Source organism: Bos indicus, chromosome 3 (assembly GCF_029378745.1).
Source record: "Bos indicus isolate NIAB-ARS_2022 breed Sahiwal x Tharparkar chromosome 3, NIAB-ARS_B.indTharparkar_mat_pri_1.0, whole genome shotgun sequence".
Classification (NCBI taxonomy): Eukaryota; Metazoa; Chordata; class Mammalia; order Artiodactyla; family Bovidae; genus Bos; species Bos indicus.
In genome coordinates, this window is record NC_091762.1 from 13504687 (window position 1) to 13648865 (window position 144179).

Below are 144179 nucleotides of genomic sequence, written 5' to 3' on the forward strand. Positions count from 1 at the left end.
TTCCCAGGTGGTGCTAGTGCTAAAGAACCCACCTGCTAGTATATGAGATGTAAGAGACACAGGTTTGATCCCTGGGCTGGGAAGATCCCCTGGAGAAGGGCTTGTCATCCTACTCCAGTATTCTTGCCTGGAGAATTGTATGGACAGAGGAGAATGGAGGGCTATAGTCCACAGGGTTGCAAAAAGTTAGACACGACTGAAGCAAGTTAGCACGTGGTAGTTTTATTTATTTATTTTCTTGAGGAACATTAGCTTTTTTTCCCATTGAGTTGTATGAGTTATTTATAAAGGTTGTATATTAACCCTTTATCAGATATATGTTTTGAATTTTTTAAAAATCAATTCCTTTCAGTAGGTTGTGTTTTCATTTTGTTGGTGGTCTCCTTTATTGTGCACAAGCTTTTAGGTGTTATGTGGTCCCACTTATTTATTTTTTCTTTTATTGCTTTTAGAATCAGATTAAAGAAATCATCACCAAGACCTAGTTCAAAGGAATTGCTGTCTATGTTTTCTTCTAGAAGTTTTATGATTTCAGGTTTTATGTTTAAGTCTTTAACTCATTTTGAGTTATTTTTTGTGTATAGTGTGAAATCACGGTCATTTCATTTTTTGACATATGGCTGTGCAGTTTTCCCAACACCGTTTATTGAAGAGACTGTCCTTTCCCCATTGTATATTCTTGGGTCCCTTGTTAATAATTACTTGTATATGCATGAGTTTAGTTTTTGGCTCTCAGTTCTGATTATTGATATGTGTCTGTCTTTATGTCAACACCATACTGTTTTAATTCTTACAGTTTTATAATACATTATGAAATCATGCAATGTGATGCCTCCCAGTTTGTTCTTCTTTCTCAATATTGCTTTTGCTCTTTGAGTGTATGTGTGTTTCCATAAATTTTAGGGTTATCTGTTCTATTTCTTTGAAAAATATCACAGGTATTTTGGTAGGGATGGCACTGAATCTATAGATTGCTTTGGGTAGTGTAGACATTTTAGCAATATTGATTCATCCAATACTGGAGCACTGAATATTATTCATTTATTTGTGTCTTCTTCAATTTCTTTCATCAATATCTTATAGTTTGCAATATACAGGTCTTTCATCTCTATTGTTAAATTTATCTCTAGGTGTTTTATTCTTTTTGATGAAGTTATATGTAGGATTCTTTTCTTAATTTCTCTTTGATAAGTGTTATTATTGCATAGGCATACATCATTTTTGTGTATTGATTTTTAATCCTGCAACTTTACTGAAATTATTAATTCTAACAGTTTCTTGATGGAGTCTTTAGAGTTTTCTATATATAATATTCTGTCTTCTGCAAATAGTGACATTTTTACTTCTTCTTTTCTAATTTTGATGATGTTTACTTCTTTTTATTTCCCAGTTGCTCTAGCCAGAACTCCCAACACTATGTTGAAAAAAAGTGATGAGAGTGGGCATCCTTGTTTTTTTCTTGATTTTAGACTGAAAGCTTTAAGCTTTTCACTGTTAAGTATAATGTCAGCTGTGGGCTTGTCATATATATATAGCCTGTATTATATTGAGGTATATTCCATCTATATTTAATTTGTTAAGAGTTTTAAAAATCATAAATGAATATAACTTTTATCAAAAGCTTCCTCTGTATCTATTGAGATGATTCTATAAATATTATTCTTCAATTTGGTAAAGTGATATATCACATTGATTGATTTGTGAATATTGAACCATCCTTGAAATCTTGGGATAAATCCTACTTTTAATGTATTGTTGAATTCAGTTTGCTAATATTTTGTTGAGGCTTTTTGCATCTGTGTTCATCAGTGATATTGACTCACAATTTTTTTTTTTTTTTTTTTTTGCAATATCTTTGTCTGGTTTTGATGTCAGGGTGACGCTTACTTTGTAGAATGAGTTCAAAAGCTTTTCTCAGTCTTCAACTTTTTGGAATAATTTGAGAAGGATAGTTGTTAACTTGTCTTTAAATATTTGGTAGAAGTCACTTGTGAAGTTTTTTGGTCTTGGAATTTTGCTTTTTGGGCGTTTTAGTTTCATTACTGATACAATTTTGTTACTGGTAGTTGGTCTGTTCATACTTTCTATTTCTTCCTGATTCAGTCTTGAGAGATTGTACATTTGTAGGAATTTGTTCATTTTTTTCTAGACTGTCCATTCTATTGGTGTAAAGTTGTTTGCATTACACTTTTATGATCCTTGCTATTTCTGTGGTTTCAGTTGTAACTTTTTTTTAAATTCTTATTTTATTTATTTGTGTTTACTCTTTTTTTCTTGATGAATCTGGCTAAGAATTTAACAACTTTGCTTGTCTTTTCAAAGAACAAAGCTCTTATTTCATTGAACTTTTATATTGTCTTTTTAGTCTCTATTTTCTCCTCTGATCTTTATTATTCTTTCATTCTACTAACTTTGGGCTTGGTATTTTTCTTTTAAGTTCCTTTAGTTATAAAGTTTGGTTGTTTATTTGAGCATTTCCATATTTCCTGTAGTAGGCTTGTATTGCTATAAACTTTCTTCTTAGAACTGGTTTTGCTGCACCCCATAAAATAAGAATCATGTATTTTCATTTGTCTCCAAGTAGTTTTTGATTTCTTTTTAAATTTCTTCAATGACTCTTATTCATTAGTAGCATACTGTTTAGTCTCCACAACAGTCCACTTCAGTTCAGTTGTCAGCTGTCTCCGACTCTTTGCAACCCCATGGACTGCAACACGCCAGGCCTCCCTGTCCATCACTAACTCCCAGAGTTTACTCAAACTCATGTTTGTTTAGTCAGTAATGCTATCCAACCATCTCATCCTCTGCTGTCCGCTTCTCTTCCCACCTTCAATCTTTCCCATCATCAAGGTCTTTTCAAATGAGTTAGTTCTTCACATTAGGTGGCCAAAGTATCAGAATTTCAACTTCAGCATCAGTCCTTCCAATGAATATTCAGGACTGATTTCTTTTAGGATTGACTGGTTGCATATCCTTGCAGTCCAAGGGACTCTGAAGAGTCTTCTCCAACACCACAGTTCAGAGGCTTCAATTCTTCAGTGCTCAGCTTTCTTTATAGTCCAACTCTCACATTCATATATGACTACTGGAAAAACCACAGCTTTGACTAGACAGACTTTTGTTGGCAAAGTATGTCTCTGCTTTTTAATATGCTGTCTAGGTTGGTCATAACTTTCCTTCCAAGGAGTAAGTGTCTTTTAATTTCATGGCTGCAGTCACCATCTGCAGTGATTTTGGAGCCCAGAAAATAAAGTCTGTTACTGTTTCCATTGTATCCCCATATTTTACCATGAAGTGATGGGACCAGATGCCAATGATCTTAGTTTTCTGAATGGTGAGTTTTATGCCAACTTTTTCACTCTCCTCTTTCACTTTCATCAAGAGGCTCTTTAGTTCTTCTTCACCTTCTGCCATAAGGGTGGTGTTATCTACATATCTGAGGTTATTGATATTTCTCCTGGCAATCTCGATTCCAGCTTGTGCTTCATCCAGCCCAGCATTTCTCATGATGTACTCTCCATATGACTTAAATAAGCAGAATGACAATATACAGCCTTTATGTACTCCTTTTCCTATTTGGAACCAGTCTGTTGCTCCATGTCCAGTTCTAACTGTTGCTTCCTTACCAGCACACAAATTTCTCAAGAGACAGGTCAGGTGTTCTGGTATTCCCATCTCTTTCAGAATTTTCCAAAGTTTATTGTGATCCATGCAGTCAAAGGATTTGGCATAGTCAATAAAGCAGAAAGAGATGTTTTTCTGGAACTCTCTTGCTTTTTCAATGATCCAACAGATGTTGGCAATTTGATCTCTAGTTCCTCTGCCTTTTCTAAATCCAGCTTGAGCATCTGGCAGTTCCTGGCTCATGTACTGTTGAAGACTGGCTTGGAGAATTTTGAGCATTATTTTACTAGAGATGAGTGCAGTTGTGCCGTAGTTAGAGCATTCTTTGGGATTGGAATGAAAACTGACCTTTTCCAGCCCTGTGGCCACTGCTGAATTTCCAAATTTGCTGGCATATTGAGTGCAGCACTTTCACAGCATCATCTTTTAAGATTTGAAATAGCTCAACTGGAATTCCATCACTTCCACTAGCTTTGTTCGTAGTGATGCTTCCTAAGGGCCACTTGAGTTCACATTTCAGGATGTCTGGCTCTAGGCGAGTGATCATACCATCGTGATTACCTGGGTCATGAAGATCTTTTTTGTATAGTTCTTCTGTGTATTCTTGCCACCTCTTCTTAATATCTTCTACTTCTGTTAGGTCCATACCATTTCTGTTCTTTATTGTTCTCATTTTTGCATGAAGTTTTCCCTTGGTATCTCTAATTTTCTTGAAGAGATCTCTAGTCTTTCCCATTCTATTGTTTTCCTCTATATCTTTGCACTGATCACTGAGGAAGGATTTCTTATCTCTTCTTGCTATTCTATGGAACTCTGCCTTCAAATGGGTATATCTTTCCTTTTCTCCTTTGCTTTTGGCTTCTCTTCTTTTCATAGCTATTTGTAAAGCCTCCTCAGACAGCCATTTTGCTTTTTTGCATTTCTTTTTCTGGGAGATGGTCTTGATCCTTGTCTCCTGTACAATGTCAGGAATCTCTGTCCATAGTTGTTCAGGCACTCTATCAGATCTAATCCCTTGAATCTATTTGTCTCTTCCACTGTATAATCGTAAGAGATTTGAGTTAGGTCATACCTGAATGGTCTAGAGGCTTCCCCTACTTTCTTCAATTTAAGTCTGAATTTGGCAATAAGGAGTTCATGATCTAGCCATAGTCAGCTCCTGGTCTTGTTTTTGCTGACTGTATAGAGCTTCTCCATCTTCATCTACAAAGAGTATAATCAATCTGATTTTGATGTTGACCATCTGGTGATGTCCATGCATGCAGTCCTCTCTTATGTTGTTCAAAGAAAGTGTTTGCTATGACCAAACATAGAGTTTTTGCTATGGCAAAACTCTATTAGCCTTTGTGCTGTTTCATTCTGTACTCCAAGGCCAAATTTGCCTGTTATTCCAGGTGTTTCTTGACTTCCTACTTTTGCATTCCAGTCCCCTATAATGAAAAGGACACCTTTTTTGGATGTTAGTTCTAGAAGGTCTTGTAGGTTTTCTTTAGTTCAATTCAGTTCCGTAGCTCAGTCGTGTCCGACTCTTTGTGACCCCATGAATCGCAGCACACCAGGCCTCCCTGTCCATCACCAACTCCCGGAGATCACTCAGACTCACGTCCATTGAGTCTGTGATGCCATCCAGCCATCTCATCCTCTGTCATCCCCTTCTCCTCCTGCTCCCAATCCCCCCCAGCAGCAGAGTCTTTTCCAGTGAGTCAACTCTTCACATGAGGTGGCCAAAGTACTGGAGTTTCAGCTTCAGCATCATTCCCTCCAAAGAAATCCCAGGGCTGATCTCCTTCAGAATGGACTGGTTGGATCTCCGTGCAGTCCAAGGGACTCTCAAGAGTCTTCTCCAACACCACAGTTCAAAAGCATCAATTCTTCGGCACTCAGCCTTCTTCACAGTCCAACTCTCACATCCATACATGACCACTGGAAAAACCACAGCCTTGACTAGACAGACCTTTGTTGGCAAAGTAATGTCTCTGCTTTTGAATATGCTATCTAGGTTGGTCATAACTTTCCTTCCAAGGAGTAAGCGTCTTTTAATTTCATGGCTGCAGTCACCATCTGCAGTGATTTTGGAGCCCAGAAAAATTAAGTCTGACACTGTTTCCACTGTTTCCCCAACTATTTCCCATGAAGTGATGGACCGGATGCCACGATCTTAGTTTTCTGAATGTTGAGCTTTAAGACAACTTTTTCACTCTCCACTTTCACTTTCATCACGAGGCTTTTTGGTTCCTCTTCACTTTCTGCCATAAGGGTGGTGTCATCTGCATATCTGAGGTTATTGATATTTCTCCCGGCAATCTTGATTCCAGGGTGTGCTTCTTCCAGCCCAGCGTTTCTCATGATGTACTCTGCATAGAAGTTAAATAAGCAGGGTGACAATATACAGCCTTGACATACTCCTTTTCCTATTTGGAACCAGTCTGTTGTTCCATGTCCAGTTCTAACTGTTGCTTCCTGACCTGCATACAGATTTCTCAAGAGGCAGGTCAGGTGCTCTGGTATTCCCATCTCTTTCAGAATTTTCCACAGTTTATTGTGATCCACACAGTCAAAGGCTATAGAATTATTTAATTTCAGCTTCTTCAGCATTACTGGTCAGGGCATAGACTTGGATTACCATGATATTGAATGGTTTGCCTTGGAAACGAACAGAGATCATTCTGTCGTTTTTGAGATTGCATCCAAGTACTGCATTTCAGATTCTTTTGTTGACTGTGATGGCTACTTCATTTCTTCTAAGGGATTCCTGCCCACAGTAGTAGATATAATGGTCATCTAAGGAGTAGGTCAAGGCTGCATATTGTCACTCTGCTTATTTAACTTATATGCCGAGTACATCATGAGAAACGCTGGGCTGGAAGAAGCACACCCTGGAATCAAGATTCCCGGGAGAAATATCAATAACCTCAGATATGCAGATGACACCACCCTTATGGCAGAAAGTGAAGAGAAACTCAAAAGCCTCTTGACGAAAGTGAAAGAGGAGAGTGAAAAAGATGGCTTGAAGCTCAACATTCAGAAAACTAAGATCATGGCATCTGGTCCCATCACTTCATGGCAAATACATGGGGAAACAGTGGAAACAGTGTCAGACTTCATTTTTTGGGGCTCCAGAATCACTGCAGATGGTGACTGCAGCCATGAAATTAAAAGACGCTTACTCCTTGGAAGGAAAGTTATGACCAACCTAGACAGTATATTCAAAAGCAGAGACCTTTGCCAACAAAGGTCTGTCTCGTCAAGGCTATGGTTTTTCTAGTAGCCATGGATGTGAGAGTTGGACTGTGAAGAAAGCTGAGCACTGAAGAATTGATGCTTTTGAACTGTGGTGTTGGAGAAGACTCTTGAGAGTCCCTTGGACTGCAAGGAGATCCAACCAGTCCATTCTGAAGGAGATCAGTCCTGGGTGTTCCTTGGAAGAAATGATGCTGAAGCTGAGACTCCAGTACTTTGACCACCTCATGCAAAGAGTTGACTCATTGGAAAAGACTCTGCTGCTGGGGGGGATTGGGGGCAGGAGGAGAAGGGGACGACAGAGGATGAGATGGCTGGATGGCATCACCGACTCGATGGACATGAGTTTGAGTGAACTCCAGGAGTTGGTGATGGACAGGGAGGCCTGGCATGCTGCAGTTCATGGGGTCGCAAAGAGTCAGACATGACTGAGCGACTGAACTTAACTGAATTGAAGTTCAATTCACCCATTCCAGTCCATTTTAGTTCGCTGATTCCTAAAACGTTGGTGTTCACTCTTGTCATCTGCTGTTTGATCACTTCCAGTTTGCCTTCATTCATGGACCTAACATTCCAGGTTCTTATGCAATATTGCTCTTTACAGCATCAAACCTTGCTTCTATCACCTGTCCCACCCACAACTGGGTGTTGTTTTTGCTTTGGTTCTGTCTCTTCATTCTTTCTGGAGTTATTTCTACACTGATCTCTAGTAGCATACTGGGCACCCACTGATCTGGGGAGTTCATCTTTAAGTGTTCTATCTTTTTGCCTTTTCCACTGTTCATGGAATTCTTAAGGCAAGAATACTGAAGTGGTTTGCCACTCCGTTCTCCAGTGGACCACATTTTGTCAGAACTTTCCACCATGACACATCCATATTGGGTGGGCCCACACGGCATGCCTCATAGTTTCATAGAGTTAGACAAGGCTGTGGTCCATGTGATCAGATTCATTAGTTTTCTATGATTGTGGTTTTCAGTCTGTCTGCCCTCTGATGGAGAAGTATAAGAGGCTTAAGGACAAGAGTCTCCACATGTTTGTGGGTTTCTTTTTTTTTTTTTTTTTTTTTTTGGTAGTTGTTCTCATGGCATTGTAGTCAGAATACTATGAGCATAGTAGTCTCAAAGCATTGTGGTCAGAAAATATGCTTAATATGATTTCAGTTTTCTCAAATTTACTGAGACTTGTTTTGTAGCTGGAATATGATCTGTCTTGGAGAATGCTCCATGCACAGTTGAAAAGAATATGTATTCTTCTACTTTGAGATGGAATGTTCTATGTAGATCTATAAGTCCATCTGACCTAATGTGTCATTTAAGGTCAATGTATCATTTAAGGTCAATGTATCCTTATTGATTTTCCGCCTGGATGATTTTTCCATTGATGTAAGTGTGGTGTCAGAGTCCCCTACTATTACTGTATTACTGTTAGTTTCTACTTTCATGTGTGTTAATATTTGCTTTAGGTTCTCTTGTTTTGGGGCAAATACAGTTATTAATACAATTGTCATATCTTTTCCTAAAATTAATGCTTTTATCATTATATAATGTCCTTCTTTGTCTCTTGTTACAGTCTTTGCTTTAAAGTATATGATGTCTTATGTAAGTATTGCTACCCTAGCTTATTCTTGTTTCCATTTGCATGGAAAACCTTTTTCCTTCTCCTCATTTTGATTCAGTGTGTATTTAGAGCTGAAGTGAGCTTCTTGCAGACATCATACATATGGATCCTTTTGAGGGGGATATCCATCTGGTCACTCTATGTCTTTTGATTGACACATTTAGTCCATTTAAATTTACAGTAATTATTGAAAATTATGTACTCATTGCCATTTTGTTCATTGTTTTTGTAGTTCCTGTTTATTTATTTCTTGTTCTTTAGCTCTCTTCTCTTTTGGTTTGATAACTATCTTTAGTATTATGATTTGATTCTTTTCTCTTTCTGTGTGAGAATCTGTTATAGATTTTGACTTGTGATTACTATGAGGCTTAAATGTATATGAGGCATATATATTGGCATAAGTGTGTGTGTGTATATATATATATATATATATATATATATATATAATTTTAAGTTACTGATCTCTTAAGTTCAAATGCATTTTAACAATCCTGCATTTGTACTCTCCTCCCTTAATTATTACTGTTTTTGATATCACATTTTACATCTGGTTTGTGCATCCCCTAACTGCTTATTGTAAATGTAGATAATTTTTACTACTTTTCTCTTTTAACCTTCTTCCCAGCTTTGTGTATGGATGATTTCTTATCTTTACAATATATCTGCCTTTACTATTAACCTTTGTAATTTTTATATTTCTAGTTGTGGTATTTTCTTTTTTTGCTTAGAAAAGTTCCTTTAACATTTGTTATGAAGCTGGTTTGTTGGTGCTGAACTCTTTTAGAATTTGCTTGCCTGTAAAATTTTGATTTCTCCATCAACTTTGAGTGAGAGCCTTGCCAGGTGAGTGCTCTTGGTTGAAGGCTTTTCCCTTTCATCACTGTATCATGCCACACCTTCTGACCAACAATTTCTGCTGAAAAATCAGCTGATAGTCTTATGTCTATGGGGTCGCACAGAGTCGGACACGACTGAAGCGACTTAGCAGCAGCAGCAGTCTTATGTGATTTTTCTCTGCACATAACTTGTTGCTTTTAATATTTTCTTTTTATCTTAATTTTTCCAATTTTAATTACATTGTGTCTTGGTGTAATTCTATTTGGGTTGATCATCCTCGGGACTCTGTTCTTTCTGGAGCTGGATGCCTGTGTCCTCTTTCAGATTAGGGAACTTTTCAGCTATTATGTCTTCAAATATGTTCTGTACTCATTTCTCTTTCTTTTATTCTTTTGGGACCCCCTGTCCTATGAATGCTAGTATGCTTGATGTTGTCTTAAAAGTCTCTTAAATGGTCATAATTTAAATTTTTTCTTTTGTCTATTAAGCTTGAGTTATTTCCACTCTTCTCTTTTCCAGTTTGATGATCTTTTTTTCTGTAGCACCTAATCTATTATTAACTCCTTATAGTGTAATTTTTAGTTCAGTTATTGTGTTCCTCACTTCTATTTGGTACTTTTTTTAGAAAAAAATGTTTGTTCAACATCTCACTGTTCATGCATTTTTTTATTCTGAACTAAAAACTGCACTATAAGGAATCAACAATAGATTAGAACATTTAATATTCATAGACACTTGGCAGTTTGAATATATAAAGATGTATTTCATTATTTTTAATCCTAAATAGTATCCCTTCATATAATTTATTCAATCAACATAATGTGGTCAAGATCAGAAACTTGATGCTGACTCAAACATTTAAATCATAGCTCTGCCAACTTATTAGCTATATAACCTGGAGCAAGTTCATTCACTTATCAGTGTTGCAATTTCCTGGGGATAATAATGATATTTGTATACTAGCATTTGCAGGTTACTGTTTGAGAACTGATTTGCATATTTGTCTTAGAGGACAGCCTAGATTAAGTACATCCTTATTATGAGTGCTGTAGATAAAACAAATCAGGGAGGAGTGAGGAGGTGTCAGAAGAAGGGTGCAGTATTAAATAGTGGGGTGAAGAAGACAAAATTTGTTCAATGACCTGAAGAAGGTGAGAAGGTAAGAATGAGACATATAAATGCCTGGAATAAGAGTATTCTAGGCAGAACCAAAGACTCTGAGGCAGGAGCATGACTGTTATGTTAAAGGTATAGCAAAAAGCCCCAGTGTCCTAGAGTGGACTAAGAAAAAAAGGGAGTGTGGAAGATGGGGTCAGATGGTGTAGGGCCTTGCAGGAAAAGTGGGAGTGAAGGAAGAATATTCGTCTTAGGAGTAGTGAAATGAAACGTTTGAAGGGGTCACTTTTGATGGTATTTTGTGAACAGTTTTTAAGAGACCAAGAGCAGAAACGGAAAGACTGTGAGACTATTGCAGTAGTGCAGATGAGAGATGATGATCATATTGGATCAAATAGGTAGTGACAGTTATATTATATGTATGTGTTTATATATATATAATAAAAAAATAATTAGTATTTGCTGAGAGAGTTTGGAGTATAAATAAAGAATTAAGGATGACACCAAGGTTTGGTAGCCAGAACAAAAGGAAGGACAGAGGTAACATTTATTTAATGGATGTATATGGAAAGAACATTTAGGGAGTTCAAATTTAGACATGCTAGACATCCAAACGGAGAAGGCAATGGCACCCCACTCCAGTACTCTTGCCTGGAAAATCCCATGGGTGGAGGAGCCCGGTAGGCTGCAGTCCATGGGGTCGCAAAGAGTCGGACACGACTGAGCGACTTCACTTTCACTTTTCACTTTCATCCATTGGAGAAGGAAATGGCAACCCACTCCAGTGTTCTTGCCTGGAGAATCCCAGGGACGGGGGAGCCTGGTGGGCTGCCGTCTATGGGGTCGCACAGAGTCGGACACGACTGAAGCGACTTAGTAGTAGTAGTAGACATCCAAATGAAGGTGTCATGTAAGTAGTAGATCTTTTAGGTAGACAATGGGGTTAAAAGAATAAGAGAATGGAATACAAGAAACTTAATGAGGATTATCTCAATGGCACATGGTGATTGGTTGGGTGTCTGGGATGGGGGAGAAGGAGTCAAAATGAATGAAATTATGACTGCCTGTGACCCAAATCATTTACACTCATGAGACTTTATGGAAGTACCTAATATCTGTGGGTTATATGTCTTCATCTATATAATGGGGATCTTTGCTCACAGAATTGTTAAAGGCAAACATAGACTTATGGAAGGAAATGGCAACCCACTCCAGTTTTCTTGCCTGGAGAATCCCAGGGATGGGGGAGCCTGGTAGTCTGCCGTCTATGGGGTCGCACAGAGTTGGACACGACTGAAGTGACTTAGCAGCAGACTTATGGAAAGCCTATTGAATGTTGAATGATTTTATGAATAACATTGCAAAGAGGAAGCTGGTTTGAAGATGAGGTGATGACATCCACACACACCTTGCATGGAAAGAGACGCAAGAGGGAGAAACATCTCTTAAAATGTTTCATTTGCATCAGAAGTCAAGATGGCTCATTCTATGGTTTCCCACCCACCAAGGCCACATTGTCCACTTCAGGAGTAATCCTTTTTAACCCACCAGCTGCTCCGTATCAATTAGGATATTGAGGCACCTCAGTCAGAGTCCAAGATCCTTGGGAGAGGAAAAATTGGATAGTCCCAACTGAATACTCTAGAATTCCAAGGTCTCCAGTGACTAATGGTAAAGGGGTAAGCTGTGAACTTTGTTAGATTAAGGTTTTGCTCTACCAACAAACTAGTCTGAGATATCAGTTTCCTGTTATTCAAATGAGAATAATTATACCGACCTTAGAGTGTCCTTATAAAGATTAGAAGAATACTATTTCTAAAGTGCATAGAACAAACCCTGATTGACTATAGGTTTGGAAAAACCCATGTCCCTTAATTTTATTTTTTTCTACTTTTGGTGGAGTGGGAATGGCTACTGGATGGTCCCATCTTACAATGCTCTTGAGCTTATGGGCACTGATGCCCAGCAAGACCAGTTACATGGGAAGTCTGTGAAGAAATGGTGTCTATCTCTCCCTCAGGTTTCTGCTCCACCTGAGAGATAGGACATCAGAAAAGGTGACTTACTGCAGATCCCCTACCTCCCCCTCTCACCTGATTATATATATCCAATAGGTTCATGGCATTGCTTCATGATGCTCAAGCCCTCAGCAGGAACCATGTTTAGACAGTCTGAAGGCAGATATGAAGCAGCTGAACCGAGCTGAGCAAGGAGGAGAACCAAGTGACTCAAGAATCTGGGGCAGTTAAGAAACCACAGCAGCTCACTATTAGATTGAGCCCACTTCTTACACAACAGCTGGGACCCAAGGCAGGAATCAGGAGCTTTGAGGAGGTGAGGACCCCCAGAGAAAGGAGAAGTTCTCACACACCACAGTGCAGCTGAAACAGGTCTTCAGGCCATGTGAGGCTGGAGCTGGTTTGAGGATATCCCCACCTCCAACCTCTGGGACAGGTGGGGTTGCTGGAGGTCATCACATCCATCTTTGCTTCCTTGTGGACCCACTGCCAGAAAAACCTTCAACAGCCTCTGCTCTTGGTCTCAGTCTGCTGAGTCCCCCAGGAGTTGGAAAGAAGGGTTGCCCAGATCTTTCACAGACAGAGGTGCTTGTCTCCTTGGCGCTGGCTTCTTGTGGCTCCAACACCCTCTTGAGGGAGCCCGAGGTGAGTCCAGCAGGAAAGACTCATGACCAATCCAGGGAAGACTGTTTCAGGACCTCCAAAGTGTTTGAAAAGGTCAGATATAGGAGAGACCATTTCTAAACCTTTGGGAACCAGATAGGCTTCATGGAACATGTGGTTTGGAAGAGGGCTTTGGGCAGGATGATAGGATTCCAGTAGGCAGAGGTGGGAGCAAGGAGCAGGGAAAGGGAGCCATCTTTCTGGACAAAGAGATGTAAGTGAGCAAAGAGGAGGCTGACATTTAGATTGAAGCCAGAAAGACTCTTCAATAGAAAAGACCAGAAAGGGCTGGTTCAGATCTTCCTACAAACTTCACTCTTCCTATCCCCTGGAAGCCTCATCGAGGATGGTCAGAGGATACTGCACATTCATCATCATGACCAAGTACCCCTATCCCAGAAAGGGACAGGCCGAAGCTATTTTCCTAAGAATGCAATTCCTGACTTCTAGGTTCTAGGATTATTTTCTGAGAAAATTAAGTCCTGGAAGGGGTGAAGAGTTACAAATTCCTCTTCCCACTTTACAAAAAGGTGGATTTGGGGCCCATGGGCCAAGTTGAGGCCAAAGTCCAGGTTAACACAAGTAACCAAGAAGAAGGTTATAAGATACACTAGACATTCTTCCCAGTACAAGTGTACTGCTTGACACACATGCTTTGCTCTATGTAAGGTGCAACAGAATCCTCAGGCCAGTCCTTTACAGATTCATACCTACCCAGGCTCCTTCCATTGACCCCCAACTCAGCATTCAACACCAAGGTCATAACTCCCTCCTCTGTGGCATGGCCATCTTCACACAGTCCCCATGCCTGGGCTCATGCTCTTAAGGAAAGACACACACCAACCAAACAGCAGAGGCTGTGGGGATTAACACAGTCAGAAAAGTCTTCTTTGGAAAGCTTCAGAAGGTGAGGGGTCAGGAGCTGAGTCAATGGCAGAGGAGGAGTGCTCATCCTGTGACTGTGAGGATCCTGAACAGAAGGGCAGTTTGGAGAGGTGTCAGAGGAAGTAATAAGGCTACATAGGCCCAAGTAACGGACAAAGGGCAGATGGAACTGGACCAGAGGCGGAGCAGGCGGGTGCCTTCAGGGGTCAAACTCCTGGCAGAGGTGTCCTGGGAGTGCCAATTCTTCTGTTTCCTCCAATTAAATTATCTTCATGGCATGACATGACTTACAGACCTCACTGTAGATAGTAGTGGAAGGTCACTTTTCTTTCTGTGACCTGATAACCTGGATGCTGTTCCCTGATAACCTGGAAATGCAAGACAAAAGGTTCCTGAAATAGCTGAGTGTTAGAGGAGCCCTAGAAGAACCAGAAAAGAATCAGTGCTATTGACATGTAATACTTATGAATTCCCCTAAGTGCCCAGAGGTATATTTTTCCCAAAAGTAAATTTTCTTATAAAACACTTTCGATTGTCTGGAAAGAGTTAAAGAGGAAGTAGGAAAAGAATCATCAGTGACTAGATAGGACAAACCCAGGCCAGGCAGTGAGAGACCTGGAAAAGCACAGTGCCCAGGTCTCACCTTGTCCATGTGCTCTAGAGATTCCTGCTGGCTGCATACTGAATGCTGTCATCATCATCCTCTTGTGATCTTGCACCTGAGAGATAGGCAGAGTGGCTTGAATCTGAGCCTTGGAAATCTGTACCCTCTTCCACTGCTATGGACACAGACCATGGCCACACCCACTAATCCCTCTGCAGGGACATTTTGTAGGAGAAAGGATGTCAAGAATCCAGTGAAGAAAGAGAGGTATGTGGGCCTGGAAGGAGAAGGGCAACCTGCCTCTTCCAGTCTTCATCTTCTTCTCATGTATCTTCCAAAGGTACAGTCCACCTCCGAGGATCAATAACACAGCTGCGACTACCCTAAGGATGTCTGGCAGGAGGTCAGCATTCGCCTGGTTGGCTGAATCTGTTTTCCTCAAACACAGAGGGCAAATAAGTTAAAGTCAAGAGAGAACTTGAGATACCCACTGCCAAAGGAAGATAGACAGTAGGTGTAGAAGTCTAAAGACTCCTGGTTCAGAAGCTGAAGAAGGAGGAGCCTGGTAGTATCATTCATTCAACCAGGTCCTGGAACTTTTGCTTGGTGCCAGGGGTACTGAGATGAGCAAGATGGAGCCTCCCAGTGTAGAGGACTGATAAAATATCAAACTTTGCTAACCAGAGGGATTGCAGTAAAACAGAGCTGTACCCCTTGCACAGAGGTCCTCAGGGAGGGTCTCCCAGAGGAGGTGATGCATAAACTGACCTTGAGGGATGAGCAGCAGTTTCCCAGATATTCAGGGAGGGCACAGCATTCCAGGAAGGAGGGATGCTGCATTTGGGAAACGGTAGTATCTAAAGCCAGCCCCTGGGAGTTGCCAGTGCTTTATTGCAGCAGGCAGGACTGGGCAGGGAATGAGATGTAGGTGAGGGGAATTAGTGAGGGCTTGTGGGTAATGCTGAGTATTGAAAATTACCTGATACTCTAGCCTTGGAGTAGAGAGGTCCAATTAACAGATGTTTTAAGAGATCCTGGCATTTCAGATCCCTGCACCAGCTCATGGAGGATGGTTTACAGAGGGTGAGACCGCACACAGGATAAGGTTATTCATTCATTCAATGCAACTTTGATTACATAAACTTTGGCCAGGAGCTTGTGCTTCCACAGGGTTTCAAAGGAGAACAAAACATGGCTCCTGCCTTCATAGTGTTCCTGTCCATGCAGGAGACAAATCCATAAACAGATAATCAGCACTCAGTGTAGGGGTGGCCACAGACACCCCAAGGGAGTCGATGCCTGAAGGCAGGATGGCTACATTATTGCAGGGCTCTGTGCAAAATGAAAAGGCAGACTCCTTGTTAAAAATTTATTAAAATTTTAAGACATCAGTAGAATTTAGACAAATTAGCAGATTTTTAGACCAATCATGGGGCCTATCTTAGGGCAGGGCCATGTGTGAATGCATTTTCACAGCCCACATATCTGCAGTGGCTGAGGAGAATCCTCCATGAAGAATGAGACAGGAAGTCAAGGACACAGGATGAAGAAGGGCTGATGGTCAAGGAAACAACATGTCCAGAGGTGCAAAAACTTGCAAAAGCAGGGCACATTCTGGAATGACAAACAAGGAATTCAGTGGTAAGTGTATAAATAAGGTCAGAAATGTGGACAGAGGAGCGTCTGAGCCCGTCCATGACATCCCACAGGAAGTCATGGAGGTCAGACTTGAAGAAAAGCCACAATGACCCATTATGATTACTTTCCTGAAGACCATGCTGAATGCACAATGGATGTTGGATAGTGGTGGAGAGAAGCACTGAAAAATGACTACCTGGGCTAGCAGGGGCAAGCAGTTTAGAGCAGGTCATGGATGTGAGACACACTGAAAAGCAAAGGTAAGTTGAATGTTTTTCCTAGACTCTTGTATGAAGTGGTCAGAAAGCAGTGCTAAGAAAATGGTGGGAAGAAAAGCCCTGAACCCCCAGACCTCAGTGCCATCTGAGCTCGGAAAGTGCTCCTCCCCTCTGGCAGATTGCACTCACCAGGGACGCAGACTCCACCAAGGTCGAAGGAAGCAGTTTTATATTCCACCGGGTTGCTGACCACACAGATGAGGATGGCATGGGGCTGGCCTCTCGGCACGCTCACAGCCAGAATGTATGAGTTGCAGGCTGCTTCTAATGTCCTTCTCTGCTCCCATTCTTTGGGGAGGCCTTTCTTCTCCCAGGTCACATTCAGGTCTTCTGTGGCCCCAGAGGCTCTGCACTCCAGGGTGACGTTGCACCAGTCTGGTGTGATGGATGTTGATCCCACCAGAATCTGGGGAGAGGGCAAAGGCTCTGGGGTAGGAGGCAACAAAAGAATTAAACTTCACATATGTGGAAAACTTTACATGCCACAGTTTAATATCTATTACCTCACTGAAGCCAAGGCATATGAGGAAGCCTTATAAAGAAAGTAAGGGATTGAGTGATAGTTGCTCAGTCATGTCTGACTCTCTGCAATCCCATGGACTGTAGCCTGCCAGTCACCTCTGTACATGGAATTTTCCAGGCAAGAACATTGGAGTGGGTTGCCATTTCCTTCTCCTATAAAGAAAGTGGGTGCATTTTACACTTAAAACATAATTTTCCTAAAGCTAAATATTCACCAAGAGACTAGGAATGGGGCCATTGTGTTAGGCCCTATGCAACGTCACTAGATTTCACAAGCCTTAAAAATCAGCCACAAGAAAATAAAATTTAGATTTAATTTTCTTAAGGCCTATTATTTTGTTAAAAAATTGGGATTTTTTTTCCCAGAAGAGAAAGAAGCTTGGGACAGAAGGGCTTGTCTTGGTTCATGGCCCTTACCCTGTGTCTCCAGCTGAGTTAAAGCTTGGGACAGCACAACTCTTATGGGGAAGGACATCTGGTTAGTTTTGGGAGGCCAGAGAAAGGCACTAGCTTCCTAAAGTAGAGACATTTGTGGGAAATGCAGTGGTTACAACTAGGAATGACAATTCCAAGTGTGGTTAGAACATGCCACTGAACTTGTGGTATAGACAGGAAGAAAAGTGACAGATTTACAAGCTGCCTTGAAATCCCATGGGGACTTATGAGTTGTCTTCTCCATAGGATACTTCCCTATGCAGGGAGGATTTTTAGAGAAAGACAGTGTTTGCTAAATGGGTTCCTTAATAAGCATTGCAGTGTAAACTTTCTCCTATGCTCATATAGCATTTAAGAGGTAAATTGTGGTGTCTTTTCTGAGTGAGGCCATTAACAGATAGGCTCTGAGCAAGAAGACAGTGTTCATTGGGTACTGACTACACTTGGATTTTCAAATCATGGTAGAATAATGGCCCCTCAAAGATATCCATGTCTTAATCCTTGGAATCTGTGGATATGTTACATTACATGAAAAGGTGAATCAAGGTAACAGATAGGATGAAAGCTGCTAATAAGTTAACCATACAATAATGAGATTATTCTGGATTATCTGGGCAAAATGCAATCCTAAGTTTCCTTAAAAGAGAAAGAAGTCACTGATGCCAGCAAGACACCAGGATTTATGATTTTAACAACTATCCATGGTCAGAAATAGCCCTAAGAGATCTTCAGAGTTCATTTGGGGGATTCCGGCCCTTTGATGGACCAAAAATCCTAGTTCAGCCGTAGGGAAAGGGTAAGAACAGTTTTGCTTTACCTCATCACCTTGATCCCAGACCAGCATGACTCAGTGCTGAGAGAGATACCTCTAGACTGTGACTTTTCCCACAGGAGGAAGAGGGAATAAAGTGACAGTCTAGCTTCCCCATAATTTGTGAGGCATTGCCTGGGAAGCTGGCTTCTGTCTCACGGCACCCAGAACAGTGAGGACATTATCTGAGGTTTCATGCACACGTGCTAAGTCACTTAAGTTGTGTCCAACTCTTTGTAGATCTATGGACTGTAGCCCACCAGGCTCCTCTGTTGACGGGATTCTCCAGGCAATAATACTGGACTGGATTGCCATGCCCTTCTCCAGGGGATCTTCCCAACCCAGGGGTTGAACCTGAGTCTCATGTCTCCTGCATTGGCAGGTGGGTTCTTTTCCAAACAAGTATAAGTGGAAGGAGATCGCAGCAACTGGGACACATGGCACTGAAAACCATTTCTCACATATACCCACAGATGGTGGTCAATTCAACCCTATATCCAGAACCTCACATACTCCTGCAACCAACATCCCACATGCCTCTACAGCTGAAGCCTCAAACTTTGTTGAGCTTTACAGTGACTGTCTTTTTTCCCCTTAAAGCCAGCCCTAAAAGACTGGAAGAAGAGACTGCTTATTCAAATACACAGACACCAATGCAAGGCTACAAGAATGGAGAATCAGGAAAACATGACAATACCAAAGGAGCAAAACTAACTCCAATAACCAATCAGAAAGAAATAGAGATCTATGAATTGCCTAACAATTCAACATCATCATATTAAATAAGCTCAGCAAACTACCAAAGAACACAGACAGATCACTAAGTAAAATTTGGAAAACAATTTGTGAACAAAATGAGAAGTTCAGCAAGAGATAGAAAACATTCAGAAGAACCAAACAAAAATTCTGGTTCTAAAAATACAACGACTGCATTAAAAATTGAATAGTGTCTCATTAGCAGATTTGACCAAACAGAAGAAATGAACAAGAAATTCAAAGACAGAGTATTTTAAATTATCCAGTTAGAGTAGGAAAAGGAAAAAGAATTTTAAAAGTCTATGGGATACTATAGGAAAATCAATACACACATTATGGGAGTTCCAAAGAGAATACAAAGAAAAAGTGTTGATAATTTATTTAAAGAAATTATGGCTGAAAATTTCCCAAGTCTGGGCAAGTAAATGGATATTCAGATTCATGAAGCCCAAAGGTCTCATGATGGTAGAATCAAAGAAGTATAAATCAAGACACATAGTAACTGAATATTCAAAATTCAAAGACAAAGACAGAATTTTGAAAATAGCAAGAGAAGAACATCATATACAAGGGAATCTCTATAAGAATATCATCAGATTTCTCAGCAGAGACCTTATAGACCAAGAGAGAATGGAATGATGTATTCAAAGTACTGAAAAAACCCCATTGGTAACCAAGATTATTATACCTGGTAAGAATGTTCTTTAAAAAAGAAGAAGAGATAAAAACTCTCCATGACAAGCAAAAACTGAGAGAGTTTTCCTCATTAAACCTGCCTTATAAGCTATGCCAAAGGGAGCTCTTAAAGTTGAAATAAAAAGATGCTAAAAATACACAAAATCAAGGGAGGAGCTAAGATGACGGAGGAGTAGGACAGGGAGAACACTTTCTCCCCCACAAATTCATCAAAAGAACATTTAAACGCCGAGTAAATTCCACAAAACAACTTCTGAATACCAGCAGAGGACATCAGGCACCCAGAAAAGCAACCCAAGTCTTCGAAAGGACGTAGAAAAAAATATAAAATACAAAAAAAAGAGACAAAAGAGGGAGGGACGGAATTCCATCCCAGGAAGGGAGTCTTAAAAAGAGAGAAGTTTCCAAACACCAGGAAACCTTCTCACTGCTGAATCTGTGCCGAGCCTTGGAAGCACAGAGGGCAACATAACAGGGAGGAAAAATAAATAAACAATTAAAACCCACAGATTACGAGCCTTACGGTAACTCCCCCAGCGGAGAAGCAGCACAGACGCCTGCACACGCCACTAGCAAGCGGGGGCTGGGCAGGGAGGCGCCACACGGGCTGCATCACTTAGAGTAAGGATCTGGCCTGAATACCCCGAGCACTATCTGAGGGAAATAATTTGGGCTAGCAAACCAGACTGTAGGATATCTACCACGTGAAAAGCCAGCCCTAACCTAAGACACCGCCAGGCCCGCGCACGGAACAAAGGACTGAACAGAGATAGCCAGCTGCAGACCATCATCCTCTGGTGACAGGCAGCCAGAGCTGGAAAGGGGCAATCGCAGCCCCAGAGAGACATTATCTATAAAACTGTAAGCAGGCTTCTATGCTAACTAAAACTTCTTGGGGGTCTGGATGGTCAGCATCCGCCTGAGAAGGTCTGCTGGTTGTACACCCAGAAAACCAAGCGGCGGGGATGCAATAAGTCGCAGCAACCATGCTCACCAAACACCTCATCACCTGAGCTGCTCAGACCTAGGAAGGGCACAAAACGCAGGCCCAACCAAGTCTGCGCCTCTGAGGACTACCCGAGTGCCTGAACCTGAGTGGCTTGGACCTGGGAGGTGCAAGCAGCCCAGGGCCGGCCACGGATGGTTCCTGGCAGAGCAACCTAGAGCCTGAGTAGTGTGGGCAGGGAGGCTACACGCACCATGAGCGGGGTCAGACCCAGTGTGGCTGAGGCACTGCAAGCACACGCCAGTGTTATTTGTTTGCAGCATCCCTCCCTCCCCACAGCGCTACTGAACAAGTGAGCCTAAAAAAAAAAAAAAAAAAAAGTGTCCACCACCGTCCCCTTTGTGTCAGGGCGGAAACCAGACACTGAAGAGACCAGCAAACAGAAGCTATAACAGAGGGAATCGCCTTGGAAGCTACAGGCAATAGATTAAACCCTGTGGTTAGTACCGACTACATAGGAAGGGGCCTATAGATCTTGAGAAATATAAGTCGGACCAAGGAACTAGCCGAAAATGAACTGAGCCCACAATACCCACAACAAAACCAGAAAAAGTCCTAGATATATTTTTACTATTTTTACGATTATTCTTTCTTTTTTTTTTTTAATTTTTAAAAAAATTTTAAGTCCTCTATTATTCCTTTAATTTTCACTTTTATAACCTACTATTAATTTGCAAAAAAAAAAAGACCCTATTTTTTTTAAAACAAACTTCATATATACATTTTTTATAATTTTTGTGACCTTGGTTTTTTTTTCTTCTTCTTCTTTTCTTTAACATTGTATTTTTGAAATTCCAAACTCTACCCTAGATTTTTAATTTTAGCTTTTTGGTATTTGTTATCAATTTTGTACCTATATTTTTTTTTTTATAATTTTTGTCACTTTTTCTTTCTCTCTTTCTTTCTCTTCTTCTTTTATATAACATTGTATATCTGAAATCCCAAACTCTAGTCTAGATTTTTTATTTTATGCTTTTTGGTATTTGTTATCAATTTTGTACCTATATTTTCTTTATAATTTTGCGACTTTGCCTTTGTTTTGTTTTGTTTTTTCTCTCTCTCTTTCTTTTCCTTCTTTTCTTTAACATTATATTTTTGAAATTCCAAACTCTACTCTGGATTTTTAATTTTTGCTTTTATGTATTTGTTACCACTTTTGTACCTTTAAGAACCCAATCTTCAGTACCCATTTTTCACTAGGGAGACAGATTACTGGCTTGACTGCTCTCTCTCCCTTTGGACTCTCCTTTTTCTCCACCAGGTCGCCTGTGTCTCCTCCCTAACCCCTCTCTACTCTACCCAACTCTGTGAATTTCTGTGTCTTCCAGATGGTGGAGAACACTTAGGGAACTGATTACTGGCTGGATCTGTCTTCCTCCTTTTCATTCCCCCCTTTTATCCTCCTGGCCACCTCAGTCTCCTTCCTCCTTCTTCTCTTCTCTGTATAACTCTGTGAACATCTCTGAGCGGTCCAGTTGTGGAATGCACATAAGAAAGTGATTACTGGCTAGCCCACTCTCGATCTTTCAATAGAAACTCTTCAAGCCAGGAGGGAATGGCAAGACATACTTAAAGTGATGAAAGAAAATAACCTACAGCTCAGATCATTGTACCCAGCAAGGATCTCATTCAAATATGAAGGAGAAATCAAAAGCTTTACAGACAAGCAAAAGCTGAGAGAATTCAGCACCACCAAACCAGCTCTCCAACAAATACTAAAGGATATTCTCTAGACAGGAAACACAAAAACAGTGTATAAATTCAAACCCAAAACAGTAAAGTAAATGGCAATGGGATCATACTTATCAATAATTACCTTAAACGTAAATGGGTTGAATGCCCCAACCAAAAGACAAAGACTGGCTGAATGGATACAAAAACAAGACCCCTACATATGCTGTCTACAAGAGACCCACCTCAAAACAGGGGACACATACAGTCTGAAAGCGAAGGGCTGGAAAAAGATTTTCCATGCAAATAGAGATCAAAAGAAAGCAGGAGTAGCAATACTCATATCAGATAAAATAGACTTTAAAACAAAGGCTCTGAAAAGAGACGAAGAAGGTCACTACATAATGATCAAAGGATCAATCCGAGAAGAAGATATAACAATTATAAATATATATGCACCCAACACGGGAGCACTGCAATATGTAAGACAAATGCTAACAAGTATGAAAGGAGAAATTAACAATAACACAATAATAGTGGGAGACTTTAATACCCCACTCACACCTATGGATAGATCAACTAAACAGAAAATTAACAAGGAAACACAAACTTTAAACGATACAATAGACCAGTTAGACCTAATTGATATCTATAGGACATTTCATCCCAAAACAATGAATTTCACCTTTTTCTCAAGCGCACATGGAACCTTCTCCAGGATAGATCACATCCTGGGCCATAAAGCTAGCCTTGGTAAATTCAAAAAAATTGAAATCATTCCAAGCATCTTTTCTGACCACAATGCAGTAAGATTAGATCTCAATTACAGGAGAAAAACTATTAAAAATCCCAACATATGGACGCTGAACAACACGCTGCTGAATAACCAACAAATCACAGAAGAAATCAAAAGAGAAATCAAAATTTGCATAGAAACAAATGAAAATGAAAACACAACAACCCAAAACCTGTGGGACACGGTAAAAGCAGTCCTAAGGGGAAAGTTCATAGCAATAGAGGCACACCTCAAGAAACAAGAAAAAAGTCAAATAAATAACCCAACTCTACACCTAAAGCAACTAGAAAAGGAAGAAATGAAGAACCCTAGGGTTAGTAGAAGGAAAGAAATCTTAAAAATTAGGGCAGAAATAAATGCAAAAGAAACAAAAGAGACCATAGCAAAAATCAACAAAACCAAAAGCTGGTTCTTTGAAAGGATAAATAAAATTGACAAACCATTAGCCAGACTCATCAAGAAACAAAGGGAGAAAAATCAAATTAATAAAATTAGAAATGAAAATGGAGAGATCACAACAGACAACACAGAAATACAAAGGATCATAAGAGACTACTATCAACAATTATATGCCAATAAAATGGACAACATGGAAGAAATGGACAAATTCTTAGAAAAGTACAACTTTCCAAAACTCGACCAGGAAGAAATAGAAAATCTTAACAGACCCATCACAAGCACAGAAATTGAAACTGTAATCAAAAATCTTCCAGCAAACAAAAGCCCAGGTCCAGACGGCTTCACAGCTGAATTCTACCAAAAATTCAGAGAACAGCTAACACCTATCCTGCTCAAACTCTTCCAGAAAATTGCAGAGGAAGGTAAACTTCCAAACTCATTCTATGAGGCCACCATCACCCTAATACCAAAACCTGAAAAAGATCCCACAAAAAAAGAAAACTACAGGCCAATAACACTGATGAACATAGATGCAAAAAACCTTAACAAAATTCTAGCAATCAGAATCCAACAACACATTAAAAAGATCATACACCATGACCAAGTGGGCTTTATCCCAGGGATGCAAGGATTCTTCAATATCTGCAAATTGATCAACGTAATACACCACATTAACAAATTGAAAAATAAAAACCATATGATTGTCTCAATAGATGCAGAGAAAGCCTTTGACAAAATTCAACACCCATTTATGATAAAAACTCTCCAGAAAGCAGGAATAGAAGGAACATACCTCAACATAATAAAAGCTATATATGACAAACCCACAGCAAACATTATCCTCAATGGTGAAACATTAAAAGCATTTCCTCTAAAGTCAGGAACAAGACAAGGGTGCCCACTTTCACCACTACTACTCAACATAGTTTTGGAAGTTTTGGCCACAGCAATCAGAGCAGAAAAAGAAATAAAAGGAATCCAAATTGGAAAAGAAGAAATAAAACTCGCACTATTTGCAGATGACATGATCCTCTATGTAGAAAACCCTAAAGACTCCACCAGAAAATTACTAGAACTAATCAATGACTATAGTAAAGTTGCAGGATATAAAATCAACACACAGAAATCCCTTGCATTCCTATACACTAATAATGAGAAAACAGAAAGAGAAATTAAGGAGACAATTCCATTCACCATTGCAACGGAAAGAATAAAATACTTAGGAATATATCTACCTAAAGAAACTAAAGACCTATATATAGAAAACTATAAAACGCTGGTGAAAGAAATCAAAGAGGACACTAATAGATGGAGAAATATACCATGTTCATGGATTGGAAGAATCAATATAGTGAAAATGAGTATACTACCCAAAGCAATTTATAGATTCAATGCAATTCCTATCAAGCTACCAACAGTATTCTTCACAGAGCTAGAACAAATAATTTCACAATTTGTATGGAAATACAAAAAACCTCGAATAGCCAAAGCGATCTTGAGAAAGAAGAAAGGAACTGGAGGAATCAACCTACCTGACTTCAGGCTCTACTACAAAGCCACAGTCATCAAGACAGTATGGTACTGGCACAAAGACAGAAATATAGATCAATGGAACAAAATAGAAAGCCCAGAGATAAATCCACGCACATATGGACACCTCATCTTTGACAAAGGAGGCAAGAATATACAATGGATTAAAGACAATCTCTTTAACAAGTGGTGCTGGGAAAACTGGTCAACCACTTGTCAAAGAATGAAACTAGAACACTTTCTAACACCATACACAAAAATAAACTCAAAATGGATTAAAGATCTAAACATAAGACCAGAAACTATAAAACTCCTAGAGGAGAACATAGGCAAAACACTCTCCTACATACATCACAGCAGGATCCTCTATGACCCACCTCCCAGAATATCGGAAATAAAAGCAAAAATAAACAAATGGGACCTAAGTAACCTTTACAGCTCAACTCCAGAAAAATAAATGACCCAATCAAAAAATGGGCCAAAGAACTAAATAGACATTTCTCCAAAGAAGACATACAGATGGCTAACAAACACATGAAAAGATGCTCAACATCACTCATTATCAGAGAAATGCAAATCAAGACCACTATGAGGTACCATTTCACACCAGTCAAAATGGCTGCGATCCAAAAGTCTACAAATAATAAATGTTGGAGAGGGTGTGGAGAAAAGGGAACCCTCTTACACTGTTGGTGGGAATGCAAACTAGTACAGCCACTATGGAGAACAGTGTGGAGATTCCTTAAAAAACTGGAAATAGAACTGCCTTATGATCCAGCAATCCCACTGCTGGGCATACACACTGAGGAAACCAGAAGGGAAAGAGACACGTGTACCCCAATGTTCATCGCAGCACTGTTTATAATAGCCAGGACATGGAAGCAACCTAGATGTCCATCAACAGATGAATGGATAAGAAAGCTGTGGTACATATACACAATGCAGTATTACTCAGCCATTAAAAAGAATACATTTGAATCAGTTCTAATGAGGTGGATGAAACTGGAGCCTATTATACAGAGTGAAGTAAGCCAGAAGGAAAAACACCAATACAGTATACTAACGCATATATATGGAATTTAGAAAGATGGTAACATTAACCCTGTATACGAGACAGCAAAAGAGACACTGATGTGTAGAACAGTCTTTTGGACTCTGTGGGAGAGGGAGAGGGTGGGATGATTTGGGAGAATGACATTGAAATATGTATAATATCATATATGAAACGAGTCACCAGTCCAGGTTCGGTGCACGATACTGGATGTTTGGGGCAGGTGCACTGGGATGACCCAGAAGGATGGTATGGGGAGGGAGGATGCAGGAGGATTCAGGATGGGGAACACGTATATACCTGTAGTGGATTCATTTTGATATTTGGCAAAACCAATACAATATTGTAAAGTTTAAAAATAAAATAAAATTTTTTAAAAAAGGCATTGATAGGATTTCAAAAAAAGAAAAAATATATATATATACAAAATCATATGAAAATATAAATCTCACTGACAATATAGATAAATATAATATGCAATATTGCAATAATACTGTAATTGTGGTGCATAAACCACTTTTTAACTTTGATATGACAGTTAAAGACAAAAGTATTCAGAATAACTATAATATAAACATATGCTAATTAGTACAAAATATAAAAAATTTAAATTGTGACATAATAATATAAAATGTGTGTGTGTGAGTAAAAGTAAAAGTGTAGAGTTTTTGTATGTGACTGAAATTAAATTAGTTGTTCAAAACAGGCTGTTATAAGTATGTTTTATATAAGCTGCATGGTAACCACAAAGAGTACACCTAAAAAAGATACATGCAAGAAAAAGAGGTAAAAACCAAAGCACGTTAATACAGAAAAATCATCAAGTCACAAGGAAAGACAGTAAGGGAGAAAGAATGGAATAAAAGAACTACAAAACAGGAAACAATTAAACAAGATGACATTTATAAATAAACAAATGTGACCTAATTAAACTTAAAAGCTTTTGCACACAAAGGAAGCCATAAACAAGATGAAAAGACAACCCTCAGAATGGGAGAAAATATTTGCAAGTGAAGCAATAAAAGATTAATCTTTAAAATATACAAGCAGCTCATGCAGCTCAATAAAAAAAAAAAAAATAGGCAGAATACCTAAATACATGTTTCTCCAAAGAAGACATACACATGACCAAGAAACACATGAAAAGATAGTGAGCATTGCTCATTACCAGAGATGTGCAACTCAAAACTATAATGAGGCATCACCTCACACAGGTCAGAATGGCCATCATCAAAAAGTTTACAGACAATAAATGCTAGAGAGGGTGTGTAGAATTTGCACGGTTGGTGGGAATGTAAATTGACACAACCACTATTGAGAACAACATAGCAGTTCCCTAAAAACTGAAAATACAACTATCGTATTACCCAGAATTCCACTGCTGGACACACACCTCAGAAAACCATAATTCAAAAAGACACATGTCTTTTGGATGTGGCTTTTTTCACTTTAAAATACATTTAGGACTCATCCACCTGTTGCATGCATCAAGAATGTTACTTTTATTGCCAACTAGAATTCCATTGTATAGATATAACATAACTTTTTTAAAAATGTGTCTGTTTTTGATAGCTGTTTTTAGCAAAACATCTTGGCTGTTGCTAATTTTGAGTGATTATGAATAAAGCTACTCCAAACATTAAAAAATAATTAAACTTTAAAAAAGACACATGCACCCCAATGTTCATAGCAGCACTATTTACAATAGCCAGGACGTGGAAGCAATCTAGCTGTCCATCAATAGATGAATGGATAAAGAAGTTGTGCTACATATATACAACAGAATACTATCCAGCCATAAAAAGCAATGAACCTGAGTCAGTTGTAGTGAGGTGGATGAACTTACAGCCTGTTATACAGAGTGAAATAAGCCAGGAAACAAAAACAAAGATTGTATATTAACACATATATGTGGAATCTAGAAAAATGGTACTGTTGAACTTATTTGCAGGGCAAGACTAGAGATGCAGATGTAAAGAATGAGCTTGTGGACACAGTGGGGGAAGAAGAGTGTGGGAGGAACTGAGACAGTAGCATTGACATATATACACTGCTATGTGTAAAATAGATAGCTAGTGAGAAGCAGCTAGTGAGAACACAGGGAACTCAGCTTGTTGTTCTGTGATGACCTAGAGGGCTAGGATAGGGGGTAGGGTGGGAGGGAGGATCAAGAGGGAGGGGATATATGTATACTTATACCTGATTCACATTGTTGTATGGCAGAACCCAACACAACGATGTAAAGCAATTATACTCCAGTAATAAAAGTATCCCCCAAACCAAAAATGAACTTATAAATTCTTACAATTAACATTTACTTTAAATATAAATAGATTAAACTCCTCAATAAAAGACATAGAGTGACTGAATGAATAAAACAAGATTCAACTAGATATATTATATATATATATATATATATATATATATGTACGATATCTACAAGAGACTCACTTTAGTTTTAAGGGCACACGTAGGCTAAATGTGAGGGATGGGAAAAGATATTCCATGCAAATGGGAGTCAAAAGAGAGTGTGGGTGGCTACACTTATAGCAGACAAAATAGATGTTAAATAAAAAGCTGTCATGAAGACAAAGAAAGTCATTACATAAAGATAGAGGGTCAATTCAATAGGAAGATATAACAATGATAAATATTTATGCACTCAACATCAGAGCACCTATGATATATAGAGCAAACAGTGACAGAAGAAATAGCAATAGAATGATCGTGGACTTGAATATCTTGCTTTTAAGAGTGAATAGAAAATTCAGATAGGACATGAAGAAGGAAACAGCAGACTTGAACAATACTATAGACCAAATGGACCTAACAAGCATGTATAATTGGACCATATAGAGTTAACAAACAGAATATTATACCCAGCAGCAGTAGAATTCATATTCCTATCAAGTGCACACAGAATATTCTCCAGGATACATCGTATGTTAGGCCATGAAACAATACTTAAGATTTAAGAAATAATATAAAATATCTTTTCCAATCACAATGGAATGAAATTAGAAGACAATAAATGAAGGAAAATGGGAAAATTTACAAATACATGGAAATTACCAACACACTTTTGAACAATCACTGGGTCAAAGAAGAAATCATAAGGGAATAAGAAAATATCTTGAGTACAAGAAAAGGAAAAAATATAAAACACAGAAGGAAGCAAAAGCAGTACTAAGCCAACAAACACATGGAAAGATGCTCAAAATTGCTCATTATTAGAGCAATGCAAATCAAAACTACAATGAGGTATCACCTCACAGGTCAGAATGCTCCTGCTAAGTCACTTCAGTCATGTCCGACTCTGTGCTACCCCATAGACAGCAGCCCACCAGACTTCCCCATCCCTGGGATTCTCCAGGCAAGAACACTGGAGTGGGTTGCCATTTCCTTCTCCAATGCATGAAAGTGAAAGTGAAGTCACTCAGTTGTGTCAGACTCTGTGCGACCCCATGGACTGCCACCTACAAGGCTCCTCCATTCACGGGATTTTCCAGGCAAGAGTACTGGAGTGGGGTGCCATTGCCTTCTCCACAGAGGTCAGAATGGCCATCATCAAAAAAATCTACAGACAATAAATGCTGGAGAGGGTGTGGAGAAAAGATATATCTCCTGCACTGTTGACAGAAATGCAAACTGATATAATCACTATGGAAAACACTATGGAGATTCCTTTAAAAAACTAGGAATAAAACTACCATGTTGTTATTCAGTCACCCAGTTGGGTCTGATTCTTTGTGACCCCATGGACTGCAGCATGCCAGGCCCCCCTGTCCGTCACCATTTCCCAAAGTTTGCCCATATTCATGTCCATTGCATTGGTGATGCCATCCAACCATCTCACCCTCTGATGTCCTCTTCTCCTTCCACCCTCAATCTTTCCCAGGATCAGGGACTTTTCCAATGAGTCAGCTGTTCGCATCAGATGACCAAAACACTGGAGCGTCAGCTTCAGCATCAGTTCTTCCAATAAGTATTCAAGATTGATTTCCCTGAAGATTGATTGGTTTGATCTCCTTGCTGTCCAAAGGACTTTTAGGAGTCTTCTCTAGCACCACAGCTCAAAGGCATCAGTTATTTGGCATTCTGCCTTCTTTACAGTCCAGCTCTCATAACTGTATGTGACCACTGAGAAGACCATAGCCTTGACTATACGGACTTTTGTTGGCAGAGTAATGTCTCTGCTTTTCAAAACACTGTCTAGGTTTGTCATAGCTTTCCTGCCAAGAAGCAATTGTCTTCTGATTTCATGGCTACAGTCACCATCCACAGTGATTTTAGAGCCCAAGAAGAGGAAATCTGTCACTACTTCCACCTTTTTCCTTCTATTTGCTGTGAAGTTATTGGGCTGGATGTCATGATCTTAATTTTTTAAATGTTTAGTTTTAAGCCAGCTCTTTCACTCTCCTCCTATACCCTCATCAAGAGGCTCTTTAGTTCCTCTTCACTTTCTGCCATTAGAGTGGTATCATCTGCATATCTGAGGTTGTTTATATTTCTTCTACCTATTTTGATTCCATCTTGTAATTCATCCAGCCAAGCATGGCTCATGATGTGTTCAGTGTATAGGTTAAACAAACAGGGTGACAGCAGGCAGTGCTGTTGTATTCCTTTCTCAGAAGCTACCATACAACCCAGCAATCCCACTACTGGACATATACCTGGAGAAAACCATAATTCAAAAAGACACATGTGGGGTACTCTTTCTGCCCCCTTCTGATGCCTATGTCAGAAGCTTTCTCTATCTCCTTTATACTTTAATAAAACTTTATTACACAAAAGCTCTGAGCGATCAAGCCTCGTCTCTGGCCCCAGATTGAATTCTTCTCCTCAGGGGGCCAAGAATTCCGGTGTCTTCGCGTGATTCAACAACAATCTTTCATCTTGGGGGCTCGTCCAGGATCCTTCAGGACAAGATGGGAGCTAACAATTCCAGCCTCACTCCTTTGAACTGTATCCTGAAAAACTAGGATAGATTTGATCCCCAGGGCTTAAAGAAGACACACCTGGTCTTCCTATGTGATACTGCATGGCCACGGTATCCATTGGAGGATGGCAAACGGTGGCCAGTTGGAGGGTCTCTTAAGTATAATACTGTTCTACAATTAGACTGGTTCTGTAAGGAACAAGGGAAATGGGTAGAGGTAGCATATGTGTTGCCCTTTTTCTCTCTGCAAAATATGCCTGACTTATGTCCTAAGGGTATAGATTTGGGCGTGAAACCTTCAGCTCCCTCCTGTCCTCTTACTTTGCCCCCGTACCTGGAAATCCAAACTGAGATTCAAACTGCCCACATGGAGGTCCAAACAACTCCTGTCTCAGTACGACCTCAGACTACTCTGGTTTCAGTGGAAACTCAGACCATCGAAGTAAGAAATGAGATGGAGGACAGGAGACAAAGAGAAGAGGAAAAACAGGTTTCTCTAATCTATCCCTGGGATCATATGCGCAGAGCAGCCAGAGACTGAGGAACAGCCACACAAGCTGTTGCCTCTTTATGAAACACCCACCGGGAGAAATAATCAGACTGTGAGAGTTAATAAGCCTTTCTCTTATCAAGAAATACAAAGAATCAAGGAGGATCTGGGAGACTATTTAGAGGACCCAGAAAAATATATTAGAGCTTTTAAAGGTGTTACTCTGCTTTATGACCTCACTTGGAAGGATGTGATGTATATCTTGGGACAAACGCTGACTCCCGAGTCAAAGACTCGAGTTTTGGGAAAAGCGGTTGCTTATGGAGATGAATGGCTTGGTAATGAATCAGTAGGGAAGAGGGAGAACGAGATAGCGGCCCTCCCCACTGGGAATCAGGCGGTCCCAACTATAGAACCAGATTGGGACTACAACACAGCTAAAGGAATATGGGATCAGAGTCATTTTGTTAGATGTGTTCTTGGAGGACTTAGGCAGGCGCGTTCTAAGCCTTTAAACTATGGCAAATTGGCAGACATAGAACAGGAGGAGAAGGAAGCTCCTGGTAAATTCCTAGATAGACTGAGAGAAGGCCTTCGCAGATTCTCTGAGATTGATCATGAAAGTGAAGAGGGAAAAGTGATCTTAAAGGATAGATTTCTCACTCAGTCGGCTCCAGATAACCACTGTAAGCTATTACAATGGGCGTATGGACCAAATCAGTCTTTAGATACTCTGTTACAACTGGCTCAGACAGTCTATTATGGTAGGGAATATGAGGAAAAAGAAAGAAAGGCAAAAAAAGACAAAGGAAAAGGCGGAAGCCTTCACCATGGCTATGAAAAACATTCTTAACAGCCTGAGAAAAATGCCCAGAGGGGCCCAGGTGAAAAGGGATGGGCTTGCTATTACTGTGGAAAGGAGGGGCATCTCAAGCGGGATTGCCCTCATGCATCTAAGCCAGCCCCGGCTCCATGTCCGGTCTGCAAAAGACCACATTGGAAGAGAGACTGCCCCCAGAGGCATAGGTCTCCGGGGTTGGACTCTCAAGACAATCAGGACTGAAGGTGCCTGGGGGTCCCCACACAAGCTCCCGTCCTAATTACACCTGAGAAACCCCAGGTTTTAATAATTGTGGGGGGCCAATCCGTCGATTTCCTTTTAGATACTGGGGCAAAAGCCCCTGGCCCACTTTCTTCCTGATCCGCTTCCATAATAGGACTGTCTGGACGAGCCAAAAGGTATTATTTCAGTTATTCTTTATCTTGCAACTGGGATTCTGTGCTGTTTTCACACAAGTTTCTGATCGTGCCAGAATCTCCCTCACCCCTTTTGGGAAGGGATATACTGAGCAAGGTCCATGCCTCTGTTTTCATGAATATGGAGCCCTTCCTTTCTCTCCCTTTAGTTGAACAAAATGTAAATCCTAGAGTATGGGCTGATGGAAAATCTGTGGGTCGAGCACAAAATGCTATTCCTGTAGTTGTTAAGCTCAAAGACCCACATGTATTTCCACATAAGCAGTATCCACTGAAACCTGAAGTTAAGGAAGGGTTAAAACCCATCATCGAAAATTTAAAGGAGCAGGGACTATTAATTCCCTGTAACAGTCCTTGCAACACTCCTATTTTGTGTATAAAGAAATCGAATGGTAAATGGAGACTAGTTCAAGATTTACGAATAATAAATGAGGCTGTAGTTCCTTTACACCCCGTGGTGCCTAATCCTTATACTCTATTGTCTGAAATTCCTGAATGGGCCAAATATATATCAGTAATTGATTTAAAGGATGCCTTCTATTCAGTGCCTTTGGAGGAAGAAAGTTAATTTCTATTTGCCTTTGAAAACCCTATGCAGCCAGCTTCTCAGTTAACCTGGACAGTTTTGCCCCAGGGATTTCGTAACAGTCCTCACTTATTCAGACAAAGTTTGTCACGGGATCTACAAAACTTTAATAGCTCTGAAGCAGTGGTGCTACAATATGTAGATGATATTTTGCTCTGTGCTGAGACAGAAGAAGCTTGTTCGAAAGCCTCAGAAGATTTCTTAAACTTTCTGGCAGGCTGTGGTTAGAAGGCATCAAGAGAAAAGCCTCAGCTTTGTCAACAATCGGTTAGATATCTGGGCCTAATCATATCAGAAGGGACTAGGGCCATAGGCCCTGAGAGAATTAAACCTATACTAAATCATCCCCTACCTATGATTTTAAGACAATTGAGAGGATTTTTGGGAATCACAGGTTACTGTTGCATTTGGATTCCGGGTTATGGGGAACTTGCCTGGCCTTTTTATAAACTTATAGCTGAAACTCAGCAGGCCCAAACCAACAAACTGGTTTGATCTCTAGAATCTCAAAAGGCTTTTAAGATTCTTCAGACTGCTCTCCTGCAAGCTCCAGCTCTGAGCTTGCCCACAGGGTCAGAATTTAATTTGAAAGAAAAGGTGTGGCATTGGGAGTTTTGACACAACCCCGAGGGCCTCACCAGCAACCTATTGCTTATCTAAGCAGAGAATTAGATGTGATTTCCCGTGGGTGGCCCCACTGCCTAAGAGTAATTGGGGCAGCGGCTTTATTAGCACCTGAAGCTTTAAAAATAATTAATGGATGAAACCTTACTGTACTGACTTCTCATGATGCGAGTGGAATATTAAATTCTAAGGTTAATATTTGGATGACAGACAGGAGGCTTCTTAAGTATCAGTCATTGTTGTTAGAAGGACCAGTAACTAAGCTTAAAGTTTGTGGAAATCTAAATCCTGCCACTTTCCTTCCTGAGAAGGAAAATGAAACACCTGATCACGATTGTTCTCAATTCCTAACTTTATGCAGCTCGGGAGGATCTAAAGGATACCCCATTAGACAATCCTGACATGGAAATATTTACAGATGGCAGTTCTTTTGTTCAGGATGAAAAGCGTAAAGCAGGTTATGCTGTGGTGACTGCCGAACAGGTTTTGGAAGCAAAATCTCTCCCCCAGGGAACCAGTGCTCAGTTATCGGAGCTTGTGGCTCTGACCCAAGTTCTAGAGTTGAGCAAAGGGCAGCGGATGGGCCTGATAATCTATGTGAGTCTACTTCTGCTGACTCCAAAAATCCTGAGTCTGCTGTTTGAGCCTCAAGACAATGCCTTCCTGTCCTGGGCTCACTCCTATGCTGCATTCCACAATCGGTCTAACTGCTGGGTCTGTGGAGCACTCCCCTCTTCATCAGTGGAAGGCTTCCGGAGGTGGACATCCCCACTTCAAGGAAAAGACTTTCTCCAAGTCTGTGAATACCTTTGACAACAATCACATGCGATGCCTCTTCTTCATCTGATGACATCTACCAACCCTAAAATGGACTGGTGCAACACTTTGCACTTTAACTATGTACGTAATGTGACTTTTAATTTCGATTTTAACTTGTTTTAATGACTATGTTGCCTGCATCTGTAACTGTATAACTGGATTTGTTTCTAGCCGCATGAAAGCTTTTAAGTTACAAATGATTGTTCAGACTCCTGCTACTGCTGTAGCTTCCTCCAACTATTTGGGGTCCCTGGATCAGATATCCTCAATATGAGGATTAGGAGAATATGTTGCCTCACCAATTCAGGGACAACGTCCCTTGTCAGCTCAGAAGCAGTTATGGAATGAGAACGATGCCCCTTTTCCCTAGGCAACATAATTCTCCTAAAAGAAAAGGGGGGAATGAGAGAGTCCTTTCCTAGGCAGGTTGATAGGGAGTCTAGGGGTCCCCAAGGAGAAAGGGGTCTGGAATTCTCAAGGAGGAAGAAAGGACAAACTTTTTTTCTTTCTCCACATTCCTTAGGATTATATAACAATAATGTATCCTGCCTAAGAACACTCTTTGGATTAAACCTTCTGTTATCTTAAAATGTTAATTATGGGAGTAGACCTGGTCTTTACAAGGATGTATCTTGCCTGAGGACAGTGTTATCTTAAAATGTAAATGATGGGAGTAGGTCTGATGAGGTCTTTACAACCTCTTTGGATCATATAACCTCATTGTTAACACTAGCTAGCGGGTACTCTTTCTGCCCCCTTCTGATGCCTATGTCAGAAGCTTTCTCTATCTCCTTTATACTTTAATAAAACTTTATTACACAAAAACAAACAAACAACAACAGCAAAAAAAAAGACACATGTACCCCAATGTTCCCTGCAGCACTATTTACAATATCCAGGACATGGAAGCAACCTGGATATCTATCAGCAGATGAATGGATAAATTGTTACATATACAATGGAATATTACTCAACCATAAAAAGGAACGACTTTGAGTCAGTTGTAGTGAAGTGGATGAACCTAGAGCCTGTTATACAGAATGAAGTAAGTTAGGAGAAAAACTAATATTGCATATTAACACATATATATGAAATCTAGAAAATGGTACTGATGAACCTAATTGCAGGGAGGAATAGAGATGTAGAAGTAGAGAACAAACTTGTGGACACAGTCAGGGAAGAAGAGGGTGGGATGAATTAAGAGAGTAGCTTTGCAATAGATACATTATTATGTGCAAAATAGGTAGCTAGTGGGAAGTTAACACAGCAGGCTCAGCCCGGTATTCTGTGATGACCTAGACAGGTGGGCTAGCTGGAGTGGGAGGGAGGATCAAAGAGGGGACATATGTATACTTATGACTGATTCACGTTGTTTTAAGGCAGAAACCAACACAACACTGTAAAGCAATTATCCTTCAATTAAAAAATAAATTAAAAAAAGCAGTACTAAGAAGGAGTGTAATAGTGATAAACACAATAAAAAATAAGAAAGCTTTCAAACTACTTAAGTTTAAATCTCAAGGAACTAGAAAACAAAGAAAAACCTAAGCCAGAAGTTAGTGGAAGTAAGGAAGTGATAAGGATTACAGCAGAAATTAATAAAATAGAGACTAGAAAGACAATAAAAAATTCAGTGAACCTAAGAGTGTGTTGGAAAGATAAGCAATATTGGCTAGCCCTTAGCAAGACAAGAAAAAAAGAAGGAAGAATCAATTAAGATCAGAAAATGAGATTACTGGTGCACAGAAATAAAGAGCTCATAAGAAACTCTTATGAACAATTCTATATCATCAAATTGGACAATCCTGAAAAAAAAGTGGATAAATTCTGAGAAACATACATCCTATAAAGCTTGAATTAAGAAGAAATATACAACTCAAAAAGATTAATAACAAATAATTAGTTTTAATCAGCAATCAAAAACTTCCAAAGAAAGTTCCAAGATTGAATGGAGTCATAGGTGAATTTTATCAAATCACATACCAAAGAATTAATCTAATCCCTCTAAAACTCTTCCAAAAAAACAGTAGTATAGGGAACACATTAAAGATGTTGGCATATCCTAAGCCAAACCAACACACCACACAAAAACTTATAGGCCAATAACCCTGATGAACAAAAATGCAAAATCTCCACCAAAATACTAGCAAATGGCATTCAACAAAATATTAAATGGATCAAACACCATGAACAATTAGGGTTTAATCTAAAGATGCAAGAATGTTTCAGCGTATGCAAATCAATAATGTGATATACCATGTTAAAACAATGAAGGATAAAAATCACACAATAATTCAATAGATGTGGAAAAACCACAAAAAAACAATATTCTTTCATGATTAAAAACTCTCAAATTAAGAATTGAAGGAAGTTATTTTAACACAATAAAGGCCATATGTAAAGTCCACAGCTAACATCAAACTCAATGGTTAAGGACTAAAAGCTTTTCCTCTAACATTAGGAACAAGGCGAGTGTGTCTGTCTGCTGTTTCTATTCAACTTAGGACTGGAAGTTCTAGCAACAGCAAGCAGGCAAGCAGAAGAAATAAAAGGCACCCAAACTGGAAAGGAAGAAGTAAAATTATTTTTATTGCAAATGACATGATCTTGTATGTAGAGAAATCTAAAGATTCTACAGAAAAATCCTTTTAGAACTAATAAGTGATTTCAACAAAATTGCAGAACACAAAATCAACATATGAAAGTCTGTTGCACTTCTATACACTAACAATGAACTATCTGAAAAGGAAAACAAGAAAACAATCCCAATTACATTACAATCAAAAAGAATAAAATACCGAGGAATAATCTTAACTAAAGATTGAAATATCTGTGCACCAGAAACTATGAATACTGATGATAGAAATTTGCAAACACACAAATATATAGAAAGACATTACATGTTCATGAATCTGAGGAATTAATATTGTTGAAATGTTCACAGTACCAAAGCAACATAGATTCTATCCAAACTGTGTGAATATAATTAGGGAGTTTTACAAAAAGAGGAAAAAAATCTTGAAATTCATATGGAACCACAAAAGATCCCAAATAGCAGAAGCAACTTAGAGCATGAGGTACTGAACTGGAGGCATCACATTTCCTTATTTCAAAGTATATCACAACGCTTTTAAAGCAGTATGGTACAGACATAAAACAGACGTATAAACCAATGGAACAGAACAAAAATCCCAGAAATAAACCCATGCATATATGGTCAACTGATCTTTAACAAGGAAACCAGGAAAACACAATGGGGAAAGGGAAGTCTTCTCAGTAAATAGTGCTGGGGAAACAGGATATCCACATGAAAAGCATGAAATTAAACCTGTATACCATACACAAAATAAACTAAAAATGGATTAAAGATCTAAAAGTAATGCTGGAGAGTGTAAAACTCTTAGAAGAAAGCAAAGGGAAAAATCTTCCTCACACCGGCCTTGACAATAATTGTTTGAATATGACAACAACAGCATAGACAGTAAAGCAGAAATAGCAAATGGGATTCTATTAAACTGAAAAGGTTTTGCACAGCATGGGAAACATCAACAGAGTGAAAAGGAAACCTAAAAAATGGAAGAAAATAGCTGCAAACTATATATCTGATAAATGGTTAGTATCCCAATTTTATAAGGGAACTCAATACATAATTTTATTTTTACTTTACATAATTTTATTTTACTTAATGCTCAATTTTATAAGGGAACTCATACAACTCAATAGGAAAAAAACCTAAATAATCCAGTTAAAAATGGGGAAATGAACTGAATAGACATTTGTCAACAGAAGATATAAAAATGGCCAACAGGTATATGAAAAATCACTCAACATTATTAATCACCAGGAAAGTGAAAATCAGACCCACAGTGTGTGCAAGAATACTGGAGCAGGGTGTTATTTCCTCCTCCAGAAGATATTCCTGACTCAGGTTATCAAACCCGCATCTCCTGTGTCTCCTTCATTGCAGGCAGATTCTGTGCTGCTGAGCCACAGGGGAAGCCTAAAACCACAGTGAGTATACAAGCTTTAATGGTTACTATCAAAAGGAAAAAAAGATGTGTTGATGATGGGGGTGGAGAAAAAGGGATATTCACACACTGTTGGTGGGATTGTAAATTGGTGCAGCCGTTTTGGAAAATAGTATAGAGTTTCTCAAAAATTAAAAATATAACTGTTGTTCAGTCGCTCAGTTGTGTCCGACTTTTTGTGATGCCATGGATTGCAGCACACCAGGCTTCCCTGTCTATCACCAACTCCCCAAGCTTACTCAAACTCATGTCCATCAAGTCAGTGATGCCATCCAACTGTTTCATCCTCTGTCATCCTCTTCTCCTTCTGCCTTCAATCTTTCCCAGCATCAGAGTCTTTTTCAATGAGTCAGTGCTTTGCATCAGGTCCCAAAGTACTGGAGTTTCAGCTTAAGCATAAGTCCTTCCAATGAATTTTCAGCACTGATTTCCTTTAGGACTGACTGGTTTGATCTCCTTGCAGATCAAACTCTCAAGGACTCTCTCAAGGACTCTCAAAGGACTCTCAAGAGTCTTCTCCAACACCATAGTTCAAAAGCGTCAATTCTTCAATGCTCAGCCTTCTTATGGTCCGACTCGCCATACCTGACCACTGTTCCATGCCTGACATCCATACCTGACTACTGGAAAAACAGTAACTTTGACTATGACTTATAACTACTCTATGATTCAGCAATTATATTTTGGGTATATATTTAAAGGAATTGAAATCAGGATTTCAAAAATATATGTGCACTTTCATGTTCACTGCAACATTTTTACAATATACAAGACATGGAAGCAACCCAAATGTCTGTTGCCAGGTGAGATGATAAACATGTGGAAGTGAAGTCGCTCAGTCATGTCTGACTTATTGCGACCCCATGGACTGTAGCCTACCAGGCTCCTCCTTCCATGGGATTTTCCAGGCAAGAATACTGGAGTGGGTTTCCATTTCCTTCTCCAGGAGATTGAACCCAGGGTCTCCCGCATTGTAGGCAGATGCTTTACCTTCTGAGCTACATACAAAGCAATACTGTTGTTGGTCAGTCACTAAGTCATGTCCAACTCTTTGCAACTCCTGGATTTGCAGCATGCCAGGCTTCCCTGTCCTTCACTGTCTCCTGGGGTTTGCTCAAACTCATGTTCATTGAGTCGGTGATGCCATCCAACAAATGCCATCCTCTGTCTCCCCCTTCTCCTCCTACCCTCAATCTTTCCCAGCATCAGGTCACTCCAAAGAACTGGCTCTTTGCATCAGGTGGCCAAAGTATTGGAGCTTCAGCTTCAGCATCAGTCCTTCCAATTACTATTCAGTGTTGATTTCCTTTAGGATTGACTGGTTTGATCTCCTCGCTGTCCAAGGGACTTTTGAGACTTCTCCAGCAACATTATTTGAAAGCATCAATTCTTTGACGTTCAGCATTCTTTTTGGTACAACTCTCACATCTGTACATGATTACTATAAAAACAATAGCTTTGACTAGGTGGATGTTTGTTGGCAAAGTGATGTCTCTGCTTTTTAATACGCTGTCTAGGTTTGTCATAGTTTTTCTTCCAAGGAACAAGCATCTTTTAATTTCATGGCTGCAGTCATTGTCTGCAGTGATTTTGGAACCCCCCAAAATAAAGTCTGTCACTATTTCCACTTTTTCCCCATCCACTTGAGATGAAGTGATGGAACCAGATGCCATGATCCTAGTTTTTTGAATATAGAGTTTTAAGCCAGATTTTTCACTTTTCTTTTTCACTTTCATCTAGAAGAATATTATTCAAACTTACAGAGGAAGGAAATTTTGCCTTTTGTGACAAACATAGATGAAGCAGTAGGACATTACACTAAGTAAAGTAAGCCAGAGAGAGAAGAACAAATAAATACTACATGAAACCACTTATATGATGAGGCCAATATTATCAGTCTTATAGAAGCAGAGAGTAGAAGGGTTCTTGCACAGATCTGGGAAGGCGGTGAAATGAGTATGTATTAGTCAAAAGGTACAAAGGTTCAGTTACACAAGATGAATAAATCCTAGAGACCTACTGTATGGCATAGTGCCTAATGTTCACAATACTATATAATATAAGTAAAAGTAATTTTAATGCCTATAATTAATAACACTATAGACTACATTTAAATTTTGTGCTGTTACATAAGCAACTACAACAATCAAATAAAGAAGGCAGGAGGAAGCTTTTGGAGAGGATGAATCTGTGTTTTTGGCATAAGTTATGGTGACGGTTTCACTAGTATATGTGCATGCTCAGTTACTTCAGTCATGTCTACCTCTTCGTAACCCTGTGGACCACAGCCCGCCAGGCTCCTCTGTCCATGGGATTCTCCAGGTAAGAATATTGAAGTGGGTTACCATGCCCTCCTCCAGGCGATCTTCCCAAACCATGGATAGAACCCATGTCTTCTGCAGTCCTGCACTGCAGGAGGATTTTTTTTTTTTTTTTTTTTACTTCTGAGTCTCTGGGAAAGTACACACACACACACACACACACACACACACAGATAGATATATATTTGAAAATTACCTATAGTTCTTTTGAAAAATGATACTATACAGTTAATATAAACTTTATTATAATTTAAGAGCCCATCTGATATATCTATGTATTTTGTATCTATGTATTTGGGCAACTGCAAATACAAAATCAAGGACTTCTTAATTTTTTTAATAAAAAATTTGCTTTTTGCTATCAAGCTGTTGTTGTTGCTGTCATTGTTAACTACAATGCTGAATCTAGTTATTTGTCACAGATCACAGTAAAAGGCATACTCTATGAAAAATTAAATACTTCTCATCAAAAATAAAGTGAAAAGACAGGCAGAAGAACAAATCAGATGGGTGCAATGTGAGATGAATTTGATGATTTGAAGATGAATGAAGGGTGGACACCAGCCAAGGAAATCAGGTATCCACTTGAAGGTGCAGAAGGGAAGAAATGGATTCTCCCCTGAGTCACCAGGTAGGAATACAGGCCTGGCAATACCTTGATTTTGCCCAATGAGACCCAAGTCTGACTTATGATCTACAAATGGTAAGATAATCAATTTGAGAGGTTTTAAGGGCATAAGTTTTTCTGGTAGTTTGTTACAGTAGTAGCAGAAAACAAATAGAGAAATTAAGCAACTCAGTTTTAGAAAGAACAATTAATGTTACCGTATAAATTCCCATTTTCCTCCCTCAAAATACTGAGTGATTTTCTCCCTTTGGTGAACCTCAAGTCTGCTCTCCTTTTGTGGCTGACATGTACACATTATTGTTGGGTGAGAAGACAGAGTCTGAAGGTTGGGGTCTAAATAAAAATCTTACAAAATGGGATCTATGTGACCCTCCTAGGACAAAAGCAGGAGGGAAGACATGGTGAGGAGGGGTCACTTACCATAGACAGTGAGGAGGAAAACCTGGGTAAGTTCTAATCCTTCAGGGAAGCTGAGTCGAGCCTGGTACTGTCCACTGTCCTCACAGGTCAGGTTCTCAATCTTCAGGGACAGGATGTTGGGCACATGGACCCTCTGCTGGTACTTGTCTTGGAAGCTGACCCAGGTTGGAGTGTCTTCCCCATGGTAGACTCGCAGAAGGACACTGTAGTTTGACTCAGGGCCAAAGGCCCACGAGATCTCCTCTGGTTCAGCTTCTTGCTTCGTGGTCACGTGAAACAACACAGAACCTCCTCGGATCCCCTGCAGGGGAACACGGGCTCCAGGATCCTGAACTTCAGAACCATGTGCACCAGGACTCTTGGCCCCAGTGCTGCAGATGCCTAAAGGACTGGAAACTGGACATATGTTTTTTTCATCAATAATAAAGGAAAGAACCCACACAAACCTCTTTTTAAAGAAATCCACCCAGGATAATTCCTTGATTCTAGTAAGACAGCCAAGTACAATTAATTGAAACAACTTTTGGAATCAAGTCCTCTTTCCAATGAAGTTTAACATTGAATAGTCACATAAATTTGCTAACCTGACATTTCCTTACCGACCTCATAAGGTCAGTAGAAGTTAAATGACAACACAAGTGAAAGGCACGAGCACATTTTCAGGCACAAATTAGGTGCATAACTGTAGAAGGCGCTTAAACTGCCTCCTTACATTCCAGCCTCCTTGTGCTCGCACATTTGTTTAACCCCTTTCCCTGCAGTGTGGACTGCACCTAGTGACTTGCTCTCAGGAATGGACCACAGCAGACACGATGGATGCCACTCAGTGATTTCAGAGTACACAAGACTGCGACTTCCCTCTTGCTTACACTCACACACACTCTTTCTCTCTCACTCTCTCCCTTGCTTGCTCTGAGGAATCCAGCTGCCATATTGTCAGTTGCCCTATTGGGGTGACCCATGTAAAAATGAACTGAGGGAGCCTCCGGTCAACATCCAGGGAGGAGCTGAGGCCCTCAGTCCAACAGCCACAGGAGCTGCCTGCTAGCAGATCTTTCCCAGATGACCTGAGCTGATGTAGCCTCAGTCAAGACCTTGATTTCAGTCTGAGAGACCCTGAGCCAGAGGACCCAGCTGGGTCCTGGCCTAGAGAAAATGTGACACTCTACCTGAAGGTGTTTAAGGCATTAACTTTTGGGGTGACAGGTTACGCAACAGTAAATACCTAATACAAATATGAATGCTGTTCTCCTTTTTGCTTCTAGGCAGTGTGGTAGTCAGGAGAGGCTAGGCTGTGCTGTGTAACAAGCAGTTAATACCTCAAGGTCTTAGAACAAGAGGAGTTTATGTCCCCCACCACAGGTCCCCATGAGAGAGTGAGGGACAGTTCCCATCACACAGAGTGGAGGCTCCACCACCTCCATGGAGCCCACAGTGTCCTCACAGGCTCCCAGCCCCCAGCAGGGAAGGGAAACAGGAGAATCACATTTCTGTCCAGAAGTAGGATGCTGTCTGCTCTTGCTTTCTGGCCAGGACAGGTCACAAGGCCCTGGCTAACTTCCAGGGACTAGAATATGAGAGTGAGAAAGTGATCATTTAGTGAGCTCTGCTGTCCCTGCCACTGAGTCAGCACTTCCCTAGCCAGTCCCCAAGAGGTTGCAGTGGGCCTTCCTTGATTACTTTCCTGCGGAGCTGAGACCAGTGGGCACATTACCCCATCCTGAGCCCACCCTCCCTCTTCAGACACAGGCCCCAGGGACCGGATACTCTTTGTCCTTTTTGGGGACAGGGTAGGACAGAACAGGACCAGAGAAAGTAACGCAGAACAGCCTTATCCTGAAGGGAACAATAATTTGCTTTTTCCAGGAGGTCAGGATCCATCTGGGTTGGCCTCTGCCTGCCAGGGAAAAAAGTTCTCTCCAAGTGAGTAAGTTCTCCTCATCTCAAGCCTGCCTTCCCCTATTGTACTTATACCCATTCCTGGCTCTCATTAGAAGCAAAGAATGACTCAGGCCAGTATTCATATATATGTGTATTTCAGATATTTGTTTGTATTTATTTAATCACTGAATTAGGCATCTACTTGGGGTCAGGCCTCCATCCCAGTCCCTTCAGCTCTCCTCACAGGCCTGGAGCCTTACATTAGGCTTAATACTGCTTTACTATATTTCCAGAGCATGGTGTGCAAACGAAGTTTCCATAGACTGTGAAAGATGATGTCTTTCAGGAGGTGGTCTAAACACCCCTCTCAGGAGCAGAGGCAGAGAAAACAGGGCCAGACTGGATTCTGAAGGGGATGCTTGAAGAAGAGCATCCCTCATTCCACACAGGGCTGAGAAGTGACCACAGTAATGGTCCGGAGGCTCCTGTTTGAAGGAACCCTAAACAGGTTCACTGCTGTCAGTCCCTGTCATGACACAGGACTAGGACAACATGGGATGAAGAGACAGAGCAGAGGCCTTGATGTACACACAGGAGAGTCCTCTCTGGGGACAGAATGTCAAGCTGGGAAAGGCCTTAGGGGGGCATCTGCCCAGGCCCCTCCTGTCACAGAGGAGGAGGTCCCCCAGTGGGTGAACCTGTCCTGGGTCACATAGGGCAGAGCCACACCTGACACTGGGGCTCCCCTCTCCAGCCCAGGGCTTCTCCCCTGCAGGAGCTCCCACCAGCTCCCCACCCTGTCCCTGCCCTCCCCAGGGGCTTCTCTCCCAGCACTGCTGTCTCATCACCAGGATTTGAGCAGCTCCTGCAGGCTCATTCTTCAACCTTCTCTCCCAGGAAAAGGCAAGCAAGTATTTACAGGGGTTTAGCAGAGCAGGGGGTACCTTTCCAGGTGGCACCAGTCATAAAGAACATGTCTTTCAATGCAGGAGACATAAAAGATGCAGGTTTGATCCCAGGATCGGGGAGATTCCCTGGAGGAGGGCATGGCAACCTACTCTAATATTCTTGCCTGGAGAATCTCATGGACAACGGAGCCTGGTGGGCTACAGTCCATGGAGTTGCAGAGTCAGACATGACTGAAGCGACTTAGCATGCACACACAGCAGAGCAGAGACTTCTGGCTTGCTCTGAGTTAAACAGTAGCCCCGCCAGACCCTACATTTGCTGGAAATGAGAGAATCAGGGAGAGAGGAGGCTCAGCCCTCAGGCTGCAGGGAGGATGGACCCAGAAGCTGGTAGTGAGCACCAGCTGTGAAGAAGATGAAAGAAGACATAGAAAAAGAAGGCAGACAGTAACAGCATTGTGAACTACAAAAGGCTAATTCTGAAGAAGAAAATTAAGCCAGAAAGGCTGTGGTTATAAAGAAGAGAGTAAAGTTTATTTAAATGATATAAAATTTAAAAATCAACATAAATTTTTGTTCCCGTTTCTGACCCTTCCTTCGTCATCACACCAGGAAATCAATCACCATTTTCTCTTAACTCATAATCAAACCCACCTATGCCTTTGCACATCTCCATCTCCACAACTCTCTCTAGATGCCAGTGACAGTAGGGACCCTTTCTTCTTTGTGTTCTGCCAGTAGACACAGGGACACACTGAGGGCATGAAGCAGACTATTGCTATGGTGAGTGCATCTCCCCAACCTCTCCAGTAGCTTCTGTGTCTCTGGGAAATTCCAGTGCGAACTGAGCTCACCTTCAAGCTTCCTTTCCCACTACTTCTAAACTAATGTCCAGAAAAATGTTAAAGATGTTAAGAATGATAAAGAAAAAGATACTTCACCCACAGCATCACTTCTCACCACCCACCCCTCCAAATGTATAGAGCAATTTAACGTTCCTTCCAGTGATGCCTCTTCCAGTTCACCCAGGGTGCCCAACCTCCACTGGGAAGTGTCCATCTCATTCAGTACCGTGGAGGTGGGGGCTAAAGGGGCAACAAATTCCACTCCTTCTCAGATCCTGGGTGACCCTGAGAAACTAATTTTCCTTCTCTGTGTGTAGATTGTCTCATCTCTAACATGAGAAATTCAAACCATTTCTCTTTTTTTCTCCCTTTATCTCACTTTGTCTCCATCTCTTTATATTTTATTTGTGAATTTTTAGTCCCAGACTTTGGATAAGACTATAATTTTGAACATATTTTTGCAGTATGGCAAATAGATGGGGAAACAGTGGAAACAAGTGGCTGATTTTGGGGGCTCCAAAATCACTGCAGATGGAGATTGCAGCCATAAAATTAAAAGACACTTACTCCTTGGAAGGAAAGTTATGACCAACCTAGACAGCATATTAAAAAGCAGAGACATTACTTTGTCCACAAAGGTCCATCTAATCAAAGCTATGGTTTTTCCAGTGGTCATGTATGGATGTGACAGTCGGACTCTAAAGAAAGCTGAATGCTGAAGAATTGATGCTTTTGAACTGTGGTGTTGGAGAAGACTCTTGAGAGTCCCTTGGACTGCAAGGAGATCCAACCAGTCCATCCTAAAGGAGATCAGTTTTTGGTGTTCATTGGAAGGACTAATGTTGAAGCTGAAACTCCAAAACTTTGGCCACCTGATGCGTACAGCTGACTCATTTGAAAAGACCCTGATGCTGGGAAAGACTAGGGCAGGAGGAGAAGGGGATGACATAGGATGAGATGTTTGGATGGAATCACCGACTCAACAGACATGGGTTTGGGTGGACTATGAGAGTTGGTGATGGACAGGGAGGCCTGGCGTGCTGTGGTTCATGGGGTCACAAAAAGTCAGACACCACTGAGTGACAGAACTGAACACTGGGAAAATGAAGAAAGTCTACATTTTACTGTAGACGGGGGTAATCTAGTTAAATGGATATAGTCCTTATTTCAATGCCCTTTATTCATATAAGTTGGCCCATTTTTACAAATGCTCTCTAATTTGTTTAATTTTATCCAGAATTCACAATCCACCATATTTTCTTCTTTTCTTCATTCATTTGTATTTAATTTTTATATGTACAAATGCCTAATCTTTCATAAATTTATAGATGTATTCACATCATTCCTGTGAATTTTCTAAATTAATTTATTTTTCATTGAAGGATAATTGTTTGGTACACATCCTTCTTTAGGACACTCTCTTTTTCTTTCAGTTCCTCTTTTTTGCTCAACTCCTTATTCTCTCCACTTTTTCTTCTCCCACCTCCAAACTTTTCCCCCATTTTAATCCCGTTAGTCATCTATTACATTTTCTTCTGCATTTTCTCCTACTCTCATAAGTACGTGGGTGTATAGATGATTTTAAATATCAAAGATTGCCGTTTCATTTACAAGATTAAGATTTTATTATATACAGTTTTCTGCATCTTACTGATGGAAAACCGTGTATCTGATACTATCAAAAATTAGAAATACCTCCCAGATAATTGGTAGACTGTTTTTTTTTTTTTTAGAGCTTCATAATACTCCACTGTACAGAAACTTCCCATCTTGTTCAATCATTTCCAAATTGATGTAAAGATTCATTGTTTCTAGGGTTTTGCCCTAAAACAGTGCTTTGCATTATAGAGGGCATCCTCCCAGAGAACTTGTTTTATTGGGAGGTAATTTTTCAACTTTTCAAAATGAAAACTAACACTGAGGTGGAATGCAAAATATATAAACTCTTGTGAGATAAACCAGAGACTGAAAGGACCCTCTCCTTTGTGAAGATCTTCTAGGATCTGCACCCCAAACCCTGGTGGAGAATGCGTGTTCACTATCCCTTTCTAGTAGAGAAGCCCAAGGAGCCTGACTAGAGTTGCTTTCTCTGGCTCAGGCCTGGGGCTCTAGTTGGCCTCCTCCTCTACAATGTCTTGTATAAGCTTCCAGGGCCTCTCTGAGTCTAGACCAGGAGAACCTCATTCCCTTGCCCTCTGCCCCAAGGAGCCATGTTCTTTCTCTCCCTCTCTCTCCCCAGGACCCTGGGCAGGCTCTCTTGGCTTCCCTGTTACCGCAGCAGAAGCAACCTTACCTTCTTGGAAATGGTTCTCTTAATGCAGACAAGGCTGCCTGAGCTCAGGGGTCCCAGACTTGCAGCAACCAAAAAGGCCATATTATTCTTTCCTTGCACTCTGAGGCTCTAAACCAAGTACACTGCATTTGAAAACTTATAGCAGAGTTGTTTTCCCTTTTTGTTCAAAGAAGACGTCAAAACCTAAAGGGCACTCCAAGTGGTAGGGTCCTGCTTTACTGGCTTTATCGGACATCCCTCCCTCCCCAGGAGCCCAGGCCACTCACTGAGAAGGAGACTGATGAATCCCAGGAGCCAGGAGGCCCAGCAGAGGTGGGCGTCTTCTGAGCAGGGCCTCATTGCAGGTTGCGTGCCAGCCCGTTCAGCTGTAGAGGAAAAATTAATGAAGGTAGCTGTAAGAGAAAAGAAAAGCTTGGGCCCCAGCTTCCCACCCTCAGGGTGGAGCTAACAAATTTGTTTCTAGTTGACCCCTGGCCAGCATGTTAGTTCTCTGGCAGTCTGTCTCCTGCATTGGCAGGCGGGTTCTTTACCACTAGCGCCACCTGGGAAGCCTGAGCTCTGTCAGTCTAGAGAAACCCCTTTAATCTTATCCCCAGCATATACAGTACACACTCAATAAGTAATTTTAAAACGAATGGATAAATAATCTCACTCTGTGATGTGCCTGGCATACTGTTAGACAGACCCCACTCAGTGAAGTCACAGCCAGCTTGGAGCATACTCTTCCATGATTCCCTGGGGTAGCAGCTCTGCTCCGGGCAGCCCAGCTCACCAGTGCCAGGCTATGGTCGGGCACAGAAGTCATGCTCCACCAAAAGGCTAGTCTAGCCCCATCTTGAGCTTCCCAGGTGCTCAGGGGTAAAGAATCCGCCTACCAATGCAGGAGATGTAGGAGATGCAAGTTCAGTTCTCAGGTTGGGAAGATTCCCCTGAGAAGCAAATGGCAGGCCACTCAGTATTCTTGCCTAAAATATTCCACGGAGAGAGGAGGCTGGCAGGTTACAGTCCATGGGGTCGGAAAAGAGTTAGATATGATTTAGACTAAACAACAACAAAGCCCCATCTTGGCTTGGTGGCTGCTCTGTCTCTTTTCCATTTAATGAGTCAAATTTTCTAATTTTTCAGAAACTTCAGCTCTCAGTTGCCTATGTAAGAAGCTGTGGTCAAGGAAAAAAATTCGTTGGGGGAAGTGTGAACTTCCCACATCCCAACACAAATATTGGTATTTACCTGTAGCTTGCATCTGTATTGGGCTTCCCTGGTGGCTCAGAGGATAAAGCATCTGCCTGCAATGCAGGAGACCCGGGTTCGATCCCTGGATTAGGAAGATCCCCTGGAGAAGGAAATGGCAACCTACTCCAGTATTCTTGCCTGGAGAATCCCATGGACAGAGGAGCCTGGCAGGCTACAGTCCATGGGGTGGCAAAGAGTCGGACACGACTGAGCGACTTTATGTCACTTCACTTGCATCTGTACGGCCTTCCCAGCTGTCACCAGTGCTCCCTGTATACACAAGGCAAAGACAGACCCCTCCCCACAGAAATTGTATCACAATCAACCATTTCCCTTCAGTCTCCACCAGGTCCATTCCTGCTCTCACAGAGGGGAAGAGATAGACATCTACACACTCCTCCTGACCACAGCCTCAGTTGCTTCAAAATCTGCACAACTGGCTGAGGGTCAGGCCCTGGCTTCTTCTCCCCATACTAGATATCCCACATTATCCCATACTCTCACCTCTCATATTCTGGAGGAGCAGCACCATCCTCTTAATGTACCTCCTTTTCCTTCCCATTGAGGCTTTTCCCTTAGCTGCTCAGGCAGAAAGCCCCAAAGCTGGGTCCACAGGACTGGCCCCATGACCATGCACTTAAGGTAGTCAGGTACTTCATATTAAATCTTTTATGGATGTAACCTGTAAAAGGTCACAGAGCTAAACAAAGGGCAAGACCTTGACTCTTGACAGCAAGCTGAAGACACATCCCCTCAATCACAGCCCCTTTCTCTGTCCATCTTAATGGCTTCAAGCAAGTTTCTGAACCCTAGTCTGCTCCTTCCAAAATCTTCTCTGTGATATCCCAGACAGGAGAGTGTTCAAACTAGTTTTATTTTCTCCCTACTCCAACTAATAGCAGATGAATCAGCATCAATGTGGTTTGTGCATCCTGTGGTTAGAAACTATTTTTATTGAATTAAAATACTGGCTGCTCATCACTGGTTGCCTTTAGGGCACTGGAGAGCAAGTTGCAATCCCCTCCTCCAATTTGTCCTCACAACTGTCATGAGAGAAATCCTAGTGTGAGAACATTTTAGTTATGAAAACCATTTGGGTGATGGGCTGTGGGAAGGAAGACCCTGGAGAGGGGAAACCAGCAATGTCACTGGAGACCAGGGACACCGGGAGGAGAGTCAGGCAACAGTTAATCCATGCTGGTAAAATGTCAGGGACTTTAAAATTATCCAGAAGTCTATCTCATTTTCGCCCTCCCAGCCTTCCTGTGCTAAGGCATAGCACATACACATGCACACATTGCCTTACAGAACCTTTGGTAAGAGCTTACTGCATGAACTACCTGATACTGATACTGTTTTGGGGAATTAAAGGAAGGCATGCTTGAATCTGTTGCAGCCAAGTATATAGATGTGTATGTATGGGGTATAGGATAAGAAAGAAATGTAGAGCTGAATGAGATGCGGAGCCCAGGAGAACCAGTCGCTCAGTCGTGTCTGACTCTTTGTGACCCAGTGGACTGTAGCCCGCCAGGCTCCTCTGTCCGTGGGATTCTCCAGGCAAGAATACTGGAGTGGGTTGCCATTTCCTTCTCCAGGAGAGAAATAACAATGAGAGTCAAAATTCCTAGGAAATGACAGAACTTATAGGAAGGCTCTGGACTTTTAGAAAACATCATGAGTGATGATGTCTATCTAATTTGAATTGCACAGGACAGGACACCCTGCTTAAGGACTGGATTACATGAAGAATTTGTGGTTTTCAGTCACTAGGTCATATCCAGCTCTTTGTGACCCCATGGACTGCAGCACACCAGGCTTCCCTGAGCTTCAGTATCTCCCAGAGTTTGCTCAAACTCATGTCCTCCTGTCCTTTGAGTCATGATGCCATCTTACCATCTTGTCCTCTGTTGTCCCCCTCTCCTCCTGCCCTCAATCTTTCCCAGCATCAGGGTCTTTTCTAATGAGTCAGCTCTTCACATCAGGTGGCCAAAATTTTGATTCAATACCTACACTCTACCAGAAGATTTATACATGTCTTTTCAGCTAATTGACATTATTTGCTGAATCAAATCCTCAAAACAACTCTCTTATCTAATCATTAGAAAGTGAAAGTGAAGTCACTCAGTTGTGTCCAATTCTCTGCAATCCCATGGACTGTAGTCTATGAGGCTTCTCTGTCCATGGGATTTTCCAGGCAAGAGTACTGGAGTGGGTTGCCATTTCCTTCTCCCGGGGATCTTCCTGACCCAGGGATCCAACCTAGGTATTCTGCATTTCAGGCAGACGCTTTACCCTCTGATCCACCAGGGAAGCATACATCTTATAGAAGAGTGTCCAGAATGTCCAAAGAGATTAAATAACTTGTCCAAGATTATATTTTAAGTAAGCAGCAAGGTATTCACATGCTGTTAACATCAGTTGAGCCATGGACTTGACCAGGAGGGAGAGAAGAGTGTAGATTTTGAGAAACTCAAGCTTTAACTGAGAGAGAAATGACCTCAGTATGGAAAGGATGACTGCTGCCTGATGTATAAGGAAACTTAAGCTCCAAGACTAAGGAGAGCTAGGTACTTAGATAAAAGATGTTGGTAGAGAGGATCTGAGTTATGATCTTCTCCCTGACCATTCTGCCTGGCTTGAGAGAGAAAAGCCACCATTCCAGCCTGTAGCATTTGTAACAGAGCACCAGGGCATTTCAGAACTGGGCGGTGGAGGGGAACAGATGGCAGCAGTTGCAGGGTGACAACTTGCCTTCAGTGTCCATTTTCTCCTCCTTATCTCCTGCTCTATAATCAGGTATTTATTTGTTGTTAAAAGTTAACAGATAAAACCAATGAAAATATATAGCAAAGCAGAAACAGACTCACAGATATAGAAAAAAAACTATTGGTTACCAGTGGGGAGAAGGAAGGGAGGAGGGGCAAAATGGGGGAATGACTAAGAGATACAAACTACTATATAAAATAGATAAGCAGCAAAGATATATTGCACGACACATGAAATCATAACCTTTATTTTGCAGTAACTTTTTTGTTTTGGCTGTGCATGGGCTTTCTCTCTAGTTGTGGTGAGTGGAGCCTACCCTTTAGTTGTGGTGGGGAGGCTTCTCAATTCTTTTGTTGCAGAGCATGGGCTCTAGACTGTGCAGGCTTTAGTTTGTTGCACATTGGTTTAGTTGCCCTGCAGCACGTGGAATCTTACCAGACCACGAATGGAACCCATGACCCCTGCACTGGCAGGCAGATTCTTAACCACTGGATTAACAGGGAAGTCCTGTAACAACTTTTAAAGGAGTATAAAGTATCAACATAGTAAATTACTATGCTGCAAGGAGATCAATGGCACCCCACTCCAGTACTCTTGCCTGGAAAATCCCATGGTGGAGGGGCCTGGTGGGCTGCAGTCCATGGGGTCGCTAGGAGTCTGACACGACTGAGCAACTTCACTTTCACTTTTCACTTTCATGCATTGGAGAAGGAAATGGCAACCCACTCCAGTGTTCTTGCCTGGAGAATCCCAGGGACGGGGGAGCCTGGTGGGCTGCCGTCTATGGGGTCGCACAGAGTCGGACATGACTGAAGCAACTTAGTAGCAGCAGCAGCAGCAAGGAGATCCAACCAGTCCATTCTGAAGGAGATCAGCCCTGGGATTTCTTTGGAAGGAATGATGATAAAACTGAAACTCCAGTACTTTGGCCACCTCATTCGAAGAGTTGACTCATTGGAAAAGACTTTGATGCTGGGAGGTATTGGGGGCAGGAGGAGAAGGGGACGACAGAGGATGAGATGGCTGGATGGCATCACTGACTCCATGGATGTGAGTCTGAGTGAACTCCGGGAGTTGGTAATGGACAGGGAGGCCTGGCGTGCTGCGATTCATGGGGTCGCAAAGAGTCGGACAGGACTGAGCGACTGAACTGAACTGAACTGACACCTGAAACTAACATAACATTGTATATCAACTATACATCAATAAAAATTATAATAAAAAATTATAAACAGGATGAAAGATGGTTTCAATGAGCCAAACATTCATTGGATCATGGAGAAAGCAAGGGAATTTTAGAAAAACATCTACTTTTGCTTCATTGACTACACTAAAGACTTTTGACTGGTTGGATCACAACAAACTGGAAAACTCTTCAACTTATGGGAGTACCAGACTTCCTTACCTGTTTCCTGAGAAACTTGTATTCAGGTCAAGCAGCAACAGTTAGAACTGGACATGGAACAACATACTGGTTCCAAATCAGGAAAGGAGTATGACAAGGCCATATATTGTCACCCTGCTTATTTAACTTATATGCAGAGTACATTATGAGAAATGCTGGAATAGATTAATCACACGCTGGAATCAACATTGCTGGGTGAAATATCAACAACCTCAGATATGCAGATGACACCACCCTTATGGCAAAAGTGAAGAGGAATTAAAGGAGTCTCTTGATGAGGGTGAAAGAGGAGAGTGAAAAAGCTGGCTTGAAACTGAACATTCAAAAAATTAAGATCATGGCATCTAGTACCATCACTTCATGGGAAATATATGGATAAAAAGTAGAAGCAGTGACAGATTTTATTTTCTTGGGCTCCAAAATCACTGTGGACTGTGATACAACCATGAAATTAAAAGGTGCTTGCTCCTTGGAAGGAACACTATGACAAACCTAGACAGAGTATTTAAAAGCAGAGACATCAGTTTACTGACAAAGGTCCATCTAGTCAAGGCTATGGTTTTTCCAGTAGTCATGTATGGATGTGAGAGTTGTGAAGAAGGCTGTGCATTGAAGAATTGATGCTTTCAAAATGTGGTGCTTGAGAAGACTATTGAGAGTCCCTTGGACTGCAAGGAGATCAAACCAGTCAATCCTATAGGAAATCAATCCTGGATATTCATTGGAAAGACTGATGCTCAAGCTGAAGCTCTAATACTTTGGCCACCTGATGTAAAGAGCTGACTCAGGAAAGATCCTGATGCTAGGAAAAACTGAAGGCAAAAGGGGAAGGGGATGGCAGAAGATAAAATGGTTAGATAGCATCACAGACTCAATGGACACGAATTTGAGCAAAGTCTGGGAGATAGTGGAAGACAGAGGAACCTGGCCTGCTGCATTCCATGGGGTTGTAAAAAGTCAGACGTGACTTAGTGACTGAACACATAACACACACAGCACACACTGAAAAACTTCAAATGTGATTAGAAAACAATGAATAATTTAACATATGTATTAAAATGTGGAAGGTAGAAAATTTGGGAGCATACAAAACTCTCTTCTTAAAAGATGTAAGAAAACCATCTACACTTTTGGAGACCTTTTTCAAAATGCTAGAAATTATCCAATGGTTTGTGGCAACTGGAGGAGCATCTATCAAAAAAAAAAATTGCTGAATCACATTCATAACAGCATTATGAACCAAATGTTTGTTTTCCCCGAAAATTTTTATGTTGAGTCACTAACCTCCAATACGATGTTATCTGGAGATGGGGCATTTGGGAGGCAACTGGAATTGGATGAGGTCAAGAAGGTGAGGCCCTCATGATGAGATTATTGTCTTTACAAGAAAGGATCCTAGAGAGCTCTTTCTGTCTCTTCTTTGTGAGATACAGCAAGAACTGACCATCTGCAAGCGAAGAGGAGGGCCCTCACCAGGAACTGATTCAGTCAGCACCTTAATTTTTTTTTTTTCTTACTAGTGTAGAAGCACTTTATTTTTTTCTTCTTGTTTTCTTTTATTTTATTTTTTACCTTTACAATATTGTATTGGTTTTGCCATATATCAACATGAATCCGCGACAGGTATACACGTGTTCCCCATCATGAACCCTCCTCCCTCCTCCCTCCCCATACCATCCCTCTGGGTCGTCCCAGTGCACCAGCTTTAAGCATCCAGTATCGTGCATCGAACCTGGATTGGTGACTCGTTTCATATATGATATTATACATGTTATTGTTCATTTCCCCTTTCATACTTGTTAGCATTTGTCTTACATATTGCGGTGCTCCTATGTTGGGTGCATATATATTTATAATTGTTATATCTTCTTCTTGGATTGATCCTTTGATCATTATGTAGTGCCCTTCTTTGTCTCTTTTCACAGCCTTTGTTTTAAAGTCTATTTTATCTGATATGAGTATTGCTACTCCTGCTTTCTTTTGGTCCCTATTTGCATGGAAAATCTTTTTCCAGCCCTTCACTTTCAGTCTGTATGTGTCCCCTGTTTTGAGGTGGGTCTCTTGTAGACAACATATGTAGGGGTCTTATTTTTGTATCCATTCAGCCAGTCTTTGTCTTTTGGTTGGGGCTTTCAATCCATTTACGTTTAAGGTAATTATTGATAAGTATGATCCCGTTGCCATTTACTTTATTGTTTTGGGTTTGAGTTTATACACCATTTTTGTGTTTCCTGTCTAGAGAATATCCTTTAGTATTTGTTGGAGAGCTGGTTTGGTGGTGCTAAATTCTCTCAGCTTTTGCTTGTCTGTAAAGCTTCTGATTTCTCCTTCATATTTGAATGAGATCCTTGTTGGGTACAGTAATCTGGGCTGTAGGTTATATTTTTTTTCATCACTTTAAGCATGCCTTGCCATTCCTTCATGGCCTGAAGAGTTTCTATTGAAAGATCAGCTGTTATCCTTATGGGAATCCCCTTGTGTGTTATTTGTTGTTTTTCCCTTGCTGCTTTTAATATTTGTTCTTTGTGTTTGATCTTTGTTAATTTGATTAATATGTGTCTTGGGGTGTTTCACCTTGGTTTTATCCTGTTTAAGACTCTCTGGGTTTCTTGAACTTGGATGATTATGTCCTTCCCCTTTTTAGGGAAGTTTTCAACTATTATCTCCTGAATATTGTGGTGTTTAATATTGTCCTGGAGGTCTCTGAGATTGTCCTCATCTCTTTTAATTCGTTTTTCTTTTTTCCTCTCTGATTCATTAATTTCTACCATTCTATCTTCTACTTCACTAATCCTATCTTCTGCCTCCACTATTCCTTATTTGTTGCCTCCAGAGTGTTTTTTATCTCATTTATTGCATTATTCATTATATATTGACTCTTTTTTATTTCTTCTAGGTCCTTGTTAAACCTTTCTTGCATCTTCTCAATCCTTGTCCCCAGGCTATTTATCTGTAATTCCATTTTGATTTCAAGATTTTGGATTATTTTCACTATTATTATTTGGAGTTCTTTATCAGGTAGATTCCCTATCTCTTCCTCTTTTGTTTGGTTTGGTGGACATTTATCCTGTTCCTTTACCTGCTGGGTATTCCTCTGTCTCTTCATCTTGTTTAAATTGCTGAGTTTGGGGTGGCCTTTCTGAATTCTGACAGTTTGTGGAGTTTTCTTTATTGTGGAGTTTCCTCGCTGTGGGTGAGGTTGTACGGGAGGCTTGTCAAGGTTTCTTGGTTAGGGAAGCTTGTGTCGGTGGGAATTTCTGGTGGGTGGAGCTGTATTTTTTCTCTCTGGAGTGCAATGAAGTGTCCAGTAATGAGTTATGAGACGTCAGTGGGTTTGGAGTAACTTTGGGCAGCCTGTAAATTGAAGCTCAGGGCTGTTTTCCTGTGTTGCTGGAGAATTTGTGTGGTATGTCTTGCTCTGGAACGTGTTGGTCCTTGGTTGGTGCTTGGTTTCAGCATAGGTATGGAAGCGTTTGATGAGCTCCTGTCAACTAATGTTCCCTGGAGTCAGGAGTTCTCTGGTATTCTCAGGATTTGGATTTAAGCCTCCTGCTTCTGGTTTTCAGTCTTATTTTTACAGTTGTCGCAAGACTTCTCCTTCTATACAGCACCATTGATAAAACATCTAGGTTAAAAATGAAAAGTTTCTCCACAGTGAGGGACACCCAGAGAGGTTCACAGAGTTACATGGAGAAGAGAAGAGGGAGGAGGGAGTTAGAGGTGACCCGAATGAGATGAGGTGGAATCAAAAGAGGAGAGAGCAAGCTGGCCAGTTATCACTTCCTTATGTGCACTCCACAACTGGACCGCTCAGAGATGTTCACGAAGTTATACAGAGAAGAGAAGAGGGAGGAAGGAGACAGAGGTGGCCAGGAGGATAAAAGGGGGGAATGAAAAGGAGAGAGACAGATCCCACCAGTAATCAGTTCCCTAAGTGTTCTCCACCATCTGGAACACACAGAGATTCACAGAATTGGGTAGAGAAGAGAAGGGGGAGGAAGGAGACAGAGGCAACCTGGTGGAGAAAAAGGAGAGTCCAAAGGGGGAGAGAGCAGTCAAGCCAGTAATCTCACTCCCAAGTAAAAATGGGTACTGAAGATTGGGTTCTTAAAGGTACAAAATTGATAACAAATACCAAAAAGCGAAAATTACAAAACTAGAGTAGAGGTTGGTTTCAAAAATACAATATTAAACAAAAGAAGGAAAAAAAAGTCACAAAAATTATTTTTAAAAATATGTACATGAAGTTTGCTTTAAAAATAGAGTATTTTTTTGCAAAGTAATAGTAGGTTATAAAAATGAAAATTAAAGGAGTAATAGAGGACTTAAAAAAATTTTTTTAATTAAAAAAAGAAAAGAATGATCGTAAAAATAGTAAAAATATATCTAGGACTTTCTCTGGTGTTGTTGTGGGCAGTGTGGGGTCAGTTCCTTTCTGGATAGTTTCTTGGTCCGGCCTATGTTTCTCAAGATCTATAGGCCCCTTCCTATGTAGTCGATACTAACTACAGGGTTTTAACCTATTGCACCTGTCACTTCCAAGGCGGTTCCGTCTGTTTTTTCTTCTTCTGTTTGCTGGTCTCTTCAGTGTCTGATTTCCACCCTGACACAGGGGGGCAGTGGTGGACACTTTTTTAGGTTCACTTGTTCAGGCGTGGTGGGGGGATGGAGGGATGCTGCAAACAAATAACACTGGCATGTGCTGGCAGTGTCTCAGGCGCACTGGGCCTGCCCCCGCTCACGGAGCATGTGCCCTCCCTGCCCAGACTGCTCAGGCTCTAGGTTGCTCCACCATGAACCGTCCGAGGCCTGCCCTGGGCTGCATGCACCTCCCAGGTCTAAGCCACTCAGGTTCAGGCACTCAGGTAGTCCTCAGAGACGCAGACTTGGTTGGGCCTGCGTTTTGTGCCCTTCCCAGGTCCGAGCAGCTCAGGTGATGAGGTGTTTGGTGAGCGCAGTCACTGCAACTTTATCACCTCCCCCGTCCCTGCTGCTCGGTTCTCTGGGTGTACAACCGGCGCACCTTCTCAGGCAGATGTTGACTGTCCAGAACCCAAAGACATCTGAGTTAGCAAAAAAGCCTGCTTGCAGTTTGGTAGATAATGCCTCTCTGGGGCTGCGATTGCCCCCTTCCGACTCTGGCTGCCTGTCACCGGAGGGGGATGGTCTGCAGCCAGCTAGTTCTGTTCAGTCCTTTGTTCTGTGCGCGGGCTTGGCGGTGTCTTAGGGTTTTTCATGTGGTAGCTATCCACAGTCTGGTTTACTAGCCCAAGTTAGTTCCTCAGATTGCCCTCAGGGCACCTAGGCCCCAGTCCTTACTCTAAGCAATGCAGCCCGCGCCTCCCTGACCAGCCCCCGCTTGCTAGTGGTGAGTGCAGGTGTCTGGGCTGCTTCTCCACTGCGGGAGTTACTGTTGGGCTCGTAATCTGTGGGTTTTAATTATTTACTTATTTTTCCTCCCTGTTATGTTGCCCTCTGTGCTTGCAAGGCTCGCCACAGACTTGGCAGTGAGAGTATTTCCTAGTGTTTGGAAACTTCTCTCTTTTTAAGACTCCCTTCCCAGGAAGGAGCTCTGTCCCTACCTCTTTTGTCTCTTTTTTTGTCTTTTATATTTTTTCCTACCTCCTTTTGAAGACAATGGGCTGCTTTTCTGGGTGCCTGATGTCCTCTTCCAGCATTCAGAAGTTGTTTTGTGGAATTTACTCAGCGTTTAAATGTTCTTTTGATGAATTTGTGGGGGAGAAAGTGGTCTCCCCATCTTATTCCTCTGCCATCTTAGTACTGCCCCCTGAAAATTTACCTTTATATTCCTGTGGCCACTGTTGAATTTTCCAGATTTGCTGGCATATTAAGTGCAGCACTTTAACAGCATCATCTTTAGGACTTGAAATAATTCAGCTGAAATTTTATCACCTCCACTTGTTTTGTTCATAGTAATGTTTCCTAAGGCCCACTTGACTTCACATTCCGGGAATACTGGCCTATAACTCTGTTTGTATGTGTGAATGTGTATGTGTTAGGGCACTTGCTCTAACTTTGTCTAGCTTTGGTATCAGAGTATGACAACGTCATTAAATGAATTTGATGGTGTTCCCTCTCCTATTTTATGGGAGAGTTCAACAAAAATTAGTATTAATTCTTCTTTAACTGTTTGTTAGAGTTCACTTCTGACTCCATCTGGTTTTAGGCTTTTCTTTGCTTGGAGGTTTTTGATTGCTGATTCAATCTCCTTATTGGTTATTTTAAGCTGCTCAAGTTTTCTATAGTTTGTATGTTTCTAGGAAGTTATGCCTTTTTTTCAGACTGTCCAATGAATGTGTATAATTGCTCATAATAGTCCCTTACGACCTGTTGCATTTCTATGGCATAAGTTGTAATATCTCCACTTTCTTTTCTGAATTTGTCTTCTTTTTTTCTTTTTGTCATTTTTTGTTTATCTTTTCAAAAAACCTCTTAGTTTCATTGAATTTTTCTTTTTTTTCTTTTTAGTTTCTAGTTTATATAATTATCTTTCTAGTTTTTGTTTTATGTAATTCAGCTCTAGTTCTCATTGCTTCTTTCTTCCTGCTAACTTTTGGTTTGTTCTTTGTTTCCTAACTTTTTTGACATGTAGAGTCAGGTTGTTTATTTGGGATCTTTCTTATTTTTGATGTGTTTATTGCTATACTTTTTCTTTTAGCACTGTTTTTGCTACCTTCCATAAGTTTAATGGATTTTTTCCATGTCTTTTGATTCAAGATAATTTTTTACTCGCCTTTTGATTTCCTCCCTGACCCAATGATTGTTCAAGAGTCTGTTACTTAATTTTCATATATTTGATAATTGTTCTATTTTCTTTCATTTATTTTTCTAGTTTCAATCCATTGGGGTTGAAAAGACACTTGATATAATCTCAGTCTTGTCAGCTCTTAAGACTTGTTTTGTGGCCTAACATATGATATATCCTGGAAAATATTCTGTGCCTGCTTCAGAAGACTATGTATTCTATTCTACTTCTGTTGTGTATATGTTCTGAATATAATCGTTAGGTTCATTTGATCTATAGTGTTGTTCAAGTCTGCTGTTTCTTGGTTTTCTGTCTGCTTATTCTATCCATTATTGAAAATAGGATATTCAATTATAATATGATAGAACTGCTATTCCTTCCTTCTGTCAATGTTTGCTATACATATTTTGGGGCTCTAATGTTGGGTTGTTGTTGGTATTTAGTCATGTCTGACTCTTTCTACCCATGGACTGTAGCCCACTAGGCTCCTGTGTCCATGGGATCCTAGGCAAGCAGGCTGGAGTGGGTTACCATTCCCTTCTCTAGGTCTTCCCACCACGAGATCAAACCCACATCTCCTGTGTTGCAGATGACAGATTCTTTACCACTGAGCCATCTGAGAAGCCCTGCTAATGTTAGGTGCATAAATTGTTATATCATCCTGTTGGATAAACTATGCAACTTTGTCTCTTGTGACAGTTTTTGCTTTAAAGTCTATTTTCTCTAAGTATAGCTACCTCTGCTCTCTTTTTGTTCCCTTTTGAATAGGCTGAGTTTTTGCACCCCTCACTTTCAACCTCTATGTATACTCTTACATCTATAATACTCTTACATCTATAATACTCTTACATCTATAATGAATCTCTTTTAGACTCTATATAGTTCCCTCTTGCTCTTTTATCTATTCAGCCTCTCTGTGTTTTTATTGGGGAGTTTAATCATTTAAATTTAAAATAATTACTTATAGGTGAAGGCTTACAGTTCTCATTTTGCTAATTTTTTCCCATTTTATTGGTTTTCTTATTGTTGTTGTTACATCTTTTGCCCTTACTTTCATTGTAATTTGATGATTTTTTATTGATATGTTTTGTTTCCTTTCTCTTTCCCTTCTTTTTGAGGTGTCTACATTGCGGTTACAATGACACACATACAACATCTTATAACAGTTCAAAGCAAAGAACTTAACTTCAATTACATACAAAATCTCTACATTTCTATCAATTACCCCAAACATAATTGACATCACAATTTACATCTTTCATAGTGTGCACCCATTAACAATTTTCTCTTAAAGCTATTCTTAATACTTTTGTCTTTTAACTTTTATATCGGAGTTAAAAGTGATGCATATAGCATAATTATAATGATATCATTACAGTATCAGATTTTGTATTTGTCTCCTATTGATTTCAAAATTCTTTCTTTGAGTTTTAAGTACTCTGTCTTGATTTAGATTTCTTTAGATTCTACCTATATGGAACCTTTTGGGATTCATGAATCTGGGTGTGTATTTACTTCCACAGACTTGGGAAATTTTCAGGCATTGTTTCTTTAAATAAGTTTTCTTCTTCTTTCTCTTTGTTTTCTCTTTCTTGCCATAATGTGGATATTGATTTCCTATGGTGTCCCATAAGCTTTCTTCACTCTTTTTCCCTTTCTGCTTTTCTGACTATATAATGTTAAATGAGTATCTTTGAGTTGGCCAATTTGTTTCTCCTGTTTGATCAACTCCGCTGTTGAGGCCCTCTGTTGAATTGTTCAATGCAGTCTTTGTATTCTTCAGCTCCAGAATTTTCTGTTTCTTTTTTATGCTTTCTGTCTCTGTATTGAACATCTCATTTGTTCAGTAATGTTTTTCAAATTTCATTGCTTTGTCTGTGTTATCTTGCACTTCACTGAGCTTCTTTAAGATAATTATACTAAAATTTTTTTCTAGGCAATTGAAAGATCTCTGTTTCTTTGAGGTTGGTGATTAGAGATTTATTTTGTTCCTTTGGTAGTCTCACATTTTCATGATCCTTCATGACCCTAATAGCCTTGAACTAATTTATGTACATTTAAATAAGCAATATCTCTTCCATTCTTTAAGAACTGGCTTTGGTAGCAAAGATATTGATTAGAAAATCCAAAAAGACCTTCAAGGGCATCAACTTAATAAGCATTTGGGACACTGGTTTCAGGGGCATGTAGGGTGTTTACTATAGGGTAGCACTGATCAACATCAGTGGGGATGTGCAAGACATGTTCTTCAGGGCCATGTGGGCCAGTTGCTGTGAGGTGCTACCATACATGCTTATTCCTAACTACCCACACATCATCCATCCCAGCTGATTTACTCACTGTTCTGAGTGCAGAAGCAGATCTCCCATGCAGTGTCCTAAAAGCATGAGGAAGCTGGGTTCTCACTTCATTCTTTCTTTCACCTGTGGGAGAAGTCACAGGCCAAGGTATTTTTTGCAGCCCTGAACCATGCTGGCATGTGGTTAAGGTGTCAACATAAAGAAAAAGTACTCTCACCCTTTCACTGCTGCTAATTTAGGGTTTTGCACTTAACTATCATGCCAGAATGTTCCATATGGACTTTAGAGTTCTCATAAAGATATTATTGATTGTGTATAGTTTTCAAATGTCATATCCCGCCATCTTGCTGGCATAATTGCCTTTTTTCAGTTTTAAAGACCCTTGTGACTACATCACATCCATCCAGATAATCAGAAATATCTTCCTGTTTTGTCAACTTGTCAGCAACTTTAATTCTATCCACCATCATAATTTCCCCTTTCATACAACCTAACAAATTCACAGCTTCCAAGGATTAAAACATGGACATCTTTGAGGGTCCATTATTCTACCTACCACAATTTGGAAATCCGAGTGTAGTTAGTTTTCTCTGTTTCTGTGCTTTCACTCAGAACTAACCCAGTACCAGCCTCACTCAGAAAAGACACAATAAGTCCAGCTGCTAAAACCTATACAGATATAGGAGAAAATTTACACTGCAACACTTATAAATAAATCCACTTAGCAAACTCTTTCTTTCCATAAATTTCCTCCCTACAAAGGGAAACATACTCTTATGAGTAAAGCAGTTTTGGGGTTGCCTCATGATTGCAAAGGCTAGATTGTACATCTGTCATTTCTCTTCTTGTATATACCACAAAATCACTGATATGTTCTAACCACACTTGGAGTTGTCATTACTAGTTGCTACCATTGCATCTCACAAAAATATTTCTACTTTTGGAAGCATAGAGCCCTTCTCTGGCCTCACAGAGTTATCCAGACCATTCTCCTGAGGGCTATGCTGCCTCAGACATCATCTCAACTGGAGATGCAAAGAAAGGGCTTGGACCAGGACAAGACCTTCTGCCCCAGGTTCTATCATTTCTGGGACAAACTCCAGGTTTTTATAAATAGTAGGCTTTGAGAAAACAGAATCTAGCTATTTTTTTCTTCTGAATGATTTCTAAGTCTTGTTCAATAAATAAAGTGCTTTACAGTTTAACTCAGTGGGTCCTTACTTTACTGTCTCTTGGTGAATGTTTATCTTTAGGAAATTTGTGTTTTGTATATAAAATGCACCCTCTTCTCTTACAGGCCCCCTTATGAGCCTGGGCGTCAGTGACGTAATAGACGTTTAACAGTGACATGCTATGTTTTCCACATAAGTGAAGCTCAATAGTTTTGTTGCCTCCAATCCCAGAGCCTGTGCCCCTTACCCAGATCCTGATGAAGTCTGGTGCAATGTCACCCTGGAGTGCAGAGCCTCTGCGGCCACAGAAGGCCTGAATGTGACCTGAGAGATCAAGGGACTCCCCAAGGAATGGGAGCAGAGAAGGACATTGAACTAGCCTCCAACTCTTGCACCCTGACTGTGAGCCTGCCCCTAAGCCACCCCCATGCCAGCCTCATTTGTGTGGTCAGCAACCAGGTGGACAAGAAAACTGTCTCCTTAGACCTTGGGAAAATCTGTGCCAGTGGTGAGTGCAACTTGCCAGAGGGGAGGAGCACTTTCAGAGCTCAGATAGCACTGAAGTCTGGGGGTTCAGAGCTTTACTCCCCACCATGTTATTAGCACTACTTTCCATCTAGTCACCTTACACAGGAATCTAGAACACACATCCAATATATTTATGCCTTTAAATGTCTCACATACAAGCTTACCTCTAAATCCCTTGCCCCTGAAGTCAAGGTAGTAACTTTCTAATAACTCTCTCCATCCCCTATTGTTGCTCATTCATGAGCTTCAGGAAAATAAATCATATTGGGTCATTTCTCTGAGCTCTTTCTCTGAGTCTGACTTCCATGATTCTCTTTACAATTTGGGGCTCACATTGTCCTCTGCACGTATTTCTGGTCTCACTTACCAGCTTCTTACTCACCTAAATTCCTTGCTTGTAGTTCCAGAATGTGTCCTGCTACCGCAAGCTATTGTACCTCTGAAAATGCTGCTTCCCCATCACTAGCCCTTCTTCACCAAGTGTCCTTGACTTCCTGTCTTATTCTCTATGAAGAATACTTCTCGATCACTGCTAGATTCATGGGGATATCAACGTGCATACACATATATGACTCTGCCCTTAAAAGAGCCCAATGATTGGTTTAAAATCTGTGCTGTTAACTTGAAACTTTAATATATTTTTAACAAGCAGTCTATTTTTAATTTCTGCACAGAGCTCTACACTGATGTATTCACCCTCCCCTCCAGCATCACCTCCTTTAAGGAGCTGTCGAGCCACCCCCACAATGAGTGATAATGTTCTGTTGTAGATTTGTCTCTTCCACAGACAGGAATACCTTGATGACAAGAGCCACGTTTTGTCCTCCTTGGAATCCATGGGCCAAGTACAACTTCCAGCCAAATTCTGATTGTAATCAGTATTTTATTGAATTAATGAATGACCTTGTAATCCTGTGTGCAGCCTCATCCTCTAAACCGTCCTCAATAGTCTAGTGTCTAGAGATACCTGATGTGTCAGTCTCGCTTAAAAGGTCTGTTACTTAGCTTCACTTCTAAATAAAGGCAGAAGTGTCAGATAAATTTCAACAGTCCCTTGACCAGCTCTAGCCCTCTAACCCACCTTGACCACATATCCTCCCTGTCCTATCATCCTACCTGCCTCAGTTGGGCACTGGCAACTCCCAGGGACTGACCTTTTGACACATTTTCTGAATGTGGTACTCCTCCTATCTGGAATGCAAAGGCCTACCAGAATGGCAAACTCCTACTCCTTAAGTCTCATGTTACACATTACTTTGTCTGAGAAGAAGCCAGAAAGTCCTGTGTACAAACTATAAAGCTCTACTGCACTGCAGTTTCACTGGCTGGCAGACTTTGGCTGGTATCTTCTCAGTCTTCCCCATGGGTGACCACATCTTGTTCATTTCAGTATCTCTGGCATCAAGCAGCAGTTCAGGGCCTGCTTGAGTGAATGCCATGTCCTCCCATTCAGCTTCTGAACCAGGCCCTTCAACCTCTCCACCTGCGATCTCCCCTCAGCAATAGGTATCTCAGGTTCTTTCCTGTCTTAACATTCGTCATTCTCTCTGTGTGAGAAAAACAGGTTTGCATCAAGAGACCAGTGCTGTGCCCCTGCGAGGCATCCTAGGTGCTGTCCTGGTCATGCTGTTGATCCTCGGAGGTGGACTGTACCTTTGGAAGACATGTGGTAGTTCAGTTCAGTTCATTTCAGTCGCTCAGTCATGTCCGAAGTTGAAGCCAGATTCAAAAATCACTGATCTTGACCACTACATTATACTGATTTATAATGTATAGTCTATCTACATGATGGGATACTAGACAATTTTAAAAAAAATAGTAAAGGCCATTTTATATATTTAAATTGGAAGATGTACATGAAATACTGAATATACTTTAGAACAATGTGTAGTATTTCCCTACATTGTATATATAAATATAAATAAGTATGTTTATATGTATTTTGTGTTATAAAGAACATCTAAATATTGATGTGTCAGAAGTCAGCAGTAGTTGCCTTCTGGGTGTGTCTCTTTCTTTATAAGATTTTTATAACATGTATCAGATAAAACATCAGCTATCAAAAGTTTTAAGCAGAGCAGTAATATTATTAGAGCTATTTCAAATAAATAAATCTACATATATGTCCACAGGATGCTAATCATCTTGGAATCTAGTTAAAGTGCTTTTCTCAGACTCCACCTTTCACTTCCTATTGTGTTCGATATTGGTATCATCATTAAAAGATTGTTCAGAGTAATCTCTAGTATCTTTATTGAAATTAACCTAAATATCTCTATACCTGTGTAGACAATACAGGAAACATGAAAATTTGACTTAATCACTGCAAATAGAAAATCCCTATGAATTGTTCATAACCACCAATAGAGCTTGCAAAACCCAAAGATGCCAGGACCCTTTGAGCACACTTGGCATCATGTATCCACCATTACATAGTTTCCTGGATCACATGTAAAAGTTATTGTCTCTGTGTCTTCCCACAACCAATATTGGCATCATATTTCCTGGGATGGAGAGCACTAACACACCACATCCCCAGTCTCCTAAGGGAGAAAGTATCTCAGGAGCTGTACACACTCACCTCACTGAGCTCTCTCTGCATCCCAACAGACTTCAAGATCTCAGGTGACAGTTTTCTATTCCATCTGATTGCTGACTAAACAGGTGAGGTTAGAGTTGGGACAACTTGAAGGCCAGCTCACAAGGAGATTCCAGGAGGGGGCTGGTCCCAGTGTCACTTAAGATTTACTCTCACAGCAGCTTTCAAGTATCTTGCAACTAAAAGTTTGTACCTTTGCAGTCAGGTATTGATATTTTATGGAATGTCCCACAACTGTGATTTATCTGTGGGTTCTCCCACAATTAAACTTCAGTTAAGAGATTTTTGGAGGAAGACCACAGAGGGAAAGCGTTGTTTTCATTATTTCAAGGGTACTATCAACATGACATGACTTGAATTTGACCTTGATCTTCTGCATGAAGTAGTACCTTGTAGCAATTTTTTCTTGTTTCTTTGAGTTCTTATCCCCATTTCTGAGGTCTGTCTCAGTTTTCACATTATTTCTTTCTTGTGCTGTTGGGCAAGTGTGTGTATTTTTCTTAGGAAGGTATTCCTCTGTTTCCATCAGAACCTCCAAAGGGAAGGAGCTTGAACTAAGTCCCAAGACCAAGAAGCAGGTTGTAATCGAGTCTGCTGTTATTTGGGGATCAGAGGATGGAAGGGATGGTTCTGCAGGTCAAGAACCCCACACACAGTGCTTTCTATATATAATATTTTTGAAATTGGGATGCAAATCAATGTTACTTAGTAGTAAATAAAAATATTGATGTGTCTTAGTTCAGTTCAGTTCAGTTCATTCACTCAGTTGTGTCTGACTCTTTGCAACTCCATGAACCACAGCACGCCAGGTCCCCCTGTCCATCACCAACTCCCGGAGTTACAAACCCATGTTCATCGAGTTGGTGATGCCATCCAACCATCTCAGCCTCTGTCGTCCCCTTCTCCTCCTGCCCTCAATCTTTTCCAGCATCAGGGTCTTTTCAAATGAGTCAGCTCTTCGCATCAGGTGGCCAAAGTATTGGAGTTTCAGCTTCAAAATCAGTCCTACCAATGAACACCCAGGACTGATCTCCTTTAGGATGAACTGGTTGGATCTTCTTGCAGTCCAAGGGACTCCCAAGAGTCTCCTCCAACACCACAGTTCAAAATCATCAATTCTTTAGTGCTCAGCTTTCTTTATAGTCCAACTCTCACATCCATACATTATGACTGGAAAAACCATAGCCTTGACTAGACGGACCTTTGTTGGCAAAGTAATGTCTCTGCTTTTTAATATGCTGATATGTCTTAATATACACACAATTATAGACTTGATAAAAGATACTAATTACTATTAATTGTAAGAAGCAAGAGAGGCTACCCTTGAGGAGAATTGCTGTGGGAAATAAAGGTGCTACAGATACTCTCTTTTTCTGTAAACATTGGATTGACCATTTAATCATACGTGTATTATCACATGATCTTTGTCATCACAAAATATATTCCAGAGAGAACATGACACAATTTGTTTTCCTGTGTCACTTTTAAAATTAAACTAATAAACATTAGATTGTTTTAAGTATTGTGTTAGCCACCCAGTCATGTCCGACTCTTTGTGATCCATGGACTGTAGTCTGCCAGGCTTCTCTGTCCATGAAATTCTCCAGGCAAGAATACTAGAGTGGGTTGCCATCTCCTTCTCCATAAGTAAATATTATTTGTTGAGTATTTATGTTAGGCACTAACTAATACATTATTTAGTTAATTCTTACAATAATTGGATGATGTCTGTCATGTTAATATCCTCAGTGGGATCATGAGAAATCTGCGTGCATAGAGGTTGAGTAAGGTGCTCAGGGTCACACAGTGGGGAAGAAGGTCAGACTTCCAGCCCCAGCAGGCAGGTGCTCAGTTGTGAGTGCTCAGGATGAGAATGAGGCAAGAAATGTCCTACAGGTTCCAAAGCACTGCCCATCATTCATCTCAGGCTGTCTCCAAACTGACCTGTGAGGCAATGGTGACTAATCTTCACTCTACAGAAAAGAAAACCAGCTCTCAGAGAGAAGGAAGTGATCATAGAAAAAGTAACAGAGATCTGATATGGGAGCTGGACTTGCTGTTGATGTTGGATCTTCTCTTAGTCTTTCAAATCAGCCGACCTTCCAGGGACCAAAATAGTTTCTCAGGGTTGTGCATTTCCCCATGAATTAATTCTACTTCATGGAAAACCCTGTGAAGTCTTTTCCACTTGTGTCCTTAGGCTTCCTGCAGGCCCTTCAGAGAGTGGGTGCTGAATAAACATTTGCTAGATGTTAGGTTGACTCAACTTCCACCTGAAACAGAGAATTCCTATACTACATATCACTGAAGATAAGGGCCTTCCTTGGTCTCTGAGCTAATCTTTTCCCAGAAGATATTCCAGACTCCAGTCAGTGCTCAAAGTTGCAAGCCTGATTGAATTCCGCTCCTTAGCCTGCCAACCACTCAGTTCCCAGTGGCCCTTATATCCAAGGCTGCCTCCTCCCACTACCCCTGACCTAAGCCGGTGAGTACCAACTTCCCCCTGAACCAGTACAGCTGAGACACAGGACCTGTGTAGTTTCAGGATGGGGGACAGTGACTGTTGGTGACATGCCAGGAGTTTCTCACAAACATTCCATGGACTTAGTGAGCATTGGTTGACTGTTGCTCACACCTTCTAGACAGCCAGGAACAGAACTGAACAAAAACGGCCCTGGAGCTCAGACTAGACATTAGGTGTTTCTCCTCCCAGAAGAGTCTGTAGCCAAACTCAACTTCCCATGAGATCCTTAGCTCTATCCCTGGACCAGAGGACTTACAAACGTCCCACTTCCTCATGTGCCTGGTGCTGGGATGCCTGCAACCAGAAAACCCTTAAAAATTGTTGACACCTGACCTGTCCCCTCACTGTCAAGGCTACTCTCACCCCTTGTCCTGTAAGCAGTGAGAATACCCCAGGAGCAGGATCCTTCTTCTGAGCACAGCCCCACTCTGTGCGTCCAGCAAATGGTTGAGGTCTGGCCACTCCTTTCGATGGATGTTGAGAGAGCCAGGATCACATTCCCCTTTTCTTCTTGCCAACCTTTCTTGGCAACTTTTCTCCATAAAGCCTGTTCCTTAACCATATGAGTTTTCAGGAATTTGACTGGTATACAGTCATGATAATAACAAAAGACCCACCTTGCAAACCAGCACAAGACTCTGGAACTCAGCAGTGGGATAATAAAGTGATTTTTTTTAAAGAAATCAAAGACACCAGGGCTGTTTCTCCAGGCCCTACACTGCCTGCAGTGCCCCTACCCAGCCAGGGAGCATCCCTGCTTCCCAACAACACCTGCTGCCCATCACTATACATTCCACTTTCCAGCTTTCTTTCTCTTGCCTCAATATCTTTGGGGAAAAAATGTCCAAAAAGCCTAAGTATTCTCTTCCTCTGAAATATATATTAAATCATTCCCATTTGTAGTGTAAAGACCCACCTACTGAAAAGTGAAGCAGCACCCTCTTATCAATGAAGGATGTTAGTGAAGAGTGAGGAGTGGGAGACAGAGGGATGGGTTCTGCCTGGGGAACCTTTGTCCTGTTCCTGGAGGAAAATCCTAAGGCACTCTCAGGCTGGGAGTTGTGTGAATAGCAGCGAATAAAATGCTAAGACTGCTCCGGTGGCCAGGAGGACAAAACTCAATTTCAGGATGCTGGTAAGAAGTGCTGATGGCAGAATGTGAAGCATATCAGTACTGAGAGTGGGGGCAAGGAGAATCCTGCTTCAACATACAGTTGGGCCCATGTCAAAGAGGGAGGGTAAGAATGAAACTGTAGTAAGTTCCCACCGTGTTCAGAGCACTATGCCAGGAGCTTATATACATTGTCCCATGTTATCCCTATAACTAATTCTTCTCCTGGTCTACACAAATGCATGCCCCTGGATCAAAGGGACATGAGAAAAAAAACTCCTATAATGTTGAGTGAAGCCAGAGGAGAAAACACAAACTCTGCACCTTCAATGATGTGAGCCCCCACAGGCAATATAAGTCACCATGTTCACGAATGCCAACTGAGGTGGTCAAACTCTGGAGAAAAACAAGTGCTTATCTCTGGGGATGGGGACCTTGTCATTGGTAAGGGACACACAGAGATTCCTGAGATGCAAGGGTGTTTCTTCTAGTGACCTGTGGTGTTCTTGTTGGCTGTTTCTTTATAATTCATTAAGCTATATATTAATCATTAAGTTTTGCCTCTGTGTTTTCCACAATTAAGAAAGCCTTTAGCAAAGAATACTATGAACAACTTTGAAGCATAAAATGCTCCCAATATTTTTTAGCATTTCCATTAGAATTTATTCCCAGATAGGAGTAATGAAGCAAATGGCATGAAAAATTTATAGTTTTTGATACACATTACATTTGCATTTCTACCACTGCAAGTAAGTTCAAACACATACCAAAATGTTTATTAACTGTTTATATTTTCTGAATTCTCTATAGAATCTTTGGATATTATCCATTTGGGAGGTCTAGTCATGTTTTGGATGCTGACTTACAGTGATTTGAGGGCAATGAGGTGTCCATGAAGAGGAAGATCCTAAAGACATCAAGACAGTTTGTATACCTGGAAGGACCATCTGTTGTCCCTTCCCCAGGATGCAGACACATAGCCAGGAGAATCCTTTCTGTTTGGCTCCACCCATCCTATGTCCACTGAAGCCACTCATCGGACAGGCCCTGGAGATGCAGAGTGAGCTGACTTCATACATTCCTGGGAGGAGCAGGTCCAGAGGGCTAGCAGACAAGTCAAAACAAGACAACTGAGACACAGGACTGGTAGGAACACACACAGTGATGGAGGGTAGACAAAATGAACAGGCAGGGTGGGGAAATGAGCCCTTGAAATGTCTGAGGAAAGATTTTGGACATGGGGTAGTGGGGGTTGGGGGAATAAGAAATGCAAGCAGATACAGAACTGCAAGGAACATTCAGTATGTTTGAAACTGGTCTGGGGAGACTAAGAGAGACCATGAAGGCCCTGGATGCCATGCTTGGAGTCAAAATTTATCTTGCAAGGTTGGATTTCCAAAGTACTGATTTAGTAAAATCTCAGATGTAAATTTAAAAGCTCAGGAAGGTTTTTGCTTGAAAAAATTAGAAGGAACATGGAATCCTATGGTCACATATGTTGTGAAATACCAGATTAAAGAACTAAAACTGATGTTCCCACTGGAATAGGAGACTGTGAAATCTCTCAGAAGGGATCAGTCTGTATATTTTGCAAAATTATCTGACCTAAGTGCCCCACCATCTTTTTGAGGAATAGTCTTAGAACTGATGGACCATGGAGCTCCTTGAGAATTTCCCATGTAGGTAAATGGAGTGTCATCTTGCAGTACAGTGTGTGCAGGAGCCAAGCTATGTTTTGTTCTCTTCAAGAGCCCTCACCTTCCTCTTCATCTCCCCCACCTATGGTAGATCATCAGTAATGTGATCTTTTTAATGAACCCCCATTTTATTGTCAGTAGCACAACCACATCTCTGCATTAAGCATGAGCTGTTTGAGGTAGACCTGTCTGCCCCAAGCCCAGATCCTCTTAAGTGGTATCCTCGTTTCTTCCACAAATATTAATGAGAAACTACTATGTGCCAGTCTCTGCTCCATGTGCTTAGGATACATCCACTAATGAATCCAACAAGACTTCTATCTTCATCATTCTATTAGGAGGAGAAAGACACTATACAATAATCATAATATATAAGGAAATGGAATAGTATTAATATGTTAGAAGGAAAAGGTTAGGGAAAGCAAGATTCGGACCTTAGAAAATAGTTTCAATTTTACATCAGGAGGTAAGAACAGGCTTCATCAAGGTGGAAACCTTTGAGAAAAGAGTGGGAGGAGGTGATGGAGTGGACACCTTAAGGAATGTTTCCCTGGTCGAGGTGACAATTCTTGCAAAGGCCCTCAGCTGGGAGTGTGCCTGATATGTCCCAGGAACAGGAGGTCAATGTAATTGAGGCAAATTTGAGTATAGGTGAGAGGGAAAGAAAATTCTGAGATCAAAGGAGTAATGGGGTCAGATCACATCCTACTTGACCTGGAATCTTGGGATGGCAGAGCCAGAATGGTCCCCAAAAACTGTGTGATAACCCACCACTTGCTGGACAGATGAGAAAATGAGGTAGATAGCATGGGAGCTCTCCCCAAGTGGTGCTAGGGTAGAATCTGGTTCCTGGACAGTTTCTCAAATCCAACTCATGCTAGTGTAGACCTCACCTGGTCCAGGAAGATCAACATCAGGCAGGGACACCCAGCTCTGGGTGGCTGCCACTACAACATTCTCCACCAAGGTTGCTGGCTCAGAGTTCAGTTTCTCCCTCCATCCCTGGAAACTCCCTGACCTTGGCTCCTGCGCTATCCCAGCCTGATTCTGATCATGACATTAGCCCATCCACTGCTGCCTTTCAACTGGTGCTTGCTCCCTTTGCTTCAATATCTCTCTTTCCTAGGTTACGAGGTTAAGTAAAACTGTTAGTCACTCAGTCGTGTCCAACCTTTTGTGACTCCATAGACTGTAGCCTGCCATTTTCTTCTGTACATGGAATTCTTCAGACAAGAATATGGGAGTGGGCTGCCACGTCCTTCTCAGGGAATCTTTCTGACCCAGGGATCAAACCCAGGTCCCCTGCATTGCAAGAATATGCTTCATCATCTGAGCCACAAAACCCCCAAGAAGAGCCCTGAAAAATGAGCCTCAACTTGGGTTTCAAGAAACAGACAAGGGAGATGAGGAAACTGAGGAGGGGGATGAAGGGGAGCAAGTGTGGAAATTACAGAGTCATGCTGCCAGTCCCCACACAGACATACTCTCCAACCCAGGTCAGCCTGCAGGACAAAATAGAAGCAGAGAGTCCATGGCTTCACATGAGGTGCTGAAGATTGAAAATCTGACTTATGAAATCAGAAGGCAGTACTAGACTAGAACAAGCTTAACCATAAAAAGAAATATAGCCCCACACTTTTTATCCAATTCCAAACCTCCCTTCCCCAGTTCTAACATGACTAGACTTTCCAGGAGTGAGTGGATCTCAGTGGGTTCCTACTCTTGCTACCGCCTCTTCCTTTTCTTTCTCATTGTATCATGATGAGCTCAGCCAACACAATTTCTCTCTCTCTCTCTCTCTTTCTTTCTCTCCCCTCACTCCCACATTTAGGCTTGCTGCAATATCCTCTGTTGCTATTTTTGCCTCCTAGAAGTTGATTATCCCCTTTTCTTCTTCTTTGCATTTCTTCTCAATCAAATCCTTTCAAGGTACATGTTTGGTTCCATCCTGCTAGGTAAAGGCTATGTATTCAATATATTCAGACAACCAAAATAATAAAAAACTATCAGTAACCTTTAAGGCATTGCTTCATTAATATTAAAAATAGAGCTAGAACAAATAATTTCACAACTTGTATGGAAATACAAAAAAAAAAAAAACTCAAATAGCCAAAGCAATCTTGAGAAAGAAGAATGGAACTGGAGGAATCAACCTGCCTGACTTCAGGCTCTACTACAAAGCCACAGTCATCAAGACAGTATGGTACTGGCACAAAGACAGAAATATAGATCAATGGAACAAAATAGAAAGCCCAGAGATAAATCCACTCACCTATGGACACCTTACCTTTGACAAAGGAGGCAAGAATATACAATGGATTAAAGACAATCTCTTTAACAAGTGGTGCTGGGAAATCTGGTCAACCACTTGTAAAAGAATGAAACTAGACCACTTTCTAACACCATACACAAAAATAAACTCAAAATGGATTAAAGATCTAAATGTAAGACCAGAAACTATTAAACTCCTAGAGGAGAACATAGGCAAAACACCCTCTGACATAAATCACAGCAGGATCCTCTATGACCCACCTCCCAGAATATTGGAAATAAAAGCAAAAATAAACAAATGGGACAAATTAAAATTAAAAGCTTCTGCACAACAAAGGAAACTGTAAGCAAGGTGAAAAGATAGCCTTCAGAATGGGAGAAAATAATAGCAAATGAAGCAACTGACAAACAACTAATCTCAAAAATATACAAGCAACTCCTGCAGCTCAATTCCAGAAAAATAAACGACTCAATAAAAAAATGGGCCAAAGAACTAAATAGACATTTCTCCAAAGAAGACATACAGATGGCTAACAAACACATGAAAAGAAACTCAACATCACTCATCATCAGATAAATACAAATCAAAACCACTATGAAGTACCATTTCACACCAGTCAGAATGGCTGCGATCCAAAAGTCTACAAGCAATAAATGCTGGAGGGCGTGTGGAGAAAAGGGAACCCTCTTACACTGTTGGTGGGAATGCAAACTAGTACAGCCACTATGGAGAACAGTGTGGAGATTCCTTAAAAAACTGGAAATAGAACTGCCTTATGACCCAGCAATCCCACTGCTGGGCATACACACCAAGGAAACCAGAATTGAAAGAGACACGTGTACCCCAATGTTCATCGCAGCACTGTTTATAATAGCCAGGACATGGAAGCTATCCTTCCATCAGCAGATGAAAGGATAAGAAAGCAGTGGTACATATACACAATGGAGTATTAGCCATTAAAAAGAATACATTTGAATCAGTTCTAATGAGGTGGATGAAACTGGAGCCTATTATACACAATGAAATAAGCCAGAAAGAAAAACACCAATACAATATACTAACGCATATATATGGAATTTAGAAAGATGGTAATGATAACCCTGTATGCGAGACAGCAAAAGAAACAGAGACGTATAGAACAGTCTTTTGAACTATGTGGGAGAGGGAGAGGGTGGGATGATTTGGGAGAATGGCATTGAAGCATGTATAATATCATATATGAAACAAATCACCAGTCCAAGTTCGATGCATGGTACTGGTTGCTTGGGGCTGGTGCATTGAGATGGGATGTACCAGAGGGATGGTACAAGGAGGGAGGTGGGAGCGGGGTTCAGGATGGGGAACACGTGTACACCCATGGCAGATTCATGTTGATGTATGGCAAAACCAATACAATATTGTAAAGTAATTAATCTCCAATTAAAATAAATAAATTTATATTTAAAGAAAGAAAAAGAATGCAAAACAGGAATACAAAATTAAGGATGAAAGTCAAATGACAAATTAAAAGGTGTCAAATACCATAAATATAACCAAACAGTGAAAAATTACATAGCCTATTTCTATTAATATCTTCCCTATTTTTTTGGTTGTATACTCCATATGATCATCTCTTCAAATGACAATTCTGTAATATCATTTTCAAGGAAAGAAGGTAAAGCAATTCAAATGCTTTTTGAAATACCATTATATTGGATTGAGATACATAATTGCTTAATCAAATTACCTTTAAACTACCTACAATAACTTATAGGTGAATATGCATAGCAGTTTAGTCATGGGAACACATAGGTTGCTTTGCTGTGATTTTAGGGCTTTTGAATGTCATTTTTTTTTCTCTCTCTGAAATTGCCAGGCTTCATCAGGACAAGGCATCTCAGATATGCTAAGATTGGCCCCATGGGAATTGGTTGGGTTCCTCCTCAGTTTTTATGTTGGGAGGCATAAAAATTCAATTTGGCATGCACAAAACTCCTACTTTGCAGTTTGTAGTAGTGTTACTGTTTTGTGCCCTACTAACACAAGAAAGTGAAAGGAATGCTAGTCGCTCAGTTGTGTCTGATTCTTGTGACCCCACGGACTGTAACCTGCCAGGCTCCTCTGTCCATGGAATTCTCCAGGCAAGAATACTGATGCAATTGGAGAAAGGTGGGAGGGGGGTTCAGGATGGGGGACACATGTATATCTGTGGCTGATTCATGTGTGGCAATGTATGGCAAAACCACCACAATATTGTAAAGTAATTAGCCTCCTATTAAAAAAATATATTAATTTTTAAAAAAAGAAAAAAAAAGAATGTTTGTGTCTATGTTCATCAGGGATATAATTTTATTTTTTATCTGGTCTTTTATCTGTGTCTTTATCTGGTTTAGGCATCATGATATGTCCAGGTGTGAGTTTATAGGGGTTCATTTGTTTGAATCTTTCTGTAATCCCTGTACCTGGATTTCTGTTTCCTGCTTCAGACTCAGGAAATTTTCAGCCATAATTTCATCAAATACATTTTCGCCTCCTACCTGTCTCTTTTCTCTTTATGAGACCTATGATGTGAATGTGAGTGTGTTGAATGCTGTCCCAGAGGTCCCTTAAACTATCTTTTTGCTGTTCTGATTGAGTGATTTCTATTATTCTATCTTCCAGATTAATTATATATTCTTCTATGTCACCTCATCCTATATTAATACACTCCAGTGTAGTTTTATTTCATTATTTTATTTTCCAGTCTGACCAGTTCTTTGCTATATTTTCTTGTTGCTGTTCAGTCACTCTGTCACGTAGGACTCTTTGTGACACCATGGACTGCAGCACGCCAGGCTTCTCTGTCCTTCACAGTCTCCCAGGAATTCTCACTATGTTCACGTGTTATTTTTCCCAGTTCCATTAGAATTCTCTTACTATTGCTTTGAACTCTTTATCAGACAAATTGTGTCTGTCTTATTAAGGTCTTTTCAAGGTCCTTTTGTTGTTGTTGTTGTTCTTTCACTTGAAACACATTCCTCTGTGTCCTTGTTTTGTTTAATTCCCTGTGTCTCTATGAAATTAGGCAAAACAATTGCCTATCCCAGTCTTGAAGGCATATCCTTGCGTGGGAGTGTCCCTATGCAATCTGCATCTAGCCAATGGCTTTGGTGGGAGAGCTGGATCTTAAGTGAGAGCAGGCTGCGTCTTTCTCTGGGGTATGCTGGCAGCCACCACTTTAGTGGGAGCTAGGCTGGAGGTGTAGGAGCTATAAACAGAGCCAGGTAAAGCTCCTATGCCCTAATGGCTGCCACCACCCTACTGGGGGCAGAGGGGGGCTCAAGGGGCTAGAGCAGGAACCCAGAAGGAGTTGAGTTTCTCTCAGTGTGATGGCACTGTCTTCTTTGGTTTGGGACATGGTCAGGAAGCCTTGGGCTCCTGACAGCTTGGGGATGTACTTCTGTGTTGGTGCCATTTTTCCCTGATGTGTGTGCCTTGGAGAGTTGCTCAGTCAGGGCCAGAGGGGTAGATGCTACATCACTGAGCTGGCCCAGCCACCTCCTAAATGTGCACAATGACACACACTCTGGTGATGGTTATTTCTGCCCTAGAGATAGCTTTCTCACTCTGGAGTGTATGCAGGGATACATGAGTTGACAATGGCTGCCTCTACCCTGTTAAAAGACAAGTTCAGGGTCCAAGCTGGCTCCATTCTTTCCAAGTGTGCACAATGACACACACTCTGGTGATGGTTATCTCTGCCCTAGAGATAGCTTTCTCACTCTGGAGTGTATGCAGGGATACATGAGTTGACAATGGCTGCCTCTACCCTGTTAAAAGACAAGTTCAGGGTCCAAGCTGGCTCCATTCTTTCCAAGTGTGCACACTTTCATTCACAGCCTCTGAATTAGTGGGGAGCAGAACTGGAACTAGAGGGACTGAATCAGGAACCCACTGTGTGCCCAGTGGGGAAGGCTGGGTAGTCTTGTCAAGCTAGCAAGAGTCACAGGCAGTTTTCCATCTGCTGCCTCCAAATGGTGACTGAGAGTAAGCATATATGTGTGAATGCTCTTCAAAATTTCGGTCTTTCTTCATTAAAGCACTCTAATAAGCACATGGGTATTCAAACCAGCTAAGGAGGTTTATCTTCCCAGTGTCAGAGCCAGGGCAGCGTGTTTAATATATGTCTCATACTCCCCTCATCCCCAAGGGGGATTCTTGAGCCTCTGCTACCCCTTCTCCTCTCTGTGCCCCCTAATAGTGCCATAAGACATGACCAAAACACTTCTTCTTTCCTATCAGACTTCATGTATCCTTTCTCTACAATCTTGGTTATAGACGAGCTATTAGGAAGCTGGAGCCATGTATGTTTCAGGATCTCTAGGGGTACAGATGGGAATTTCCTTGGCCTGGTCCCTGTCTAGCAAGTAGTCCATGGATGGCAGTTGAAAGAGAGAAAATGGCTAATATGGAACCCTTTAGGTAGCCCCAGAGATGCAGATGCAGGGTATCTGTATCATCAAGAATATTCTTGGTCTGCGACTGGGACAGAAGGGGCACATTTACATGGCCCTTTCAGAATCTAGTCAGACCAAGTTTGGTAGGCTTACCACAAAGTTTCCCTACCACAGAGGGCATGCACCACTTTCACAGGCAATATCAGGGTCCACAGCCAGGGCAAAGGTCTGTATATCTATTACCTGATGCACAGGTGGACATGATTTTTCCTGGGTCTTCTGCCTATGTTGGTGACAGGCCCACAGCCAAAAGGGGTTCTAACTGACTTCTCAGAGGTAGAGAGCTGATTCTATTTCTGAGGCCAGGACCACAGTTAATCAGTCAGCTTCTTCCTTGGAAGTTTATGCTTCATTTCTATTCATTTGGAGATTTGACTTAACATTATGACATGCATACTTAATTCAAACCCTACATCAATACCTCTGTCCACCTCCTGAAACTGAAAAGAACCTTACAACACTTTCATTCTTCTCTCTCTAGTCCTAAATGCCTCTTTTATCCAATGTTTGTGTTCTGTATTTTCACTATGACACTTATAAATTCTTCACACCCAAGTTCATTCTATGGGTCACTGTTATCCTGATACCAAAACCAGACAAAGATATCACAAAAAAAGGCCAATATCACTGATGAATATAGATGTGAAAATCCTCAATAAAATACTAACAAACTGAATCCAAAGACACATTAAAAGGATCATATACCATGTTTAAGTAGGACTGATCCCAGGGATACAAGGATTCTTCAGTCTATGCAAATCAATCAATGTGATAGGCCATATTGCCAAATTAAAGAATAAAAATAATACACTCATCTCAACTGATGCAAAAAAGCTTTGATGAAGTTCAGCAAAAACCATACAATCACCTAAATTAATGCAGAAAATGCTTTGACAGAGTTCAACACCAATGTATGATAACAACTCTCCAGAAAGTGGGCATAGAGGGAAACTACCTCAACATAATAAAGGCCGTATACAACAAACTCACATCATTCTCAGGCTCACCTGTGGCTCAGCTGGTAAAGAAGCCACCTGCAATGCAGGAGACCTGGGTTTGATCCCTGGGTTAGGAAGATACCCTGGAGAAGGGAAAGGCTACCCACTCCAATATTCTGGGCTAGAGAAGTCCATGGGGCCTAAGAGTCAGACACGACTGAGCGACTTTCACTTTCACATCATCCTCAATGCTGAAAAACTGAGAACATTTCCTCTAAGATTACAAACAGGAAAAGGATGTCCACTCTCACCACTATTAAACATAATTTTGAAAGTTCTAGCCATGGCAATCAGAGAAGAAAAAGAAATAAAAGAATACCAATTGGAAAAGAAGTAAGACTGTCACTATTTGCAGATGGCCTACTATACATAGAACATCCTAAAGATGATACTAAATAAAATTACTAGACCTAATCAATGAACTCGGCAAAGTTGCAGTATAAAAAAATTAATACACAGAAATCTCTTACATTCCTAGATACCAACAATGAAAGAGCAGAAAAAGAAACGAAAGAAGCAATGTCATTTACCATTGCATCAAAAAGAATCAGTCTTCTAGAAATAAACCTACCTATGGAGGAAAAAGATCTGTACTCAGAAAACTGTGAGATACTGAAGAAAGAGAACAAAGAAACAAACAGATGGAAAGATATATCATGTTCTTGGATTGGAAGAGTCAGATCAGATCAGAACAGATCAGTCGTTCAGTCGTGTCCGACTCTTTGAGACCCCATAAATCGCAGCACGCCAGGCCTCCCTGTCCATCACCAACTCCCAGAGTTCACCCAGACTCATATCCATCGAGTCAGTGATGCCATCCAGCCATCTCATCCTCTGTCGTCCCCTTCTCCTCCTGCCCCCAATCCCTCCCAGCATCAGAGTCTTTTCCAATGAGTCAACTCTTCGCATGAGCTGGCCAAAGTATTTGAGTTTCAGCTTTAGCATCATTCCTTCCAAAGAAATTCCAGGGCTGATCTTCTTTAGAATGGACTGCTTGGATCTCCGTGCAGTCCAAAAGACTCTCAAGAGTCTTCTCCAACACCACAGTTCAAAAGCATCAATTCTTCGGCGCTCAGCCTTCTTCACAGTCCAACTCTCACATCCATACATGACCACAGGAAAAACCATAGCCTTGACTAGATGAACCTTTGTTGGCAAAGTAATATCTCTGCTTGTGAATATGCTATCTAGGTTGGTCATAACTTTCCTCCCAAGGAGTAAGCGTCTTTTAATTTCATGGCTGCAGTCACCATCTGCAGTGATTTTGGAGCCCTCAAAAATAAAGTGTGACACTGTTTCCACTGTTTCCCCATCTATTTCCCATGAAGTGATGGGACCAGATGCCATGATCTTCGTTTTCTGAATGTTGAGCTTTAAGCCAACTTTTTCACTCTCCACTTTCACTTTCATCAAGAGGCTTTTGAGTTCCTCTTCACTTTCTGCCATAAGGGTGGTGTCATCTGCATATCTGAGGTTATTGATGTTTCTCCCGGCAATCTTTATTCCAGTTTGTGTTTCTTCCAGTCCAGCATTTCTCATGATGTACTCTGCACATAAGTTAAATAAGCAGGGTGACAATATACAGCCTTGACGTACTCCTTTTCCTATTTAGAACCAGTCTGTTGTTCCATGTCCAGTTCTAACTGTTGCTTCCTGACTTGCATATAGGTTTCTCAAGAGGCAGATCAGGTGGTCTGGTATTCTCATCTCTTTCAGAATTTTCCACGGTTTATTGTGATCCACACAGTCAAAGGCTTTGGCATAGTCAATAAAGCAGAAATAGATGTTTTTCTGGAACTCTCTTGCTTTTTCCATGATCCAGCAGATGTTGGCAATTTGATCTCTAATTCCTCTGCCTTTTCTAAAACCAGCTTGAACATCCGGAAGTTCACGGTTCACATATTGCTGAAGCCTGGCTTGAAGAATTTTGAGCATTCCTTTACTAGCATGTAAGATGAGTGCAATTGTGCGGTAATTTGAGCATTCTTTGGCATTGCCTTTCTTTGGGATTGGAATGAAAACTGACCTTTTCCAGTCCTGTGGCCACTGCTGAGTTTTCCAAATTTGCTGGCATATTGAGTGCAGCACTTTCACAGCATCATCTTTCAGGATTTGAAAGAGCTCAACTGGAATTCCATCACCTCCACTAGCTTTGTTCGTAGTAATGCTTTCTAAGGCCCACTTGACTTCACATTCCAGGATGTCTGGCTCTAGGTTAGTGATCACACCATCGTGATTATCTGGGTCATGAAGATCTTTTTTGTACAGTTCTTCTGTGTATTCTTGCCATCTCTTCTTAATATCTTCTGCTTCTGTTAGGTCCATACCATTTCTGTCCTTTATCGAGCCCATCTTTGCATGAAATGTTCCCTTGGTATCTCTAATTTTCTTGAAGAGATCTCTAGTGTTTCCCATTCTGTTGTTTTCCTCTATTTCTTTGCATTGATCGCTGAAGAAGGCTTTCTTATCTCTTCTTGCTATTCTTTGGACTCTGCATTCAGATGTTTATATCTTTCCTTTTCTCCTTTTCTTTTTGCTTCTCTTCTTTTCACAGCTATTTGTAAGGCCTCCGCAGACAGCCATTTTGCTTTTTTGCATTTCTTTTCCATGGGGATGGTCTTGATCCTTGTCTGCTGTGCAATGTCACAAATCTCATTCCATAGTTCATCAGGCACTCTATCAGATCTAGGCCCTTAAATCTATTTCTCACTTCCACTGTATAATCATAAGGGATTTGATTGAGGTCATACCTGAATGGTCTAGTGGTTTTCCCTACTTTCTTCAATTTAAGTCTGAATTTGGCAATAAGGAGTTCATGATCTGAGCCACAGTCAGCTCCTGGTCTTGTTTTTGCTGACTGTATAGAGCTTCTCCATCTTTGGCTGCAAATAATATAATCAATCTGATTTCGGTGTTGACTATCTGGTGATGTCCATGTGTAGAGTCTTCTCTTGTGTTGTTGGAAGAGGATATTTACTATGACCAGTGCATTTTCTTTGCAAAACTCTATTAGCCTTTGCCCTGCTTCATTCCGTATTCCAAGGCCAAATTTGCCTGTTACTCCAGGTGTTTCTTGACTTCCTACTTTTGCATTCCAGTCTCCTATAATGAAAAGGACATCTTTTTTGGGCGTTAGTTCTAAAAGTTCTTGTAGGTCTTCATAGAACCATTCAACTTCAGCTTCTTCAGAGTTACTCGTTGGGGCATAGACTTGGATTATTGTGATATTGAATGGTTTGCCTTGGAAATGAACAGAGATCATTCTGTCGTTTTTGAGATTGCATCCAAGTACTGCATTTTGGACTCTTTTGTTGACCATGATGGCTACTCCATTTCTTCTGAGGGATTCCTGCCCACAGTAGTAGATATAATGGTCATCTGAGTTAAATTCACCCATTCCAGTCCATTTCAGTTCACTGATTCCTAGAATGTCGACATTCACTCTTGCCATCTCTTGTTTGACCACTTCCAATTTGCCTTGATTCATGGACCTGACATTCCAGGTTCCTATGCAATATTGCTCCTTACAGCATCGGACCTTGCTTCTATCACCAGTCACATCCACAACTGGGTATTCTTTTTGCTTTGGCTCCATCCCTTCATTCTTTCTGGAGTTATTTCTCCACTGATCTCCAGTAGCATATTGGGCACCTACTGACCTGGGGAGTTCCTCTTTCAGTATCCTATCATTTTGTCTTTTCATACCGTTCATGGGGTTCTCAAGGCAAGAATACTGAAGTGGTTTGCCATTCCCTTCTCCAGTGGACCACATTCCGTCAGACCTGTCCATCATGACCAGCCTGTCTTGGGTATCCCCACTGGGCATGGCTTAATTTCATTGAGTTAGACAAGGCTGTGGTCCTAGTGTGATTAGATTGGAAGAGTCAATATTGTGAAAATGACTATATTACCCAAAGCTATCTGCAGATACAGTGTGATTTCTTTCAAATCACTCATGGCATTTTTCACAGAATCAGAACAGAAATTTTACAAGTTGTATGGAAACACAAAAGACCTCGAATAGCCAAAGTAATCTTCTGGAAGAAAAATTGAGCTGGAGGAATTAGGTCTCCTGGCTTTAGATCATATTACAAAGCTACAGTCATCAAGACAGTAGGGCACAGGCACAAAAACAAAAATATAGATCAATAGAACAGGACAGAAAGCCCACAGATAAACCCACACATCTGTTGTCACTTAATCTATGACAAAGGAGGCAAGAATATACAAGAAGAAAATACAGTTTCTTCAACAAGTGGTTCTGGGGAAATTGGACAGCTCCATGTAAATGAATGAAATTAGAAAACTCCCTAACACCATACACAAAAATAAACTCAAAATGGATTAAAGACCTAAATGTAAGGCCAGACACTATAAAACTCTTAGGGGAAAACATAGGCAGAATACTCTTTGACACAAATTGCAGCAAAAAATTTTTTTCAATCCACCTCTTAGAGCAATGAAAATATTAATAAAAACAAAATAAACAAACATAACCAAATTAAACTGAAAAGATTTTGCACAGAACAAAATGAAAAGACAACCTTCAGAATAGGAGAAAAATACTTGCAAATGAAGCAACCAACAAGGGATTAATCTCCAAAGTGTACAACAGCTTATGCAGCTCAATATTAAAAAGCAAATCCCACTGCTGGGCATACACACTGAGGAAACCAGAAGGGAAAGAGACACATGTACCCCAATGTTCATCGCAGCACTGTTTATAATAGCCAGGACATGGAAGCAACCTAGATGTCCATCAGCAGATGAATGGATAAGAAAGCTGTGGTACATATACACAATGGAGTATTACTCAGCCATTAAAAAGAATACATTTGAATCAGTTCTAATGAGGTGGATGAAACTGGAGCCTATTATACAGAGTAAAGTAAGCCAGAAGGAAAAACACCAATACAGTATACTAACGCATATATATGGAATTTAGAAACATGGTAACGATAACCCTGTATACAAGACAGCAAAAGAGACACTGATGTATAGAACAGGCTTATGGACTCTGTGGGAGAGGGAGAGGGTGGGAAGATTTGGGAGAATGGCATTGAAACATGTGAAATGTCATGTATGAAACGAGATGCCAGTCCAGGTTCAATGCACGATGCTGGATGCTTGGGGCTGGTGCGCTGGGACGACCCGGAAGGATGGTGTGGGGAGGGGGGAGGGAGGAGGATTCGGGATGGGGAGCACATGTGTGCCTGTGGTGGATTCATTTTGATGTTTGGCAAAATTAATACAATTATGTAAGGTTTAAAAATAAAAAATTTTAAAAAAAAAAAGCAAATCAAAAAATGAGCTGGAGATATAAATGAATCTATTTTCAAAGAAGACACGTGTGCCAGAAATCCATAAAAAGTTGCTCAACATCACTAATAACTACATTATCAAACAAATCAAAAATAAAAATAAAAAGTGTGATGGAGGGAGGGGAAAGAGGCTCAATGGGGAAGGGACATATATATAATTATGACTGATTCATGTTTTTCTGTAGCAGAAACCAACACAACATTATAGAGCAATTTTCCTCCAATTAAAAAATAAATTCAAATTTTTTAAATCTATAAACAATAAATGCTGTTGAGGGTGTGGCGAAAATGGAACCATTCTAAATTATTAGTGGGAATGTAAATTTGTACAGCCACTATTGAGGACAGTATGACGGTTCCTTAAGAAACTAAAAATACAGCTACTATAGTATCCAGCAACCCCAATTCTGGTCATATATTCAGAAAAAATCATAATTTGAGAGGATATATGCATCCCAATGTTCATTGTACCACTATTTACAATGACCAGGACATGGACACAACATAAATGTTCATCAACAGAAGAATAAATAAAGAAGAGGTGGTACATATATACAATAGAACATTACTCAGCCATAAAAAAGAATGAAATATTGCCATTTGCAGCAACATGATGGGCCTAGTGATTATATAGAATGAAGCAAGTTAGACAATGACATATATCATAATATCACTTAAATGTGAAATCATAAAAAGTGGTAAAAATGAACTTATTTACAAAACAGAGACTGAGTCACAGATGTTGAAAAGAAACTTAGAGTTATCAAGGGAAAAGTATTGTTGTTCAGTTGCTCAGTCGTGTCCAACTCTTTGTTACCCCATGAACTGCAGCACGCCAGGTTTCCCTGTCCTTCACCATCTCCTGGAGTTTGCTCAACTCATGTCCATTGAGTTGGTGATCCCATCTAACTGCCTCATCCTTTGTCATCCCCTTTGCCTCCTGCTTTCACTCTTTCCCAGTGTCAGGTTCTTCTCCAATGAGTCAGCTGTTTGCAGCAGGTGGCCAAAGTATTGGAACTTCAGCTTCAGCATCAGTCCTTTCAATGAATATTCAGGACTGATTTCCATTAGGATTGACTGGTTTGATCACCTTGCAGTTCAAGGGATTCTCAAGATTCTCTTCTCCAGCACCACAGTTCAAAGGCATCAATTCTTTGGCTCTCAGCCTTTTTTATTTTCCAGTTCTAATATCCATACATGACTACTGAAAAAAACATAGCTTTGACTATAATGCTATGTAAGCAAAGCAGTGTCTCTGATTTTTAATATGCTGTCTAGTTTTGTCATTGCTTTTCTTCCAAGGAGCAAGCACCTTTTAATTTCATGGCTGAGGTCACCATCCACAGTGATATTGCAGACCAAGAAAATAAAGTCTGTCACTGTTTCCATTGTTCCCCCATCTATTTGCCATGAAGCCATGGGACCAGATGCCATGATCTTCATTTTTTGAATGTTGAGTTTTAAGCCAGTTTTTTAATTCTCATTTTTCACTTTTATCAAGAGGCTCTAGTTCCTCTTTGCTTTCTGCCATAATGGTGGTTTCACCTGCATATCTGAGGTTATTGTTAATTCACCCCACAATCTTGATTCCAGCTTGTGCTTCATTCAGTCTGGCATTTTGCATGATATACTCTGCATATAAATTAAATAAACAGACTGACAATATACAGCCTTGATGGACTCCTTTCCCAACTTGGAACCAGTCCATTGTTCCATGTCCAGTTCTAACTGCCGCTTTTTAACCTGACTACAGGTTTTTCAGGAGGCAGGTAAGGTGGTCTGGTATTCCTGTCTTTTTGAGAATTTTCTAGTTTGTTGTGATCTATACAGTCAAAGACTGTAATGTAGGCAATGAATCAGAAGTAGATATTTTTCTGGAAATCCCTATCATTTTCTATGATCCTACAGATATTGGCAATTTGATCTCTGGTTCCTCTGCCTTTTCTAAATTCAAGTTGTACATCTAGAAGTTCTTGGTTCACATACTGTTGAAGCCTGGCTTGGAGAATTTTGAGCATTATATTGTGAGCATGTGGAATCAGTGCAATTGTGCACTGGTCTGACCATTCTTTGGCATTCCCCTTCTTTGGGATTGGAATGAAAACTGACTTTTTCCAGTCCTGTGGTCACTGCTGTGTTTTCCAAATTTGCTAGAATATTGATTGCAGCAATTTCACAGCATAATCTTTTAGGATTTGAAACAACTGAGCTGGAATTCCATCACCTCTACTAGCTTTGTTCATAGTGATGCTTTCTAAGGCTCACTTGACTTCATACTTCAGAATGTCTGGCTCTAGGTTAGTGATCACACCATCGTGGTTATCTGGGTCATTAAGACCTTTATTTGTATAGTTCTTCTGTGCATTGTTGCCACCTCTTCTTAATATCTTCTGCTTCTGTTAGGTTCATACCATCTTTGTCCTTTGTTGTGCCTATCTTTGCATGAAATGTTCCCTTGGTATCTCTAATTTTCTTGAGGAGACCTCTAATCTTTCCCACTCTATTGTTTTCCTCTATTTGCATTCTTCACTTAAAAAGGCTTTCTTATCTCTCCTTGCTAGTCTCTGGAACTCTGCATTCAGATGGGCATATATGAATGGGAAAGGAGAGGAAGAGGTAAATTGGGAGATTGGGATTGACATATACATTCTACTATATATAAAAATAGATAACTAATAAGAACATATTTATAGCACAGGGAACTCAATACTCTGTAATGACCTATATAGGAAAAGAATCTTTTAAAAAGTGAATTTATGGATATCTATAACTGATTCACTGCTGTGCAACAGAAACTAGCACAACATTAACACAAGATTGCCAGGAGAAATATCAATAACCTCAGATATGTAGATGACACCACCCTCATGGCAGAAAGCAAACAGAAACTAAAGAACCTCTTGATGAAAGTGAAAGAGGAGAGTGAAAAATCTGGCTTAAAACTCAACATTAAAAAAATGAAGATTATGGCATCCAGTCCCATGACTTCATGGCAAATAGATGGGGAAACAGTGGAAACAGTGACAGATTTTATTTTCTTGGGCTCCAAAATCACTGCAGATGGTGACTGCAGCCATGATATTAACAGGCACTTCCTCCTTAGAAGAAAAGCTATGACCAACCTAGACAGTATATTAAAAAGCAGAGACATTACTTTGCTAACAAATGTCCATCTAGTCAAAGCTATGATTTTTCCATGGATGAGAGAGTTTGACCATAAAGAAAGCTGAGTGCTGAAGAATTGATGTTTTTGAACTTTGGTGTTGAAGAGGACTCTTGAGAGTCCCTTGGACTGCAAGGAGATCAAGAGAATCAATCCTAAAGAAATACAGTCCTAAATATTCATTGCAAAGACTGATGCTGAAGCTAAATCTCCAATACTTTGGCCATGTGATGCAAAGAATTGACTCATTTGTAAGACCCTGATGCTGGGAAAGATTGAAGGCAGGAGGAGAAGGGGACGATGGAGGATGAGATTGTTGGATGACATCACCAACTTGATGGACATGAGTTTGAGCAAGGTCCTGGAGTTGGTGATGGACAGGGAAGCGTGGTATGTTACAGCCCATGGCATCACAAAGAGTCAGACATGATTTACAATGGAACTGAACTTAACACAACATTGTAAATAACTTTATTCCAACAAAAAATAACATTTTAAGATTGTAAATTTTTGTTATTTTTATATAGTCAGTGCTAAGTTCTACTCCTTGTTTAAGCTTTCCTCACTTTTTCCACTCACTATTTCTTTATGTTTTCAAACTTCCCTATGGGTGGTTTTCTAATGAAGTTATGTTTTGTGATTAACTATTGGTGGTAACATTCTCAGTTTTAATTTGACTGGAAATATCTTTATTTTAACTTTTCCTGAACGACAGGGGCAGACCTTGTCTAGAGTAAGATATCTGGCACCCTGCTTCCACCACTTGTCAAAGAAACACCACAGGACCACTGGTGGAGACAGGCATACTCTTATCCCAGTGAACTAGGGACCATGTCCTCCTGCACTAAGTGGTCCTTAGTGTAACACTCAGTCAAGAAGGTCACTGCAAACAGGCACAAGCTCCCAAGGTTATGACTTGGGTTGGTTTTCTCTTCAGGTCACTCCCAACAGGCACAAACTTTGAAGGTCATGACTTGGATTGGTTTTGTCTTGGACTCCAAGAGTAATGAACCTGGACTGACTCACAAAGACACTTCCCTGGAATGCAGTCTGCAGATAAATTAAATCTTATTATAATACCATTTGATTTTACATATGTGATGTCAATCTTATCAATACAAACTTAGATTCACCAATCTCTTTTACCTGTTATTTTGCCCTAATTTTCTCCTTAATCCATTCCTCTCTGTTCTTGCTTCAAATATTTTTCATTTTGTACTCTAGGCTTAATTCCTTTCTATATGTTTTGAAAAGTATAAACATAGTTCTCTGAAGTTTCCTTGCAGCTTTTTATAGTTAACTGTAAAAAGTGGTTTTTAGACTGCGGTTTCCTGTTAGTGGCCTCTGCTGACTCTGTCTCAGAGAGATATGCATTTCCTAACAAGCTAGTAATTTTCTGCTATTATCATACATACAGTAGCAATTGTTCTCTACAAAAATCCATACACATGATCTGATATGGAAGTTTCCTTACTGGTCTGTTTACTGTGTGCTCCTACCAAAGCCCTATAGGCTCTATTTTAAAGTATTTTTTGAGTTTTAGTCCATAGTGAGAAATCACACTCACAGTTATATTTAGTGCAGGCTTGAGTGCCAGTTTCTCACAAATTTATCACAGATTCCTCCCATACAGTGCGGGTGGCAGCCCTCAAGCCAATTTCCTATAAGGCAAATACTTTCTCCCCCTTTATTTACCCCAGCTGCTTATCTGGCCTTGTGCAATACCCCTAAAGGTCAAAGTCACACGTAAAATTCTATCCCTCCTTAGGCACATATAACATTGGCCTCTAAGGGACAGATAAGTTTCTGACAACTCCATGGGATATGAGAAGTTTAAATCTCATGCACCCTTTTAACCCTTAGTTCTCTCTTGTTTCTGTAACTGGAGTATCCTGAATCTAACGTACACAATTTAAACATTAAGTTTAATAAAGCACTGTAGCTACCTAATTAAACCACTTTTATTGTATAGCTATCAAGCATCACTGTATAGTCAGAGTTTGAGGAGGTTCTCCTGAGTCAGTTCATGTGTCTTCTTCTCTGGAAAATTCTAAAGTATTTTTCCACTCTTATAATCCTTGCTCCCCACAGCCGCCAACACTTGAGGCTGAAGCAGCCATGACAAGGCAGAAGCTAGAACTCAACTGAGAAGGTGAAACTCTATATTCATCTTTTAACTTCAAAATATGCCGACTATATTTTATGGATTTTAAAAAAGAGATTCGTGTTTTCCAAAACCAAGGATTGTAGATTCAGAGCAAAAATATTTTTCAAAAAGTACTGATAACAAACTAAAAAGATGCCAGGCGAGCTGTAGAGCTGAGATGTGGAACAAGCCAGGTGACAGAAACTCCAAACACATTAAGAAGGGGGCTGCAGCAGAGGCAGCAGAGACTTCCCGGGTGGTGCTAGTGGTAAAGAACCTTCCTGCCAATGCAGGAGGCGTATGAGACATGGGTTCTATCCCTAGGTCAGGAAGATCCCCTGGAGGAGGGCATGGCAACCCACTCCAGTATTCTTGCCTGGAAAAACAGAGGAGCCTGGAAGCCTACAGTCCATGGGGTTGCAAAGATTCAGACAGGACTGAAGCAACTCAGCACACACATGTGCACACTGCAGCCAAAGGAGCTTTGGTGACTCTCATAATTCATCTGGAATGTTAGTTCCATCTCCCAGAAAGTCTTCATAGATAGGAGTCAAAGCATGGTGCATCTAGGCAGAAGAAAAACCTCAAAAGTATTTCAAGTTCCCATCAACCTTTACACAATGATAGGGAGATTCAGAGGTTCTCACGGATCCTTAAAGGAGAAAGAAAGTGCTGGGAGGATCATGTGGCAGAATATGCCTGAGATGAAAAAGGAAAGATGAGAGGACATAGATCTCACTCCAGGAGGCAGTGTGGGCTGTCTCAGTGGCATTTCTCCCTTGGGTTTTCTCAGGTGTGAGTCAGTCACCTGTCCAGTGCATCCTCAAAGGACAAGAGACACATCAAACTCTCTGAGTAGTCTCATTAAAGCTCAGTCTCACCAGCTCATATTCTTCAGATTATCTTTTTCCTTGTGTCCAATTCTACTTTTTTATGCCTTCAGTATATGTGACAGATCAAGAATCTCAAACCACTTTTCATACACTCATTTGAAAATTCTGAATGTGGAGGTATTTTCCCAAGAGATTTTACTTTACTTCCCAAAGGCCATGGGTCTTGTTAAGGATCTGGTGACATGTGTGGAGGTCAACTGGTGAATTCACCTGTTTGCGTGGTATGGGCAGGGGATATGCATGGTGGGGGAAACTGAGAGAATTTAGCCACCTTTCCTTCTCTAAAACTGACACTCTGAACCCCTTTCTCACTATAAAACTTTGGGTAAAATGTTTTCTCTTTCCAAACTTCTGTTGCTTCATCTGTGAAATGTCCTGCCTTCCTAGCAGGGTTTTCTGAAACTAAATAAGATAATAGAAGAGCAATATGCTCTACAATGCAAAAACTAAGTGAGATGTTGCTGATCTAAAGAGGAAATTTGGTTGCTTCAGACATTTATAGAATTGCTGGGGAAGTAGAACCAGAAAATTCTGGGACAAGGGCAATATAGAATACAGCAGTGGGGCCCATCATGTTTTCCTATTCCTTAAAAGAGAGAAGATTCTAAGATGAGATGTAGCCTTATTCCCTATTACCAATAGGCTTAAAGGCTCAGAGTGCTACAGCAACAAAATTAATTTTTTTTAAAACTCAGCACAAATGAAGCCTTGTCTGATGTTCTTACTTTGTTTTATGATTGCTACTGTTGCTGTTAATGACAGCAAATAACTATCATCATTTATTCAAAAAACATTTTTGAAGTGCCCACTCTGTTCTGTTTTAGATACTGTATGAGACAGTTGAAATAAATTATCTAAATCCTCAGAACCACCTTGTGAAATAGTGGTTGTAGTCACTTTTTTGCTAGTTTTCTGAAAAATATATACATATATTTTCTTATGTATATATACATACATGTTTTCTAATAGTTCTTATTTATATATACTTTGTATATATTTATTTGGTAAACTTTATTTTTGAGCATTTTTAGGTTTTTAAGGTCACAGGAATTCCCAACAGAAGGTACAAACTGTTCCCATATACCTCCTGCCCCACACGTCCATAGCCTCTCCCACTACCAAAATCCCTAATCTGAGTTGTATGCTTGTTAGAGTTGACAAACCTACATTCATTATCACTGAAAGTCCATAGCTGACTCTGCTTTTCATTCTTGGTATTATATATTCTATGGGTTTAGACAAATGTAAAATGACATGAGCTTACCGTCATGTTTTTGTTGTTGCTGTTGTTCAATCCTAGAAATCTGTTAGGATCAAGAAATGTCCAGGCAAGTGATGTCATCCACTTCAGAGAACACTCCTTTCCCAGGAGATTATGGGAGAGGTGATGCTCACTGTCCCCAGGAAATGTGAAATCCAATCTCCCCAGGCTGTGGCACAACACCAAGTGGGATCCCAAAGACAGTAAAGATTGCTGTGTGCCCCAGAAAACCATGGGTAAGTAGAGATTTTAAAAAACAAGAAACAGCTGTCCTGTGCACTGTTTATGTCTGCTCAAAAACCCACTTGAAGGGCCATTGAGTTGACAAGGAATCATATTTGTATGAGAAACCTCAAGACCAAAATTATTGTCAGAGGAGGAAGATAGAGGGAGGCAGGTTTTACCTTAAATATTAGAGAAAATGATTCTATAATCAGAGTCATGCAAAAATGAAATAGATGCTTTGGGACATAGTAAGCTCCCATCACTGATAGAACACAGTCATAGGCTCAGTCAGCTGATGGGTAGTTATAAGGCACAAGATGGGATAGAACCTCGTGGTGAGATTATTTCCATTGAAGTGTTACTCACTCAATTGTGTCTGACTCTTTGCAACCCATGGTTTGTAGCCTGTCAGGCTCCTCTGTCCATGGAACTCTCCAGGCAAGAATACTGTAGTGGGCTGCCATTTCCTTCTCCAGGGGATCTTCCCAAACCAGGGATCAAATTCAGGTCTCCCACATTGCAGGAAGATTCTTTACCATCTGAGCCACTGGGGAAGCCCGGCTTTCAACGAGACATCCTTAGACTCTAAGAAACTCTCTTTACCAAAATAACAGGATAATTCAGATCCTGAAGACCCATTTTCCCCATAACCATCACGTGAAGCAGAGTTCCTGGCATTAAGCCAGCCCACTGAAGGGAGAATAGCCAGTCCAGTATCCATCATCCAGAAGCCTGTCTCACCCTCCTCTTGTTTCTACCCATTAGAGACCAGAACTCTATTCTTATTCCCATTTCTATAGAAGGTGGAAGGCTTTCTGCTCCTCGGTCTCCTTGGGGAACTGAAAGTTTAGTGCACAAGAAGAGGTTTTCATCAGAAGAAGGAAAGTAAGAGGTGCCCAAACAATCTTGAGAAATGGGTCAGGGCTTACTTATTTTGTGCTTTGTCAAGTTTTCAGAATCATAAATGAATGATTTCTATCATCTGTCAAGTTTTAAGGTCTGTTGGTATAAAAGCTAACCCCTCTTTAAAGATTTGAAGGAATTCACTGTTGATAGAATTTGACCTTTATGCTTTTAAAGGAGAAATATGTATTTATAAGTTTGTAGGTTTTTTGTTGTTTTTTAAATACAAATTTATTTTACCAATACAATATTTATAAGTTTTACAATAATTTCTGTGTTGGTTTTCTGAGGTTGATGTACACACATAAGTAAATTTTAATGATTTATACTTCTCAAGAAATTGCCCATCATGAAACTTTTTCATTTAATAGATGTTAATTATTCATTACATTCTCTTAGAGTTTTGTTGCTGTTGTGTTCTATTTTGTGGTTTTAAATATGAGAAGAATTTACTGAAAGGCTAAGGGATAAAATAGGTGAAGATTCCAACCTTGAGAGTTGCAGAGTTCATTAACCAGATCACCACATATTTGTGAGGTCTCTGCATAAAATCAGATTGGTTGTTCACCTGGTGCTATGTGGTATACTAAGAAGGTGTCCTCTCTCTCCTTCCATACTCTCTACTAAGACCTTAGAAATAACTAAATAGAGCTAGTTAGAGTTTTTAGGGCTTTTTGTTTGTTTTTCATGTTGTTCTTGCTTAAAAGTTAAGTAAAATACCAAATACCCAGATGAGAGTATTTGAGATTCTCTCAAATGACAGATACTGAGATTCCCTTTCAGACCAGAGCAAGAGTTAATCTCACATATGCACATTATGAAAGAAATAGTATATTAATCAAAGAGATGATAAACAAGAAAAAGTAGCATAAGCAGAGATCAGGGACAAAGACAAATGAAGTACGCAGTTGGGCAGGCAGGAGAATCTCATGTCCTGGGCAGTTAAGTCCTTCCATGGAGATGGAGAGCTAACATAAGAAGGCCATTGGGATCCACACCAACAGCATCTGCTCACCTGTCCTCACTCAGGGCTCCCCAGGCAGCTCTGTGGTACCTTGGTTTCCCATGTGGCCTTTTCTGAGAAGAGGATGCCCTAAGAGAAGTATCCAACCCAGTTGACAAGTATCATTTTTACTGTTATTTTATAAATAAGGAACGTGATTTTATGTATCAGCGTCTGATGACATTTGTTATCAAGATTTTTCATCTCCAAGTTAATCCGTTTTCTTGGCAAATGATGAGATGGAGTTTCTGGACTCAGCCTGAGCCTAAGGGTCAGATTCTGAACCTTGGTGAACACATGCAAATAATGCCAAGTTGAGGAGCCTCATCATTCACTCCTTCCTCCACTCAACTGATATTTGCTGCACTTTGTGCTGAGCACACATTAAGCATCATCTTGGAAAGCAAACTCTCAATCTTTCTTTGTCTTCCCATTTGAACTTTCTGAAAACACCATCTAGACCAAAGGTTTTCAGTTCTTGACACCCACTATGCTTCAGAATGATCTATTTAGATTTTTTTAAATACAAATGATTTGTAGTTTGGGTAAGGGTTTCAGGCAATTGTATTTTTGAAAACTCTGTAGGTGACCTGAAGAATAGTCAGAGTTGTGAGCAGTTAACAAGGATTTTATGTTGGCATCAATTAGAACAACAATTAGAACAAAATGTTCATCTATAGAATAAAATGTATCATCTACTTGTTTTCTATTGCTGCCTTTAGTGTCTAGACAGATATAAGTATGTTTATGGGGGATTTCAATGAAAACATATATTAGTGTTCTCTGGCTGCTTTAGTAGAATATCACAGACTGCATGACTTACATACCATAAATTTATTTTCTCGTATTTTTGAAGGTTCAAGGTCCAAGATCAAGGTGCAGTAAAGGCTGGTTTCTGGTAATACCTCCCTCCTAGGCTTGCAGACAACAGCTTCTCACTGTGACCTTATATAGCCTTTTCTCTGTCAGGGCAGAGAGAGAGCTCTTTCTCTTCTCATAAGTTCTATCAAATTAGTCTCCTCCCTGTTGACTTCAGTGAATGTTAATTACCTCCATAAAGGCTATATCTCAAATTCCAGTCACATTAAGATTTAGGGCTTCAACATGCAGATTTTGAGGGGACATAATTCAGTCCATAACAACTAGTTTACAAGATAATAAACTTCCGCTTGGTATGTATGTGGCTTTACTAAGATCAGCTCTTAGTCATGACATTAGGTCATGTCAATCTCATGCTCAAAAATTTAAATAAATGATCTTTTCTTTCTGTTAAGTCTTTTTGGAAGATATGATACAGAAGAGACAGACCCCAGAAGACAACCACTATCAACACCTTCACAACAATTTTTATATTCCTTGTGGCCCAGATAAACATATGTGAATATCTATTTATAATACCAAGATAACCCAATATCTGCTGTTAATCCCATCCTGCCTATACGATGTAACTTATTATTAGAAAGACTACTCTGAATGCTGTTTGAAAATAGACCTACAGTGCTACAGAAACAGAGAGACTGTGAGGCTAGTAAACTACTCCAGGTGAAAATTGGTGGCCATCTTGGATCAGATATGTGGTAAGAGGTAGTCATATTATGAATACAAATAGATGATTGATAAATAGATGATAGATTAGAAATTTTGATAGAAAATATAACAGTATTTGCTGATAGAATGTGGGTTGTGAGAAAATGAACAAAATCAAGGATAACAGTAAAATTATGTGATAAAAAACATGGGAGTATGAAGGTAGCATTTATTGGGATTGGAAAACTGTATAAGAACATGGTTAGGAAGCTTAAACATAGACATGTAAAGTTTGAGATATCTATTATACATCGAAGTGGAGATGTCAAGTAAACAGTTGGATATTTACAATGTGGACTCCTTTGGAGAAATCCAGACCAGAATTTTTGGAGCAGTCAAGTATTTAAAATCATCAGATGATATCTATATTGGTTTTCTATTGCTTCCATAGAAATCACTACAAATATAGTTGCTCAACACAAAATTATTATCTCACAGCTCTGAAAATCAGAAATCTGGTGTGAATCTCACTGATATTAAATTGAGGTATTCATAAGCTATGATCCTTTCTAGAGTCTCAGTAGGAGAATCCATTTTCTGCTGGTTCTTGTTATGACCTGAATTCCATTCTTGGCAGTTGTAAGACTGAAGTCTTCACGTTCACCTAGTTGTAAGCTTTCCTAGCTTCTACAGACCCCCACATGTGCTGGACTTATGGTCCTCTTACTCCATCTTCAAAGACAGCAGTAGTATGTCAAATTCTCACCTCATATCTCTCAGATCCACTTTTCTACCTCTTATTCTTCCACTTTTGTGAACTTCCATGATTAAAATAGGACCACCTAGATAATCCAGAGTAATCTCCCAATCTCAAGGACCTTAACTTTGATTACATCTGTAAGACATTTTTCCCTCATAAATTTACATAGACACAGGTTTGGGGATTAGTGCCTGGCCATAACACCAGAACGGAGAAGGCAATGGCACCCCACTCCAGTACTCTTGCCTGGAAAATCCCATGGATGGAGGAGCCTGGTAGGCTGCAGTCCATGGGGTCACAAAGAGTCGGACACGACTAAGCAACTTCACTTTCACTTTTCACTTTCATGCATTGGAGAAGGAAATGGCAACCCACTCCAGTGTTCTTGCCTGGAGAATCCCAGGGACGGGGGAGCCTGGTGGGCTGCCATCTATGGGGTTGCACAGAGTCGGACACGACTGAAGCGATTTAGCAGCAGCAGAAGCATAACACCAGAAAGTAATGTGTAGATAGTGAAGAAAGGTGATGTGGATGGTCTGTGTCTGATCCCTGGGATATTTCAGAATTGTGAGATTGAAGAGATAAGAAAGAAACTAGTCAAAGCAACAAGGAAGCTACCACTGAGTGTGAGAGAAAGAATTGTGATTGTTGAATACAAAGTGATGCAGGGATTCAAGCAAGGACAGCGCCACTGCTGCTGAGCTTCAAGGGAGATGAAACAGACTGTCTATTAGATTTAATGACATGAGGTTTCCTAGTGACTTGAACAAAAGCAGTTCTATTGGTATGGTGGAAACAAAGCATGAGGAGAGAGACTTAGAGGGAGAGATGGATTAATTCAAATAAGGTATACAAATAGTTAATACACATGAAAAAACATTCAACCTTATTCATCATCACTGTTTTTGTTCAGTCATCAAGACGTGTCCAACTGTTTGCAGCACCATGGACTGCAGCACACCAGGCTTCCTTGTCCCTCACCAACTCCCAAGTTTGCCCAAGTTCATGTCCATTGAAGCAGTGATGCCATCCAACCATCTCATCCTCTGTTGCCCTCTTCTCCTTCTGCCTTCAATTCCCAGAATCAGGGTCTTTTCCAATGAGTCAGATGTTCACATCAGGTAGCCAAACTATTGGAGCTTCAGTTTCAGCATCAAGCATTCCAATGAGTATTCCAGGTTTCCATTAAGATTGACTGGTTTGCTCTCCTTGCTTTCCATGGGATTCTCAAGAGTCTTCTACACCACCACAGTTTGAAAGCATCATTTCTTTGGCACTCAGCCTTCTCTATTGCCCAGCTCTCACAACTGTATGACTACTTGAAATACCATAGCCTTGATTATATGGACCTGTGTCACCATCATGACATCTTTGCTTTTTAACACAGTCTAGGTTTTCATAGTTTCCCTGCCAAGAAGCAATCATATTCTAATTTCATTAATTATTAGTTAAATGCAATTCAAAATGACAGTGAGATACTACATCACACACATACTAGGAAGGTTATAATCAAAAAAATTATAAGAGTTATGTGCAGGAATCCTCCTATATTGCTGGTGGAAATGTGAAAATGGTGAAACTTCAGGTAGAATATTTCTATAGGTAGAAAATAAGAATAAAAGAACGAGAGGAGGGTGGACTACAAAAATCATCTTGAAGGATAACCCAATGGAAGATAATGATTGGTTGGGTGTCTGGAATAATGGAGGATAAAAAGAGTCAAAATTAGTGAAATTGTGATCCTCTGTAAACCCAAATCAAGCATATCACTTTACTTGATATGCTTAAATGTGGTGTTTAAAATCTGCAAGTTTTAGTTTTCCACCTGTGCAGTGGAAATTTCTGCCTCACAGAATCATTGAATGTTTAAATGAAAAACTTATGTAAAATCTATTGAGTGAACTTTTGAATAACAATGTAAGTGGAGCTGGTTTGAAGACTGTGCTGCTGAAATCCACAATACATCTTGTAAAGAGAGGAAGAACTCTTACAAGACCCAAGAGTGAGAAGCATTCCTCTCAGAATGTTTCCTCTAAACTGAAGTCAAGATCCCTCTTTCCAGGCCTCCCATGCACCAAGTCCCCATTGTCCACTTAAGGGGTAATACCTCTTTAGCCACCAGATGATTTACCAATGAACTCAGTCCATATTTCAGCACCAGCATCAGAGGCTAGGTCTTTGGGAGAGGAACAAAGGAAGGATATTCCCATCCAATATTTCAGGATTCAGTGCCCATGTACAGAAAGGGTAATATGTGAAATCTGGATTCACTCAGCGTTGAATTTAAGGTTTTCATCTGCCACCAACAGCTTGGGAATAATATTTACTGTCCTATAAAATACAGAACATGATACCTACCCTAGAGGTTCCTCATGAAAATTAGAAGAGATAATATTTGTAGAGTGCCCAGGATAAAACTTGGTCCATTATAGGCTCTGAAATTCCAGCTCCATCTCTTGTTGAGCTGAGATCACAAAGGTCAGAGTAAAAGACAAGGAGCAGCCAGAGCTGAACCAGAATTCAAGCAGGTATCTGAAGGATGTCAGCATCAGAGTGGAGGTGTCCCAAGATTCCTCTGTTTCCTCCAATTATATTATCTTCATACCCTCACAGGTATGTTCTGGATCGCAGAGTAGACAGTGTTGAGAGGCAACTCTTGTTCCAGATGTTGTGCAAAGTAGACAGTGTTGAGAGGCAACTCTTGTTCCATATGTTGTGCACTGATACTCTAGGAGTGAAAGACAATGGATTCTCACAGCAGATAAAGTATAAACTAGACCAAATTTGGAAAACTCAGCAGAGTCCACAGGACTGGAAAAATCAGTTTTCATTTCAATCCCAAAGAAAGGCAATGCTAAAGAATGTTCAAATTACCATACAATTGCACTCATTTCACATGCTAACAAAGTAATGCTCAAAATCCTTCAAGCTAGGCTCCAGCAGTACATGAACCAAGAAATTTCAGATGTACAAGCTGGATTTGAGCTTCCCTGGTGGCTCAGATGGTAAAGCATCTGCCTGCAATGCGGGAGACCTGGGTTCGATCCCTGGGTTGGGAAGATCTCCTGGAGAAGGAAATGGCAACCCACTGCAGTATTCTTGCCTGGAGAATCCCACAGATGGAGGGCATGGTAGGCTACAGTCCATGGGGTCTCAAAGAGTAGGACATGACTGAGCGACTTCACTTAAGCTTGATTTAGAAAAGACAGAGGAATAAGAGATCAAGTTGCCAACATGCATTGGATCATAGAAAAGGCGAGGGAGTTCCAGAAAAATATTTACTTCTGCTTCATTAATTACACTAAAGCCTTTTACTGTGTGGATCACAAAAAACTGTGGAAAAATTCTTAAAGAGTCGAGTATACCAGACCACCTTACATGTCTCCCGAGAAACCTATATGCTGGTCAAGAAGCAACAGTTCAAACTAGACTTGGAACAATGGACTGGTTCAAAATTGGGAAAGGAGTACATCGAGGCTGTACACTGTGACCCTGCTTATTTAATTTATATGCAGAGTACATCTCACACACACACACACACACACACACACACACACACATAAAAACAGGTTGGATGAATCATAAGCTGGAATCAAGATTGCTGAGAGAAATATCAACAATCTCAGATATGAAGATGACAACACCCTTATGGCAGAAAGAGAAGAAGGACTAAAGTGCCTCTTGATGAAGGTGAAAGAGGAGCATGAAAAAAGCTGGCTTAAAACTCAGCATTCAAAAAAACAGTGATCATGGCATTGGTCCCATCATTTCAATGCAAAGAGATGAGGGGAAAGTGGAAACAGTGGCAGGTTTTATATTCTTGGGCTCCAAAATCAGCACGGGCTATGACTGCAGCCATGAAATTAAAAGATGTTTGCTTCTTGAAAGAAAAGCTATGACCAACCTAGACAGCATATTAAAAAGCAGAATTACTTTGCTGAAAAGGTATGTATAGTCAAAGCTATGGTTTTTCCAGTAGTCATGTACAAATGTGGGAGTTGACCATAAAGAAGGCTGAGTGCTCACCAAAGGATTGATGCTTTAGAACTTTGGTGCTGGAGAAGTCTCTTGAGAGTCCCTTGGGCTGCAAGGAGATCCAACTAGTCAATCCTAAGGGAAACCAGTCCTGAATATTCATAGGAAGGACTGATGCTGAAGCTGAAACTCCAATACTTTGATCACCCTATGTGAACAGCCAACTCATTGGAAAAGACCCTGATGCTAGAAAAGATTGAGGGCAGGAGGAGAAGGGAGTGAAAGAGGATGAGATAGTTGTATGGCATCACCAACTGAATGAACATGAGTTTGAACAAGCTTCATGAGATAGGGAAGGTTAGGGAAGCCTGAAGTGCTGCAGTCCATGGGGTTGCAAAGAGTTGGATGTGACTTAGTGACTAAAAAATGGACCGCAAAGAAACCCACATGCGAACAATGCTGCTGACATGCACTGTTTATGGTTCCCCCTAAGTACCCAGTACCACACGGGCCTCAGATATACATTTTCCTAGTTAATGCTGTTGGTTGTTCAGAAAGAACAGTAGGACCAGAAATAGCAATGACTAGGTTTGATAAGCACAAGTGCAGCTGCAGAGGGACCCAGTACAGCCTAGGATGAACTCAGCTTCCGCCTCTCACCTGGTACATGCCTTGTTGATACTCTTCCTGGCTCGGCTCTGCCCAATCGCCATCATCTTGGTTCCTGTGGTCCTCCTGCAATGCTGCTCCTGGGTCACACACATACACAGAGTGGAGCTTGAATCTCAGTCTCGAAAACCTGTGCCCAGATCCATGATTATGACCCCAATGCCATGATCACACACACCAGCCCCTTGGCAAGGGCAATCTCTGAGCAGCAAAATGAATAAGAAAGGGTTTCAGTGGAAGAGAGGAGTTATCTGAGGATGAAAGAGAAGTGCAACCTGCCTCTTCCAGTCTCTGTGTTCCTTTCCTTCTTATATGTCTTCCAAAAGTACAGTCCAGCTCCCAGGAAGAATAGCACAGCCACGACGCCACAGAGGATGCCTTCAAGCAGACCAGCAATGGTCTGCTCTTGTGAACCTGTTTCCCTCACACAGAGAAAATGGAGAATGGTTAAGGGAAGACAGAATTTAAAATAACCGTTGCCATAGTGAGATAGAGAACACAGGGAGAAGTCTGAAGTCCTGGTCTGGAAGTTGAAGAGTGCAGCAGGTTCATTCATAACTGAACTGAGAAAATACCAAAATCTCCCAGTCAGAGACACTGCAGTTCAATGGAGGTTTACATCTTGTACACGTATCTTCAGGGAGGGCCTTCCAGAGGAGGTGATGCATAAATTGAGTCTTGAAGGAGGAGAAGTTTCCCAGATATTCAGGGTAGGCATAGCATTTCAGGAAGGAGGAACATAATATTCATGGCATGTCTGTGTCAGATCATCAGCCATGGGGATTGCCATCACCCCACTGTGGCAGGCAAGAGAAGGACAGGGCAGGAAAGAATTGGGCAAGGAGGATAAGAGAGGGTAAGAATCTCTTTCCTAAGGGTTTGCTGAGTGTTTAATTTTATCTGAGAGTCCATGATGAGGCTGAGCCAAGAGTTATAGGGTATTTAAGGGATGCTGACATATCAGATCACCCCAGCATGTCAGGTCTCCCTTGGGGAGGACGGGTTAGAAAGGTGAACTACACACCAGGTCATTCATAATTCAATGAAACACTGAGTGTGAGGAAACATTGCCAGGATCTTTGCTTGGGGCATGAATTCAAAGAAGACCAGACATGGCCTCTGCCCTCAAGGTGTTCTAATCCGCACAGGAGACAAGTCCACAAACAGCATTGCTACTCAGTGTGGAGTGGCCATTGATCACAACTTTAAAAACATAATGTCTTCCCACCCTCTCCCTCTCCCACAGAGTCCATAAGACTGTTCTATACATCAGTGGGAGAATGGCAGTGAAACATGTAAAATATCATGTAGGAAACGAGTTGCCAGTCCAGGTTCGATGCATGATGCTGGATGCTTGGGGCTGGTGCACTGGGACGGCCCAGAGGGATGGTATGGGGAGGGAGGAGGGAGAAGGGTTCGGGATGGGGAACACATGTATACCTGTGGCGGATTCATTTTGATATTTGGCAAAACTAATACAATTATGTAAAGTTTAAAAATAAAATAAAATTGGAAGAATAAAAAAAAAATAAAATAAAATAAAAGTCAAAAAAAAAAAAAAAAAAGAAAAAAAAAAAATAAATAAAAAAAATAAAAACATAATGTCTCTGCTGGAAGCTTACAGTACCTGCAAGGCCCTCTGCCAAATGAGACTGAGGTTCCTTTTCTTCAAACATTATTAAGAGCAGAACTATAACCAGCATGGGGCCCTGTGTAACTGTATTGATCACTCAGTTAAGATCACTGGCCTTAACTGAGAGACATCCTTCAATAGCAGTAGGTAACGAAGTGAAGGACTCTTGACTTGGGAGGGCTGGTGGTAAAGGAAATAGCATTTCTAGAGGGTCAGAAGGGGCTCTAGGCAAACAATCCAGTGTGAAATACATGAGAAGAGAGACATTGAGCCCTGACTCCTACAGGGAGACACTGTGAGTCAAGTCCCTCAGATGACACAATCCAATTCACTTTTCCTAAAGATCACTCTATGACACACAATGAATGATGAATGATGTGGGGAGAGGTACTGGAAGGCTACTGCCTGGACCAACAGGGGAAAGGGGTGGAGAGGAGAGCATGGATGTGAGAGAAATTCAAAAACAGAAGCAAATTGGTTGTGCTTCCCGGGCTCCTGTATGGGGTGACCCGGTGGAAGATGGTGCTAATAACACAGTGGGGACAAAAGCCCAGAGCTCTCACCCCAGTGCACCTGAGCTCCAAGAGTGTCCCTCTCCTCTGGAAGGTTGCACTCACCAGAGAAACAGACTTGTGCAAAGTCTACAGTGGCAGTTTTCTTGTCTGCATGGTTGCTGACCACACAGGTGAGGTTGGCATTGGGCTGGCTCAGGGACAGGTTCACAGTCAGGCTCCAGGAGCTGGGGGCTGGTCCTGGTGTCCCACTCCACTCCAGCTCCCTGGGAAGGCCCTCGCTCTCCCAGGTCACCTTCAGGTCCTTTCTCTTCCCTGGGTCCCTGCACTCCAGGGTGACATTGCACAAGCCTGGTGTGATTGATGATGACTTGACCAGGATCTCAGGAAGGATCACAGGCTCTGGGGCAGGTGAGACAAAAGAACAGAGCATCACATGAGTGGAGAACACAGCAGTTCACATTTTCTCATCCATTGTCTTACTGAAGCTCTGGCAACCTCCCTCTCAGGATGGTCAATGCATTTTCCAGAAGAAACACTATTTTCCCAAATCCCAAATATACAGCAATGACAATAAGAAAGGAAACAATTGAGATAAGCCCTGTGTGAGCTCAGTAGATTAGCAAGCCTTAAAATTCTTCCCTAAAAAAAACTATATGATGGACTTCACCTTCCAGGACTCATTGTATGTAAGAAATTGGGGTGTTTCCTTCTTTCCAAGGGAAGGAGTCGGGGAAGGAAGGACTTGACCTGGTCCAGGGCCATTGCCCTGCTTCTCCTATTCAGATGATTCCTGGGACTGCACAGCCCTTGTGGAGTACTGACATATGGCCTGTGCTAAATGCCAAAAGTAAAGACATTTCTAAGAGATTCACTGGTAGTGACCAGGAACTACAACCCAAGTGTGGTTAGAACATGCCACTAAACTTGAAATCCCCACAGGTAGAGAAGTTGCTGATTAACAAGTTTGTTACAGATATCACATGGGGTCCTAAAGGGTTCAAAGTCATTCTCATAGTAGATATTTCCCTATACAACAGAAACTTTAGGGAAACAAAGAGTTGACTAAATAAGGCTCTTAGGATGCAGTGTAAATTTTCTCCTATATCTATTGAGGATTTGGGAGAGAGATTTGAGGGGTCTTAGTGAGCAATTATAGCTCTGGCTGGTAAAAAGAGAGAGGACAGGGAGGACTACCTACCTATGGATTTCCAAATTGTGGTAGATGTGTAATGCCCTAATCCCCAGAACCTCTGTTTATGTTAGGCTATTTGACAAAGAGGAATGAAGGTAACAGATGGATTAAGGATGTTTATTAACTGACCTTCAAATAGGGATTTATTCCAGAATACCTGGTTGGAACCAAGGCAATACAAGGGTCCTTAAAAGTAGAAGAAGGAAGAAGAGGAGGAGGTCAGAGGGATCAGTGTGAGAGGAAATCATCCCTCCATTGCTGGCTCTGAAGATGGACAAGTGTGACCATGAGCCAAAGAATGCCAGCAGTCATTTGTTCCTCTGGAACCTAAAGGAAGGAAGACAGTTCTGACAGCACTAAGAAATGGAGCATTTCCTGTCACATCAATAAACAAAGAAGTCACAGCCATCAGTGATTCCAGCCCCCAAATATGACTTGCTGAGCTCAGAAGGGGCCCAGGAAGAACAATGCCTGTTATCTTGCAGCCTTCAGTCATTTCCCATGGTGATCCCTGAGGAGCTGGGGTGATGGGGTGGGGAGGGAGGGAAAAAACCCCAGAGAGCTGAGATATTCGAATATGATAGGAATGACTCAGTAAGCCCAGACTTTTGCATCTTCCCATACATGGAAAAGTGCTAAATTCCTTGAGATATCTGGTTTTGCTTAATTACCAATAATCCTTTAATGTTCAGACTACCTGCCCCTTGTTGCAACTTCTATATAACCTGCCTCCTCAGAGCGGTTCTCTCAGGGTTACTTCAGATGCTGTCTCTCAGGCTGGAAGTCCTGAAAATGTCTACCAAATAAAGCGTAACACTCAACTTCTAGATTGTTACTAATTTTTTTAAGTCAACTTGATTAGCCCAGTGAGACTTTTGTCTGACTTCCGACCTCCAGAAAGATAAAATAATATTTTTGTGACTTAAGCCACTAGTTCAGTTCAGTCACTCAGTCACATCAGACTCTGCAACCCCATGGACTGCAGTATGCCAGGCTTCCCTGTCCATCACCAACTCCCAGAGCTTACTCAAACTCATGTCCATCGAATCGGTGATGCCATCCAACCATCTCATCCTCTGTCGCCTCTTTTCCTCCCGCCTCCAATGTTTCCCAACATCAGGGTCTTTTCAATGAGTCAGTTCTTTACATCAGGTGGCGAAAGCCTTGGAGTTTCAGCTTCAGCATGAGTCCTTCCAGTGAATTTTCAGGATTGATTTCCTTTAGGATGGACTGGTTGGATCTCCTTGCAGTCCAAGGGACTCTCAAGAGTCTTCCCCAACCACAGTTCAAAAGCATCAATTCTTCAGTGCTCAGCTTTCTTTATTTTTTTTTTCTTTTTTTTTAATTTTATTTTATTTTTAAACTTTACATAATTGTATTAGTTTTGCCAAATATCAAAATGAATCCGCCACAGGTATACATGTGTTCCCCATCCTGAACCCTCCTCCCTCCTCCCTCCCCATACCATCCCTCTGGGTCGTCCCAGTGCACTAGCCCCAAGCATCCACTATCGTGCATCGAACCTGGACTGGCAACTCGTTTCTTATATGATATTTTACATGTTTCAATGTCATTCTCCCAAATCTTCCCACCCTCTCCCTCTCCCACAGAGTCCATAAGACTGTTCTATACATCAGTGTCTCTTTTGCTGTCTCGTACACCGGGTTATTGTTACCATCTTTCTAAATTCCATATATATGCGTTAGTATACTGTATTGGTGTTTTTCTTTCTGGCTTACTTCACTCTGTATAATAGGCTCCAGTTTCATCCACCTTATTAGAACTGATTCAAATGTATTCTTTTTAATGGCTGAGTAATACTCCATTGTGTATATGTACCACTGCTTTCTTATCCATTCATCTGCTGATGGACATCTAGGTTGCTTCCATGTCCTGGCTATTATAAACAGTGCTGCGATGAACATTGGGGTACATGTGTCTCTTTCCCTTCTGGTTTCCTCAGTGTGTATGCCCAGCAGTGGGATTGCTGGATCATAAGGCAGTTCTATTTCCAGTTTTTTTAGGAATCTCCACACTGTTCTCCATAGTGGCTGTACTAGTTTGCATTCCCACCAACAGTGTAAGAGGGTTCCCTCTTCTCCACACCCTCTCCAGCATTTATTATTTGTAGACTTTTGGATCGCAGCCATTCTGACTGGTGTGAAATGGTACCTCATAGTGGTTTTGATTTGCATTTCTCTGATAATGAGTGATGTTGAGCATCTTTTCCTGTGTTTGTTAGCCATCTGTATGTCTTCTTTATAGTTCAACTCTCACATCCATACATGACTACTGGAAAAACCATAGCTTTGACTAGATGGACCTTTGTTGGCAAAGTAATGTCTCTGCTTTTTAAAATGCTGTCTAGGTTGGTCATAACTTTTCTTCCAAGGAGTGAGTATCTTTTAATTTCATGGCTGTAGTCACCATATGCAGTGATTTTGGAGCCCAAAAAAACAAAGCCTATCACTGTTTCCCCATCTATTTCCCATGAAGTGATGGGACCAGATGCCATGATCTTAGTTTTCTGAATGTTGAGTTTTAAGCCAACTTTTTCACTCTCCTCTTTCACTTACATCAAGAGGCTCTTTATTTCTTTTTTGCTTTCTGCCATAAGGGTGGCATCATCTGCATATCTGAGATTATTGATATTTCTCTTGGCAATATTGATTCCAGCTGTGCTTCATCCAGCCCGGCATTTATCATGATGTACTCCTGCATATAAGTTAAATGATCAGGGTGACAATATACAGCTTTGACGTACTCCTTTCCCCATTTGGAACCAGTCTGTGGTTTCATGTCCAATAATTTGTGATTTGTGATAGAAGCAATAGATAGAGTTAATACACAAATCAAATAAACTGAGTCCTATAAAGAAGAATAATTATTATAACAAATACTAATGAAGAACTATGGATGGAGGATTGTAACATCATACAGGAGATGGTGTTCAAAACCATCCCCAAGCAAAAGAAATACAAAAAAGGCAAAATGGCTGTCTGAGGAAGCCTTACAAATAGCTGAGAAAAGAAGACAAGCAAATGGCAAAGGAGAAAAGCAAAGGTATATCTGAATGCAGAGTTCCAAAGAATAGCAAGGAGAGATAAGAAAGCTTTTCTAAATGATCAATGCAAAGAAATAGAAAAAAACAATACAATGGGAAAGACTAGAGATCCCTTTGAGAAAATTAGAGATACCAAGGGAACATTTCATACAAAGATGGGCACAATAAAAGACAGAAACAGAATGGACCTAACAGAAGCAGAACTTATTAGCAAGAAGTGGAGAACTTCTTCACAGAAGAACTATACAAAAAAGATCTAAATGACCCAGATCACCACAATGGTGTGATCACTCACCTAGAGCCAGACATCATGGAGTGCAAAGTCAAGTGGGATTTAGGAAGTATCACTATGAATAAAGATAGTGGAGGTGGCAGAATTCCAACTGAGATATTTCAAGTCCTAAAACATGATCCTGTGAAACTGTTGCACTCAATATGCCAGCAAACTTGGAAAACTCAGCAGTGGCCACAGGATTGGAAAAGGTCAGTTTTCATTCCAATCCCAAAAAAAAGGCAATGCCAAAGAATATTCAGACTACCACACAATTGCACTCATCTCACATACTAGCAAAGCAGTGCTCAAAATTCTCCAAGCCAGGCTTCAGCTGTACATGAGCTGAGAACTTCTAGATGTTCAAACTGGATTTACAAAAGGCAGAGGGACCAGAGAAAATTGCCAACACCTGTTTGATCATAGAAAAAGCTAGAGAATTCAAAAAAAAAAATCATCTTCTGCTTCATTGACTACACTGAAGCCTTTGACTATGTGGATAACAACAAACTGTGGAAAATTCTTCAAGAGATTGGAATACCAGACCACCTTACCTGCCTCCTGAGAAATCTGCATGCAGGTCAAGAAGCCACAGTTAGAACCAGACATGGAAAAACAGACTGGTTCCAAATTGGGAAGGAGTACATCAAGACTGTATATTGTCACCCTACTTATTTAACTTATATGCAGAGTACATCATGCAAAATGCTCTGCTGGATGAAGCACAAGCTGGACTCAAGATTGCCAAAAGAAATATCAATAACCTCAGATATGCAGATGACACCACCCTTATGACAGAAATCGAATAAGAACTAAAGAGCCTCTTGTTGAAAGTGAAAGAGGAGAATCAAAAAGCTGGCTTAAAATTCAACATTCAAAAAATGAAGATCATGGCATCCATTCCCATGATTTCATGCAAATAGATGGGGAAACAATGGAAACAGTGACAGACTTTATTTCTTGGGCTCCACGATCATTGCAGACGGTGACTACAGTCATGAAATTAAAAGACGCTTGCTCCTTAGAAGAAAAGCTGTGACCAATCTAGACAGAATATTAATAAGCAGAGACATTACTTTGCCAGCAAAGTCCATCTAGTCAAAGCTATGGTTTTTCCAGTAGTCATGTATGGATGAGAGAGTTGGACCATAAATAAAGTTGAGCACTGAAGAATTGATGTTTTTGAATTTTGGTGTTGGAGAAGGCTCTTGAGAGTCCCATGAACTACAAGGAGGTCCAACCAGTCAATCCTTAAGGAAATCAGTCCGAAATATTCATTGGAAGGACTAATGCTGAAGCTGAAGCTCCAATACTTTGGCCACCTGATGGGGAGAACTTACTCACTGGAAAAGACCCTGATGCTGGGAAAGATTGAAGGCAGGAGGAGAAGGGGATGACAGAGGAAGAGATGGTTTGATGGCATCATCAACTCAATGGACATGAGTTTGAGCAAGCTCCTGGAGTTGGTGATGGACAGAAAACCTGGCATGCTGCAGTCCTTGGGGTCACAAGAGTCAGGCACAACTCAACGACTGAAGACAACTGAACTGAACTGAGCTAATGAGAAATACATTTACCCAAATTTTCATCCTCCTTTCCCAAAACACTGAAGTGATTTTATCCCTGGTATGAATATCAGCTCTGTACACCATTTGTGGCAAACCTATCTACCCTAATTCTGAAAGAGAAAACAGGATATGAAGGCTGGTGTCTGGAAGGGATCATGAAAAATGGGGCTTATGTGAAACTCCTAGCACAAAAGCAGGAGAGAAGCCATAGGGTGGGGTAAGGAGGTGTCACTTACCATAGACAGTGAGGAGGAAAACCTGGTTCAATTCCATTCCTCCAGTGAAGCTGGCTCGAGCCCGGTACTGCCCACTGTCCTCTGATGTCAGGTTCTCAATCTTCAAGGATGTCACATTGGGCACTTGGACCCTCTGCTGGTACTTGTCCTGGAGGCTGACCCAGGTTGGGGTGTCTGCCCCACGGTGGACTCGCAGCAGGACTCTGTAGTTTAACTCAGGGCCAAAGCCCCATGAGACCTCCTCTGGGTCAGCTTCTTGCTTCTTGACTATATGAAACAACACAGAACCTCCTTGGATCCCCTGCATGTGAACAAATCTAGAATTCTGAACTTCAGAACCATATTTTCCAGAACTCTGGACCACTGTGCTGCAGATGCCTAGGACAATGGAGATAGGAAATGTGAGTAGTTTCTCAGTTAAGAATAAAGAAGAAAACAACATGATTCACCTTTTTCATTAAATCCATCCAATATACTCTCCTGATTCTTGGAATGCAAGGACAATGAATTTAAAATAATTCTGGAATCAAGTCCTGGTTCTGGTGGTGCGTAACCTTCTACAAGTTACTTAAGCTTGCTAATCCACATTTTCCGTACTTGGTTGATAATGATGTGTGTGAATTATGTGAGATCATGGGTCTGAATCACGTTTTCAGGTATATATTAAGTGTAAGATTGTAGGAGGGGATCTAAATTGTCTCCCAAAGACCCCCCTTCCTCCTGTTCACACTCTTTTGACACCTCTTCCCCTGGAATATGGGCTGCACCTAGTGACTGGCTTCTAAGGAATAGAATACAGACACAGTTGGATGCCACTCCATGATACTAGGTTATACAAGACTGTAGGGTCCCTCTTCCTTAAACACACACACTTTCTCTCCTTCACTTTCTTTCTTTCTCACTCTGAGGAACCCAGCTATCATGTTGTCAGCTGCCCTAAGGAGGGGCCCACATGGCAAGGAACTGAGAGAGCCTCTGGCCCACAGCCAGGAAGGAATTGAGGCCTTCAACCCAATAGCCACAGAAACTGCCTCCCATCAGCAATTGTACAAGAGAGCTTAGAAGTAGATCCTTCTCAGATGACCCTAGGGCTGATGCAGCCCCAGCCAAGACCTTGATTTCACTTGGGGAGACCCTGGGCCAGAGGACCAAGCTGAAATACCCCTGGGCCCTCACTCACAGAAACTGACTGGGTGGTATTCAAGGCACTAAGTTTTGGGGTGACAGGTTATACAATAGACAACTAATCACAATAGACACCTAATACAAATACGAAAGCCGGTCTCCTTCCTGCTCTTTACAGGCAGTATAGTAGTCAGGATAAAATACACTATACTGTGTAAAAATGGTTATAATACCTCATGGTCTTAGAACAAGGGGTGTTTATATCCCCCACCACAGTTCCCATGAAAGAGTGACAGAGAGAGGTCCTATCACACATGGAAGAGGCTCCATCTCCTTGCAGCTGCACACACGGAGCTCACAGCATCCTCATGGGCTCCCAGCCCCACAGCAGGGAGGGAAGAAAGGAGAGTTACACAGGGATTTCCCTGCTTCTGTCCAGAAGTAGGGAGCTCTCTGCTCTTGATTTTGGCCAGCACTGGTCACAAGGCCCTGGCTAACTGCCAGCGACTAGAATATGAGAGGGAGCAAGTGATCAGTTAGTGAGCCCTGCTGTCCCTGCCACCAAATCAGCCAGTCCCTGAGAGGTTACAGTGGGCCTTCCTCAGACACTTTCCTGCAGAGCTGTGACCAGTGGGTACATTCCCTTCAGGATGACCTGATCCAGAGCCCATCTTCCCACTTGAAGCTTAAGTTCCAGAGACCTGATGCCCTCTGTCCTTTAGGGGACCAGGGTAGGACAGTATAGGACCAGGGAAAGTGCCACAGAATAACTTTATCCTGAAAGCAAAAACAATCTCTTTCTTCCTTCAGGTCAAGATTCACCTGATTCAATCGGGTGTGGCTCCAATTGCCAAGGACCCAGTTTTCTCTTCAAATCATCAAGTTCTCATCTCAAACCTGCCTCCCTCCTGCTGTACTAATACCTATTCCTGGTTTCACTGGAAGCAGAGAATAGCTCATGCCAGCATTCATATGCACAGGTGTTTCAGATACTTTTGTATTCACTTAAACATCAGCTCATTTAATAAGGCCTTTCCTCAGGATCAGGCCTTCACCACAGTCCTTTCAGCTTCTTTTGCAAAACCATGATCCTCACACTGAGCTTAACAACCTTTTAGTCCCAGGTCAAAAGCCTTCATGATCTGTATCAGTGGGGACAGTGGTTCATGAGAGTAAACGGTATTCACTCATCCATGCATCCTATCTGGCTCCTCACAGCCCCTCTTCTGCCCATTCATTCTACACCTCCCTCCCCTCTGAGACCCTAGAGCAAGACTAGGTCTGCTGCAAAGTACATATTACCCTGTAGAGCAGCAGTCTCCAACCTTTCAGCACCGGTGAAGGTTGGTATCATGGAAGGACAATTTTTCCACAAACGGGGGCAGAGGATGGTTTCAGGATGATTCAAGCACATTATATTTATTGTGCATTTTATTTCTATTATTATAATAATGCATTGTGATATATATGAAATAATTGTACAGCTCACCATAATGCAGAATCAGTGGAAGCCCCGAGCTTGTTTTCCTGAGCTTGGGCAGCAATTCGAGTGATAGGGAGTGGCTGTAAATACAGATGAAGCTTCACTCACTCACCTGCCACTTAGCTTCTGCTGTGTGATCTGTTAGTCTCTTCCTAACAGGCCAGGGACCAGTTCTTGTCCATGGCCTGGGAATTGGGGGCCCCACTGTAAAGCACACACCCTGGTGTGAGAATGGACTCCCCCACACAGTTCACAGAAGGTCAGCTGAGAAGAGTTGGGCAAGACTGAGTTACCAGTCCCTCTAAACAAATCAGGACACAGACACCATGGCCAGCAGGTCCCCATGATACAGAGCCCTATCCCTCTCTCACCAGAAACAGAATTGGCATGAAACCTGAGTTTAGAATATAGTCTCCTGAACTAAGGGAAAACAAATTTCTGCTGATAAGCCACCCAGTCTGTGGCATCTTGTTTTGGCAGCCCACATGGAGTAATATACCCTACAGGTTTTAGAGAGAATGTAGTCCTGCTGACACCTTGATTTTGGAATTTTGGGCTCCAGAACTGAAATAATACATTTCTGCTTTTTTATGCCATCCAGATTTGGGGTTCTCATGAAGAGATTAGTGCCTATATATGAAGAAGAAGAAGATAGAGAGGTCTCTCTCTCTCTCTTGTTCTCTCGCACTCACTCTCTCTCTGCATGTCTATTTGTCTGTCCTATCACTTCTCGGCCTTTTGGCTAAGATCGAGTGTATTTGTCTGTCCTTCTTATGTAATCTTTGAGCCCCAGGAACTACAGGAGAAAAAAAAAAACTCTAACATATCTCTCCAGTTAAACAAAATTGAGAGAGAGAATAAAAAGCTTGCATTTTACTGTTGTCACAAAGGTACCAATTAAATGGGATGTAATATCATGCAAAGTTCACTGTTATTTCAAGACACCTGTTTACAAATGCTTTCCAAGTGGCACTGGTGGTAAAGAACTGGCCTGCCAATGCAGGAGACATAAGAGTTCAATCTTATGGGTCAGGTTCAATCTAATAGGTTCAATCCCAGGGTCAGGAAGATCCCCTGGAGGAGGGCATGGCAATCCACTCCAATATTACTGCCTGGAGAATCCCATGGACAGAGAAGCCTGAAGGGCTACAGTCCATAGGGTCACAAAGAGTTTGATACGACTGAATGAACTTAGAATTTAGAACTTAGAACATTCAACTTAGAATGAGCTTTTACAAATGCTCTCTAACCCACTGAATTTTATTTAATTCCAACAAGTTCATATAATGACTTGGATGTGTGTGTGTGTCAGTCACTCAGTCGTGTCCGACTCTTTGCAACCCCATGGACTGTAGCCTACCAGGTTCCTCTGTCCATGGGGATTTCCCAGGCAAGAATACTGGTCACCATGCCCTCCTCCAGAGATTCTTCCCAGCCCAGGGGTCAAACCTGTACCTCTTACATCTCCTACATTGGCAGGTGGGTTCTTTACCCACTAAGCCACCTGGAAAGCCTCTAAAACCAAAAATTAAAGCAATAAAACCTTTCCAAACTTTCTTCAGAATTGATACTACACTTCATTATTTTCTCATCAGTTTTTATTTAACTTCATTACAAACATATGACATCCGAGGAAGTCATAAATGAGATATACAGATTTCTCAGGACAGTCTTTCTTTAAGTTCCCTTTTTGTTTAATTCCATCTTCCCTGCTTCACCCTCCTTTCTTTCTTCTCCAAGTTCACCCCATCCTGGAATCCACATAGCAGTCTACTATTCCTTCCATGATTTCTTCATTCTTTTTTTTTTTTTTCTGGTTAACTTTTATTTCTTTTTAATCTAAATTTATTTATTTTAATTGGAGGTTAATTACTTTACAATATTGTATTGGTTTTGCCATACATCAACATGAATCTGCCACGGGTGTACACGTGATCCCCATCCTGAACCCTCCTCCCTCCCCGTACCATCCCTCTGGGTCATCCCAGTGCACCAGCCCCAAGCAGCCTGTATCCTGCATCAGACCTAGACTGGCGATTCGTTTCATATATGATACTATACATATTTCAATGCCATTCTCCCAAATCATCCCACCCTCTCCCTCTCCCACAGAGTCCAAAAGACTGTTCTATACATCTGTATCTCTTTTGCTGTCTCGCATACAGGGTTATTGTTACCATCTTTCTAAATTCCATATATATGCGTTAGTATACTGTATTGGTGTTTTTCTTTCTGGCTTACTTCACTCTGTATAATAGGCTCCAGTTTCATCCACCTTATTAGAACTGATTCAAATGTGTTCTTTTTAATGGCTGAGTAATACTGCATTGTGTATATGTACAACAGCTTTCTTATCCATTCATCTGCTGATGGACATCTAGGTTGCTTCCATGTCCTGGCTATTATAAACAGCGCTGCAATGAACATTGGGGTACACATGTCTCCTTCAATTCTGGTTTCCTCAGTGTGTATGCCCAGCAGTGGAATTACAACATGTGGCTATACAGACACACTTAAATTTTGGAGGCCGCTCCTCACTTTACAAAATTAGAATTTTATTGTATTCAACATCCTGCACCAGCCCAAGAAAACTAGACTCCATTTCCTTCCTCCAGTTCAGACCCAGGGTTCTAGGTCTGCCCCTTCTCCATGGGACAGTGACAGAGGCTGGCACATCCCCTCTGCCAGGTCAGGAGGGCCTTGTTCCCACTCCCTTGGTCCCCAAGAGCTGCTTCTATAGCTCTCTCTATTCCTCTCCACATGGAGCTCCAGGCTCTCTTGGCTTCACTGTTATTGAAACAGTAGTGACTTCACCTCCCTAGTAAAAAAATCCCTTAATGCTAGCCAAGGCTGCCTCCACTCAGGGTTCCCAGCCTCAACACAACTTAAGACATCAGAGAGAGAAGGGGTCCCTGAATCTTGCCCCCCACCACAAAGAGCCCAGGCTACTCACTGAGGAGGAGGCTGGTGAGTCCCAGGAGCCGGGCAACCCAGCAGAGGTGGGGATCTTCTGAGTAGGGCTCCATCTCAGGCTGCCTGCCAGCCTATGCAGCTGCAGAGGAAACATTTAGGAGGAGCAGCAAGAGAGCGGGAAAGGCTTCACTCCTAAGAGTTCTTGGGCTTTTCCCCACCCGAAGGGTGGGGCTACCAAGTTAGCTCCGGAGGTCAGCTCACAGGGCTAGAATAAGCCATTCAGATGTTTCTTATTATCCCCAGAACCTACAACAGGACATCAATAAGCAATTTCATAATAAATATATAAACAACTCCACTTTATGATATACCTGTACTGTGTTGGCATTCCTGTGGTCATGCTAGTTTGGTGATCGCACACTCCTTACCCCTACCCCCATTATAATCGCTTTACTAGTTTTCCCCTGGTTAACAGCTCAGTCCAGGCATCCTTGGTCACTAATATCAACCTATGGTCCAGCACAGAAATGATACTATTACACTACAGCACCACACTATTACAGCCAGGGTGGGCAAGACATCTTCTTTATACCATTTAGTGAGATAAATTTCCTTTTTGATTTTCTGTGAATTCCAACTATCTGTTGCCTAAGTAAGAAGCCATAACCAAAAGAAAATAAAGATCGTTGTGAAACGTGTCACATTTCCACATGCCCAGTACAAATATTGGCATTTATCTATTGCTTGCTCTCTTCTGGTTTTCTTAGTTGTCACTAATAGCAGTTATCCTCCCTACACACAGGACAAACCAGACCCCACGGTCTCTGATAGGCTCTTGTCTGCATTACACCCACCACTTCCCTTTCATCCTTTGCCAGCACTGCTCCTGCTATCACAGAGGGGCAGGAGTAGATATCTATACTCCTTCTGGCCACAGCCTCAGCTGCCTCAGACTCACTACCACCCACTGAGGCTCACACGCTGGTGTCTTCTCCCCAGACTGAATACCTCACACCTGAGAACTGTCATGCCCCACACACCACAGGAGCAACCCCATATACCTAACTCCTGGTCCATGCCTCCTTCTCCTGCCCACTGAGGCATTCTCCTCAGCTGCCCATGCCCCAGTGCTGCATCCACAAGACTGGCCCCATAATCATGCACTCAAGGTACTCAGGGCACAGTGCTCTAAACCCACTTTCTGGATGTGAAAACTGAGATCAAGAGTGGCTGCATGACCTGCAGAAAGTCACACAGTGAATCACGGGTAAGGTCTGGATTCTTGACAACAAACTCTAGAAAAAAATTTCCCCACATCACAGTCACTGTCCCATCCCTCTCTATGGCCTCACACAACTCACAGGAGTCCATTTTCTGCTTGCTCCCTTAAACCGCTCTGCAACATCTCAGGCAAGAGAATATCCAGCACCGGCTCATTCCCTCCAACCCAATCTACTAATGAGGTAATTACTTCAAAAGGTGGTCCATGAGTCCTGTGGTCAGAAATTTCTGAATGCAGTCAAAATCCAGGCAGTTCATCTACTGGTCATTCCCAGGGTGAAGAGGAACGAGTCTGGTACATCCTCCTCCCCCAAGTCCCTACCCCTGTAGTGAGCAATCTTCGTGTGAGAAATGTCTGGTTTTGAACATCATTTGCTTAAGTGGGTTGGGGAGGAGGAGCCTAGAGAGAGAAAACCAGCAATGTGGTTCAGGCCACGGACACTGGGAGAGAGCCAGACAGTAGAATTTATATGCTGGAAAAACACCTAGAACTTTTAAAAAGTTGAGGTATCCTATCTCACATTCAACATACTTACCACCTTGTACTAGGGCATAACACATAAGCAAGCACACATACCAACTGCAGAAACTTTGTGAAGAGTTTACTAAACACAAACCCTTGGTGCCAGGAATCTTTGAGGAATTAAAGGAAATAAAACCTGCTTGCTCCTCGGAAGTAAAACTGTAGCAAAAATAGACACTATATTAAAAGGCAGAGACATCATTTTGTCGAAAAGATCAATAGTCAAAGCTATGGTTTTTCCAGTAGTCATGTACAGATGTGAGAGTTGGACCAGAAAGAAGACTGAGTGCCAAAGAATTGATGCTTTTGAACTGTGGTGCTCGAGAAGACTCTTGAAAATCAGTTGGACTCCAAAGAGATCAAACCAGTCAATCATAAAGGAAACCAGTCCCAAAGAAAGAAGAGAAAAAGAAAGGAGAGGAGGCAGGACAGGATTTGCACCCCTGGGGAGCTGGGGTGTAGAGAGGTTCCTGCACCCAGGGAAGCCCACTCACTGATGGGGAAATCAGTTGGGATGGAAGGGAAGCATCTGAAGCTATTGAAGGAGGATGAAACAGCTGATATGTGGTGGACAGAAGAGTGAGACCTACAGATGGTCTGTGCCAAAGCCCTATACACCCAAGACTTGGGGGTGTGTTTGCCAGTTCACAGTGGGGGCTGAAAGCTTGAACATGGGGATTGGAGACCAAACTCAGGAGGAAGATTGCCACTGACTGTGAGGAGACAGTCTGAGGGGATGGAAGGGAGGAAATTTACAACCAGGAATGCTTGTGGAAGATATCCAGACTGCCACAGAAGTAAGGCACCACTGTTGAGTGACATCACATGCAGGGCATGAAGCCACCATTGCAGCCCCACTCTCCCTACATGATAGCCCCCTGACCCACCAGGTACTAGTAAAAGCTCCCACCATGTCTGGCCTTCTGGTGCTGGCTGCCAGGATCTATGAGAGTCTCCCCCTAAGGCCAGATCTCTTGCACCCATGGCTGCTGGCTTTCCTGCTCACCTATTGCCACCGAGGCCCCCATGACTCAAGCAGTTATGCCACCTCTGCATCCTGTCCTCGCCAGAGCAGACTGCTCCAGGGTGGTCTTGGGAGCAGACTCCTGTGACTGGGCCCCATACACAGAGGGGGTTAAAACCAGAGCTGAGCCCCAGGGATGGAGTGACTAAGGAAGAGGAACAAAAATCTTTCTGTGAAGTGGCACAAACCACAGCTTAAATTCCCAAGATCACCTTGGTAAACCTTACATCCTTGGAATATCTGAATAGACAATGAGTGCTCCCACAAAGGAAACCAATCTAGCTCTAGCAGCTGTGGATTTTGGGCACTAGTACATGTGGGAGTAGGGCCAGGTCCAAGCTCCCCTCACAGCGTACATAGAGTCCAGAGACCTATCTAGAGGTTTTGAACGGCCTCCTAGGGAGGCAAAGTTTGGCTGTGACTCACGGTGAGGACAGAATACTGACAGCTAAGACACTAGGAAAACACTATTACTTTTTTGTGTTTTGTTTTGCTCTGTTGTTGTTTATAATTATTTGTTTTTAGTTTTAGTTTTTTTTAATTTTTAATGTATTTTTTAATGTTTTATATTTCTATTTAAATGTTACTTTTTAGTTGCTCTGTGTTTTTCCTTGTTTTTTTCCCCTCTTTTATTCTACTTTGTTTCTTTGTCCTAATTGTTCCTGTTATTGTTGTTTAGTTATTAAGTGGTATCTGACTCTTTAAGACTCCACGGACTGTAGCCCATTAGACTCATCTATCCATGGGATTTCCCAGGCAAGAATACTGGAATGAGTTGCCATTTCCCTCTCCTGGGGATCTTCCTGACCCAGGGGTCTTCTGCATTGCAGGCAGATTCTTTACTGTTGTTCCACCAAGGAAGCCCCTATCTGAGTTTGTTTTTCTGTATTATTTTTGTGTTTGTTTTGTTTTCTTTGCTTTTTTCCTTCCATTTGCATTCTGTTTGCATTTTGTTTTTTATCTTGATTTTGTTAGATTTGTTTTTAATTGTTTGATTTCATTTGGGGATTTTCATTTTTGTTTCTTATTTTGAATGTGCATCTGTTTCTTTGGGGCTCTTTTGCTTTTGTTTTCACCATTTGTCTGGGGTATTGTTTGTTTGTTTTTAATCATTGCTGTTTGCTTGTTTTTTTCTTTGCTATTTCCCTTGGGTTTTGCTTGTTTGTTTTCATCCCATCCTTTTTTAATTTTATTTTTTCTTTTTGCCAAGATGTGCAGCTTGCAGATTCTTGGTTCCTAGGCCAGGGGTCGGGCCTAAGCCTCTGGGGTGGAAGCACGGAGTCCAAAACACTGAAACACTAGAGAATTCCAAGCCACGGAGAATTTTAATCTATGAGAGCTCTCCCAGAGGTCTCCATCTCAATTCCAAGACCTGGATCCACTCAACTACCTGCAGGCACAGTGCTAAATGTCCCATGTTATCAACAAGCAAGACAGGAACACAAACACACAAATCAGCAGACAGGCTGCTTAAAGTTGTATTAAGTCCACTGCTGCTGCTGCTGCTGCTGCTAAGTCGCTTCAGTCGTGTCCGACTCTGTGCGACCCCATAGACGGCAGCCCACCAGGCTCCCCCGTCCCTGGGATTCTCCAGGCAAGAACATTGGAGTGGGTTGCCATTTCCTTTTCCAATGCATGAAAGTGAAAAGTGAAAGTGAAGTTGCTCGGTAGTGTCCGACTCTTCGTGACCCCATGGACTGCAGGCTACCAGGCTCCTCCATCCATGGGATTTTCCAGGCAAGAGTACTGGATGGGTTGCCATTGTCTTCTCCACAGACACCCCCAAAACACACCCCTTGATGTGGCCCTTCCCATGAGAGGGGAAAGATCCTATTTCAGCCACCAGAACACAAGCTCCTATCCCTCTCACCAGGACCTACACAAGCCTCTGAACAAACCTCACCCACTGGAGACAGATACAAGAAGCAAAAAGACTTACTATCCTGTAGCCTGTGGAACGGAGAACTCAAATACAGTAAATTAGACAAAATGAGAGGACAGAGAAATACGTTGCAGATGAAGGAACAAGGTAAAAACCTACAAGACCAAATAAATGAAGAGGAACTAGGCAACTCACCTGAAAATGAATTCAAAGTACTGATAGTAAAGATGATCCAAAATCTTGGAAATAGAATGGATAAAATATAAAAACATTTAACAAGGATCTAGACAAACTAAAGAGCAAACAATCAGACATGAATAACACCATAACTGAAATTGAAAATACACTAGAAGTAATCAATAGCAGAATAACTAAGGCAGAAGAATGAATGAGGTTAATAAAATGGTGGATACATAGAATGGTGAAAATAACTACCTGAGAGCAGAATAAGGAGAAAATAATGAAAAGAATTGAAGTCAGCCTCAGAGACCTCTGGGATAACATTACATACACCAACATTCAAATTATAGAGGTCCTGGAAGACAAAGTGAAAGTGTCTGAGAAAATATTTCAAGAGACTATAGTAGAAAACCTCCCCAGTGTGAGAAAGAAAATAGTCAATCAAGTTCAGGAAGTGCAGAGAGTTGTGTATAAAGTAAACCCAAGGAGAAATATGCTGAGGCACATATTAATCAAACTATCAAAAATTAAATACAAAGAAAAAATGTTAAAAGCAGCAAGGGAAAATCAACAAATAACATACAGGGGAATCCCCATAACATTATCAACTAATATTTCAGCAGAAACTCTACAGGCCAAAAGTAAGTGGCAGAATAGATTTAAAGTGATAAAGGGGAAAACCTACAACCAAGATTACTCCACCTAACTGAGTTCTCATCCATATTTGACAGAAAAATCAAAAGCTTGACAGACAAGCAAAAGCTAAGAGGATTTAGCACCACCAGACCAACTTTACAACAAATGCTAAAAGAACTTCTCTAGGTAGGAAACACAAGAGAAGAAAAACAACAACCAAAAAAACCCAAAGCAATTAAGAAAATGGTAATAGGAACATACATATTGATAATTGCCTTACATGTAAATGGATTAAATGCTCCATCAAAAGAAATGGGCTGGCTTTCCATTTCTTTTGATTGGAGCATTTAATCCATTTACATGTAAGACCTATATATAGGTTGTCTACAAGAGACCCACTTCAGACCTAAAGACACATAGAGACTGACAGAGAGGGGATGGAGAAAGATATCTCATGCAAAGGGAAATCAAAAAAAAGCCAGAGTAGCAAAACTCATATCAGACAAAATAGACTTTAAAAGAGACAAAGAGGGACACTACATAGTGATGAAAGGATCAATCCAAGGAGAAGATATAACAACTGTAAATATTTATGCGCCTAACATAGGAACACCTCAATTTATAAGGCAAATGCTAATATCCACAAAAGGGGAAACTGATGGTAACATAACGATGATGGGGGGCCTTAACACTCCACTTACACCAATGGATAGGTTATCCAGACTGAAAATTAATAAGCAAGCATGCACCTTATACGACACATTAGAACAGATAAACTTAGTTGCTATTTATAAGACATTCCATTCAAAAGCAGCAGAAAACACTTTCTTCTCAAGTGCACACAGAACATTCTCCAAGATAGATCACAACTTGAGTCACAAATCAAGGCTTGGTAAGGTGAAGAACACTGAAACCATATCAAGCATCTTTTCTGACCACAACACTATGAGATTAGAAATTAATTACAGGAAAAAAAAAAACTGTAAAAAACACAAACACAAGGAGACCAAATAATGTGCTACTAATAAACCAAGAGATTGCTGAAGAAATCAAAGAGGAAATAAAAGAATACCTAGAAACAAGTGACAATGAAAACACAATGACCCAAGACCTATGGGATGCAGCAAAAGCAGTCCTAAAAGAGAAGTTTATAGCAATACAATTCCAACTCAAGAAACAATAATAATCCCAAATAAACAATCTAACCTTATATCTAAAGCATCTAGAGATAGAAGGGCAAACAAAGCCCAAAGTTAGTAGAAGGAAAGAAATCACAAAGATCAGAGCAGAAATAAATGAAAGAGAAATGGGAAAAAAATAGCAAAGACCAATAAAATTAAAAATTTATCATTTGAGAAGATAAATAAAATTGAAAAATCTTTACCCAGACTCATCAAGAAAAAAAGAGAGAAGCTGCAAATAAGTAAAATTAAAAATGAAAAAGAAGTTACAGCTGACACCGCAGAAATACAAAGGATCTTAAGAGACAAGTACAAGCTCTACTACTACTACTGTATGACAATACAATGGACAACCTGAAAGAAATGGACATATTCTTAGAAAGGCACTGAACCAGAAAGAAATACAAAATATGAACAGACCAGTCACAAATAATTAAATTGAAACTATCACTTAAAATCATCCAATAAACAAAAGTTCAGGACCAGGTAGTCGCAGGTGAATTCTATTAAACATTTAGCTAAGAACTAACACCTATCCTTCACAAACTTTTCCAAAAATTGCAGAGAAAGGAACACTCCCAACCTCATTCAATAAGATCACCATCACCCTGATAACAAAACCAAAAATATCACAAACAAAAAAGTTACAGGCCAATATCACTGATGAACATAGACAAAGAAAACCTCAATACAATACTAGACAATGAATCCATTAACACATTAAAAGGATCATACACCATGATCAAGTGGGATTTATTGCAGGGATGAACGATTCTTTGATATATGCAAAACAATCAATGTGATACCCCATATTAACAAATTAAAGAATGAAAACCATATGATCATCTCAATAGATGCAACAAAAGCTTTCAACAAAATTAAACACTCATTTATGATAACTCTCCAGAAAGTGGGCACAGAAGGAACCTACCTCAACTTGATAAAGGTCATATTTAATACATAACAAACCCACAATAAACATTATTCTCAAGGGTGAAAAATTGAAAGCCTTTCTTCTAAGATCAGGAACAAGATAAGAGTGCCCACTCTCACTGCTATTATTCAACATAGTTTTGCGAGTCCAGGCCACAACAATCAGAGAAGAAAAAAAAGTAAAATAAATCCAAATTGGCAAAAAAAAAAAAAAAAGTATCTGTCACTGTTTGCAATAACGTGATATTATGCATGCTGCTGCTGCTAAGTCACTTCAGTCGTGTCCGACTCTGTGCGACCGCAGAGACGGCAGCCCACCAGGCTTCCCCGTCCCTGGGATTCTCCAGGCAAGAACACTGGAGTGGGTTGCCATTTCCTTCTCCAATGCATGAAAGTGAAAATGAAGTCGCTCAGTCATGTCCGACTCTTAGCGACCTCATGGACTGCAGCCCACCAGGCTCCTCCACCCATGGGATTTTCCAGGCAAGAATACTGGAGTGGGGTGCCATTGCCTTCTCCAGATATTATGCATAGAAAACCCTAAAGATGCCACCAGGAAACTACTAGAGCTAATCCATGAATTTAGTAAAGTCACAGGATGCAAAATTAGTATACAGAAATCTCTTGCATTTCTATACACTAACAATGAAAGATCAGAAAGAGAAATTAAGGAAACAATCCCATTTACTATTGCAACAACCAAAAAATAAATACATAGAAATAAATCTACCTAAGGAGGTAAAAGACCTGCATGCAGAAAACTATAAGATAGTGATGAAAGATGTTATAAACAGATGGAGAGATACACCAAGTTCATGCACTGAATAATCAATACTGTGAAAAAGACTATACCACCCAAAGCAATCTACAGATTGAATGCAAACCCTATCAAATTAACAATGGTATTTTTCACAGAACTAGAATAAAAATTTTTACAATTTCTGTGGGAAGACAAAAGACCTCGAAGGGCAAGCAATATTGAGGGGGGGCAGGGGGAGTTAGAAGAATCAGGTTCCCTGACTTCAGACTATACTATAGGGCTACAGTAATCAAGACAATATGGTACTGGCACAGAAAGAGAAATATAGATCAATGGAACAGTACAGAAAGTTCAGAGATAAAACTACCCACCTATTGTCACTTAATCTATGACAGAATATACAATGGAGCAAAAACAGCCTCTTGAGTAAGTTGTGCTGAGAAATCTGGATAGCTAACATGTAAAAGAGTGAAATTTGAACGCTCCCTAACACCATGCATGCATGCTAAGTCACTTCAGTCATGCCAACTCTTTGCAACGTGGGCTGTAGCCTGCCAGGCTCCTCTGTCCATGGAATTCTCTAGGAAAGAATACTAGAATGAGTTGCCATGCCCTCCTCCAGGGGCTCTTCCCCACCCAGGAATCAAACCCGCATCTCTTATGTCCCCTGCATTGGCAGATGGGTTCTTTACCACCAGCACCACTTGGGAAGCCCCGCTAGCACCATACACAAAAATAAACTCAAAATGGATTAAAGACCTAAATGTAAGGCCAGACACTATAATAACTCTTAGAGGAAAACATAGGAAGAATGCTCTTTGGCATAAATTGCAGCAAGCTCTTTTTTGACCCACCTCCTAGCATAATAAACAAATGGGACCTAAATAAACTTAAAAGCTTTTGCACAGCAAAGGAAACCATAAATAAGATGAAAAGGCAACCCTCAGCATTGGAGAAAATATTTGCAAATGAAGCAACTGACAACAGATTAATCTCCAAAATATACAAACAGCACATGCAGCTCAATATCAAAAACACAAACAATTCAATCAAAAAATGAGCAGAAGACCTAAACAGACATTTCTATATAGATGACCAACAAACACATGAAAAGATGATCAACATCACTAATTATTAGAGAAATGTAAATCAAAACTACATGAGAGATCACATCTACCAGTCAGAAAAGAAAACCTTCCTAAATATTAAAACTGAGTGTGGTTTGTCACTGATTCTATGCTCAAGTCCCCAACTAATTAAACCTCTTCTTCAGGTTATAAGACATGTTTGATTACCTCTCCACACCAAGTTTCCAGGTCACTTGAGTGAAGAGGCTACGCCAACATCTAAGAGAACAGAATGGCACCATTTTCTTCCCTGACAGACACTGTATTCAAAGATGAGCATGAGTCTTCTTCCACTGTGCTTGCCAGCATGTATCACGAGACTGATAACAGCTCATCCTCCAACCTTGCCCCCAGCACCAATAGGAGGTTCCCAGCAGTTTGTCATTGTGTATATACTGGACTTTCACTCTTTCAATCAGAAAAGTTGTGGTTACTTTAAAAGGGGAATGGGGTGGAGAAATGAAAAACCAGGAGTCTAAAGGCACAAAGTTCAATAGCTGCTCTATTTGGAGTTTGGAAACAGAGAATAGGTTGAATTTAGGTAATCCCAACCTATGAGAGTAAAAAGGCAACCACAGTAGGCTTTTAACCAGCCAGCTTCTTTGAGACCATCCAAGGGTTTTGAAAAGGAGTATGTCAAGGCTGCATATTGTCAGCCTGCTTATTTAACTTATGTGCAGAGTACATCATGAAGAATGCAGGGCTGGAAGAAGCACAAGCCGGAATCAAGATTGCCAGGAGAAATATCAATAACCTCAGATATGCAGATGACTCCACCCTTTTGGCAGAAAGTGAAGAGGAACTAAAAAGCCTCTTGATGAAAGTGAAAGTGGAGAGTGAAAAAGTTGGCTTAAAGCTCAACGTTCAGAAAACGAAGATGGTATATGGTCCCATCACTTTGTGGGAAATAGATGGGGAAACAATGGAAACAGTGTCAGACTTTATTTTGGGGGGCTCCAAAATCACTGCAGATGGTGATTGCAGCCATGAAATTAAAAGACGCTTACTCCTTGGAAGGAAAGTTATGACCAACCTAGATAGCATATTACAAAGCAAAGATATTACTTTGCCAACAAAGGTCCATCTAGTCAAGGCTATGGTTTTTCCACTGGTCATGTATGGATGTGAGAGTTGGACTGTGAAGACAGCTGAGCGCCGAAGAATTGATGCTTTTGAACTGTGGTGTTGGAAAAGATTCTTGAGAGTCCCTTGGACTGCAAGGAGGCCCAACCAGTCCATCCTAAAGGAGACCAGTCCTGAGTGTTCATTGGAAGGACTGATGCTGAGGCTGAAACTCCAATACTTTGGCCACCTCATGCGAAGAGTTGACTCATTGAAAAAGACCCTGATGCTGGGAAAGATTGAAGGCAGGAGGAGAAGGGGATGACAGAGGATAAGATAGCTGGATGGCATCACCGACTCGATGCACATGAGTTCGGGTGAACTCTGGAAGCTGGTGATGGACAGGGAGGCCTGACATGCTGTGATTCATGGGATCACAAAGAGTCGGACATGACTGAATGACTGAACTGAACTGAACTAAAGGGTTTTGAAGCCTACAAAGTATGCACTATACTTCAAAAAGCAATAAGACAAATAGTACAATCATTATTCTGAAAGTTGCAAAAGTGGTGTAGGCATACATGGTATAATTTAGTTACCATGTGTGGTAATGTTTCTATTATACAATCATATTAACTGCTTTTTTCCTACATAGTTATCTATTCAGCCAAGTTTTAGTTGAACATGGAACCATCCTTTTACCACTGCTGATAGCTGGTAATAGCTCTTTAATAGCAGCTTTTATTCTACTGTAAGAATTATCCTTGAACTGGAAAACATTCCATAATCCAAGTCCAGTCATTAAACACTACCAACTTTATGAAGAGTCTTTTCCAACTTCTGTGTCACTCTTTTGGGAAAAATTTTATTTGTTGTTGTAAGGAATGCTGCCTCTGTGATTTAAAGTCTCTTACTCCAGTTTGATGAAAGTGATGAATTTCAGCCAAAGTGGCAAAAAGAAATAGTGTAACAGCAATCCTCAAGGCCATCAGCACTTCAATTTTTCCTTCTTCCACATGTCACCAACTCTAATTTGGTAAGAGCTCCTTTATGAACTTGGATGGTGTCGGGAAAGTTAGCCAGGTGCCTCTGACACAGTGCTAACAGGCCCATGATGGGGTCCACATCCTACCTGGGCTGCTCATTGAGAGCTCATGAATGGCTTCCTAGGCATCTCCAGTGAAGGCAATGGTGGGCCCGGGCCGCCGTCGCCTGCCAGGCCAGGCTCAGGGGCACGGATCACATTCATGCACAAGGCTGAGAAGAGGCCTGGGTCCCTGCATCTGTTGTTCCCTCAAGCCAGCTCTCAATGTCCTGCTAGCTGCACAAGCTCAGAACCTGGTGCCTCCACAACATGATTGTGCCCAGGTTCTTCCACCTGAAGTTGTTCAGCTCCTGGGTGTGCAGCTGCATGGTCCTGGCACCTCCACATGCTGCCCCCAATTCCCAGTGCCCAGACCCCGGTGACCGCCTGAAGGGCTCACTGTGGTGCCCGCTCTAGGTTGCAGGGAGAGGAGAGCCCCAAAGGTGACACACTACTTGGCCCCTGCCCACCAGAGGTGCTCTCTAAACAGCTCTGCTTGCATTTTTGGGGTTTTAGTGAGGGTAGTTTTAGAATATGGATCAGCACTATTTCAAGGGCCAAAATATAGTGATCCCCAGGCAGAGTAATTAGTGGTACACATGGGGGTTGGAGATGTAGATCAATTACCTAGATTCCAATAAACAAGTCATCCTAGATCTGCCAGCCCTACAGAGAATGTGGAATGGACTTGACTTCCCTCCTCCATATATTCCCTAGGCAGAGACTCAGGAAAAAGAAAGGGTAAACAGTGTGACATAATAATACATTATTAGAATGGGACGAGGCCAGCTGACACTACCAGGCTTGATGAGAGTCAAATGTACATCTATGTAAATGGTTTCATCCCATCAGATCAGATCAGTCGCTCGGTCGTGTCTGACTCTTTGTGACCCCATGAATCGCAGCACACCAGGCCTCCCTGTCCATCATCAACTCCCTGAGTTCACTCAGACTCACGTCCATTGAGTCAGTGATGCTATCCAGCCATCTCATCCTCTGTCGTCCCCTTCTCCTCCTGCCCCCAATCCCTCCCAGCATCAGAGTCTTTTCCAATGAGTCAACTCTTCGCATGAGGTGGCCAAAGTACTGGAGTTTCAGCTTTAGCATCATTCCTTCCAAAGAAATCCCAGGGCTGACCTCCTTCAGAATGGACTGGTTGGATCTCCTTGCAGTCCAAGGGACTCTCAAGAGTCTTCTCCAACACCACAGTTCAAAAGCATCAATTCTTCGGCACTCAGCCTTCTTCACAGTCCAACTCTCACATCCATACATGACCAGTGGAAAAACCATAGCCTTGACTAGATGGACCTTTGTTGGCAAAGTAATGTCTCTGCTTGTGAATATGCTATCTAGGTTGATCATAACTTTCCTTCTAAGGAGTAAGCGACTTTTAATTTCATGGCTGCAGTCACCATCTGTAGTGATTTTGGAGCCCAGAAAAATTAAGTCTGACACTGTTTCCACTGTTTCCCCATTTATTTCCCATGAAGTGGTGGGACCGGATGCCATGATCTTCGTTTTCTGAATGTTTAGCTTTAATCCAACTTTTTCACTCTCCACTTTCACCTTCATCAAGAGGCTTTTGAGTTCCTCTTCACTTTCTGCCATAAGGGTGGTGTCATCTGCATATCTGAGGTTATTGATATTTCTCCCAGCAATCTTGATTCCAGCTTGTGCTTCTTCCAGTCCAGCGTTTCTCATGATGTACTCTGCATATAAGTTAAATAAGCAGGGTGACAATATACAGCCTTGACGAACTCCTTTTCCTATTTGGAACCAGTCTGTTGTTCCATGTCCAGTTCTAACTGTTGCTTCCTGACCTACATACAAATTTCTCAAGAGGCAGGTCAGGTGGTCTGGTATTCCCATCTCTTTCAGAATTTTCCACAGCTGATTGTGATCCACACAGTCAAAGGCTTTGGCATAGTCAATAAAGCAGAAATAGATGTTTTTCTGGAACTCTCTTGCTTTTTTGATGATCCAGCAGATGTTGGCAATTTGATCTCTGGTTCCTCTTCCTTTTCTAAAACCAGCTTGAACATCAGGAAGTTCATGGTTCACATATTGCTGAAGCCTGGCTTGGAGAATTGTGAGCCTTACTTTACTAGCATGTGAGATGAGTGCAATTGAGTGGTAGTTTGAGCATTCTTTGGCATTGCCTTTCTTAGGGATTGGAATGAAAACTGATCTTTTCCAGTCCTGTGGCCACTGCTGTTTTCCAAATTTGCTGGCATATTGAGTGCCGCACTTTCATCTTTCAGGATTTGGAATAGCTCAACTGGAATCCTATCACCTCCACTAGCTTTGTTCGTAGTGATGCTTTCTCAGGCCCACTTGACTTCACATTCCAGGATGTCTGGCTCTAGGTCAGTGATCACACCATCATGATTTTCTGGGTCGTGAAGATCCTTTTTGTACAGTTCTTCTGTGTATTCTTGCCACCTCTTCTTAATATCTTCTGCTTCTGTTAGGTCCATACCATTTCTGTCCTTTATCGAGCTCATCTTTGCATGAAATGTTCCCTTGGTATCTCTGATTTTCTTAAAGAGATCTCTAGTCTTTCCCATTCTGTTGTTTTCCTCTATTTCTTTGCATTGATCACTGAGGAATGCTTTCTTATCTCTCCTTGCTATTCTTTGGAACTCTGCATTAAAATGGGAATATCTTTCCTTCTCTCCTTTGCTTTTGGCTTTGCTTCTTTTCACAGCTATTTGTAAGGCCTCCTCAGACAGCCATTTTGCTTTTTTGCTTTTCTTTTCCATGGGGATGGTCTTGATCCCTGTCTCCTGTACAATGTCATGAATCTCCGTCCATAGTTCATCAGGTACTCTGTCTATCAGACATAGGTATTCATATATCCCCTCCCTTTTGAACCTCCCTCCCATCTCCCTCCCCATCCCACCCCTCCAAGTTGATGAGGAGCCCCTGGCTGAGTTTCCTGAGCCACACAGCAAATTCCCATTGGCTATCTACTTTACATATGGTAATATCAGTTTCCATATTACATCTCACCCTCTCCTCCCCTCTCCCCATGTTCATAAGTCTATTCTCTATGTCTATTTCTCCATTGCTGCCCTGTAAATAAATTCTTCAGTATCATTTTTCTAGATTCCATATATGTGCATTGGAATACAATATTTATCTTTCTCTTTCTTACTCACTTCACTCTATGTATAAGTTCTAGGTTCATCGACCTCACCAGAACTGACTCAAATGCATTCCTTTTTATGGTCTAGTAATATTCCATTGTGTATATGTACCACAACTTCTTTATCCATTCATCTGATGACGGACATCTAGATTGTTTCCATATTCTAGCTATCGTAAATAGTGCTGTAATGAACAATGGGATACATATGTCTTTTTCAATTTTGGTTTCTTCAAGGTATATGCCTAGGAGTGGGATTGATGGGTCATATTTTGGTTTATTCCTGATTTTTAAGGAATCTCCATACCGTCTACCTAGTGGATGTATCAATTTACATTCCCACAAACAGTGCAAGAGCATTCCCTATTCTCTACACCCTTTCCAGCATTTATTCTTTGTAGACATTTTGATGATGGCCATTTTGACCAGTGTGAGGTGATATCTCATTGTGGTTTTGATTTGCATTTCTCTAATAATGAGCAATGTTGAGCATCTTTGTATGTGTTTGTTAGCGATCTGTATGTCTCCTTTGGGGAAATGTCTGCTTAGGTCTTTTTCCCACTTTTTGATTGGGTTTTTTGTTTTTCTGACATTGAGTTGTAGGAGCTGCTTGTACATTTTGGAAATTAATCCTTTGTCAGTTGTTTCATTGGCTATTATTTTCTCCCATTCTGAGGGTTGTCTTTTCACCTTGCTTATAGTTTTCCTTTTTGTGCAAAAGCTTTTAAGTTTAATCAGGTCCCACTTGTTTACTTTTGTTTTTATTTCTGTAACTCTGTGAGGTGGGTCATAGAGGATCTTCCTTTGATTTATGTCACTGAGTATTCTCCCTATGTTTCCTCTACGAGTTTTATAGTTTCTGGTCTTATATATAGGTCTTTAATCCGCTTTGAGTTTATCTTTGTGTATGGTGTTAGAAAGTGTTATAATTTCATTTTTTTACATGTAGCTGTCCAGTTTTCCAAGCACCATTTATTGAAGAAGCTGTCTTTGCCTTATTGAATATTCTTACCTCCTTTGTCAAAAATAAGCTATCCATAGGTGCATGCGTTTATTTCTGGGCTTTCTATCTTGTTCCATTGGTCTATATTTCCATTGGTACTGTTTTGTGCCAGTACCATACTGTCTTGATGACTGTAGCTTTGTAGTATAATCTGAAGTCACAAAGGTTGATTTCTCCTGCTCCATTCTTCTTTCTCAAGACTGTTTTGACTATTTGGGTCCTTTGTGTTCCCATATGAATTGTGAAATTCCTTGTTCTAGTTCTGTGAAAAATGCCTTTGGTAATTTGATTGGGATCACATTAAATCTGTAGATTGTGTTTGGTAGTACAGTAATTTTCACAATATTGATTCTTCCTACCCAGGAATATGGAATATCTCTCTATCTGTTTATGTCATCTTTGATTTCTTTCATTAGTGTCTTATAATTTTCTGTGTACAGTTTTTGTCTCCTTAGTTGAGTTTATTCCTAGATATTTAATTCTTTTTGTTGCAATGGTGAATCGGATTGATTCCTTAATTTCTCTTTCTGATTTTTCATTGTTAGTATATATAAATACAAATGATTTCTGTGTACTGATTTTGTATGCTGAAACTTTACTAAGTTCACTGATTAGCTCTTGGAATTTTCTGATACTATCTTTAGAATTTTCTAGGTACAGTATCATGGCATCTGCAAACAGTGAGAGCTTTGCCTCTTCTTTTCCAATCTGGATTCCTTTATTTCTTTTTCTTCTCTCATTGCTATAGCTAGGACTTCCAGAACTATGTTGAATAATAGTGGTGAAAGTGGAAAACCTTGTCTTATTCCTGATCTTAGGGGGAATGCCTTTAAATTTTCACCACTGAGAATAGTGTTTGCTGTAGTCTTATTATATATGGCCTCTACTATGTTGAGGTAGGTTCCTTCCATGCCCATTTTTTTTTTTTTTGAAGACTTTTAATCATAAATGGGTGCTGAATTTTGTCAAAGGCTTTTTCTGCATCTATTGAGATTATCATATGGCTTTTACCTTTCTATTTGGTAATATGGTGTATCACATTGACTGATTAGTGTATATTGAGGGATCTTTGCATCCCTGGAATAAACCCAAATTGATCATAGTGTATGAGCTTTTTTATGTATTGCTGAATTCTGTTTGCTAAAATTTTGCCGAGGATTTTTGCATCTATGTTGATCAGTGATATTGGACTGTCGTTTTCTTTTTTTGTGTTGTCTTTGTCTGGTTTTGGTATCAGGGTGATGGTGGCTTTGTAGAATGAGTTTGGAGGTGTTCCTTCCTCTGCAACTTTTTGAAAGAGTTTTAGAAGGATAGGCATTAGCTCTTCTCTAAATGTTTGATAGAATTCTCCTATGAAGCCCTCTGGTCTTAGGTTTTTTTGGGGGGAGATTTTTTATCACAGCTTCAATTACATAGCTTGTAATTGTGTTGTTCATAATTTCTATTTCTTCCTGGTTCAGTCTTGGAAGATTGAGTTTTTCTAAGAATCTGTCCATTTCTTCCAGGTTATCCATTTTATTGCCGTATAGTTGTTCATAATAGTCTCTTATAATCCTTCATATTTCTGCATTCTCTGTTGTAACCTCTCCTTTTTCATTTCTGATTTTGCTGATTTGATTCTTCTCTCTCTCTCTCTCTCTCTCTCTCTCTTTTTTTTTTTTTTTTTTTTTTTTTTTTTGATGAGTCTGGCTAAAGTTTTGTCAATTTTTTAATCTTCTCAAAGAACCAGCTTTTAGTTTTATTCATCTTTACTGTTGTTCCTTTCATTTCTTTTTCACTTATGATTTCTTTCCTTCTACTGATTTTGGGGGTGTTTCTGTTCTTCTTTTTCCAGTTGTTTTAGGTGTAAAGTTGTCTATTCGATGTGTTTCTTATTTCTTGAGGTAGGAGTATTGCTAAAAACTTCAATCTTAGATCGACTTTTGCTGCATCCCATAGGTTTTGAGTTGTCATGTTTTCATTGTCATTTGTTTCTAGAAAATTTATTTCCCTTTTGATTTCTTCAGTAACCTATTGGTTATTTGGAAATGTGCTGTTTAGTCTCCATGTGTTTGTGTTTCTTACACTTTTTTTCTTGTAACTGATATCTAGTCTCATAGCATTGTGGTCAGAGAAGATGCTTGATACAATTTCAATTTTCTTAAATTTACTGAGATTTGATTTGTGACCCAAGATGTGGTCTATCCTGGAGAATATTCCATGTGCACTTGAGAAGGTGTATTCTTCTGCATTTGGATGGAATGTCCTGAAGATATCGATGAGATCCATCTTATTTAATGTATCATTTAAGACTTGTGTTTCCTTATTAGTTTTCTGTTTTGATGATCTACCCATTGGTGTGAGTGGGGTGTTAAAAAGTCTCCTAGTATTATTGTGTCACTGTCAATTTCCCCTTTTATGTCTGTTAGTGTTTTTATTATGTATTGAGGTGCTTCTATGTTGGATGCATAGATATTTACAATTGTTATGTCTTCTTCTTGGATTGATCCCTTGATCATTATGTAGTATCTCTCCTTGTCTCTTCTAATCTTCTTTATTTTAAGGTCTATTTTGTCTGATATGAGGATTGCTACTCCAGCTTTCTTTTGCTTCCTATTTGCATGGAATATATATTCCATCCTCTCACTTTCAGTCTATATGTGCTTTAGATCTAAAATGGGTTTCTTGTAGACAGCATTTATATGGGTCTTGTTTTTGTATCCATTCAGCCAGTCTGTGTCTTTTAGTTGAAGCATTTAATCCATTTACAAGCACATGTATACCTGTGGCGGATTCATTTTGATATATGGCAAAACCAATACAACATTGTAAAGTTAAAAAATAAAATAAAATAAAAATAATATGATAAAAAATAAAATAAAGTAATTATTGATATATATATGTTCCTATTGCCATTTTCTTAATTGTTTGGGGGTGATTTTGTAGATCTTTTTTCTTCTGTTATATTTCTTGACTATATAAGTAAGTCCCTTTAACTTTTGTTGTAAAGCTGGTTTGGTGGTACTGAAAGCTGTTAACTTTTGCTTGTCTGAAAAGCTTTTTATTTCTCCATCAATTTTGAATGAGATCCTTGCCAGGCACAGTAATCTTGCTTGTTGTTTTTTCCCTTTCAGTACTTTAAATATATCCTGCCAATCCCTTCTGGCCTGCAGAGTTTCTGCTGAAAGATTAGCTGTTAAATATATGGGGTTTCCTTTACTGTAACTGTTGTTTCTCCCTTGCTGCTTTTAATATTGTTTCCTTGTGTTTAGTTTTTGTTAGTTTGATTAGTATGTATTTTTGCATGTTTCCTCTTGGGTTTATCCTGTATGGGACTGTTTGTGCCTCTTGGGCTTGATTGACTATTTCCTTTTCCAAGTTGGGGAAATTTTCAACTATAATCTCTTCAAAAATTTTCTCATGCACTTTCTTTTTCTCTTCTTTTCTGGGACCCCTATGATTCGAATGTTGGTGCATTTGATATGGCCTGAGGTCTCTGAGACTATTCTCAGTTCTTTTCATTCCTTTGCTTTATTCCACTCTTCAGAAGTTATGTCCACCCTTTTATCTTCCAGCTCACTGATTCATTCTTCTGCTTTAGATACTCTGCTATTGACTCCTTCTAAAGTATTTTTATTTCAGCACTGTGTTCTTTGTCTCTGTGTGTTTATTCTTTAATTCTTCTAGGTGTTCGTTAATTGATTCTTGTATTTTCTCCATTTTCTTTTCAATATTTTTTATCATCTTTACTAACATTATTCTGAATTCTTTTTCAAGGAGTTGGTCTATTTCCTCTTCATTTATTTGGACTTGTGCGTTTCTAGTTTGTTCCTACATTTGTGTAGTATTTCTCTGCCTTTTCATTATTTTGTTTAACTTACTGCATTTGAGGTCTCCTTTTCCCAGGTTGCAAAGTTGAATTCTTTCTTGCTTTTGGTTTCTCTCCTCCTAAGGTTGGTGCATGAAATATTCCCTTGGTATCTCTAATTTTCTTGAAAAGGTCTCTAGTCTTTCCCATTCTGTTGTTTTCCTCTATTTCTTTGCATTGATCGCTGAGGAAGGTTTTCTTATCTCTCCTTGCTGTTCTTTGGAACTCTGCATTAAAATGGGAATATCTTTCCTTTCCTCCTTTGTTTTTGGCTTCTCTTCTTTTCACAGCTATTTGCAAGGCCTCCTCAGACAGCCATTTTGTGTTTTTGCATTTCTTTTCCATGGGGATGGTCTTGATCCCTGTCTCCTGTACAATGTCACAAACCTCCATCCATAGTTCATCAGGCACTCTGTCTATCAGATACAGCCCCTTAAATCTCTTTCTCACTTCCACTGTATAGTCATAAGGGATTTGATTTAGGTCATACCTGAATGCTGTAGTGATTTTCCCTACTTTCTTCAATTTCAGTCTGAATTTGGCAATAAGGAGTTCATGGTCTGAGCCACAGTCAGCTCCTGGTCTTGTTTTTGCTGACTGTATAGAGCTTCTCCATCTTTAGCTGCAAAGAATATAATCAATCTGATTTTGGTGCTGACCATCTGGTGATGTCCATGTGTAGAGTCTTCTCTTGTGTTGTTGGAAGAGGGTGTTTGCTATGACCAGTGCGTTCTCTTCACAAAACTCTATTAGCCTTGCCCTGCTTCATTTCGTACTTCAAGGCCAAATTTGCCAGTTATTCCAGGTGTTTCCTGAATTCCTACTTTTGCATTCCAGTCCCCTATAGTGAAAAGGACATCTTTTGGGGGTGTTAGTTCCAAAAGGTCTTTCATTTCATGCAAAGATAGGCTCAATGAGGGATAGAAAAGGTATGGACCTAAAGAAGCAGAAGATATTAAGAAGAGGTGGCAAGAATACACAGAAAAACTGTGCAAAAAAGAGCTTCATGACCAAGATAATCACGATGGTGTGATCACTCACCTAGAGCCAGACATCCTGGAATGTGAAGTCAAGTGGGCCTTAGAAAGCATCACTATGAACAAAGCTAGTGGAGGTGATAGAATTCCAGCTGAGCTCTTTCAAATCCTGAAAGATGATGCTGTGAAAGCATTGCACTCAATATGCCAGCAAATTTAGAAAACTCAACAGTGGCCACAGGACTGGAAAAGGTCAATTTTCATTCCAATCCCTAAGAAAGGCAATGCCAAAGAATGCTCAAACTACCACACAATTGCTCTTACTCACATACTAGTAAAGTAATGCTCAAAATTCTCCAAGCCAGGCTTCAGCAATACGTGAACTGTGAATTTCCAGATGTTCAAGCTGGTTTTAGAAAAGGCAGAGGAACCAGAGACAAAATTGCCAACATCCAATGAATCATCGAAAAAGTGAGAGAGTTCCAGAAAAACATCTATTTCTGCTTTATTGACTATGCCAAAGCCTTTGACTGTGTGGATCACAAGAAACTGTGGAAAATTCTGAGAGATGGGAATACCAGACCACCTGACCTGCCTCTTGAGAAATATGTATGCAGGTCAGGAAGCAACAGTTAGAACTGGACATGGAACAACAGACTGGTTCCAAATAGGAAAAGGAGTACGTCAAGGCTGTATATTGTCACCCTGCTTATTTAACTTCTATGCAGAGTACATCATGAGAAACACTAGGCTGGAAGAAGCACAAGCTGGAATCAAGATTGCCGGGAGAAATATCAATAACTTCAGATGTGCAGATGACAACACCCTTATGGCAGAAGTGAAAAGGAACTAAAAAGCCTCTTGATGAAACTGAAAGAGGAGAGTGAATAGTTGGCTTAAAGCTCAACATTCAGAAAACGAAGATCATGGCATCTGGTCCCATCACTTCATGGGAAATAGATGGGGAAAAAGTGGAAACAATGTCAGACTTTATTTTTTGGGGCTCCAAAATCACTGCAGATGGTGATTGCAGCCATGAAATTAAAAGACGCTTCCTCCTTGGAAGGAAAGTTATGACCAACCTAAATAGCATATTAAAAAGCAGAAACATTACTTTGCCAACAAAGGTCCGTCTAGTCAAGGCTATGGTTTTTCCTGTGGTCATGTGTGGATGTGAGAGTTGGACTGTGAAAAGAGCTGGGCGCCAAAGAATTGATGCTTTTGAACTGTGGTGTTGGAGAAGACTCTTGAGACTCCCTTGGACTGCAAGGAGGTCCAACCAGTCCATCCTAAAGGAGATCAGTCCTGGGTGTTCATTGGAATGACTGATGCTAAAGCTGAAACTCTAATACTTTGGCCACCTCATGTGAAGAGTTGACTCATTGGAAAAAGACCCTGATGCTGGGAGGGATTGAAGGTAGGAGGAGAAGGGGACGACAGAGGATGAGATGGCTGGATGGCATCACCGAGTGGATGGACATGAGTTTGAGTGAACTCCGGGAGTTGGTGATGGACAGGGAGGCCTGGCATGCTACGATTCATCGTGTCACTAAGAGGCGAACATGACTGAGTGACTGAACTGAACTAAACTGAAGGTTGGTGCAGTGATTTGTGTAAACTTTGTATAGAGTGAGATTTCTGTTGAGTGCCTGTTTGTTTTTTCTCTTATGGGACAGGCTAAGTGAGGTGGTAATCCTGTCTGCTGATGATTGGGTTTGTATTTCTGTTTTGTTTGTTGTTTAGATGAAGCATCCTGCACAGGGTACTACTGGTGGTCGGATGATGCAGTGTCTTGTATTCAGGTGGCTTCCTTTGTGTGAGTTCTCACTATTTGATACTCCCTAAGGTAATGGCACCCCACTCCAGTACTCTTGCCTGGAAAATCCCATGGACAGAGGAGCCTGGTAGGCCGCAGTCCATGGGGTCACTAAGAATCGGACACGACTAAGCGACTTCACTTTCACTTTTCACTTTCATGTGTTGGAGAAGGAAATGGCAACCCACTCCAGTGTTCTTGCCTGGAGAATCCCAGGGATGGGGGAGCCTGGTGAGATGCTGTCTATGGGGTCGCACAGAATCGGACACGACTGAAGCGACTTAGCAGCAGCAGCAGCAGCAACAGCAGGGTTAGTTCTCTGGTAGTCCAGGGTCTTGGAGTCAGTGCTCCCACTCTAAAGGCTCAGGGCTCAATCTCTGGTCAGAAACGAAGATTTCACAAGTGGTTTGTTATGGCATTAAGTGAGATTAAAACAAATATCCAAAAACAAGAAACCAAAGATGAACGCAAGACAAATGACAGTTACAAAATCAGGCAAATAATAATTAAAATAATGGACTATACACATATGCATATATACCCATGAGCAAAGTCAAAGCAGCCCAACAAAATAAAGTACAATAGGTTGACCTGGCAAACAAAGAAAATCTGAAATTATATTTATCGGTTAAGAACAAAACTAACGTATAGGAATGCAAGGGATTTCTGTGTGTTGATTTTATATCCTGCAACCTTACTATATTCATTGATTAGTTCTATAATTTTCTGGTGGAGTCTTTAGGGTTTTCTATGTAGAGGATCATGTCATCTGCAAATAGTGAGAGTTTTACTTCTTCTTTTCCAATTTGGATTCCTTTGATTTCTTTTTCTGCTCTGATTGCTGTGGCCAAAACTTCCAAAACTATGTTGAATAGTAATGGCGAAAGTGGGCACCCTTGTCTTGTTTCTGACTTTAGAGGAAATGCTTCCAATTTTTCACCATTGAGGATAATGTTTGCTGTGGGTTTGTCATATATAGCTTTTATTATGTTGAGGTATGTTCCTTCTATTCCTGCTTTCTGGAGAGTTTTTATCATAAATGGATGTTGAATTTTGTCAAAGGCTTTCTCTGCATCTATTGAGATAATCACATGGTTTTTATTTTTCAATTTGTTAATGTGGTGTATTACATTGATCGATTTGCGGATATTGAAGAATCCTTGCATCTCTGGGATAAAGCCCACTTGGTCATGGTGTATGATCTTTTTAATGTGTTGTTGGATTCTGATTGCTAAAATTTTGTTAAGGATTTTTGCATCTATGTTCATCAGTGATATTGGCCTGTAGTTTTCTTTTTTTGTGACATCTTTGTCAGGTTTTGGTATTAGGGTGATGGTGGCCTCATAGAATGAGTTTGGAAGTTTACCTTCCTCTGCAATTTTCTGGAAGAGTTTGAGCAGGATAGGTGTTAGCTCTTCTCTAAATTTTTGGTAGAATTCAGCTGTGAAGCCGTCTGGACCTGGGCTTTTGTTTGCTGGCAGATTTTTGATTACAGTTTCAATTTCCGTGTTTGTGATGGGTCTGTTAAGATTTTCTATTTCTTCCTCGTTCAGTTTTGGAAAGTTGTACTTTTCTAAGAATTTGTCCATTTCTTCCACGTTGTCCATTTTATTGGCATATAATTGCTGATAGTAGTCTCTTATGATCCTTTGTATTTGTGTGTTGTCTTTTGTGATCTCTCCATTTTCATTTCTAATTTTATTGATTTGATTTTTCTCCCTTTGTTTCTTGATGAGTCTGGCTAATGGTTTGTCAATTTTATTTATCCTTTCAAAGAACCAGCTTTTGGCTTTGTTGATTTTTGCTATGGTCTCTTTTGTTTCTTTTGCATTCATTTCTGCCCTAATTTTTAAGATTTCTTTCCTTCTACTAACCCTGGGGTTCTTCATTTCTTCCTTTTCTAGTTGCTTTAGGTGTAGAGTTAGGTTATTTATTTGACTTTTTTCTTGTTTCTTGAGGTGTGCCTGTATTGCTATGAACTTTCCCCTTAGCACTGCTTTTACAGTGTCCCACAGGTTTTGGGTTGTTGTGTTTTCATTTTCATTCGTTTCTATGCAAATTTTGATTTCTTTGTTGATTTCTTCTATGATTTGTGCATTCCTATACACTAAAAATGAGAAAACAGAAAGAGAAATTAAGGAAACAATTCCATTCACCATTGCAACAAAAAGAATAAAATACTTAGGAATATATCTACCTAAAGAAACTAAAGACCTATATATATAGAAAATGATAAAACACTGGTGAAAGAAATCAAAGAGGACACTAGTAGATGGAGAAATATACCATGATCATGGATTGGAAGAATCAATATAGTGAAAATGAGTATACTACCCAAAGCAATTTATAGATTCAATGCAATACCTATCAAGCTACCAACGGTATTCTTCACAGAGCTAGAACAAATAATTTCACAATTTGTATGGAAATACAAAAAACCTCGAATAGCCAAAGCTATCGTGAGAAAGAAGAATGGAACTGGAGGAATCAACCTGCCTGACTTCAGGCTCTACTACAAAGCCACAGTCATCAGACAGTATGGTACTGGCACAAAGACAGAAATATAGATCAATGGAACAAAATAGAAAGCCAGGAGATTAAGCCACGCACATATGGACACCTTATCTTTGACAAAGGAGGCAAGAATATACAATGGATTAAAGAAAATCTCTTTAACAAGTGCTGCTGGGAAAACTGGTCAACCACTTGTAAAAGAATGAAACTAGACCACTTTCTAACACCATACACAAAAATAAACTCAAAATGGATTAAAGATCTAAACATAAGACCAGAAACTATAAAACTCCTAGAGGAGAACATAGGCAAAACACTCTCCGACATACATCACAGCAGGATCCTCTATGACCCACCTCCCAGAATATTGGAAATAAAAGCAAAAATAAACAAATGGGACCTAATTAACCTTAAAAGCTTCTGCACAACAAAGGAAACTGTAAGCAAGGTGAAAAGACAGCCTTCAGAATGGGAGAAAATAATAGCAAATGAAGCAACTGACAAACAACTAATCTCAAAAATATACAAGCAACTCCTACAGCTCAATTCCAGAAAAATAAATGACCCAATCAAAAAATGGGCCAAAGAACTAAATAGACGTTTCTCCAAAGAAGACATACAGGTGGCTAACAAACACATGAAAAGATGCCCAACATCACTCATTATCAGAGAAATGCAAATCAAAACCACAATGAGGTACCATTTCACGCCAGTCAGAATGGCTGCGATCCAAAAGTCTACAAGTAATAAATGCTGGAGAGGATGTGGAGAAAAGGGAACCCTCTTACACTGTTGGTGGGAATGCAAACTAGTACAGCCACTATGGAGAACAGTGTGGAGATTTCTTAAAAAACTGGAAATAGAACTGCCCTATGATCCAGCAATCCCACTGCTGGGCATACACACTGAGGAAACCAGAATTGCAAGAGACATGTGTACCCCAATGTTCATCACGGCACTGTTTATAATAGCCAGGACATGGAAGCAACCTAGATGTCCATCAGCAGATGAATGGATAAGAAAGCTATGGCACATATACACATGGAGTATTACTTAGCCATTAAAAAGAATACATTTGAATAAGTTCTAATGAGGTGGATGAAACTGGAGCCGATTATACAGAGTGAAGTAAGCCAGAAAGAAAAACACCAATACAGTATACTAACGCATATATATGGAATTTAGAAAGATGGTAACAATAACCCTGTATATGAGATGGCAAAAGAGACACTGATGTATAGAACAGTCTTTTGGACTCTGTGGGAGAGGGAGAGGGTGAGATGATTTGGGAGAATGGCATTTAAATATGTATAATATCTTATATGAAACGAGTCGCCAGTCCAGGTTCGATGCACGATACTGGATGCTTGGGGCTGGTGCACTGGGACGACCCAGAGGGATGGTATGGGGAGGGAGGAGGGAGGAGGGTTCAGGATGGGGAACACACGTATGCCTGTGGTGGATTCATTTCGATATATGGCAGAACCAATACAATATTGTAAAGTTTAAAAATAAAATAAAATTTAAAAAAAAAAAAAGAAAGAACAAAACTAAGGCAAGGTGTCAAGTGGGGAATAAAGCAATGAAAACAAAACTAACAAATATGTTGATAGGAAAGGAAAGAAAAGAAAGAATAGATATGCAAAGTTAAATAGAGGTAGAAGAAGATTTATATACATTAAAGATTAACTGCAAGGGGAAAAGAACAGTAGGAAAGGCAAATGAATAAATGTAGAAAAATATAATATGTTTTTAAAAGTTAAAATTATAAAATGAGAAAAGAAAAAAAATGGAAGAAGAAAGAAAAAAAAAAAGGAAAACTCCATAGAACAATAAAGCCCAACATAAATGCAGAGGTTTATAACAACAGTAAAAAAGTGTGCCTGAATATACATATATACATATACACCCATAAGCAAAATCAAAACAGTACAACAAAAATAAAGTACAATAGATTGTCCCAGAGAACAAAGGAAACCTAAAATTATGTCTACCAGAACAAAACTAACTAAAGCACAAACTGGAAAACAAAACTAAAGCCAAGTGCCAGTTGGGGAATAAAGCAATGAAAATAAAACTAACAAGTATGCTGAGAGGTAAGGAAAGAAAGGAAAGAAAGAAAGAATAGATATGCAAAGTTAAATAGAGGTAGATAAAGAAGACTTATATACATTAAAGATTAACTGCCAGGGGAAAAGAGCAGTGGGAAAAGCAAACAAAGGAATAAATGTAGGAAAAAAAAAATAGGTTTTAAAAATTTTAAAAGATTAAAAAAAAAAAAAAAAAGGAAAAGTCCCCAGAACTGCAAAAGCACAGCATACAGGCAGAGGTTTTTAACAACAATTTAAAAATGCGACTGAGAATAAAAAGAAGGGGAAAAAAAGCTCAAAAGCTTAATTAGATTTCATAGTGCCAATAAAATTGACAACACCGGGGTGGGGGTGGGGGGGAGAAAAAGAAAAAATCCAAAAGAATCTACAGAAAAAGTCAAAACATAAGAATAAAAAACGTTTTCCTTGAGTCAGTGCTCTCAGTGTCCTTTCCCTCGCTGGGAGTCATGGTCCACCTCACCTCCCTAGAATGCCCTCCAACACTGTGCTGATCTCTGGACCTATTGTGGGGACAGCTCAGATTCTAATCTGGTCCTATTACTCTGTGTTTTTGTCTCCAACGTCCACAGCTATCAGAACTAGTGCGTTTTCTTTTGTGGGAGCTCTCAATGCCCTTTTATATATTCCATAGACACGGAGTCTGCCTAGTTGATCATGCGAATTTAACCTCCAGCTTGTAAACAGCTGGTCGGAAGGTTTGGGGTCTTCTTCCTTAGTCAGACTACCCCTGGATTTCACTTGTGGTTTTATTTCCACCTATGCATGTGGGTCGCCCACTGGGGTTTGCTCTTGAGGCTGCCCTGGAGGGCTTGGGTTTGCCCCTGTGAGGGCCAGGTGTGGAGGTGGTGCAGCTGCTTGGGTTGCAGAAGTTCTGGTAGCACCAGGTACTCAGGGGAGTTGGTGGCTAGGGCAGCAGGAAATATAGTGCTCTAGAAGGGCAGGACAACCAGTATTGGCCAGTATGCTCCAGTATTCTTGCCTGGAGAACCCCCCTCCCTGATAGAGAAGCCTGGCAGGCCAGTCTACAGGGTGGCAGAGAGTCAGACACTACCAAAGCAAACCTGCACACATAGAAGCAAGATATTTTTGCCTGTGGCAGCTCTGCCCCAGTGAGAGATGGGCATGAAGGTGGCACAGCTGCTTGGCTTTCAGGGACCCCGGCT

General features: G+C 40.8%; 1 protein-coding gene across 8 annotated transcripts; it reads right to left on the reverse strand.

Moving 5' to 3' along the window:
• Positions 1–8927: 8927 nt before the first annotated feature.
• Positions 8928–117682, reverse strand: LOC109579165 (SLAM family member 9-like). 8 transcript variants are annotated; one of them, XM_070784271.1, is made up of 9 exons: positions 117399–117677; positions 115968–116233; positions 110407–110784; positions 104178–104474; positions 102207–102341; positions 101919–102007; positions 92869–100011; positions 71574–71743; positions 60238–69277 (listed from the first exon to the last, which is right to left on the reverse strand). In XM_070784271.1, the coding sequence occupies exons 2-7, from the start codon at positions 116038–116040 to the stop codon at positions 99883–99885; spliced, it is 1101 nt and encodes a 366-aa protein (XP_070640372.1). In that variant the 5' UTR covers positions 116041–116233; positions 117399–117677; the 3' UTR covers positions 60238–69277; positions 71574–71743; positions 92869–99882. The 8 variants fall into 8 exon arrangements, with proteins under 8 accessions (XP_070640390.1, XP_070640372.1, XP_070640364.1 ...); XM_070784263.1 differs by having other exon boundaries at positions 60238–62828; positions 66987–71743; XM_019988714.2 differs by adding an exon at positions 113021–113094 and having other exon boundaries at positions 60238–71743; positions 117399–117675.
• Between the last annotated feature and the right edge of the window lie 26497 nt (positions 117683–144179).

Bases quoted from the DNA above. Each gene is read 5' to 3' on its own strand.
- LOC109579165 (XM_070784279.1), bottom strand. From the start codon at position 116,040: ATGGAGCCCTACTCAGAAGATCCCCACCTCTGCTGGGTTGCCCGGCTC. The intron at 104,475-110,406 runs GTAAGTGACACC...CACCTGCCCCAG, and splicing joins TTTCCTCCTCACTGTCTATG to AGCCTGTGATCCTTCCTGAG. The intron at 100,012-101,918 runs GTGAGAGGCGGA...TTTCACTCCTAG, and splicing joins ATCAACAAGGCATGTACCAG to AGTATCAGTGCACAACATAT.